General features: G+C 40.4%; 3 protein-coding genes across 6 annotated transcripts; all 3 read left to right on the plus strand.

Moving 5' to 3' along the window:
• The first annotated feature begins 9,548 nt into the window (after positions 1-9,548).
• LOC139461501 (calmodulin-like) lies at positions 9,549-57,238 on the plus strand. Of its 4 annotated transcripts, none has more exons than XM_071243001.1 (6): positions 9,549-9,662; positions 42,412-42,477; positions 46,535-46,583; positions 46,952-47,110; positions 52,326-52,577; positions 55,859-57,238. In XM_071243001.1, exons 1-6 carry the CDS (start codon positions 9,573-9,575, stop codon positions 55,891-55,893), a joined length of 651 nt encoding a protein of 216 aa, XP_071099102.1. In that variant the 5' UTR covers positions 9,549-9,572; the 3' UTR covers positions 55,894-57,238. The 4 variants fall into 4 exon arrangements, with proteins under 4 accessions (XP_071099102.1, XP_071099108.1, XP_071099104.1 ...); XM_071243003.1 differs by lacking the exon at positions 9,549-9,662 and adding an exon at positions 30,258-30,382; XM_071243007.1 differs by lacking the exon at positions 42,412-42,477.
• Positions 57,239-78,385: 21,147 nt separating this feature from the next.
• On the plus strand, positions 78,386-86,184 carry LOC139461538 (cysteine-rich motor neuron 1 protein-like). The gene is made up of 4 exons (XM_071243024.1): positions 78,386-78,922; positions 82,391-82,613; positions 83,645-83,781; positions 85,918-86,184. The coding sequence occupies exons 1-4, from the start codon at positions 78,656-78,658 to the stop codon at positions 85,993-85,995; spliced, it is 705 nt and encodes a 234-aa protein (XP_071099125.1). The 5' UTR covers positions 78,386-78,655; the 3' UTR covers positions 85,996-86,184.
• Positions 86,185-92,899: 6,715 nt separating this feature from the next.
• On the plus strand, positions 92,900-115,654 carry LOC139461549 (tetraspanin-1-like). Its single transcript, XM_071243034.1, has 8 exons — positions 92,900-92,969; positions 109,914-110,002; positions 110,583-110,804; positions 111,279-111,353; positions 112,328-112,429; positions 112,724-112,906; positions 113,521-113,604; positions 113,970-115,654. The coding sequence occupies exons 2-8, from the start codon at positions 109,922-109,924 to the stop codon at positions 114,036-114,038; spliced, it is 816 nt and encodes a 271-aa protein (XP_071099135.1). The 5' UTR covers positions 92,900-92,969; positions 109,914-109,921; the 3' UTR covers positions 114,039-115,654.
• Positions 115,655-128,225: the final 12,571 nt, after the last annotated feature.

Below are 128,225 nucleotides of genomic sequence, written 5' to 3' on the forward strand. Positions count from 1 at the left end.
TAGTCATGTCATTAGGTTAAAAAGTACTTTAACTTTACGTTTTATCATTTAAATTTCAACCTAATGGTTATAAGACATACAGGGGGTATTTCCCCAAGGCTGAAACTGCGTCTATCTGCCAGTTTCATGTCAGAAGCAGTCGACGAAGGATCACACCGGCTCTGTCTGGCGTGGGACTTCCATTATCTGACCCACGATGTTAAATATGTCCTACGTGATGACAAATATATTTTGTTACCCTCCGTGGGGATTATTTCAAAAGTGGTTGCAGGACTGGTCGAACGGCTGGGACATGAGCCTGACTTGGTGGCGGGGAGTTCAGCCCGCTATTCTCCCGGAGCAAACATAGGTCCTACCTAATTGACTTGAGGATGGGGAAATATTTATTAGAAGTCCACGTCGCTGTCTCTTCAAGATTAGCTTTCCAGAGATCCCGCTCTAGGTCGTGAATTAAACAAAGCATTGAACATACAGATAGCGTAGTCTTGCGATTAGGAGTGCGGTATCTGATATGATTGCAAACAATTACGATGGTTTGGTGTTATGGATTTAGAATGAAACTCAATATTATTTAGTGAGATGATCAACAACAAAGGTTGACAGAATGCACAAAAAGCTTGATCTTAGATTAACAATCTGGAACTTACTCCATGATTACTATCAATACACATAACGGAAAAAAACACATTTTAAAAAAACCTTCACATGTGTTAGTGTTTATCATTTTGCTAACTGTACCATGGAATACTAAAGAGTATGTCTACACATAAACACCACTTTGTATTGATATATCCGTAGTTCGATACATGCGGAGTGATGTTAGTCCATAGTGTCGATAGGTCCTCAGTACTATGTGGTTAAACAATGTCAAACTGTAGAGATTGTAGGGCGCTATAGACCTCTGAGCTATGGGGAGGCTTCATTTGACCAAGTAAGGATAATACTGCAAACATACCATTCATCACATTGCCTTCAATGGAGTCGACCTTTCAGGATGCCCAGAGAAAATAATTGGATTCGACTGCTGCGTACAACAATGTTGTATGATGTAAGAAAAACACGTTGACAGTCTTTCTAACTAATTAACTGCCAACGTCAATTTCTTACGTTTTTTCCTGCATCTCAAAGACGACATCGCAGCACTGATATCGTTGCTCTTCCTTCAACAACCATTGTAGGAACTACTCAAAGCAAGAAATTATACTGAGTCGTTGTAAGAAATCGAACGACTTAAATAGGTTTTACTGATGGATGGATTTACAAACTGAAAACCCCACTGTATCTTGAAATCAGTTTGTAAATGGCCAACCCTAACCACAGTAGATTAGAAAAAGACCGGATGCTCCTGAATTTGAAATTTGTTTCCAAAATGTCCCACAATATTTAACATTTCAGGACCTACCAAAAGTTTACTTTTCCTGTACCATCTGATTCCGTGGTCCAGTGGTTGAGCGTCTGTCCGGCGAGCGGTAGGTCGGGGTTCGATCCCCGGCCTCGCCACACCAAATAGATGCTAAAGTATGGTACATGTTAACTTGCTCGGAGTCAGTATACTGTGTTGGGTATTCTTGGGTATTCGTGTTAAACTGCGGCATGGTATCTCAGTGGGCTAGCACTATAAAATCAGCACTAGGCCTGACTAGTCAAGCAGCCACACACACACGCTGATGCATGTCGCTATAATTATATTTTCCTTGTGTTCATTGAAATTCCTGCATTCTGATTAGCTGAATTGGTCACGTGTTATTGCATTCATTTCCCAATGAATGTAAAAAAGTAAGCCACGCCCACCGAAGCAGACTACTTTTATTACTACGGAATGTCGGGGAATCCTAATATTACATACGAGGGAATTCCCTTTCTGCTCGCGTGTATCGCCATGCACTGGGCATTTAGCGAAATCCATGCATATTCCTTGTCCATACAACCCTTGAAACCGAAGGCCGAGAAGGAATGAAACAGCAAATGTGCAGATTCGCTCGCCTGTTTTTGTCCCGCTCGCCTCAGTGCCACAACTTTCATTTCTTCGGGTTTCATTTCTAACTAGCATTATTCCGACTGGGTCTTCCCGTTCTCAGGGAACTAATGTTCGAATCAGGCGGCGGCTGACTATGTCATTTGAAACAGCCGCCTTCTCTCGGACATATTTGTTCCGGCTCGTTACAGTCTGACTGTTGCAGTTCTTCTCGCCTCTTTCCTTGATTGACAGGTCCTATGAACTTTGTTTTAATCCTACTCTCCGTTGATTGGCTACTGACTGTGTGGGCGTGTCAAGTTATGTGCTTAAATTAAACAATCACCTGATTCATGTCACGCCACAGCATGTATTCCTACACCGGGAATGTTTATCTCGTCATATTTGTCTGCTTTTATATGAACAACTGTTTAAGGTTAAACTATTATATGTTTTCTTTGTCGAATATAATTATAAGCATTGAGGTATGAATCGAAAAACCGATGTGCAAACTGTATGAATCCGCGTATCTTCTCTATTGTTGACACAATAAACCTGTGAGAATTATTCAGTATGTATGAATCACAAATTTAAAATCATGATGGATGCTGTAGAAGTGTTTCTTTGGTAGAATACACAAACTGAAAAAAGAAAAAAACAGAATAAGATAAAACCTATACTGTCCCTGACAACACTCTTTTGGAACCTCAGAAAAGAAGCAAGTTATAATCCGTCAGAATATTTGATACTTGCACCCTGCCCACCATTTTTCCACAGGACAACCCGAATTCCTTCATCCATGGGGCATTTGTCACACTAAAATCAGGACAATTTGTCCAAAATGAAAGCAAATGTCATCTGAATTTTACTGAAAGAACAATTTGTGAAATGCTGGGCTTCGGACATTGTGGCAAGACGTAGACATGCACATGGGCACTGGTTGTGCTCCCTTCCTTACTGATCTGTGTCTTAATGAATTTGAATCGAACTTTCTGCTCAGACTGACCAAACCATGACACAGGAATTTGAAGGCCTTTGTAAAGTTTTATGGTAGACATGTGGAGGATATTTCAAAATTTGTCGCATCTATGACCAAAATTAGTTTATGTCTGATGCAATTCCTTTGTTTGACTAGTATCATAGGCAGAACATGCTTATCGTTTTCGCGAACACCTGATATCATCCATTTATATCATTTTCACAGCCAAAGGCCCTTTACGGCGAATAATCAAGACTGGTTATTCTCATGCACTGGCGTTTTATATATATATATATTGTATCATATGATCTCGTGTTGTTTACAGATGAAAACTTCACTTGCCTTTGAATGTGTTGGTGATAAGTGTCAACAGTAAAGTAGGATACCTCATCCTTTTCGGGAACACCTGGTATCGTCACAATTTGATAGTGATATATGAATAAATTCTAATGGTGCAGACGGAATCGTACTTTTAGCAGAGATTTCATATTTCTATTTCATCTTTTTGCGAAAAACTGGTGTCATTACTATTTGATAGAAATTAATGAACACATGAGTATGACATAGTCATAATCGGAGATTTTGCAAGATAATCAAATTATTTTTAGCATTTATTTTTAATATGGAAAGTTTATTTTCGCCCACCTATTCGAGAACACCCCACGTGGTGCAGGATACGCCCACCTATTCGGGAACACCCAATGTGGTTCGGGAGACGCTCACCTATTCGGGAACACCCCGTGTGGTTCAAGAGACGATCACCTAATTGGGAACACCCCATGTGGTGCAGAAGATGCTCACCTATTCGGGAACACCCCGTGTGGTGCAGGATACGCCCACCTATTCGGTAACACCCCGTGTGGTGAAGGATACGCCCACCTATTCGGGAACACCCCATGTCGTGCAGGAGACGTTCATCTAATCGGAAACACCCCGTGTAGTGCAGGAGACATTCACCTAATCTGGAACACCCCATGTGGTGCAGGAGATGTTCCCCTTTTCGGGAACACACCATGTGTTGCAGGATACGCTCACCTATTCTGGAACACCCCATGTGGTGCAGGATTAGCTCACCTAATCGGGAACACCCCATGCTGTGCAGGAGACGCTCACCTATTCGGTAACACCCCATGTGGTGCAGGAGACGCTCACCTATTCTGGAACACCCAATGTGGTGCAGGAGATGTTCACCTAATCGGTAACACCCCATGTGGTGCAGGAGACGCTCACTTATTCGGGAACACCCCATATGGTGCAGGAGACGGTCACCTATTCGGGAACACCCCATGCGATGCAGGAGGCGTTCATCTATTCTGGAACATCCTATGTGGTGCAGGAGACGTTCATCTATTCGGGAACACCCCATGTGGTGCAGGATACGCTCACCTATTCGGGAACACCCCATGTGGTGCAGGAGATGCTCACCTAATCGGGAACACCCCATGTGGTGCACCTATTCTGGAACATCCCATGTGGTGCAGGATACGCTCACCTATTGGGGATTTCCCCATGTGGTGCAGGATAGCGACATAGACACATGTTTCCGTGTTTTGTCAGGTGAACAATTGACTTGCCTTTGCATGTGTTTGTGACGGATGCCACCTGTGGGGCAGGATACGCTCACCTATTCTGGAACACCCCATGTGGTGCAGGAGACGCTCACCTATTCGGGAACACCCTATGCGGTGCAGGAGACGCTCACCTATTCGGGAACACCCCATGTGGTGCAGGAGACGCTCACCTAATCGGTAACACCCCATGTGGTGCAGGATACGCTCACCTATTCTGGAACACCCTATGTGGTGCAGGAGACGCTCACCTATTCGGGAACACCCCATGCGGTGCAGGAGACGCTCGCCTATTCGGGAACACCCATGTGGTGCAGGAGACGCTCACCTAATCGGTAACACCCCATGTGGTGCAGGATACGCTCACCTATTCTGGAACACCCTATGTGGTGCAGGAGACGCTCACCTATTCGGGAACACCCCATGTGGTGCAGGATACGCTCACCTATTCGGGAACACCCCATGTGGTGCAGGAGATGTTCACCTAATCGGTAACACCCCATGTGGTGCAGGAGACGCTCACTTATTCGGGAACACCCCATGTGGTGCAGGAGACGCCCACCTATTCGGGAACACCCCATGTGGTGCAAGAGACGCTCACCTATTCGGGAACACCCCATGTGGTGCAGGATACGCTCACCTATTGGGGATTTCCCCATGTGGTGCAGGAGATTTTCACCTAATCGGTAACACCCCATGTGGTGCAGGAGACGCTCACTTATTCGGGAACACCCCATATGGTGCAAGAGACGCCCACCTATTCGGGAACACCCATGTGGTGCAGGATTAGCCCACCTATTCGGGAACACCCCAGGTGCTGCAAGAGACGCTAATAGATTCGGGAACACACCATGTGGTGCAGGAGATGCTCACCTATTCGGGAACACCCTATGTGGTGCAGGAGACGCCCACCTATTCGGGAACACCCCATGTGGTGCAGGATACGCTCACCTATTGGGGATTTCCCCATGTGGTGCAGGATAGCGACATAGACACATGTTTCCGTGTTTTGTCAGGTGAACAATTGACTTGCCTTTTTTTGTCGTTTGTATTTACAGCGTACGAAGGCCGGGTTCCATTCCCAAAATAAAGATGCTGAGTCCGATATCTATTCCCCGCCGTGATCCAGCTTAGTTTATATTTGTGTTCTGAGAGAAAATAAAAATTAATTTCTTATATTATTTCTTTTCTTCGACTGGAATATTGCCAAATACAGACTAAGTCTACAGTCACTAAAACTCATGTTTGACTTGCCGTCACAGCCAATTTACAGTCCGAGGAGGTATTTTACAAACACTTTGAACCAGTATCAAGTTCTTCTCATTCAAAAATAGACCCAGGCACAGAGGACACGTAAGTGGAGTGTCTGTATTTAGACAATTCTTTGAATAACTCGTGTGTAATTAATGAAGCAACCCCATATAGCTGACAAAAATAGGTTGTTTCTACAATGCGTAGACTCCAAGAATAACAATATAAAAGTGGAAAATCGAGAGAGATACTCCATGCACCAGTATAGAAGGATAGGGTAGGGGGGGGTGGGGGGGGTGGGGGTGGTATTGGATACACCATATACCATTACAACAGGATAGAGAAGGATAGAGTAGGCGTGAGGGAAGAGTTTGTATAACAGTATCGGATAATAGTGGGTTAAAACTGATGTCGATAGCTTTATATAACTAATTGTACTAAAGTTTATGGCTAGGTGTTCTGAGTGATAGTGATGGCCAGTAACACGACATAAATCGATCGGAACATAACTACATAACTTATTTGCATTTCAAAGAATCTAAAAACGATATATATATATGGGCTATGACGTGTTCTCTGTTAATCAATCCTGATTTGTGGTGAAGGGCCACACTAGTACATCAGCTTGTTGGCGTTGTGATAGCACGTATCTTCTAAAGACTACATTTTCAAAATATATTCTATGCATTCAGACCTATATCCATGCACATTGAACCACCTATACTCCATATAGCAGTAGACAGACACGTGGGGCACATGCCACGGGCAGTCCAAATGTACCTTATTAAGCCTGGGATAGGCTTAAGTAAGTGATCTGTATTACACAGAAGTGTAGGGCACGATAAAGGGTTTCATTTCTGTTCCTATTAATTCCCCCAGATCAATAGCCCCAGTATCAGCGCCTTTAATCGAACAGAGTGTTATAGGCTGGTGTATGCAAGACTGGTGCTTGACACTTGCCCTCCTGAAGACTATGCAGGTAAGGTGTATCACTAATGAGCGCGGATTTATGTCAGTATATGTGAGATAACGATTTAGTAATAGAATCAAACTTGGTTTTCGTTTCTTAGTTCACACCTTCAATTGGTATCAGTAGTTATTGTACTGGAAATTGTCACATGGAGGTTCATATTTTCACTATTTGTTTGCTTGTAATACGTTACGATGATGTTGAATAAACTTTTGCTTAAATACTTGCCTCGTGGACTTTGCAGTCCAGCGATGATATATTTGTTTAGTTTGGAAAGTGGTTAAGGGAATGGAAAAATGAAAACATGTATATATTGTTGTTATATAAGAGGTTATAGTTGAAAGCACCTTTGCAACATCTTTAAGTGGCATTTAGAAACTAGAGCACTGGATTAAATTATGGACATCAAGTCCTTGTTTTATTTTTTCTATGCGACAGTTAACTTTATCTACCTTTATATAACTATCATGCTGGGGTAGATCCTATACTCTACAACGGTTCTCAATGAGCCGACATTATAACAGTATTCTGTATATCTGGTTTTGAAGAAATGTACATATATTTTCAGAAGTTTTGTCCATATGTCTATGGATGTAAGGTAGCATAACATGTCACATGAAAAAAAAATACTGGAACAACCAACCGTATGGCATTTACTGTGTTCACGGAGTCTTCATATTCCCCGAGGAACAGTTGCCACACGACGAAATAGGATCGATGACGTACTTAAAGTTTTACTATTGCATTTAACATACTAGGGTGATTTTTTACAAATGACGAAGTAATCAATGTGGAAGTATCTACGTCAAACAGTTCATATGGAGAACCATACTTGTCTCCTGAGAAATGGATATTTAAGGTGCTAAAGCGGGTATTGAAATGTCAAAGGGACGCTAAAAGCGAGAAAATGAATGAGCTCAAAAAGAATTACCTGGGACAAAAAAAAAGTGTTCTGTTAATTGGTTGGTAAGATGTGAAGCTTGGGAATAGCGAATGTCATTGCAACTTATCAACGGTTCGTGTCTTGCCAGAGCGTTATTGTACGGAGATGTTTGACAAGAGATACAGATGTGTGTACAGCCGTCACCGTGATAACAGTGTTTACTTTGAAGACAATTAAATTAATTCACATCTAGGTTATTTTTGTAAAGCGATTTTTTCTCGTCCTTTTCAGATATATCAAGATTTGCATCTTTGAATTTCATGTTGAAAATAGCGATGAAAGCATTCAAATAATCACTCTTGCATTGTGACAAAGGTGTACCGTTCTATAATGTTTCCACGTAAATACAACAATGAGGCACAGTCAGTATTGACGTCTGCACATACCATCATGTTTTGTATATCTTATCAAAACAGTATCCAAGGATTTTAACGGTCTGAAGTGTCTTGTCTGAACACACGAATCGACCAATGTACAAAAAACACTTCCTGCTTCTTCCTGCGTAGAATAGAAACATGTATATGATTTGCTGAAAGATTATTTATGACAAATTTGTGTTATGATTACGAGAAGACAAGTTTATATTTGTAATGTTTTTCCGAGACTAAAATAATGAAAGATCGATACTAGTCACTATGGTGATATTCGCAATTGGATTTTAAGAATGAATGAAAGGACAACTCTCATGAAAAAACACGACACAAATAATGTAATTAATATTTTTTATACGAACTATTTCTTAACGAAAGTATTGGCTGTTAGACGGGATGACATGTACATATGCACTGTATGTCAATTTGTACATTATCAGAGGTTAACGTGTGACTACAGCCATGTGTATGGCGATATAGGACACAGGGGAGGTGAAATGGGGTTTCCGTTGCGTTCAAGACTGTTGCACTGATATAGCGATCTGCATGCACGCGTGTGAGGGTGTATGTCAGAGACAGCTTGTACTTGTCCGTACAAATGTCGGTTTAATAGTGAAAGCGCACTGAGATACCATGCTGCAGTTTTACACGGATACCCCACTCAGACACAGTGAACTGACTCCGAGCCGACCAGTCCTTGTTTTATCCCCTTAATGCCAACGCCAGGCAGGTAAAAAAGTACCAGTTTTTAACGCCTTTTGATGTGACGTTAAAGGGGTTCGAACCACCGACCTCACGCTTTCCGGGCAGATGCTCTACAACTAGACCACGGAGGCTGACGTATGATGGGAATGTAGTCAGGAGGGACTACTAATACCTGACCGTACATGTCCAAATGTAAGACGTCATCACATATAGAAACTATACACTGCATTCGCATACATAGTTTACAATAAAACTATATATATAGTTCGAGTGAAGTCATTGTGTACGACCCAGTAAAACATCAACTTTTGAGTTAATGAAACAGGTGACCCACGAAGGAGAGAGATCGTTTTTTTATGGCGTAACAAAGCCAATTCTCGGTGTTCAACTCCAAGAAATCAATATATTTTTGCATCTAAACAGCAGCAAGCCACCCTGGGAGGCGCGGGTATTGTTTCAGTAACATTATAAAATCATGAGCCCGCTCTGCCTTCCATCCAAACGAGGTTTTCTTGTTTACGTACAAACAAGGCTCACCTCCCTTGAGGCCTAAATGGCTTGCCTATTCCTAACAATAACGTTTCTTCTTCTGTTTCAATTCAAGAATTGTCTTTGTTAGTTGAACAAACGGCATCCGGGTGTTTAAAAATGAATTTGTTTAACAGAGTGAATCGACTTTGAAGATCTATATATTGGCAGGCCTGTCTGTTTGAGGGGGTCGATCTGCTGGAGAGACTATATGCTTAGGATCGGCATTCGAAATCAATGTATGGTTAGCGTGAAACCTGTCATCTCTGTCTTCAGATCGCCGGGGTGTACTAGTCAACTCTGATGCCTTTCGGTCGAAGTGCGTGTGCAGGTATTGCACGTGCTGGGCGTGAACACGCGAGAGAGGCGGAGAAAGCTCACGTGAAACAGGTTGTAAGTACAACATACCACTCTATATCTAAGATAAAGTCACATTAAATGAACTCAATTCCACTCATTTGTACAGAACATTGGATCTTTATTTAACGGATGTGTCCATTCTGGAATCTGCCCGCACTTAGTACTTCACAGAGACATTTTTATTCAAAGAATTCTTTTATATTTTCGAGTTTTGAGGTCCCTAAGTATATTACTCAAAACGAAGCTAAGGATCACCCGATTCGTTAACATTACTACAGTTAATATGTCATTGGCATGTGGTCCTTAATTTCTTTTGAGTAGCATACAGCAAGCAATACTGAGATAAGATAGGTTCCATCATGAAAATGTCTAGCATCAGTTGTGACCGGGACACTCTCATACCTTAAAGTTTTCCATTATATGTCTTCAGAGTCCTTCGAGATTAATAGCCATGGGTTTTATTTGGATTTCCAAGGGGATCGGATTCGGAGCATGACTATGTTGTTATTTTCATTTCACAACTTTAAAAATGTTCCAGAGAGGTTTTATTATTTGATATATAATTTTACAATAAGCATATCTGAACCTTCGTGTCAATATTGCAACTCCGTTATGAGTACAGCTTTACGTTACGAATATCTAAAAAATTCACATAGTTCATTTTATATAACACAGGAAAGGGACCCATCGACCGCGGAACAGTGACATTTCAGTTGCACTTTCAATGTATGCTTTTTGAAATTCGCAAAACAACCTCACTTGTAATTTTGTCAAGTTCAAATAATTGTTTTTACTCTTCATATATGTATTTATTTGTGCGGCTGGGGTATACATTGTGATATATTACTTTCAGCAAGGTAGTGATATTATATTTTCTGTGGAATAGTTCGTTGCCCGAGACTATATGAAACTGTATTTTTTACAAAATAACATATACACTGAACAGCATACAGACTTGAACATGAATTTGTATGTCATAAACTGCAGGGCATAAGAAAGTATACTTCCATGTTTGATTGTGGCTAAAAACGAAACAAACAAGAAATGTTTTTTCGATGGTTATGTATTTGCTACGGGTATCACTGGTGTGTTTTAGAAGCCTAGTGAAGTTTGTCATTTTTTGTGAAATCCAATTTTCAGGTGTATACTTTCTTTTGCCCGGCAGATCAGATAAAACTGATGTCGTTTCTCAAGAGAATAAGGGAGTGTCAGAAAATTACAGCTTTAAAACATTGCGGAAATATCATTAACGGCGCGAATGCGATCCAAGCTCGCAACGTAATAAATAAACGTGTGGGATTGACACAATAAGTGAACTTGATCAGCTGTTAAATTTGCTTTCTGACATTCCCACACAGCTTTACACATTAACGCTAGGAAGAGTTTCATCGCCCACCGAAACAAGCCAACATGTGTTATGTAATTACTTAGAGACGGTATTTACATCCTGTCATTTGTTTGAAGAAAACTAACATTATTGACTAAACCGCGCGTATAGTCACGCATCAATAGTTGCCATGAGACAGCATAACATCCATTAATATCATATTTCAATTTCCTGCTCATCATGACGTCAAATAGTCATATTTGTCTGAAAGGCTAATTGTGACACATGGAATTTGTCCTTAGACCGATAGATGTAGGTGTCACATATTTGAGTCTCATGAATATAAACATTGTCACTTAGATAGCCTCGTCGTTAAAGTTCCCAATATTGCCTCATGTCAGAGTCGTGTCCCTCTGAAGCAAGACTTTTGACTAATACATGTATAACAGCCCCATCTTTAATACCAACCATATTATATCAAAGCCTCGCCCTTCTAATGGCAGCTGTAGACCTATAGACCATTATTTATACATGCAGATAATGTTTACAGGCAATATTTGCAATCATAATGTATCTGAAAAAACAGCCAACGAGTAAACAACTGAAAGGGACATGGCATACTGGTATATACTACAGCTATGATATATCAGCTATGATATATACTCAGCACAACTATTAAATGGTCACCTGTACCATATCGGACATTAAAGACAATTTATAAACACAATAGATTGGCTGTAAATGAATGTATCGTGTTTTACTTCAAATGACACTTCGGGACTGCTTGTCGTAAGAGGCGACTAACGAGATCGGGTGGTCAGGCTCGTTGACTTGGTTGATCCATGTCATCGTATCCCAATTGCGTACGCGTGGATCGAAGCACATGATATCCATCGGTGGATTGTCTGGTCCAGATTTGAATATTTACAGACCGCCGTCATATAGCTTGTATATTGCAGAGTGCGGCGTTAGAAAACAAATAAACTCAGTCGGGAGCCAGTGATTGGAACAGTTCAAATGGGTACCCTATTTTAGCATGTTCACGTAAACTGCTGCTGTCAAACGTTAGGCATTGTCTTGTGTAATCATCCATTTTTCTGATCCCATCAGTGAACCTTGACATTAAACTCGTCACGTGGTTCATGATGACATCCTTAGGTATGATAAGAGCCCTTGAGTCAGACGATACTGTCGTACAGGTTGGCTTCTGTTAAGTCGGTGTCTAGAATCATTCCAGACAAGTTTAATAGAAAGTTAGGAGAGCAAGCAAGAGAGTTCATCCAGCGTACGCCTGAGTGTCGACAAATTATAAAACGTCATCACCAGAGAAAAATTAGTCTTTCGCTATCTCCCGAAACAGATTTAATTGGGCGTAAAAGGCAAACTAGCGTGAAAAATATCAATGGTTACTGAAAAATCAGTAACTAATGATACCAGGTGTTCGCAAAAGAGTAAACATGCCCTGCCCTACCGGTAGCACCCGCCACAAGGCAGTGGCAACAACAACAACGGCAACATCGGCAACAGGAACGTGTAACTGTGTCCTTGCAGGAGCTGTAATGCCGCTCTAGGTTATTATGGGAACAAAAGCGACAAAATCGGTTCATAATCGCAAGAAACCTTTACGATTCCGACTTTATCATAAGCATGTGTTCACCAATCACTGTCGAATAGTTAAAGAGTGAGCGTCTCCTGCACCACCACCACCACCACCAAATCGAGTTTGCTTCTCAACAGCAGCATCCCCAAAACACGTGCCGTCTGTAAACGCGCTCCACGACCATAGTAGAACGAAAGTTACAATCTGCTCTCGCTTAATAACAGAACTACCACCACCAACGTTGATTCCAACGTTGACATTGCCGCCATTGCAAACAAGCTTTCCTATGACGTGCACGGATGGCTTCACGTCCGGAACGGAGGCCAAAAGAACGCAACCTGTTTCTTATAACGGTGAAAGTTTGTGACATTAAAGGAGGAGATTCAATGGCACAATAGATCAGCTCCGAGCTTCACATAGAAGGAATCGCGTAATACTGAAAACTAATGGACATTGCCTGATGTCATGGCGGTACATCCACAAAAGTCGCCGATTGTTTCGCTATTTGTAGTTATTAAAATAAGCAGGGGTCTGTGATCTTTGGAAAAGGGAAAAAATTGGAAATGTTCAGTGATCAAGTATTTGCGGGAAAAGGGCTGAACACTAAAAGCCATTCATGAAGATAAGAATACAGCACAAGGACAGCATGCACCTTTCTCTGCCCTGAATGCAGGAGAGTTTAAGCGTGGCGGTGAATAATACGACCCCCGTCTTGGAAGGCCTGTCACGACAGCAACACCAGAAATTATCCACAGAATCCATGATATGGTGATGACCGACCGGTGAATGACTGAGCGTCATATTGCTTGTTCAGTGGGCATTTCCCAAGAGTGAGTAGATTCCATTATCACAGGAACTGTGGCAATGAAGAATGTATCAGCTCGTTTGGTTTGGTTTGGTTTGGTTTTGATTAAAAACGCACCAGGCACAATTTGTCTCATTATAATCTATTATCTGTTTAAAACTGATCAAGAAAGGCTCCTGTGACGATTTGTGACTGGATGAATCAACAAAACCGCGACCATAAATGACAAAAACTGGCCTACGTGTTCTGGGATGCCCAAGAATGACAGGTTGTCATCATGGTGGACTTTTTTCCAAAGGGCCAGAAAATAAACAGAGCATATTATGCTGCACTTTTGATTACAGGATGAAATTAAGACTACGAGACGTGTGAAACTGAGAAAAGTGTGCTCTTCCATCAGGACAATACGCCAGTGCACGAATCAATGAGTCACGGCTACAATCCAAGAGTGAAGCCATGGACTCCTGATCTGGCTCCGTCAGACTTCCATTTAGTCCAAAACATGAAGAAAGCTGTAACTTTAACCTTACCCAGTTCGACCTCAACGATGACGTCTTATTAACGTGTTGTTAAGCCAGGAGAAGGCTTGCTTGATTGGTTTGTTATTTAACGCCGCACTCAGTAATACTCCAGCTGTATAATGGCGGTCTGTAAATAATCGAGCCTGGACCGGACAATCCAGTGATTAACATCATGAGCATCAATCCACGCAATTGGGATCGATGACATGCATCAACCAAGTCAGCGAGCCTGACCACCCGATCCCGCCAGTCGCCTCTTACGACAAGCATAGTCGCAGGAGAAGGCCTTCTACGAAATATAATCCCACCACTGGAATAAAATCCCACCAACTTCGTCAACAGGTATATCAATGTGGATGGTGATTATGTTGAAAATATCATTTTAATGTCTTTAGGTCAAGTCTTTCTACGTGAGGCTCAGAACTTTTCAATCACACTTCGTACCTCGTAAACGCCTAGTTTTCAGATGGTTTTTGTATCTTTGCTCATGCTGTCAATCTCTGGCTGACAAGGTCAGGGTTGCCGTAACTGTGACACTATAACCCAGTCAAATACTCTCTTTGCATGTGATCCAACTGTCAGTCATCCATGTTACAAAATGTCAAACAAAATACATATGTATCTCCTGAACGTACATGTATGTTCCACGGCCGTCCGCTCCTCTAACGTGCCTACTTTATTGATGTGTCTGAAAACAAATACATAATTTATGAGAACATAAAGACGTATAATGAAGTCATTCTTATTATTTATCCTTTTCCTAAACAACATAGCTCTATAGTTGTACCAATTTCGTGGAACAACTGCAATAAAGAGAGAGCTACAGTCTCCACCTAAATCATTACCCATAATGAATAATCATACGATCATCGACGAGAAATAAGAGGTAGTTTGTGACGACTAACAACAGACAGTGATGTCTTTCAAAACAATGACGTAGATGCATATATTTGGACAGAAACAGCTTCGTGACAATGAAACATCAGCACATCTTCAGCATGAACCACAGAATGGGCAGATCAATAAAACCAGAGTACAGCATGTTTACAACCGTAGATATGTTTCGCTGGTCGGTGTAGTCGTCAGACACTAATCAAATTGTGAGGCCTGACGAGAATGATTGTTATTTTGCGCCATAGTCAGTATGACGCTAGTTACATCTAGACGGCCTGTGGATGATCGAATTTAGGCCAGGGAAACCAGGGATGAAAGAATGGGTAAAACTCCACACCTTTAGCAGCCTAGTGTAACGTATAAACGTATAACATTAGTCAGAAAAACTGATTTGATCGTCCAGAATTGTGTTCAATCGTCCGTATTAACGAGGTGTCACTGTATGTCATTTCAGCGTTAAATTACTCCTCATTTCTAATAGTCCGGTTTCACGCTGATTTCAGGAATACAGTAAACTATGGTTATAACGTACTCAAGGGGACTACTAATTTTAGTTCCTTATAACCGTAGTTCGTTATAAGCATATATAACTATATAACTACAGCAAATAGTCGGTACCAAAAAAATAAGTTCGTTATATCCGTCAGTTCGTTATAAGCGTGTTCGTTATAATCGTAGTTTACTGTATTTCATCAATATCACAAAGAGGGACACAGATGAAATGCTTCACATAATTTATCCATGTGAGGAATCGAACCAAGATCTTTTTCGGCGTAAAGAACGAATCCTTTGAGCTCTTGGACTCTCAAATAATGTCTCATCGCGGGTAATGGTCATTATGTCAGCTGTTTTCTTGCGTCATAAAAATATTAACTTCAATGTTTTAATGATTCCAACTGTTCTATATTCAGGACGGAATACTTGTTTCCGATTGTATCTAACGACAAGCTTCCTGGATTTGTTTAGAGTGGAGATTCATGAACAGGACAACACACGATAGAAGGAAATTGCATTTGTACCGGTTCACGAATTACGTCAATACCTAACAATACTCTGCATTAAGGCCTTTCATATTTTGTCAGGAGACCCATGTTTATGCAGATGTCAATAACTTTGTCCATAGTCTGCTGCAGAAATTGGATGAAGTGTTCGTTGAGATTATTTTTATGTGTCAATAGTTCACAACACAGAGAATGGTGTAGTCAAGAATAACACTGTAGTGCTGCGGCTATAATGGTCTCTACAATCACCACGTGGAGGTAGCTGTCACTCACCCACCGCCATCTCACGAGTCGTATCATGTGTTTTACAAAGCGAACTCAAACGGCGTAAATATACGCACACACTTAAGTTCAAACAATAAGTTCATATCATTAGAAAAGGTGCCTGACACATGATCAGTGAAACATACCTATGGGGGAAGGTTATGTGTACTAGTTATTTCGTGTTTGCTAATTCTTATACATTGATAATTAGATGATAACATTAACGTTATTTCATGGCATATGACCTGTAATATCTGGGCAGTTGTAGTCCTAATAATGGCACGCTTCCCAGAATGGACTCGCGTCTTCAATAGGTGAGGTGAAATAGGGGTATTTAGACCTGTGCACAAAGATTCAGAATGACAAGACACTCTCCACAAGACTGTATGACAAAAGCGTTGACTTCAACTTTCCAATAGTCATTTTTCCCTTCATGTCGAGTAATATTCATGCATCTCCAGCACTTGGTGTCTGCATTTCACAACTTTTGCGGTATAATCGCACAACTGTTCTTTCTACCAAGATTTCACAGAGCGTCATACGACTCTTTCACAAATGTTGTTTGATCAAGGTTACAACATTCAAGGGCTCAGTAAAGTTTTCAAAACGTTGCATGGAAGACGTGAAGGACATTTCCAAATTTGACGGATCAACATCTATTTTGGCTTGTCCCATATGTTCCCGTGTTTTTTTTCAGGTGAACACTTGACTTGCCTTTGCATGTGTTGGTGATGGGTGCCACCGGTGTGGCAGTATAGGCCCACCTTTCGAGAACACCTGGTGTCATCACTATTTGATAACTATTCATATGCATTTGCTGTAGTCAGAATCGTTCAATGGACTCTGCTTTTGGTGGAGATTTCTTATGAATATGGCAAGGTTTAGTCGCTGTTATTTAACGAGATTTACGTTCGAGATTATTGCACCTCTATGACAACGTACCTGTACGTGCTTTTATTGTTTTTCTGTAGTGTGTGTGTGCCGGTTTTATAGTGCAAGCCCACTGAGACACCATGCCGCAGCTTTAACATGAATACCCAACTCAGAGCCGACCAGTCCTTGTTTTAATAAGCGTTTTCACACGAGTAGACCGGGAGAGTACAGTGCGGTCAAAACCTCCTGACATCATTATGTAGTGTCATGTCCCAACGGCGCTGAGCAATGCTACCATTTCAGTCACTCAGACGTCAACTAAGCCGACTGACGACTCAGTGGCTGATGTTTTGCCTACCACGACAAAATCTCCATTCACGCGCCACATTGCTGTTCCCATTGTTGTTCTGTGACTTCTTCGTAAACAGTACTACTTCTGAATGAGCTTTTGATGGATGTTGTGCATTATTTCATTTCACTAATCAAATTTCAACCAATGAGTTGAAAGGGAACTACTGAAATAGATGCAGACATTCTGACGAGAATATTCGTGTGTGTTGAACTTCAACACAATTCCGTTGGCCCAGAGCGCGTGTCGCTTTCGATCACGTGATCATCTGTCCCGGGCCATCCGTCAGGCATACACACCCTGACTTTATTCCAAGAGTATGTTATATATCTAAAACACCCTCGTATTGACTTGAAATGCGTGAGACGTAAAGTGCTGTTGAATCGATTTCTCTGCACTGACAATTATCTTGGTTTCAGCTGGCTATCGCTGTCATTAATATTTAAAAAGTTGTGGAGCGCAGGATTTCATCTCCATTCAACGTGACTGCTTGAGTTCGCGGGAGCTGGTGAGAACAGATCGACTGTCTAACGTGACATATGTCTATTGTCACCTACAGTCCTGGTTTAACCTGTTCCTCGGAGACCTACATACACGTGACGAGGATTCATTCAACCTTCAAACTGAAGATCGTCACCGAAGGCTGTGGTTATTGATTTATCCAGTCAACCTTTTTGTCAGTTCATTCAATCGACGTATACATCTGTTCAGCCTTCTCTTCGTTCGTTCATCCAATTATTACCAGAGCAGTACAAAAACTGCGCCGTCGACATTCCGAGAAGGAATAGGTCCTTGGAGCTGCATGCTCGTTGTAAGAGCTGGTTATTGAGGATTGGGTGATTATCAGTACATGGCTGATTGTGTCAATGTATCGTTGCTCATGCTGGGGACGACTGGTTTACCCTATTCGCGACCACCTAGTATAATCACTAATTTTCAGCGATCCATTCATATATTTTTCACCGCTATTTTGCCTTTTACGCCGAAAGGAATCTGTTTCGGCAGAAAGTCAAGCCTTGGTATTCTATGGCGTTGACGTTTTATGTTTACCTACCTATACTCCATTATTCTTATATATATTACTTCTGTGATATAGCCAAAATATTCTTGATGGCGTAAAACAACAGTGACTACATTTTCTGTGATTCATCGCATCTTTTGTCCATAGGGTTACCACTAGGGTCACGGTGCTGATTCCAATAAGCAATTTCAAAATCGTTTATAGGGAGCAGCATAGAGATGGGTTTACCATATGTACCTACCAATGATCATGTACATAATACTCACCATTCATACATCATACGCATCATTCATACATCATACTCATCATACATACATCATACGCACCATTCATACATCATACACATCATTCATATATCATACGCGTCATTCATACGTCATACTCATCATACATACATCATACGCATCATTCATACATCAAAACCATCTTCCATACATCATACACAACATCCATACATCATACTCATCATTCATACATCATACACAGCATTCATACACCATACGCACCATTCATACATACGCATCATTCATACATCATACACAACATTCATACATTATACTCATCATTCATACATACTCATCATTCATACATCATACGCAACATTCATACTTCATACGCAACATTCATACATCATACGCGTCATTCATACATCATACGCACCATTCATACATACGCATCATTCATACATCATACACAACATCCATACATTATACTCATCATTCATACATACTCATCATTCATACATCATACGCAACATAAATACATCATACGCAACATTCATACACCAAACCCATCATTCATACATCATATCCATCATTTATACACCATACGCATCATTCATACATCATACATACATCGTACGCATCATTTATACATCATACGCATCATTCATACAGCATACGCATCATTCATATATCCTACTCATCATTCCTACATACACATCATTCATACATAATACTCACCATTCATACATCATACGCATCATTCATACATCATACGCATCATCCATACATCATACGCATCATTCATACATCATACTCATCATACATACATCATACGCACCTTTCATACATCATACACAACATTCATACATTATACTCATCATTCATACATCATACGCAACATTCATACATCATACGCAACATTCATACATCATACGCAACATTCATACATACGCATCATTCATACATCATACACAGCACTCATACATTATCCTCATCATTCATACATACTCATCATTCATACATCATACACGACATTCATACATCATACACATCATTCATACATACGCATCATTCATACGTCATACGCACCATTCATAGACCAAACTCATCATTCATACATACGCATCATTCATACATCATATCCATCATTCATACACCAAACTAATCATTCATACATCATACGCACCATTCATACACCAAACTCATCATTCATACATCATACTCTTCCATGCATATGCAGTATAGACATTAAGAACGTACAGACAAAACGTTTTCTTCACCCGGGTTAGAATTGAAGGGTTTAAGAGTGCAAAGTGTATAAATGTCTGAGACATTGCGAAACATATGACCTTTAATCACACCCCCTCCCTCGACCATCTTCCTGTTGGCCTATATGTCCCCCTCACAAGGTCATTCGGAGGGGCGTGGGCGACTACGCCGACCCTCTCCGGGAATGGTAACACGATACGCTGATGGCATTAACGGGAAACCGGCCATGGGAACTGCGTACATCTTTTGTGGATTTTCACTTTTCTTACACAGATGATAGATTAGCCTAGAGAATGGTAAAACAAACGGCGTACAATGCATATGTTCAGCGTATAGAAGGCTCGTTCGTCCCGCCGTCAACCTTTATGAGGGTTACTTCAGATGCTAACGATATTCAATATTACACAACGTGGACAATAGGGGGAGACGGAGAATCCATCACTGAAAAATTGACAAGGTGGTTGCACTCAGGGGGTTGATAGGGAAGAGAATAAGCAAGGATGTGTCCGCACAATAGTTTATGAAAGAGGGCTAAAGATAGATTTGTCTATATTTATTTGAAAGTGCAATAATGTGCGCTCCTGGAAACGAGCTGGTTTACCATCACGTACAACTCATGTTCCTAAATGAAAGGGCAGAGCCGAGATCCAACCACCCGCGTCATGCTCCTTCAGGCGAGACACGACTTTTATTAAATAGCATGAGGAGTGGTTTCCCTTCGTAAAAACAAAATGAACGAAACCCTCAAGCAAGCCCACATTTTAAATTGTTTGTTTGCTTGTTGTTAAACACCGCCATCAGCGCTATTCCACCTATATGACGGAGGTTTGTAAATAATCGAATCTACACCAGACAATCCAGTGATTGTCATCATCCGCATCGATCAACGCAATTGGGTTCGTGACATCCTGAAAGTTTAATCTCTATGGGAAAATGTTCACGTTGATGAAACAAACATGACACACTCAGCGTAACTATTGAAAGGTACAGGACTGAAAAACAACAGTGCTTTAAAAATTAACAACATATTGGCTGAAAGTCAAGAGGAAGCCAGTGATTGGAGCACATTGTATTTCTAGACCCGAGGCAATATATTTTGCCACTGTTTTCTGTAACAAAGTATATATTTTTTTTAAAATATCCCAATTGATGTTGTCTACCAGTTATTCGTCTATGCGATCCCCCCCTTAAAGATGCGGAGATGGAACTGATAACTAACTATATTACGCATACAGTGTTCATGGGTACTTGGCCGTGGCAAAAGGAGAGGATTGAAAAGGCTCTCACTTAACACAGAAGAAATCTTTTATGCGTTCTTGAAATACTTCCAAGAAAGGTTTGAAGGCATTCTTAATGTTAATGAAAGGCAAGTAGATTTAGAAGCTACTTACGTTTCAGAATGTAAACACAACTCATAACTGTTCTGAAAATAGATGGCTTCCGAGAAATATCAATAATTAATGATCAATTGCGAACGGCGAAGAGTTATTGTCAGCTAATACAGGCGTTATTGCTCGCGTGTTTGACCACATGAAACCAAACAGAAGCTGATCGCCTCCGTTTTGGCGCCGTGTCTATGTGAGATTTAGACGTCTGGAACTGTTCTGCCAACAGGTTTTCATAACGGATAAATGATACCACTCTAAATACATGATGCTAGAATTAATGCAGGGTTCACGTTTTTCATTTATGAAAAAGTCTAGATGCCTTAGTTAAAACACCATGTTTTTATCATCGTGTATCGCTGTGCATCGTATTGTTTCATCTTTTATCGCTTTTAAAAGCATACTCGCCTCGCTTTTAACCGATATTCATCAAGGTTGGATGTTTGGCGTCATAGGACCGTTTTTAGATAGAATAGCAAATATGTTTTTGGTTAGATGTGTTCAAAGGTAAGTGTTCATGCAATTGCTGACATTGACTTTGTGAAGACACAAATTGATGTTTACAACGACAACTAGTGGACGATGAGCTTAATGCTAGCATTACTGTCTAATATTTATATAGGAATTATTCAGTATAGCATATTAATTCATGTAAACACTGGAGTAATCAAGATGGCGGATGTGCATTCTGTCAAAGAAGACACAAATTGATGTTTACAACGACAAATAGTGGACGATGAGCTTAATGATAGCACTACAGTCTAATATTTATATAGGAATTATTCAGTATAGCATATAAATTCATGTAAACACTTGTGTAATCAAGATGGCGGATGTGCATTCTGTCAAATCAGTTTTGTCGAAAACCGTTTTCGGCATATTGATTACAATTCGCTAAAATACAACCAGAGTATCGGCACGTATCGATTGAAAGTGCACTGGTTGAGTTCCATCATACACATATTGTCTACAGTCCACACTTCCCATATACGACCTGGCCAAGCCACCACACGATAACAGAATGCTCCATTAATATCAATAAAGTCGCCATCAATTGCAAGAAAAGTGGAAGAATGACCAATCACGGAGCTTGCCGAGTTCTGACGGAGACAAGCGAGTGGCGTTGAAGATCTGGTTTGAAGGAAACAAGTGTCCTTATACACAGTTAATATGAGAGTCAATGAACACAACAAGGAAGTTTACGTTCGCTTTGTTCACAGAATCGAAAAAACAAGCACTCTTTGAATAATGTGTTGGAAATTCGATGAAATTGATCTGGGAATAGTACCTTAAGCCACGACTGAGGCACGACAACTACCAAGTAGAATATGGACGCAGCCTCCTCCTGGAACTCTTGAAATGGTTCCAGGGACAGGATTTGAGAGTTATTTTAACACGGTTTTGTGACCGACTTCGATAAAATCGATGGCGACACGGGGAATGGAAGAGTTGATAGGCTTAACGACATTCAGCTCTCGCCTCAAGCCGAGCCACTTCTAAATCAAAACGTTTCCTTTCAATTAAATACAATTCGGTAACGATGGTAAATGTGTCAATATGCAAGGTGCAGCTCGAGAGCAAAGACCGATCTGTTCTCTCAATATTGATGATATGACTGAAATTCCAAGCATACTGAGCCGATCCTTATTGAGGTACTCTCGATAAAAGACAAACTAAAGCTGTCAATGGCGTCGAAATGGTTTCATCAAATCCTGTAGGGGACATATCCATTATCAAAAGTAGAAGTTAAGACCTCTGTTTATGCATACATAATATAAACTGACCATAATAGAAATAAGTTTAAATTGTGTATTAACAAATACAAATCTATGGCAGTTCCGGCTTTTTGAAGATTTTTCTTTTTTTATCTGAGTTCATTCAAAACAGAAAATAAAACAAAAAAACATTTACTTACCAGACCCGTGAAAACATATCTTGCTCTGAAGGAAAGGGTCTTTGTATCATAGTTATTGGATTAGAATAAATGACTCGGAATATGAGACCTCCTGTATTATAAAATACACAACGCACAACAGCAAGGGACCTTTCTTGTAAGACAGACTCCATTGCAAATTCGTAAAATTCGGTCAGAGAGCGAGATCTCTCATTGTAAATTTGCACACGCAATGCCATGGCGTCACACTGTTTGTTCGTATCAAATACAAGGTTGGATGTGTTAAGTCTTTAAAAAGAAAAAAAAAAATTCAATTTCAAATTTAAACGATACACGGGTTTTCCATTGGAAGAGAGACCGGTCAAATGACCGCAAAACTGACGTTCATAAGCGTATGAACGACACAATTCGACGTTCATACGTTTTTCACGAGACTGTATTCTTGAAATGACGAAAACACTGACGGACTACCTACACATTCCTGGGGAAACCATTGGGAATTCCCTAGCACGAATACACACAGAAGCGTTGTTTCTAATCATTTAGATCCTTTTATCCTGGGACCCGTGAAGATCCGTGGTAGAATAGGTCTTCAGCAACCCATGCTTGCCGTAAAAGGTGACTATGCTTGTCGTAAAAGGCGACTAACGGGATCGGATGGTCAGGCTGGCTGACTTGCATGATACATGTCATCAATCCCAATTGCGTGGATCGATGCTCATGATATCAATCACTGGATTGTCTGGTCCAGATTCGATTATGTACAGACCGCCGTCATATAGCTGTAATATTGCTAGGTGCGGCGTTAAACAACAAACCAACCAACCAACCAACCTTTTATCTTGAACTCATCTTTTTAACATTCATTGAGAAACGCCAGGGAGGCTGACTGAAGACGCTTACGACATATCCCAGTGAACAAAACGAAGAAATGCACACATATATATCCAAACTATCGTAGTATCGACTCAATCCGTGACAAGGCTGAACGTGACAGTCTACAGCAATCTATGAATTTACCTTTAAGTTAGTGTCTATTGACACCTCTATATACTTTCAATGATCGGCCAATTGATCAATGATTGACCAACAGATGTAACCGCCACAGGTTCAATAACAACTTCGGAAAGTTTTACGACGCGCTGTCATTCTGTCTGACGTACTAGGGTAGAAGATGAGCATACATACTCTCATGTCACCTGTCATTTTAAGGAACTGTTTTATTCCGCGATACAGCTGGTTGTTGTATAGATCTTGACCCACGTCATACAAAATGCTGTTATATAAAAAAAAAAATTACTGTCACTTTCAGTGATGGCCAAACATTGTACTGAAATAATCTGGAAATATGGTCATGGAAATATCTGGATGAAATATTTTACTCAAATTAAATGCGTAATTGAATAATCTGCTCCCTGTCGACAACATGTTTTTATCTTGCGATCTTTGCTATATGTAGACGAGCAAAATGATAATACTATTCATGCCAACGACCAAATTTTTTTTCCGTTATGCATTATGCTTTTTTTCAGAACGTGACGTAGGTTACGGTTCTTCTGAATGCTCAACATATAGTGACTTCAGAAATAACACAACATAAAGTTCACTGTAGTTGTAGACCCCTGACAATCCGGGTAAGAAACCCATGCTTATCGTAAGAGGCGACAAACGGGATCGGATGGTTAGGCTCGCTGACTTGGTTGATGCATGGTTGTCATCGTGACCCAATTGCATAGATCGATGGTCATGACGCCAATCACTGGACTGTCTGGTCCAGACTCGATTATTTACAAACTTGCCAAACTAGGCTGGTATTATGGAGTTCGATTTTGTCTTGACTAACGAGTCTATGCATAGTCCAATCAAAATCTCTCTATGAAATCGAAATCCGGTTCGTAAACTGTCATGCAGATTACGGTCGACTGCAGGATTTGCAAAACATGTGCCCCGCCAACTTGGTGTCAACATACATTTTCCAAATCTTTTCATGCTTTTAATGAAGGTGCTCACGTGATTTGATACATTTCGCGATGTAAGATCCGTTTTGTCACAATATAGATCTTTATTATCGATCAGATCGTCTTGACTGGGCGCCGCCATGTTGTTTGCAGCAAATGCAAGTAATACGAGAGGTGGAATCTGATTAGTCCATAGGAGAGGCATAGAAGGGCACTGGTGGCGCTACGATCGAGTCCAGGAATTCCAGCCTAGTTCGGCAAGGGTGGAAACTGGACATTTAAAGTCAGTTAACTCTCTTGCCTCGGGAAGATGGATGATACGAGCACCCTCGGGAACTCAACCTCCTACGTCTGACGTGTCCATCCCGCTATTAATGTGCCTATGTAATGATACACCGAATCTTGCTGATGATGGCGATTGGGCGTGACATAGGCTTATACTTGTTGTGTAAACTACGTGACTGTTGACAACCCAAGACCTACTGTCAATCACGCTGGCGATGTGAACATCATTAATTTATACCGTATAACAAAGATATCCTAGCATGTACTTTGTAAACCAACAATAGCATAACACTGTAAACCCAAGATATCATAGCATGTATTTTCAAATAGCATAGTATGTATATAATAGTACACAAAGTATTGTAACACCAAGACAGCATGATACGTACGCTGTTGACCGATGACATCATGACAAACACAGTATAAACCCGAGACACTACAACAGGTATAGTGTAAACCAAACGTAGATCCAGTGCAAATCACCATGACATATTTAGTGTTAACCCAAGGCATGATAACAAATTAAATGAAAACCCAAGGCATGATGACATATTTAGTGTATACACAAGGCACGATGACAAATTTGGTGTATACCCAAGGCATGATGACACATTTAGTGTATACCCACGGCATGATGACAAATTCAATGTACACACAAGGCATGATGACAAATTTTGCTCATACCCAAGGCATCATGACAAATTTAGTTTATACCCAAGGCATGATGACAAATTCAATACATACCCAAGGCAGTATGACATATTTGGTGTATACCCAAGGCATGATGACAAATTTAGTGTATACACAAGGCATGATGACAAATTCAATGTATACCCAAGGCATGATGACAAATTCAATGTAAACCCAAGACATGATGACAAATTCAATGTATACCCAAGGCATGATAACACATTCAATGTATACCCAAGGCATGATAACACATTCAATGTATACCCAAGGCATGATGACAAATTTAGTGTATACACAAGGCATGATGACAAATTCAGTGCATACCCAAGGCAGTATGTCAAATGTGGTGTATACCCAAGGCATGATGACAAATTTAGTGTATACCCAAGGCATGATGACAAATTTTAATGTATACCCAAGGCAGTATGTCAAATTTGGTGTATACACAAGGCATGATGACAAATTTAGTGTATACACAAGGCAGTATGACAAATTTATTGTATACCCAAGGCATGATGACAAATTTAGTGTATACACAAGGCATCATGACAAATTTAGTGTATACACAAGGCATGATGACAAATTTAGTGTAAACCCAAGGCATGATGACAAATTTAGTGTATACACAAGGCATCATGACAAATTTAGTGTATACCCAAGGCATGATGACACATTCAATGTATGACCAAGGCATGATGACAAATTTAGTGTATACACAAGGCATGATGACAAATTCAATGTATACCCAAGGCATGATGACAAATTCAATGTATACCCAAGGCATGATGACAAATTTGGTTTATATCCAAGGCATGATGACACATTTAGTGTATACACAAGGCATGATGACAAATTTAGTGTATACCCAAGTTATGATGACACATTTAGTGTATACACAAGGCATGATGACAAATTCAATGTATACCCAAGGCATGATGACAAATTCAATGTATACCCAAGACATGATGACAAATTCAATGTATACCCAAGGCATGATAACACATTCAATGTATACCCAAGGCATGATGACAAATTTAGTGTATACACAAGGCATGATGACAAATTCAGTGCATACCCAAGGCAGTATGTCAAATTTGGTGTATACCCAAGGCATGATGACAAATTAAGTGTATACCCAAGGCGTGATGACAAATTTAGTTTATACCTAAGGCATGTTGAAAAATTCAATGTATACCCAAGGCATGATGACAAATTCAATGCATACCCAAGGCATGATGACAAATTCAATGCATACCCAAGGCATGATAACAAATTTAGTGTATATCCAAGGCAACAAATGTTCATGATAACACTTTCTCAGTAAAGTACAGATTCTAGTACTTCTTTTGGTTGAGTCCCATCCGGGATTCGAACCCACACTGAAACTTAGAAACTGTACTTTACTAAGAAAGTGTTATCACAAAAATAACATTTGTTACATTTGACCACTTCCTAAATGGCATTATGTGTTCAAAAACGCAAGACATTATGCCAAATTCAGTGTAAACCCAAGGCATTATGCCAAATTCAGTGTAAACCAAGGCATTATGCCAAATTCAGTGTAAACCAAGGCATTATGCCAAATTCAGTGTAAACCAAGGCATTATGCCAAATTCAGTGTAAACCCAAGGCATCATGACAAATTCAGTGTAAATCCAATGCATTATACCAAATTCAGTGTAAACCAAGGCATTATGCCAAATTCAGTGTAAACCCAAGGCATTATGCCAAATTCAGTGTAAACCAAGGCATTATGGCATTGCCAAATTCAGTGGAAACAAAGGCATTATGCTAAATTCAGTGTAAACCCAAGTCATTATGCCAAATTCACTGTAAAACCAAGGCATTATGACAAATTCAGTGTAAACAAAGGCATTATGACAAATTCAGTGTAAACCAAGGCATTATGCTAAATTCAGTGTAAACCCAAGTCATTTTGCCAAATTCACTGTAAAACCAAGGCATTATGACAAATTCAGTGTAAACAAAGGCATTATGCCAAATTCAGTGTAAACCCTAGGCATTATGCCAAATTCAGTGTAAACCAAGGCATTATGAAAAATTCAGTGAAAACCCAAGGTATTATGCGAAATTCAGTGTAAACTCGAGGCATTATGCCAAATTCAGTGTAAACCCAAGGCATTACGCCAAATTCAGTGCAAAGCCAAGGCATTATGCCAAATTCAGTGTAAACCAAGGCATTATGCCAAATTCAGTGTAAACCCAAGGTATGATACCAAATTCAGTGTAAACCCAAGGCATCATATAAAGTATGGTGAAGATATAAACTCATAACTCCTTTGATTAAGATCATAATTCCATCCTCTCACTACTAACGTTCATGTTGTAGCCTGAAAAAGAATGGGTTCCTGATAACGTGTCACTAATCTCTTGTTGTAACATTGTAATACCCGAGATCGCATACTTGTGTTTTATTCTTATCAGATCAAATATCTCATTATATCTTCAGTTGTGTTTCTTTACTTGTACGTTATACAATGCCGTGACTGTCAGTCTAGAAGAGACAATATGTACACCAGTCAAGGACTCCACGGCATATGTCAACCGAGAACCGTAAGACATCTAAAAAGTAAGAGATACTTCGCGACATTTGAACAGTGTTACCCGAGACTGCAATTTGCACAATGTAATCCGCTTAAAATTGACAGAATCATGCTGAACAAGCAAGCGTTACACTACTGGACCCTTACACGTGAATACGCGTTATGATGACATTGTGCCATAAGCAGCTTGTAGCAGCTCAACGTTATTAGGCATCCTGGCTGTGTGTTACAGGAATCCATTTCAACAAGAAGTGGTATGGATTGACAGCGTGGATATTAATATACAATTCGGTGCCTGAACTCTTATTGAATTACATCATGCAAAGCACTATCCGCTGTAAAGTGCAATGATATGTTATATATCAATGAAAAATGTTCCTATGATAACAACCGCCTCCGTGGTCTAGTGGTAGAGCGTCTGCACCGAGAGCGGAAGGTCCGGGGTACGATCCCCGGCCGCGTCATACCAAAAGACGTTAAAAAGATGGTACTTGTTGTTACCCTGTCTGGCGCTCGGCATTAAGGGGATAAAGCAAGGACTGGTCGGCTCGGAGTCAGTATTCTGTGTCTGAGTGGGGTATTCATGTTAAACTGCGGCATGGTATCTCAGTGAGCTAGCACTATAAATCGGCATCAGTCCGTTCTAGTACAAGCAGCCACAGACACACACACACTCACACACACACAGACAAACACGTGCATGCACGTCGCTATAAAAGTGCAATAATCTTGGACGCGACGTTAAACCCAATTTCACCCCACCTCCTATGATAACAGGAAAATCAAGTGCACAAAATGCAATGTTGTTTGATATCTAAACACCAATCTCAAATTGGAAAATCATCACCCGTGCATTCTTTCCATACAGTTACCATATATTCATGATAATGTACATATGTAATCATGACACACCATAAAGGTCGCTAATTCCGTCTATCATTGAAATAAGGTATGAGAGAATATCTAATCGGAGACACCACATACGTAATTTGACAGTCGTTGGTGTAAATCTGACTTCGGGATAAAATGTATCACCGTTTTAATGAAAAGGAAGCGTTTACATCAATCAACAATGGTAAGTAATCATGTACGTCCCATTACTCTCACTGTGAAGCGAATTGACTGGAGAGTGATGCGTGATTGTATTACCCGAAACTAATTGGAATATACTAAATGAAGATAATTGGTAATGGTATTGGCAGGGAATCTGTTGGTATTCCTCAAAGCACTCTGGCTGTAGGTATGCGAGACTGGCGCGGGTTTCGCCAGCAGAAAAGCACTGTTAACAGAGACAACGCTTGTCTTAACAACCATCAGTTATTGACGATGAACCTGTTGTCTGATGATAGTTGAACGCGAAACTAGATCAAACACGTTGATTATTTTTAGCCAGAACCGCAGTCTGTCAATGGACAGACGTGACACAGTCGGTGTTGGAGACAGGCGGCCTCTCGCCCTGCACTTGGCTCTCACTGAATTAGTGCGGCTTGCATTGCGCTGAAAGGGATAAACACCCTTTTGCTCCTAATTACCTGAATCTAATCCGGATTCGGATCAAATTAACTGTGGGAGCTCTGAACGAATTTGGGGACAGATCCCGTGAGAGCATCCCGCAAACATTCAGATGGTGATCTTATGCGCATTGAGCCTTGTCTCCGTGTAACGTGACTTCCGGTCCAGGCTAGCTAGCACATCTGTGCGCTAACGGAGTTGTATACCTAGCTGGTGGAGACCGTGCCAGTGACAACAGGAACGATATGATTAACCAGCACATCGACTCAACGACAGCAAAGAACGCTATGCAGAAACAAGCAAGTCAAGACAGCGAGGTAGGAGTATGGTAGATTTTGAAGAAACTTATTGCATCTAGTGTAGATTTCCAGGTGATGAAACCAGTTACCAGCTCAGCAGAACACCTTCAGTTTCCAGGTGTGCTCGTGTCGTGAGCTACTGCTGTCAAATTGTCGTTTCGAGATGTCAACATATTGAGCGCTGTGTGTTTTGGCGTCCTTGCTTCAGGGAAATCAAATATGTCGCCATTTATTAAAATTCCCCCAATATTAAATGTCAATCATTCGTCTGACGTGTCAAGTGTCAGCTGAATGACTCGACGTCAACACCTACAGAAAGCGGTTAGAGGAACAAACACTCCACATTCGCGATATATTGACCAGTCACACACATCCTTCGATGCAACAGTGAGAACGTTGCATGATTCTTTTTTCATTTCTTTGTGTAACAGTTCATTCTCTCCAGAACTAACTCCTTACCAGATCTTTAGACACACACACTGTACGTCGGATAACATGGCATATTTACATAAAAATTATCTAATGTTTAACATCAGAAATAAACCAAGAATGTGCTTAATAAATATATCAGGTTTATTGAAACGGTCAAACAGAATATGTGGACTAAAACTGTTCATATTGATATCATAATAATTAATAATCTTCTTGGGCGATATGAGTAAGTGTTAAGGTGAAAATATATGTTGTTCAAAGTATAACGATCCAAAATATTATAAGTTACATAAATTGATACAGCTAACCATACAAGCGTTATTAATTAGAGAATGAAGTATATTCCTGTATGAATGTCCAAATGCGCGAAACTATCATGACCTCGTCAATCCTAGACACTGTTTATGATGTTGTGTCCGTCTGGAAGGTATAATCCTAAATGTGCAATTAACAACATTATCACACAAACTATTTAGCAGAAAAATTATCATAATAGTCATGATCATAATAGTCAACAATAACCAGTACCACACGTTTGAGCTGCCTGTCGACGTATGAGTATGCTTAACTGCCCGATGATGTGTAGTAAATTCGATTAAAATGTTGTACATGTCTGACTATAGGGATACGATTACTTGAGTGCTTGTGTATGACTGTAGTGTTTGTGTATGACTCGATGCGTTCCTACCGGCTGTTTGAGTTATCACAGAGCTTTGCTAGGCAAATTAGATGTTCTGAATAATGAACGACGGTGCCATCTGTTTGGCAATCAAGGCCAACAATATGTGCATTTAAGATGTATTGATCTCGGCATTTGCAATAAGTCCTCGATAGGGAAATATAAATCGATTTCTAATTCAAGAAACTTTTCAATTCTAGTTCTCAACACGGTCGATTGAAAACAAAGGTTTTTATGTGTACTAACCACTAAAGTTAGTCAAAGTTGCAACCAGTGTATTGATCATGAAGAGGCTGTGATGAATATCAAGCATCAAACATGCAGAAACTATAGTGACTAGGTCAACGAAATACACTAAATGATATATAATATTTTAAAATAACATTGCAGTTTCTATAGGATGCAAAACGCTACAGATAAAGGTAATGACACACGACTGCAATATGTTTTATAACACCGCTGTGAATATGTATGGTTTTACGGCGCTTTAAGCAATTTTCCAAAATTAGCATAGCGAGCGGTACCTGAAATGGACTTCACACATTATACCCATGGAGGAAGTCGAACCCGGGCTTTCGGCGTGACGGGCGAACGCTTTAACCACTGGGCTACACATCGCCCTAAAACAATGTACTTCATCCAGAGTAGGGCCGCAATTTTAAATCAAGTATTACATCGTAAATCGAGATGTATTGCATACTTTTGCAATATTATATGGTAATATCCACGTTGAGAAACCAAGGAATATTTGTAATTAAATATTTGGAGAGGTGACAGAACGCATTCTATTTATTTATCAACTTTCTACATATTCTGAACGTTGTGATTAAGAAAGACTGATCCTCTGATCAGTGGTGCAATAGGGTTATACGGGTAAAATAGGTTAATATTCGTCTGGTCATACCATGATCAGGGTTTTCAGATTTGCTTTTTCTTCACAAAGATTGCAGTTTTGAATCACACGTTGTATGTGTTTTCGAGAATGACCCACTGTGGCTTGTTGAACAAATATTTTTATGTTGAAACCTCTCGTTCAAGGAAGAAGTTCGACCTAACCTGCATCCCCAGCCAACTGATTCTAGTCCCTCCCAAAACTCTTTGCATGTCTTCAAGTTAATATTTATGATGCATATCAGTATAGTATTTAGTGGTTAGCTTAATAACAATGTCTCAGTTTTAAACACTGCAATTCGTAGTGTCTGGAAGTAGATAGGACATAGGCAGAGGTCTTGGAGCAAAGTCTACCTTCAATTTGCCGTCTTGCAGTCATGCAACAATCGCAGGGTAGAAGGTTGTATCTGTGTATATTTCAGCCGCCAGCTTGTCGCCGGGAGCTCGGTGGGGTCCTTTGCTTCTGAGCGGATGGGACTCACAATGCTGACCTGGCATAAAGTGCCCTAGTATTGTACATTGTATGTCATTACATTGACGTTTGTCGTGGAAATATCATTGTCATAATCAAATCGATTATTGAAGGTAGCAAGGACAATATTTATTTCTCAGAAATGAGAAATAGATTATTGAAAAATAATATCGTATGACTGTACGTGACGTCACCAACTGCAGCCTTTAGCAACGTTTAGAGACATAGTAAATATATGAGAGTGAACAAGTGAGTGGGGTTTTATGTTTATTTAAGTTTCTGTAATTAATGCTTTGTAATGTAAATAAGCGAACACCAAAAATGAGCAAGTGAATATGGTTTTACGCCGCTGTTAGCAACATTCCAGCAATATCACGGCGGGGGACACAAGAAAAGCTTTTACCACTCTGCCACCACACCGCCCCTCCGAGAATGAGCTTTTCACCTTGTATTAAGGTCAGGCGGCGAGGTGAAATGGGGTTTCCTGTCACGTACACACTTATTACAGGTATAACGCGTATGCAACCTTTGACCTCTTTTGTCTGACGCGGCCGGGGTTCGAACCTCAACGTCCCTCTTCCAGGGCAGACGCGCTATCCACAACATCATCGCGTCCCTTGTACGATGAAAGTAACAAAGGCGTAGACACGTTTACTCAATGCATATGGAAGGTGCAATGTCGAAACGTTTCTACATGTTTACTGCCTGATGTTTTACGTTGCTTCGGCAATATTTCAGCAGGTACGGTATGGCCAGGGCCTACTTGCACAAAACTAAGACTATTGTAAGCCTATGTAACAGTATGGGAGTTAAGGTCATCTTAGCGCTAAGATGCAAGTGGGCCCACATTTTCGGATTCGACCCCGAGTAGTCCTCTAGGCTCTATTACTCTCATTGTAGCAACGAGCATCGTTGAAATAACGGTATATTTCCGAAATGACATTTCGAACAGCTGATAAATGTTTTAGACTGAAATTTGATTTGTTCTTTGCGTCATTCTTTTAGGGAAAACGTTAGATGTGATTAAATATATAACGTCAACGCGAGCGAACAATCAGTCTTGAATATCTACCGAAACAGATTCTCTAGGGTGTAAAAGGCAAAAAAGCGTTGACATCAAATAGATCACTGAAATCAATGATGATAACAGGTTTGCGCGAAAAGATATATGTATAAAATATGTCCTGTGTTACCGGTAGCACCCGCCACACACAATTTGCATCCAAATGTAAGTGTTTGCTTGCATGGCCTTTCGCGAACACCTGGTGTCATCACTATTTGATGGCGAGATTCATAAACACAATGGACAGATTTCTTATGATTATGAAAATCACGTTTGTCACTTATATTTACATTCAAATTGTGACACGACATTTGTAAGACAGTATCAACAAAATACTAACACTGATTCATCTGACAGGGAGTTGTTTTTTAATCTATTTTTATGCCTCATAATATGCATTCAAACTTGCTTATGATGCAAATTGAATTTTAATTCAAAGGAAGTGTCAACAAAACACTGGTAATGATTCCTCTAAGAGGGACTTGTTTTTTATATATTTTTGTTTCCTTACATCAATGTTTTTTTTCTGCCGAGCCTTGTAATCTCTTTAAATTTACTTCAATGCACGACCTCGTCACAATTTCAATCTCTCTGCCTCCTTATAGCTCTGGCTGTCGTTTGTGTTCCGGTCATACAACTGTGTGATACGTCTAATTTGGACTTCTCAAAGCTACGGCAGCCTCAACGAAAATGTCCTTGTCTTAAGGTATAACTGATCTCCATTCACGATGTCTTCCGTCGTGCTCTTAAATCGATAGTCTAATGACTTTTATTTTTACAACACGTAATGACCACAGTGGCTTCCAGGGAAGAGGAATTTACAAACAAATATCACAAGCAAAAAGAGTGATGCTAATGAATCCAAGGCCCACATGTAACATCATTAGCTATTAGCTAAATCGCCAGGCAGCTGGATCGCCATTTCCATGGAAACGGAATGTTTTTGAGTTAAATATACCTTGACGTCTTTAAAACCTTGAAGAGGAAGGACGGGTGAGCCTGTGCGCAATGCATGGAGGAGGGGACACGAGGGACTCAACACCAACATGTGGACTTGCTGACGTTGTGACTTATACGCTAGGGATTGAGACAGTTGCTCGCGGTTAGCAGTAAATGGTATTATATCACTACAGGGATATTATCTGGCAATTAATGGATAATAGGGACGAGGTGATCACTCAGATGCACTCGTTCAGATGCAGAATCAATGAGACTGGACGTACAGTGAAAGTCTGTGTAATGGACATATACACTGTATAGTTATGACAAGAGACTTGAAGTATTTTTATTTTTTAAATAAAATGAATAGGTTTGGTGTAGATGTGTTTAATCCAAGCATTTGGAGCGTACGAAATTGATTCCTATTTTACATCACATTTGGAATATTTTACTAGAATGTGCTTCACGTTTGTCGAACTATGAGAATTGTACACAGGTTTCGTTGGCCAATCGAACGCTTTATCCTCTAGGCTACGTCACTCTCCCCATGGTAAAGATGTTCACTGTATAAATACAAATACATTTCCGAAATGCAACTTGTAACGTGTTTGATGAAAGCATTTTTATCCACAAATGATCACTGCATAGCATCAGAGAGGTTGTGGTAGTAGGGACTCTCGTGTCTTTTCTCTGATAACCAATAATTCCTCCTGGATCACGAGAGTATTGACAAACACAATTCTTAACGTTCCTTATTTGGTGAATGAAAATGAAGGTTGCTGAAACTACATAATCGAAATGTGGAGTGCTCCATCCCATTTCCTTCGAGGGAAAGAATTGGAATGACATTAGCTACAATTTCCTTTAACCCTGTCCAAATATATACAGTCTAAATATTACAAAAGAAGTAGGCAATTACGAATTGCACTTTTGGCGAACCCCAAAAATGGTTTGTTGAGAGAAATGTGCAATCTCCATATTGACATTCGATCTTCTGAATGATTTCCTGCTCCAACTCCTGACAAGAAGTATAAAAAAAGTCCACCTCCATCTACACAAGCAACTAGCAGACAGCGGTTAATCTTTCACTCGCTCACAATCAACAGAACCACCAACTAATTTCCTGAATATCAGGAACATATTCTTCCCGAACATCGATTGGCAGAAAAAAGTGTCAAACATAATTTTGGGCAAGAGAGGTCTGAGCAAGTTTCTTCGGAGGCTGTGAGATAATTAGGCACATGCCTCAAGAATTAAAGTGGTTGTTAAGACAGTAGGCAGGAAACGGGGGACATGAAGGGCCAGTCGGCGTACAATGCCTTTGGTGTTTTGTCGGTTAAATAAGTATTGCGAGTTGCAGTTAGCTGAATTAAGGAAATATTTTGTCTGAAAGAGAAATGGCCATGTTTGAAGGAATTGGGGACCTTTTCATGTCTTCTTTTTTAACATCTCTAATATTCATTTTTTATGCTTTAAATATTCATCTGCACATATATGTTTGCTTAATACAATAAATGCGACAAAACCCTTTTATTAATTATATAAGAAAGCTCTGTTAAAAGCAGAGTCCTCTGTACGATGATGAAGCGTACATATTCTATAGAAACGGCATTAACCTGGTTATAGAACACATAGTAGAAAACGTGTACATGCCATTAAAGGGTATTGGGGGTCTGCGAGAATATGATATTAAGCATAGAACGAGGGTTTCCAACTGTGAAACCAAATATATGTCAAATACGCATTCCAGAATGGTTTCTTATGAGCGGTCTGAATGATCGTGGGTGGACTCCCGCGATATCACCTGATGCTCTGATGATGCCCTGAGGGTCAGATAATGATGGCATTAACGGTTGTCGCATGAAGATGAGCGGTGGTTGGGTCGACTGGGGCCAAGGGGCGGTACAGGCGGCAGGTGACTGGAGGTAGAATGTGGAGGTGTCCGGCGTGGAAGGCAGCGGTACAGGCGGCAGGTGACTGGAGATAGAATGTGGAGGTGTCCGGCGTGGAAGGCAGCGGTACAGGCGGCAGGTGACTGGAGAAAGAATGTGGAGATGTCCGGCGTGGAAGGCGTAGGAAGCCAGACAGCAGGGAGATGGCCCATACTATACCGAATGAATCGTACACGGCAGCGTCACACATCTGGATGATTAAAGACACCAAGATATGGGATTGGACAAAACTGGCAAAAATAAACGTACAGATATCAAACCCAGATACATGGATAATTTCAGGGGTACTGACTTGCCGTCCGAAAGAATCAATATAATGAAAAACGCCAATGCAAGAGAATAACCAGTTTTGATTATCTGTCGAAACAGATTCTTCGCCTAGAATTCTACCTTCATTCTACACATTTTTATGTGTGATAAATCGAATGTACATACACATTTTACCTCATTAATAGCAGAAATTTCTTATGATTATAAAAAAGTGTTTTTCGCTTTATTTGTGTTTCAGAAATTACTGATTTATCTTTATTCTAATTTGAATTCAACATACAAAATGGGGTTTAACTAAAATATTTCTTCTTGGGGTTCTTCGTTATCGGTCGTTTAGGACAATTTGTTTAATCTGTAGTTTATGCTATGTATATTACTATTGCTTTTCACAACTATTTAAATCACGAATTGTTAATTAATATATATATATATATATATATTAAAGTCATTATTGTCACATCGTAATTGTAACTCCTAAATAGAAACAGCCTATTAAATTAAACTATTAAATCCAACGCAAAGTTATTTCTGTAAATAATGTTGTATGCTTACATTTGAAGCAAGCAAAGAAATATTGTAATACAAGGGATCACTTGCTTTCACGTTTAAGAACAACGTATTTAGGTTAAGAGACCTTCGTTTGTCCATCATATGCATATAGCCCTTTGTTGGCGGGCCGAAGTTAATAGACAGACGCGTACGCCAGTTGCAGCAGCTGCCTCGCAATCTCCACCTGTTCTTGGATGAGGTCCGAAATTAGCAGTTACCGCTTGGTCGAAGAGGGGAACCTTTTACCGCAGTGGTTTGAAGAAGGTCTGCATCGATCCTCAGTGCTTACATGTAGCTCCGACATCTGCAGAGACGTCCCCACGTGCTTGTGTGACTCATGCTTATGTCTGATGTTTAGGACAATGATACCTATATCCAGAAGACGGGATGTCATAAAAGCAACAAAAGCCATCTTAAGGAATGAATCTCTGCTAAAAGCGGAGGCGATTGAATGATTCCGACTGCATGTGTTTATGGTGAGGTGAGGTGAAATGAGGTAACGTCGCGTCCAAGATTATAGCACTTATATAGCGACGTGCATGCACTTGTATGTGTGGCAGCTTGTACTTTTTATAGGATTTTATAGTGCTCGCCCACTGAGATACCATGCTGCAGTTCAACATGAATAACCCACTCAGACACAGTATACCGACTCCGAGCCGACCAGTCCTTGTTTTAGCCCCTTCATGCCGAGCGCCGGACAGGGTAACAACAAGTGCCATCTTATCACGTATGTTGGTATGACGCAGCCGGGGATTCAACCCCGGACCTTCCACTTGTAACCCCCCCCCCCCCCCCCTCTCCCGGTGGCACTTGTAAAGGCAAGCCATTTGTTCGCCTAAAAAACACCACGTGAACATATGGTACGTGTTAAAATAGGGATTTGCATCGAACATAACATTCGTCACTGATGCGTCCAATTGCGTCAATCATAATGCGTCTATCATAAGCCACCATAATATTTTTGTGCGGAAGCATATTGTTTTGCAATTAAATTTATACATTCAGCTTTCAATTCTCGCACCGTCTTCATCAGACAGAGTAACTTTGATATAACTTGAACATCAACACCTTAATTGTGATCCTATCCCAGATTTATAGCAAAGATCACCTGCTTGCCAACCTCCGGTCTTAAGCGGAAGTTTCCGGGTATTGATGGTCCTTACGGAAATTAGCAAACCTGAATCTGTCTTCCGTAACAATATTTCATTTCCTCTATTGGAATCGGACAAGAAGCAGGTAACATGTATCCTTTCTGCAAGCTGACTCTATCACGTGCATGATATAGGCCAAACACAGTGATTTAATGCGATTGTTTACGTTTGATTTCCTCCAAAATCCAGTCGTGTGTTTCTTCTTGTAACTGGGCCAGGATCTTGATTTAAGATCGTGGAAGCTAAGAACACTGTATGATTAAAGCTATCACTACCCCATGATCAGTGTGTGGGAAAATGGTTGTATTTGGTTTGAAGAATCCTAAATAGTCATTATCCCAAACAAATTATTTGAGAACATTCTCGTCGGAGAGTGTAAACAGCGTGCCCCTAAATATACAAATGTGATCCAAACAAATTTGTCTCGTTTACGGATTATTATTTTCAAAGCATTTTATGAATTCAACCCATGTTAGTAAAGCACTCGACACGAACCGACAAATTGCCTCGATTTCACACAACGCTTAATGATTTCACACAACTTGCACCTAAAAGACATCGCACAAAGAGAAAGGCTTGTCCTCGCTATTGTACATATAAACGACTGAGGCATTCTATTGTGTACTTATGTTCATAGATTGCTGTCATCAATTCCTTCCACAACAAAGGTCATTCCTGTCATACGGCCCATCTATCTATCGGGATCAAACAAGTTGTTCATGCCCTAGCGAGGTAATCTCATGACTATGTTAATATGACATGTAGATCAAGTGAAATTTATAATCTCATATGATATGTTAATAATTCTTATGTCAATTTATCAGTTTGACAAATCTCGAGTAAAACCTTATTGCATCTGGTGACCTAAATAAATGTTGACGGGACAATTGATTACTTAAACATGATATAAATTATACTTCCTTGGAGAATGGATGCAAGCTCCATGTTTCCGCATTTGGTTAGCTCAGTCAATACGTATATACAAGTAACAGTTTATGCAGTCAAATTAATTACACAAGTACTTATTTAAGATATTGCTGGAACCACATATTACATCCTAGATACATTCTATATAACGCTGTATTGATTTGTTGGATGTCCTAAGCTCTTCCAATGCCCTAAATAATCTAAACGCCGAGCTACGTTTATCGTTATATATCTTAATGATCGGGCCCACAGTTCTTGGAGGTTTAGTGTGCTGCAATTGCAAACTGCATCCTTCAGATGTGCAAGTATACGCTGTCCGTGTCTTTGAATTCCTGTTTCGACCTAATTATTGTCCTCGGTTTATTGGCTTCCAACCCCAGTGGCTTCGTCAAGATTGGGAACCTTTGACCTTCCTTGACACGCCACGATATATGACATATTGGATAAATCAAACCCACCCACCGAATCCATTCTGATCAACGTGACTACTGTCACTGCATGAACGGCGTGTTGCAAGTTCAAAATTAATGTTAACCTGATCTGTCTATCATCAGAGAAACTACAGTGCAGCCCACGCAGCATCATAAAGCGCATGGTCACTCTTGATGTGGGTCAGTGTCTTCAAACATCACCGGAGATAGAATATGATCACGATAATCGTCAATATAATCCACACTTATCAAGCATAACACGTTAGTCTGGTTGTCTATCGGACGTGATTGATATCCCCAATGATAACGTTTACAATGTGATCCATGACCTCCTGTGCGGGGGCCCCAGGGGCAGTATACTCGTGTTGGCAGTCATTATTGTTCCGGTTCAAACTCCGAGATGCTTTGGTGCAAATGGGACAGCGATGTTGATGCAGCCATACTGACTGATGGTCAAATGTAGGCCAATCCTTTGCCTAACGCCATTTCACATTTCGGTCGATGAAACTGGAGTCATATGGAACCTTCAAAACTTTAAAAAGACATGTTGCTTTTTATAGAAATTGACCCATAAATATATGAAGCAAATATGTTAGTCCTTGCTGTCTGCTTCTTCGCAAATAATAATATCTAGGAGGTAAGGTTTATTTTGCCATGTTAAATAAATTTCACATAGTTCTTTTTTTTATCTTGTAACATTATAGAGATCACTGGAAATATAAAACACAAACGCCAGAGCATTACAAGTCTCGATTATCTACAGAAACATATTCCATTGTGCGGAATTGGTAAAATGGCTGTTAAAAATATATGAATAGAGAATTGAAAAAAATGGTGATGGCGGAAAGGGTAAGTATGTCCTGTCCTACCGGAAGCACCCGCCACTCTTAACTGCCCTTCAGCTGACACAGACCATGGACATGTTACAACAGTCAATATCCCAAATACCCCCAAATTGTTACAGAAAACGGAAACAGTTTAAACTACTGGATGTTCTTATTTGCCTGCATTATATCATACTTTCTATAAGGTAAAGGCCAATGGCTCAGTGATATGGGTATCACGGGCTAACATTACCATATATTTCCCAGTCTATCTAACACAGCAGATGCACACCCAGTCTATATGATCGCTATAGAACAGTCTTTAAAAATACCTACTACGGAAATACATTCTACTTTCAGTTTCAGGAAAAAGATGGCTGCATTTAAACAGTATTTGGCACCCACGCCAAATGGTAATTTAGAGACGAACGCAACGTTTGTTATGTTACATCTTACACGAAGAACACACGTGCGTAACTCGTACCGCTTTATGAGGTACTGACAGTTTCTAAATGAGTGTGCCAAGCGTATCGTGCGTCTAAACCACCGCGGCAATAACACCTGACTTGGTATCTAGATGCTGCTGAAAATACCAGTTTTCAGTTCGTGGCACTGGCCCAATACCATACCAAGCAAACTTATAGAGTTGCCATTATAAATACGTCTACCTATGCTCTTGTTCCTTGTTTCCCTGTTTCCCTGTTTCTCCCGTTGTCCTGGCGTACGACTGTGCTCGTATGGTAAACGGATGTAGAGACACGGTGTATTCCATGCAACAGCTATTAAAGGGGAAGTGTACACGCAAAAATCACTTTCTTTCTTTTTCTAAACAAAACGCAATTTTAGAATTAGTTAGTATCTGTGTTTGAAAATATACACTCATTTTTTTTCACAGTGAAAGTAGGAAGCTCACAATAGTGTGAAAGTGATATGCCGTTATGAGGCCTTCGTTTTACGAGCGAAATAGGCCTGAGTTATCCCCCTTAGATTATGACGTAATTGGTGCCAATTCAACTGGGTCCCTGTCTATTCTCAACGCAAAAGATATCAAGGACCAGTTTGCGGTAAAACAACATGGTCTACGACACACTCCGGCGCAGTGGTGACTCAGCATAACACAATTCTGGCTGGCATCTGAGATGCTAGAATCACAAAACTGTACCTACACCACGTGAAGCGGCTCTAACAAAGCATGATGACGTCATAATGTTTATCAATTGGCACCAATGACGTCATATTGCAAGGGACATAAGCCATGGTGTTTTTGTTATGGAAATAGAACACATGGAAAATGTGAAAAATATAAATCGTTTTAGTGCAAAAAATATGTTAATTAAATATGATGTTTTTATATTTTTGTCTATGACACTTCTATGTTAACACTTTTAATGTGGAAAAAGTAAAAGAAAAAAAGGTTCATTTCCGTGTGAACTTGCCCTTTAAGAAACTCCTTTATTTCAACAGAAAAGCACTAGCCATGGAAGTGAATCTTCAAAGCAGCTCTCTAGAGCGTCTTCGACCACCAGCGAGGTAGCCTTACTGTTACAGACGCGCATACTCATAGGTTCAATGTCTGATTGACGATCATTGTCAGGAAACCATGTGTTGGAGGTCTTTCATCGCTACTATATTTGATAATAAATAGTGTTTTTTTACAATACTCTGACACTCGCTAGTTTCCATGAATAGGTTAATCAGTCATTGAACTCTTGATTGTGTGCCTTGTGGGTACTGGCATGTGCATGAGTGTCTTAGAGGATGTGGTTCGGTGATGCCCCTGTTGGTTCATGGAATGATATTGTAAACACTGTATGCATGTACAGCACTCAGGCGTAATGTCATGTGACACTGTTGTGATGGTGCAATAATACATGTCATGACACTAAAGTGTATAAGGGTACAACATATAGTGTATCAGGGTACGAGACATATAGTGTATCAGGGTCCTAGACATATAGTGTATCAGGGTCTTAGACATATAATGTATCAGGGTACTACATATATTGTATCGGGGTACTAGACATATTGTGTATCAGGGTACTAGACATATAGTGTATCAGGGTACAAATATATTGTGTATCAGGTTACTACATGTATTGTGTATCAGGGTACTACATATATAGTGTATCAGAGTACTAGACATATAGTGTATCAGGGTACTACATATATTGTGTATCAGGATACTAGACATATAGTGTATCAGGGTACTAGACATATACTGTATAAGGTTGCTACATGTATTGTGTATCAGGGTACAACATACAGTGTATCAGGGTACTATACATATAGTGTATCAGGGTACTATACATATAATGTATCAGGTTACTACATGTATTGTGTATCAGGGTACTACATATAGTGTACCGGGGTATTAGACATATAGTGTATCAGGGTACTGCATATATTGTATCGGGGTACTAGACATATAGTGTATCAGGGTACTACATATAGTGTATCGGGGTACTAGACATATTGTGCCAGAGTGTACTATATGTATAGTGTATCAGGGCACTACAAGTATAGTGTATAAAGGAACTACATCTGTTGTCACGCTCGCTGACTTGGTCCATTCGTGTGGATCGATTCTCATGATATCAATCACTGATTGTCTGGTCCAGACTCGTTTATTTACAGACCGCCGTCATATAGCTGGAATATTGCTGAGTGCAGCGTTACACAACAAACAAACAAACATCTGGTGTATCGGGGCACTACACATAATGTGTCAGGGTACTACATATATACGTATCAGCGAACTACATATATAGTGTGTCAGGGTACTAAATATATAGTGTGTCAGGGTACTACATATATAGTGTATCAGGGTACAGCATGAATAGTGTGTCAGGGTGTTCCATATATACGTATCAGCGAACTACATATATAGTGTGTCAGGGTACTAAATATATAGTGTGTCAGGGTACTACATATATAGTGTATCACGGTACAGCATGAATAGTGTGTCAAGGTACTCCATATATAGTGCATCAGGGCACTACATATATAGTGTATCAGGGTACAGTATGAATAGTGTGTTAGTGTAATACATATATATGTATCAACATACTACATAGATAGTGTGTCAGGGTACTCCATATATAGTGCATCAGGGTACTACATATATAGTGTATCAGCATACTACATATGTAGTGTATCAGCATACTACATATATAGTGCATCAGGGTATTATATATATAGTGTATCAGGGTACTACATATATAGTGTATCAGCATACTACATATATAGTGTGTCCGGGTACTCAATATATAGTGCATCAGGGTACTACATAAATAGTGTATCAGGGTACAGTATGAATAGTGTGTTAGTGTAATACATATATATATGTATCAGCATACTACGTATATAGTGTATCAGGGTACAGCATGAATAGTGTGTCAAGGTACTACATATGTATCAGCATACTACATATATAGTGCATCAGGGTACTACATACTAGTATATAGTGCATCAGGGTACTACATATATAGTGTATCAGCTTACTACATATATAGTGTATCAGGGTACAGCATGAATAGTGTGTCAGGGTACTCCATATATATGTATCAGCATACTACATATTTAGTGTACCAGGGAACTGCATGTGTCGTGTATCTACATAACAATGTATATTATAGCAAATAATGCCTACACTTTACACTGTACGTAAGTGAAGGAGCATATCTGGTTTAACCGCCCAAGACAACATTGATATGCATGCAAGAACCTTTAATTGAATAATGTATAGTCTACGTCGATTGTCCATGTATTGTTGTGTTGTGCGTCGTGTTTTGGCGTGTATGTTTTGAATGCATGTATATGTGGAAACAAGGCAGCTGTTAGCCATCAAGGTGAGACTATTTATACTTTGTGTGGATTAAATAATCGATAGCTAAGACATGCCACATTCTCCTCCCATGCTTCAACTAGGAGATCGTGTATCAACTATTAAACTAACTGACTCTGCGTACAGGGAAACATCGCTTATCGCAACTGTAACGTTCCTGTTGTAATCGTCAGTATTAACACCTCCGAATTAACGAATCATTGTTGCAGAGTACATCCTTTGCATTTGTTCGTACACGTGTTTCAGGGTATGCCATATCGTGTCTCACCATATCGTTCGCTATGCAAGGTGTCCTGACTAATGAGCTTTCACTGTGGTACCCCTTGGATGTAGTTAAGTGGCAACAATGAAACATATATTAATCGATTTCTTTTGCAGTGTTGTTTACTGAAGAATTTTCTATTTGTAAATTTCAAAGTTATTAGTACAAAGGGCATGTCAAGTCATGACTTGCAACATGTCGCTCTGTGCTGTCCCAACATTACTTGAGAAAAAACAATATCGTTTACTTTGGAGGTCGTAGAATATTTTGTGGTTTACCAGTATCACTTCTTGACTTGACTCGCGACGGGTGTTACCAATCGGGCAGGATAAGCTGAAGCAAAGTACTATGTATTCGTTGTGCAACGTAAGTGATTCGAGAGTGTAGGTTGTGTAGGTGTATATACTACAGCAGTGGCACCCTTCACAAACACATGTAATGAATGGTTGAAACGCACATTGCAACAAAGACTGCTTCGTATTATATCCTATGTGAGGTTATACTGCAACACGAGATTCTACACCACATGTCTGCATGTGTTGCAACACGAGATTCTACACCTCATGTGCTTTGTCTGCATGTTGCAACCTGAGGTGCTACCCACTCACTAGTCGTTTTGTCTGCATGTGTTGCAACACGAGATTCCACACCTCATGTGTTTTGTCTGCATGTTGCAACGCGAAGTGCTACCCATTCACAGAGATCTTTTTGTGCCAATATTGCAACACGAGGTTGTAAACACAGCGTACTCCGTGTGGCTATGTTGCAACACGTGACGCTTCATACTTTGTCATATGTGTGTCTATGGTGCAACATAGGGTGATGCACAGTGTCATTTGTGAGCAATATTGTAACATATTTGTTCTCAAATAAGCGTATGAGTAGTGTTATGTTGTTGCGATTAGCCCACATTCCCGATAACTGAATTACAATATATAAACAAATAACTATGTGTACATGATTCCTTCACATGTGAGACGAAGTGTAACGAACGACACTTGGGAAAATATTTTATTATAGATCGCCGTCGGTAATCTTGCTCAGCTGTTGCAACAACGTTGTGTCTTCACATCGACCCATGTCCCACTTATACATGCTTACATATATTTATGTGTGTGTGCTTGAATAGCCGTCTTTGTTCACTCACTGCGTATTGTGCATGGTGTTGATTGCCAGTAGTCGAGTCCATTGTCCTGTTGGCCATTGTGTTCTTCTGCATGTGTGCTGTAATGGCGGAAGAACGTTTTACATTCATCTGTTTGTCTGATTTAAAATTATAATTAATGAGAAGAGTACCGGATATACCATAGCTGTGTATATGTCATGGTTATAAATATATATATATTTTTTTTAATCAATTTGGTCATTGTCTACAAATATGAAGTTCCGATGATTACTACTACTAATACTGCTGCTGATACTGCTGCTGCTGCTGCTGCTGCTGCTGCTGCTGCTGCTAATCTATAATTTATTATTTTCAGACACCTAAATATGAGGAAGAGATTGTCCTTGCAGATGACCAAAGAGCAGGTGGGTTACAAAAACGTACATGTACAATTGTTAGAATGGCTATATGAAGTGTAATTTATTGTACTCTGCTAAAAGGCTTCATTTTGCAACATGTCTTGTTTGTAAGCGTGAAATTACTGGAAGGTTGAAATGTTGTCACCCAGGCTCGATTCCAAGCATGGCACACACTGGTGCATCCTAAAATATGGCAAACATACGCTGGTTTGGGCTAAATATAAGGAAATATTTCAAATGTATAAACATAATTAAAATTATTATTACTGTATTACTGACTACAACGTGTAGCCAACAATAACACATGTAAAGCAATTACAGATATATATGCAAGTTTCACTGTGGTTAAACTACATCTTTGGTTGTCTTTTCAGAACTCAGAGAAGCATTCGGGTTGTTCGAGAAGGCAGGAAAGGGCAGAATTAATGTCCGTGATCTCGGGGCCCTGCTGAGGTCGCTGGGAATGAACCCATCAGAACGAGACTTGGAGGAAGCCAGGCATGAACTGGAGATCAGCGGGACCTTCTCTAGAGGTAAAGTCAAAATAACTGCATTTAACCCGCGAATACAAACCCATATCAATTGAAGATAGCCACCCTGTCTTGGTAAGTAGGGGCGGTCGGGTAGCCTAGTGGTTAAAGCGTTCGCTCGTCACGCCGAAGAGCCGGGTTCGATTCCCGACATGGGTAAAACGTGTGAAGCCCATTTCTGGTGTCCCCCGCAGAGATATTGCTGGAATATTGCTAAAAGCAGCATAAAACCATACTCACTCTTGGGGAGTAACCAAAGTGCAAATACCCATGAGTATCTGCTTAATAGCTGTCCACTCATGTATGCGTGTGTACCGGGCTTTGTATCTGGGGTTAATAGAAACAGTGGTCAATCATGACAAAACTGATTTATAAAAATACCCAATTAAAACAGACATTATGTACCACGATGTAATGTGTAATTTAACATTGTGTGTGTTGAGGTCTATAATTTAGATGGTGTTAGTTTTTGGATGACACAGTCAGTTACTTATCGACTGTGCGTTTCCTCGTCTGTAATTTGTGGTGATGAATTGTCATGCATGCAAATTGTACATAATTAAAGATGATGTCTTTTGAAAACTTATCACGTGTCCCTGTCAGTTGCACTGTTCAATGACGTCATACTCAGGAAAAGAGCTCCAATTTTCATTTGAATCAATGAAAAGGTTGGGCGCTTCACTGGATGGACATGTATCTGTTCTGTCTTCAGCTACTGTGCTTCACTTACAGTTGTTGATGTGTTGTTGAGGTAAACAAAACTTGAAGAAGGGGCGTTTATTTGTATGTTAAGTCGGCATGGAGGTGAGGACTTATAAGAAGAATGCTTGTAACAGATTTTACCAAAATGTACAGATGGATAACTGTCATATTGCAAGAGACATGACGCACATGTATGTACTGGTAGCCTGAAAAAGGCTCACGACAATAGACATGCATTTGTATTATACTCAAACTCATTGAATTATGAAATAATTTAGTTTGTAGGTTTCAGTGTCAAGGTTTGGTATCGTTTATTACATATCTATCAATTAAATTGGTTTACTTCCTTGATTTCTGTCTGTACCCTTAAAGTTAACCATTTTCCAAAGGTTCAAGAAAATGGGGTAAGGATGTGACATTAAAGCAAAACCCGTCGGTGAATGTCAATCAGCGGTCGAGCATTTGCATTAAGTAGCAATCATCATAAAACTTGTATTTGTGCAGCGAACGACATTTTGGTACTTGATCAAAACCACCAGAAAGTTCAATCAACGTGTTCGGATTTTTTCATCATCTTTAGATTTATGTGTGCCATTTTCTTGATGAGCGAGAATGTATTTCATGTTCTAAATTAGTGAATCTAGCGTGTAGAAGCTATTTTGTATCACATTCTTTGTCGAACATGAAGTAAAGGAACAGTGTCGCAAGCACGCTATCGGTGGGTCCGACATATATCCTCTTCATCCATGTAGCGCGAGTGATCCACGTGCCGATCATCAATCAGTCTTCTGTTTCCACCTTGGTTTTCCTTCATGTTTACATTAGTCTCCGACACGTCTCCCTTTGTTTTACCCTTTGCACCACCATTAGTCTTCCGGACATGTCTCCCCTGTAGTCTGCTCCTAGCACCATCATTACCATTCCAACAGGTTTCATAACTGGACTTCCTCACACCATCAACCGATGTTTTACAGTAAATCTCCCACTCATACTCTATTTAAAGGTCTGATTAGTCTTCATCGTAGAATCCATCAAAAGTCCTCCCATTACCCCCGTAGTCATCCGCCTATCTTTCTCCTCGGTCTTCCACATCCTTCTAGAATCCCCATTCGTCTTCCTCTTTTACTCTTCTTGGGTGAGTGAGTGAGTGAGTTGGGTTTAACGCCGCTTTTAGCGGTATTCCAGTTATATCACGGCGTTTCAGCTTAATGTTGGAGGAAAGCCCGAAGTGCTGCAGGTCTCAGACGTTTACTACTTCGGTGAAACCTACGAGCACGGGTATGGTGTTGACAAACCTAGAAACCTAATCGGCGGGCCCCACAATCATAGGTTTCTGGCGTGCCCAAGGGACGCAACTCTGCACAGCGAGTCAAGGCGCCTAAGACGACTGGGCCACCCGTGCCTCTACTCTACTTGGTCTTCATTTAGACCCGGGTCCGATTCCCGACACGGGTACATTCATTGTGTCCTCCGCTTTTACTCTGCTCCTGCTGGGATCCACCTTTTATATCTCCGAATGTCCACCTCCTCGTTTGTACACTGTGTCTTTCTCCATTGTGTCCCCTTGGTCTACATCCTGGTATGCACATCGTGTTTTCTTTCGTAGTTTTCCCCTCGACTACTTCCTGGTATGCACACTGTTTTCTCCTCAATAGTTCCCCTCTGGTCTACCTCCTGGTATGCACACCATGTCTTCCTCCATAGTGTCCCCTTGGTCTACCTCCAGGTATGCACACTGTGTCCTCCTCCATAGTTTCCCTCTAGTCTACCTCCTGGTATGCACACCATGTCTTCCTCCATAGTGTCCCCTTGGTCTTCATCCTGGTAATGCACATCGTGTTTTCTTCCATAGTTTTCCCCTCGACTACTTCCTGGTATGCACACTGTTTCTTCCATTATAGCCTCCCTCTAGTCTACTTGCTGGTATGCACATTGTGTCTTCCTCCATAGCTTCCCTCTTGTCTACTGGCTGGTATGCACACTGTTTCTTCCTCTATAGCTTTCCTCTCGACTACTTCCTGGTATGCACACTGTGTCTTCCTCTATAGTTTCCCTCTAGTCTACTGGCTTGTATGCACACTGTGTCTTCCTCAATAGTTTACCCCTCGACTACCTCCTGGCATGTACACTGTATCCTCCTCCATAGTTTCCCCCTGGTCTGCCTTCTGGTATGCGCACTGTGTCTTCCTCCATAGTTCCTCTGGGCTACCTCCGAGAATGTATGCTGTGTCTTCCTGCTGGTCTTCCGTCAGGTATGCACACCAGGTGAATACAGATGTGATGTTGGTGAATACAGAGGACAAATAGGACAGACAGTGATGTGTGGGTGAATACAGAGGACAAATAGGACAGACAGCGATGTTGGTGAATACAAAGGACAAATAGGACAGACAGTGATCTGTGGGTGAATACAGAAGACAAATAGGACAGACAGTGATGTTGGTGAATATAGAGGACAAATAGGACAGATAGCGGTGTGTGGGTGAATACAGAAGACAAATAGGACAGACAGTGATGTTGGTGAACATTGAGGACAAATAGGACAGACAGTGATGTGTGGGTGAATACAGAAGACAAATAGGACAGACAGTAATGTGTGGGTGGATACAGAGGACTAATAGGACAGACAGTAATAAGTGGGTGAATACAGAAGACATGTATGACAAACAGCGATGTTGGGATGACAAGTATACCATATTGATACAAGTCTTAATGTTTAGTATATGTTTATATGTTTTAAAAGTGTGAACATAAACAAACACATTCACGTGCCAACTCCTCCTTATACCAATGATGCAAAGGCTGATGTAACGTTTGGCATTAAAGTCCCTTCTCCCAGAACATTGTTAACAGATTTCTTTAATAACGAAATCCAATTAAGTCATCCTTGTTGATGTGACATCGGTAATACCGACTTAATTTCGTGATTACAGAAATAGAAGGATTAAGTATACTGGAAGGTAGATTAGACTTGCGATAGTCGCTGCTTTAAGGTATATGAGACAATCCACTGACAGCGGTTAAACCCTATCTTAAGGGAATCACGGGTCTATATATAGAACGTCAAGTGTTAGCTTTCAGTGAAAATGAACTCAGAGAGATTTATCGGGGAAACCGAAGGGCAGCAAGAAAAGCGCAGCTGTTTGTGGAAGGGAAATATAAAGCCTTCAACTGGCTTTGATGTTGCCGGACTTCCTGATATTTCTGGGACGTGTGTGTCTTCAGCCTGGCTCCGTAGCTCAATCAATCTTCTCGGGGTTTGTTCGGCTCATGACAAACTGCCATCATGGTTACTCTGAAGAGAGGACAAACTGCCTTTTATGTCGGTTCAAACAAACTAATTTGTTTTGATGGGAATGATATGCTTTAAAGTATCGTATTGACAATATGTTTTTTTTCTTCAAAATCACGGCTAAATAATGGGGAGGACTCGAACTGGATTCTGCTTGTATGTGATGGAACTTTAAGAAAGCTTTTCTTGTTAATTCAAGTTTGAACCATTCGATTACCAATCCGAGAATAGTAAAGCTGTCGGTGATATTCAGATGCATTTTCTTTTGAGTCTGTTGGTATTTGTTGATGTGTTTTGTGGCATTTTCCCTGTTTCTTGTGACAGAGATATGATGTTTAAGATTTTTGTTTATTATGAACTACGGGCCTAGCGTTTTGAATGTGTCGATTGACTTAGATATTTGATTTCTCAAATATGCTTTCAATATTCTGTATCTGACGTGAACTGCTGTCAAACATAATCCTCTGTTATATCGTCAACTCGTTTTGGTTTAGTTAGTTCCGTTGTTCGACGCTTTTAGTAATATTCCGGCCCTATTACGTAGAGTGGATGAGCTTCACATACTGTACCCAAATAGGGAATCGAACTCTGTCTTTGATCTGACCAGCCAAAGCTTTTACCACAAGACTAATTCACTTATCCCTAAACGGTTTGAGGACCGCCTCCGTTGTCTATGGGTAGAGGGTCCGCCCGGAGAGCGGAAGGTCCGGGGTTCGATCCCCGGCCGCGTCATACCAAAAGTCGTTAAAAGAAGGTACTTGTTGTTACCCTGTCTGGCGCTCAGCTTTAAGAGGCTAAAACAAGGACTGGTCGGCTCGGAGTCAGTAAACTGTGTCTGAGTGGGGTATTCATGTTAAACTGCGGCATGGTATCTCAGTGAGCTAGCACTATAAATCGGCATCAGTCCGGACTAGTACAAGCAGACACAAACACACACACGTACATGCACGTCGCTATATAAGTGCAATAATCTTGGACGCGACGTTAAACCCCATTTCACCTCATCTCACCTAAACGATTTGTACCTCCCACATGAAGCGGAATATTGTGGAAACACCTTTATGGTGGGCCAGAAGGTGTCTCCAGTGTTTACATCTCATCTGGTTCTGTGAACACACGTGGGGATCTCGCCTCCCACTTGTACAGACTCTTATCATGTGACTATCATACAGATCTGAATTCCCTTTGTGGCGGACGTTTAAATTTACGAATTTCTAATTTCAGCACGAGGGACGGTGTCGTTTGCTGACGTCGAGCGCTATATTGCGAGGCGGGGCGGGGTGTTTTTAGGTTGTGATGAGGAAGAAGATATTCACGCAGCCTTCCAAGTACTGGATAGAAATGGAAATGGGCGGATTGATATTGATGAGTTCCGTCATTTTATGACCACGATGGGTGAGCGCATGACTCCCGAGGAAGTTGAGGAACTACTTTCGGTGGCAAAAAAGGACGGCGAGGCTTTCATTGAATACAAAGGTAAAACAATAATAACCATGTACTGGCCCATGGTAGTATATTATTGTTGTTTAGTTGTTCGAAGACGCACTATCAATATCCAAACATAGATATTATGGCGGTCTGCAAATAATCGAGTCTGGACCCAGTCAGTATCATTGAAACGCAATCAACGAAATGGTCGAGCCAAACCACCAGCTCCATTAAGACGCCTAGCACAGCTTGTTGGGGACCAATTTGTACCCGGAAGTCCCACGGTGACCTTTGTAAAGTGTATCTAGAGGATGCCGGTAACATTCTGTCAGAACATAACACCTGAATGAGTGATGGTTAAATGGAGGAAAACAACATTTTTTTTCAATTTTAATTTACATAAAACATAAAATAGGTATCATTCTTTTTGCCGCTCAGTTCATTAAACCATCAAGTGAAATCTTAATGTAATCATCAAGTCCAGTGACCTCTGATTGATGACTGTACTTGTGCCATATGAATAATTACTATATGGGGTGGGGAGGTGGGTAGGTTTCAATTAGTTTTTCTAACTGAGACGTTTGTTTTAGTTCTGCAGTTTTTCGTAACAGATATTAATAGAATACATAACATGTTGTAGTGTAGTTTAAGCAAGTCATGCTTTATTTATGGAATTTGTCGATATTCCCTGGCAGTACAACCGATATCAAGTTGTACACATTAAGTAAACTTTGAAGCATCAGCACTTTCCCTGCGAAAGGTCACGAAGTGGTCCTACTGTTTGATTCCAGACTGCAAGAATGGATTTTAGAGTGATACTTAGCCAGGCGTTTATAATCGTAATGTCGAAGGTCCGTTCCGTCGTTGCTCAATATAACTCATCTGATTATGAATTTAGCACGAAGTAATATTTCAGACTTTGGAAAGCCAACGGTCGCCTTGATCCATCGGTTTTATGAAGGATCTAAACCAAGCGTAGGAAATAAATTCGATAATCGAAATGTCATCAAACAATCCATGTAGCTGGGACATACTTTAAGTCACAGGGGGTCATTCACCGTGTGAAGTCAGACATCCAATTATCGCTGATTACTAGTTATAACGTGTTGCTTCAGATTGTTTCCGCTACGTTCCGTATGCTACAAATGCTTTTTTTAGGAATTTCAAATGAACTACTTTTATACATAATTCCTGGGAACATTTCGCTGTAAACGTCCAATTAGCTTTGAACTCGTCATTACCTGGTAGGGTTCCTCTCTATAGCTGTTTTGGAGACACTTTCTTATGACTATGTAGAGCATGCTGCACTCATTCTCATTAGATAGTGACTGATTACTATTTTCGCGTGTTTCGTAAAAATGGTATCTAACGAGAAGGGGTGTGGTATTTTATGTATTACCCACGTTAAATATTTATTTCAGTGTGAATACATAACAAGTTTCGTTAAAACAATCTGAAACCGGTTACAAATCTGGTTGCGCATGCATTTTAACATAATATTATGACCAATCATGGGCGTTGTTTACATTTCTATTCATACGCATTAACAATTGTTTCTTTATTTAAGACTTTCTTCAGCTCATGGTTATTCAAACGCATTGTTGTTAGTACGCAGGCCAGCTATAGGAAATATGAAAAAGTGAAACAGCGCCGCGCTTTGAATCTCGGACCAACAGTGAACCGTCGGGATCACGGCGGTTCAATAAAATTGAATCGATTTATTAGATTTGTGTTCACTCACACATTACCATATGTACCTATTGGCGATTGAAACATTACGTTCAGTATAGGAACTGATGTCATGATCTATACTTACAGAAGAACATTGTCGTAGCTTCTGCAAGGGTGCATGGCGAACCCAGTGATCTAGGGCTGCTGAATTCTGTTCGGAGTTGTGCCCCTTACCGTTCTAGGATTCGTTAATCTCGTGTTTCACTCCGAGATTCATCCATTGGGGCTCACTCTGTGAGCACATCACCTGTCTCGTGGGATCCAACATTTTGATAAACGTTTTCGACACCATATACTTTTTTATCGTTCATAAGCCGGCATAAAGTGATATAACCGAAATATCGTTAAACTGAACAGCAGCGTTAAATCCTAATCCCTCATCCACATGTATCAGCACTTGCTGAAATCAGTCATGTACTCAACTGTCGGGCAATATGATGCATAGCACACACACATGTTTGATGGTGGCTAAAAATGAAACAATCAAGAAATGGTTATTCGATGTGAAGTATTTGATACGGATATCATAGTTGAGTTTTGGACTGTGATATTGGAGTTTTTCGGATAACTTTTTCAGCCTAGTAACGTTTTGATAAAATTTGTAAGTTTTTGGTCGAATCCAATTTTCAAGTTTGTTCTTTCTTTTGCCCGGCAGCATTTTTTTGAAGAGTTTAGAAAGTTTGACAGTTGACAATTGTAATGAAAATAATTGCCACCAATATGTTACAAACATGACATTGTATGGCAGAATGTAAATTCCATGTTGAATTCAAAGTAGATTCTAACTGTGTTTATGACATTTGTGATTTAGAAACACAAAAGTTAATGTGATATCTTTTCGTGGAGGAACTAAAGTGCATCGGTGTTCAACTGGGCTGCCGATAGGACCCTTGGGTGTCATTGTTATTATTAAATAAACATTTTAAATTCAAATTCATCAAACTAAAAGCGACAATTTCCTTCGCATAATCATAAGACATCTCTGCTGAAAGTAGCGCCCATTTACAATTCCGACTATATCATTAGCATATGTGTATGAATAACTGTCTATCACTATCAAAACGTTAAGAGACCCGTGAAGATTCCGGGGTAGAATAGGTCTTCAGAACCCATGCTTGCCGTAAAAGGTGACGATGATTGTCGTAAAAGGCGACTAACGGGATCGGGTGGTCAGGCTCGCTCACTTGGTTGATGCATGTCATCGACCCCAATTGCGTGGATCGATGCTCATGATATCAATCACTGCATTGTCTGATCCAGACTCGATTATCATAGCTGGAATATTGCTGAGTGCGACGTTAAACAACAAACATACAAACAAAAAGTTAAGACACCAGGTATTCGCGAAAATTAAGTTTGTGTTATGGCGAACTATGGGTTATATTCATTCCCAATTAAATAATGAGTTGTTACTTTTAATTGTTACGGCACCATCTATCCTGGGATATCTTGTGTCGTTGAATGTGTGCAGTATAGGCAGCAATCTCCCACGTCATCTAGTCCACATCGTCACAATCATCATCAATTTGAGTTATCAATCAATTCCCATGGCCACAGTCACGTTTACGTTCATTATGTCCTGTCTCTCACATTTGCAGACATTGTGAGAGCCCTGCAGAGCGCCAACACGTGATATCATCTCCCTTCAAATCGACTAATCTCAGTCCGCACTTTTCACTCACCGAGTTAACTCCTTTGGCCCGGACCGGAAACTGCCTTTGGAACGGAAGTAGTTTTGGTGTAAATGGCGCTCCCAGCCTCGAAGTGGCGCAGGGACAGCGAGAGACAAGTGGGCCCTGACTGGGGATAACTTAGCGTGACAGTTTCATCATTCCAGGGCACAATGTGGTACACCTACGTTTATTTCAAGACGTTTGTATGAAGATTTCAAGCATTTTTCTTCCAAAGGAGGACTTGGCTTTGGTGTGATCACGGTTTTTGCAATACATTATATTTCATATTTATCTATTTTTTCACTTTTAACCAACTTGTTAATGATACTGGGTATTTTATTTCTCCCCACCTGTGTTTCGTCTCACCATATGGTATAAGGGTCCCCCTGGACGTTCCAAACATATCATGCACTATGTATAGAAGTGACCTTGTGTTTTATTGCGATTGGTGTTCGAGCGGGCTCGAACACTGACAATGAACAGTTGTACTCGTTTTTTACACTTTTTACCAGAGATATTCCATATGTACACAAAGCACACGCGACTACATGAACGCATATTTATAACAGTCGACTACGTATATCAAGTATATGCAAGTATATATTTTACAGTCAGACTGTGAAATTAGTCATTTCATGAAATGAAACATTATACATACATATTAAGCTCTACACTTCACACATCTTTTGCCTGATGTTGGATGCTATTCTGTGACAAGTATTTTATTCAAAAATTCCCATAAAACACGCTTTATTAAAGTAAAGTAATAGGATTTAATAATTTGATACCTTTATGATTAAAATATACAGTTATATTCAGTACAAGGTTATACATTATGGAGTCACCTGGGCGTTTTTGCCTTACGTATTCTACTATTTTATCACCAACGTAGATATAGATCCACATACGTGTTTACCTTGATGTTCACTCTCTGCACCCACACAGTCTGGTGTGGACATGGACCTTTACCATTTGGACAGCCACTTTTATGCATTGAAGTGACCCCTTAACACCCACAGCATGTCCAATAGGATACTGCAGTATACACACTGGCATACTGCCATACACTATTTCATGATTTTACTATCAATCATATATGACCAGATCTGCTGAATGTGATAGGGTTCGTTTCTCATAAATTAACAAATTGATATCTGTTTCGTGCAAACCGTTGCAGGACTCGATGTATACGTCTTCCACTCTACATAAGTCAATACCTATAACATCATGGTTCTACTCAGTACCTTCGATCGCAATACTGGTCTGTGTATACTACTCAATTTACATAGGGACAGTGGGGCATGGAAGCTTATAACTTCCAAATTGTAAGTCATCAGGTCTTTGAAAGGCATTTAGAAGTGAGACACGTGAGGAAGAGAATGTATGGTTGTCAACTACTTTATTGTGAGGAACACAACGTTTCGGAGTGAATACTTGAATGTTCTCTGCCTCATAGCACTTATTCACCTGATGAAGGAGTAAGAATATACTCCGAAACGCTGTGTTCCTCATAATAATGAAGTTGACATCAATATTTTTTGCCATTGTGTAAGCGGTGTATGGCATGTGATAGGACAACTTCTATCAAACGCTGATTCGTACAATGTTCCTGTACTTTGAGAATGGTATTAATTATGGACATTATTGTTTTGTCGTTTTCAGAATCTTTAAGAGAGATCTTTAAGCATTGATAGAAGACGTGTTGTTTGTCAGTGATCATATGGCAATAGTTAGAACTCGTTCAGTGTAACATGACCGAATTCGAAGCTATCGCCACGAATGTCATTGTGTCTCACAATACATTCAAACTCATTGCAAACGTGTTTTTCAAAAACGCATTGAAGTCTCATTTAAAGCTCAAGTTCGGTTGAATTCATTGTCGAGCCGAGTTTATATTAAGAAAAAAGCAGTTAAGAAGTCAAAGGATGACACGCTTTCAGTATATATCTTATTTAGCGCGTATGGACTCATAATGGCGATATTCAAAGAAAAATACTGTGACCCCACTGACAGGGTTGAACTCATGTGTAGGTCTGGCGTAGGGCATCGGTACATACAGTGAACTTTGGTTGATCCGGAATTTATGGTTCCAGATTTGAAAATGTCTGTATTAACGAGATACGGATATGTGTAAATGAAACATTAAGCATATGTATACATTCCCAACACTAGGTGACCTGTAGGAGGGGTAGCAGGGCCATACTAACAGGATTCCACTGTACATGCACTCTCTTAAAGTGGTACCTGAAGACAATGAATGTTAATCTGTTGTGAACTTTAATTTAATATCAGGGTTGTCAATTTGACGAAAGTCATTATGTAATCTCCGGACATTGGTTCGCCGACCAGGACACTGTGTTGTACGTTTAGAACTGAGAATAGTTCCTCCCCAGCAGCTAACAGTCGTGTGACATCACAGAGCTGTTAAGAACAATTGGCTGAGATGGCTGGAAATTCAATAAAAGACATACGTTATTTCTGTTGGTGTAGACACAACTCGCTGGCGGGTCAGTCCATGTCTATTAAACGATATCAACTATTGTACAAAAGAGTGATCTGTAGCCTAATATAGGAGCTTTGGGTATCTTTCTATTTTTCCACGTCTTTACGAAGGGTTCAAACATTCCATTGGAAGCACAGACGTGTCCACTCACATCGTACTTACAATATTTGCCTTCGCTCGTTAAAGTAATGATTTGTTTTAACTGAACTGGAGAGTGTAAGACAATGGTCCGGTTCAGTCATGTTTAGAGAGTCATAACGAATGAAGGTAAATATGTTTGAAACTGGTCGTTCACAGTCTGAAAACACCTTTTATCACCATGCTAATCACGGATATGCATTCATTGACACAACCCCTGAGTGGCAGGAAGATGATAGTCATGGTCAACTTACCTGAAGTATCCCATGGCAACTGGGTTTAACTATTACAAACACACGTTTCTTAAAAAAGGATGACGCCAGTTAGTGGTAACGCAGTCTGAGATGAAAGGTGTAGTCAGACTTGACCAGTGCGTGCATTACAACATTTATTGAAATTTTACACTTTGCATCACTTGTTTATTTATATTATTATTCATTTTTCAATGTAAATAAATTATTTTCTTTGACTTTGTGCTTAGTGTTATTCTGTATTCTGTGTACTGTAGGTACATTGAGTGAGTGAGTGAGTATGGTTTTACGCCGCTTTAAGCAATATTCCAGAAATATCACGGCGGGGGACACCAGAAATGGGCTTCACACATTGTACCCATGTCGGGAATCTAACCCGGGTCTTCGGCGTGACGAGCGAACGCTTTAACCACTAGGCTACCCGACCGCCCCTCTGTAGGTACATCGATTGAGTCCATACAATGTCCGTACGGTGGCTGGCGGTGTACAAATAGTGATAGACATAGCGACACAAACCAGTGCTCAAACGGTGACAAAGTGTTTGACAGACAATATACACAAGTGATTGACAATCAATGCACACAGTGATTGATACCGAATTTACACAATGTGATTGATACAATGTGTACACCCATGATTGATTGATCAAGTGATTGATGCACAATATACTCACGTGATTGACACACACTGTATGACAATAATAAGCACGAGATGACACTCAAAATTTACATATGCATATAGTCGTGTAGATGCATTTGCGCGCCCACCCGAACTAAATTGAGTGCACTATTCAACTGTGCACCTTTTGTTAGCCCACCTACCCTATTAGGTGTGCACTATGCAACTGTGCACATTTGTGCGCCCACCCACCTTATAAAGGCCAGAAATCTATGATTGTCCCGTGTGCGAAATACGCATCAGTCGGAAAGCGCACGTTAAATCTACAAAGTAAGTAAGTAATGATTGTTGGTTCGATTCCTGATTCGCCCCGATCATGTATCTTGGTCTTTGTCAGCACCAACCCGTCCTCATGGATTTCGCCAAAGTGGTAAACGTCAGAGACCTGCATCACTTCGGGATTTCCTCCCACATTATGCTGACACGCCGTGATATAACTGGAATAATGTTAAAAGTGTCGTCAAACCCAACACACTCACTCCTGCTGTTGTGTGTTCAAACATGACATCAGCAATGCTGAGGATCTTTATTTAAGACTTTTTACAACTTGTTTTTAGCACGCTCACTATAAAGTGTGCACTATTCAACTCTGCACCGTTGTGCGCCCACCCAACCTATAAAGTGTGCCCTATTCAGCTGTGCACCGTTGTGATCCTACCCATCCTATAAAGTGTGGTACCGCCTCCGTGGTCTTGTGGTAGAGCGTCCGCCCGGAGAGCGGAAGGTCCGGGGTTCGATCCCGGGCCGCGTCATACAAAAAGACGTTAAAAGATTGTACTTGTTGTTACCCTGTCTGGCGCTCGGCATTAAGGGGCTAAAACAAGGACTGGTCGGCTCGGAGTCAGTATACTGTGTCTGAGTGGGGTATTCATGTTAAACTGCGGCATGGTATCTCAGTGAGCTAGCACTATAAATCGGCATCAGTCCGGACTAGTACAAGCAGCCACACACACACATACACGTGCATGCACGTCGCTATATAAGTGCAATAATCTTGGACGCGACGTTAAACCCCATTTCACCTCACCTCACCTATAAAGTGTGCCCTATTCAGCTCTGCACCGTTGTGAGCCCACCCATCCTATAAAGTGTGCACTATTCAGCTGTGCACCGTTGTGATCCTACCCATCCTATAAAATGTGCCCTATTCAGCTGTGCACCTTTGTGATCCTACCCATCCTATAGATTGTGCCCTATTCAGCTGTGCACCGTTGTGATCCTACCCATCCTATAAAGTGTGCCCTATTCAGCTGTGCGCCGTTGTGCACCCACTCACCATATAAAATGCGCCCACATACCCTATAAAGTGTGCCATATTCAACTGTGCACCTTTAAACCTTTCAGATGAAAGGCGGATATGTACCATGTTCAATATGTAGATTGCTTTGACTGAAATTTGTACTAGAATTTTTTATTTTAATGGACCTACATTTCCATCAATAAATATATGGCTTATTATGATTGAATGGTTAGGGAGTTTTAAAAACAAGCTTTCAAAGTGCATCTTGGATGGTATTTTGAAACACATTAGCATCAGCCAATTACACGGAACGTACATTCTGAAGCTGTATGGAGACACAATGTCCGTTGCAAACGTTTTAACAGCTATAAATTCGGTCCTTCTGTACATATGTGGTGTACATAGGCCGCCTAACCCTAAGCCTAAACACATTAACAAATGTTTTATGTTTTACCTACATAAATATCCATACAAAGAGAGAATAATTGTTGAGTCAAGCAATTGTACCACCAAATTTCTGTCTCAAAGATAAACCCTAATCCTTAATACTATCAAGGAAGGACTTTCTTTGTACTCGAAGAAAGTATTTGAGACAAGTGGAATTTTTACCGTATCAATTAACAAAAACTCAGACGATTTGTTTGCCTTTTTACAATCTCCAATAATGTCAAAGCATTACATTTTTCTACTTGGTACACCACTATCTCACATGACAACTTAATGGAAACCGTCATTCTTTGATCCATGGGTTTTTTGTTACAAAACGTGGTGGCCATAGTTATTTCTTATGAATATGGAAAGGGTTTTGTCGCTTTTATTCACGCCAATGCCATTAAAATTTGCTTATTGAAATCGCATATATTTGAAAGAATTATCATAATTAAACATCCTTTTCAAAGGGGGCACGGGTGGCCAAGTCGTCTAAGGCGCCGCGATTCGTTGTGCAGAGTTGCGTCCATTGGGCACGCCAGAAACCTGTTATTAGGGGTTCGAATCCCGGTTCGCCCCGATTGTGTTTCTTGGTTTGTCAGCACCATACCCATGCTCGTGGGTTTCACCGAAGTGGTAAACGACTTAGACCTTCGGGCTTTCCTCCCACTTTAAGCTGACACGGCGTTAAAAGCGGCGTCAAACCCAACTCACTCACTCACTCCTTTTCAAAGGAAAACATAATCGATGAACACAAGTACATGGCGAAACAAAAGCGTGCGCTTTGTCTGTATAAACACCAAATTGTGCACAACAAGCTCCTACGTACACATGGCAATATGAGGAATGTTGTGTCCTGCGTCAACGACGCATGTTTACCATTATTATCGGTATATCAGAATCAATGAAGATAAAAGCCGAATTAATTTGTCATTAAATGTCTTATATACAATATAAACACAATCACATACCTCAAGCAGAGTCATTGTCTTGTGTTTCCTTGGCAACAAACCAACAAAAAATATGCAAAGACGACGATAACCAAAGTCATTAAATATAGGACATAATATAATCTCTCTGTGCAGCATCCTGCCAGCATGGCACGACTGATGTCTTCATCAGATTGTGATCAGACGCAGTGCATAGAAGGCAATAACGACGGGGCCATTGTGACGGTCCTTTTGATGTGTTTGTACTTAAAAACGTATCATGAAGCTGTTGTCATAAAATTCCAAATCAATTCTTATTGGTCATATCTGTTGAAATGATTTAGCAAGAACCATCTGACAAACAGCATTTGAAATCATGCCGCTTTATCGCGATGAAACTGGGAAACTGACGTTGGTACTGTACATTTGAACTACGTGAGGCAGAACTTGCTTGACTTGATTCTGAACCTTAGTTACATACACCGGACAGGTATTTTTGGAACTGATACATAATCACATATTTGGTTGGTTGGTTGGTTTGTTGTTTAACGCCGCACTCGGCAATATTCCAGCTATATGACAACGGTCTCTAAATAATAGAGTCTGGACCAGAAAATCCTATGGTTAATATCATGAGCATCGATCCACGCAATTGGGATCGATGACATGCATCAACCAAGTCAGAGCGCCTGACCACCCGATCCCCTTAGTCGCCTTTTACGACAACCATAGTCGCCATTTACGGCAAGCATGGGTTGCTGAAGAGCTGTGCTACCCCGGAATCTTCACAGGTCTAATCATAGCTAAATACTCAAGACAGGAATTGCTGGACTTCTTCATGTGCCGTAGCTGAAACCTCCACGTAGGAATTGCTGTACCTGATACCATATTTGGTAATGCTAATTACCTCAGACGGGGTTTATTGGACTTGATAGGGGCACGGGTAGTCCAGTCGTATAAGGCGCCGCGAATCGCTGTGCAGAATTGCGTCCCTTGGGCACGCCAGAAACCTATGATTGCTGGTTCGAATCCCGGTTCGCCCCGATTATGTTTCTAGGTTTGTCTGCACTTTTCCCGCTTGTTGGTTTCACGGAAGTAGTAAACGTCTGTGACCTGCATCACTTCGAACTGTGTCCTCCCACATTAAGCTGACATGCCGTGATATAACTGGACTACTTTTAAAAGCGGCGTTAAACCCAATTCACTCACTCACTCTTGTACTTTATACTGTACATAGGTTTACTTCGTACGGGGAGGTCTCTATTTACCTATTTACCAAGGTAAATATTTCAGCAAAGTTTGCAAAGCAAATGACTGCATGCCTGGTCAACATATATGGTGGCATCAGTAGGGAGGATGCAACTTGCAGAGAGAATATCACCGAGAAACACATGCTGCAGTCGTGTGCATCAACAACGCAATGGGAAGGCTGGGTGTACTAATATAATCCTGGGCAATTACCACCAGTGATGTATGGCCGTCCATCCATACCTGCGATACATGGGAGCAGACAATGGTTTCAAGAAAGTGGATTCATTTGTTCGTAACATCCATGGCTGCGCTCGCCAGATCGATGTCAGTGTCATTGGTGCAACACTTGATAAGCATGAACCCAGTCGTACCGACTATGGATATTCGTCAGATCCACAGAGTGAGAAACGTGGCATATGGGAGACGCATATAGGACATAAACAGGTGGATTCTCCCAGTGTCACAATCATCACTTAACTCCCTGAATACACGCGTTACCAATATCTGCATGCATAGCAGTACAACCACAGCCACAGTACCAACCGTAAGTATGTTATATCTTCACTACTACCTACATACATGTATGCTGTGGTACGAGACCATCCCCACTATCTACAAATGCAGTAATATAAGACCATCCCCACTACCTACATATACTGTGGTACAAGACTATCCCACTACCTACATATACTGTGGTACATGACCACCCCACTACCTACATATACTGTGGTACAAGACCACCCCACTACCTACATATACTGTGGTACAAGACCATCCCCACTACCTACATATACTGTTGTACAAGACTATCCCCACTACCTACATATACTGTGGTACATGACCACCCCACTACCTACATATACTGTGGTACAAGACTATCCCCACTACCTACATATACTGTGGTACATGACCACCCCACTACCTACATATACTGTGGTACGAGACCATCCCACTATCTACATATACTGTGGTACAAGACTCTCCCGCTACCTATATATACTGTGGTACAAGACTATCCCACTACCTACATATACTGTTGTACAAGACTCTCCCGCTACCTATATATACTGTGGTACAAGACTATCCCACTACCTACAAATACTGTGGTACAAGACCATCCCCACTACCTACATATACTGTGGTACAAGACCATCCCCACTACCTACATATACTGTGGTACTAGACCATCCCATTACCTACATATACTGTGGTACTAGACCATCCCGCTACCTATATATACTCTGGTACAAGACTATCCCCACTACCTACATATACTGTGGTACAAGACTCTCCCGCTACCTATATATACTGTGGTACGAGACCATCCCACTACCTACATATACTGTGGTACAAGACCATCCCACTACCTACATATACTGTTGTACAATACTCTCCCGCTACCTATATATACTGTGGTACAAGACTATCCCACTACCTACAAAAACTGTAGTACAAGACCATCCCCACTACCTACATATACTGTGGTACAAGACCACCCCACTACCTACATATCCTATGGTTCAAGACCATCCCCACTACCTACATATACTGTGGTACATGACTATCCCACTACCTACATATACTGTGGTACAAGACCACCCCACTACCTACATATACTGTAGTGCAAGACCTACCCACTACCTACAAATACTGTGGTACAAGACCATCCCCACTACCTTCATATACTGTTGTACAAGACTATCCCACTACCTACATATACTGTTGTACAAGACTACCCACTACCTTCATGTACTGTGGTACAAGACCATCCCACTACTTACATATACTGTGGTACAAGACCATCCAAACTGCTTACGTATAACGCAGTACAATACCATCTCTACTCCATTGTACCTCAAGAGTTGTGAAATGTAGACACCAAAGGTTGGAGCTGTATAAATAAAGCGAAAGTTGACTATCGGAAATATGAAGGCATCCCTCTTGTTATACAGTCTTGTGGAGATTTTTTTTTGTCATTCTAAATCTTGATGCACAGATCTAAATATGAAAAAAGGAGTGGCCTCACTGGTCACATTCATTTCGACTTCACGCGGGTGGATCAGTAGAAGGGTCGTCATTGAACGATATCAGATAATCGATATACCCAAAACTAAACTAAAGTTAAACTTCTTGGCTAAATTACCTTGTTTTCACTTTGCCAATACGAGCAGAGATTTCTATTCAAGAGCATAAAGGAACAGATCAGCAATAAGTGGAGCAGATTTGGTGCCCATGGGGATGACTACTTCATGCCAAAATGTCTTACCCCGTATATATAATAGATATTATCAATGGGGAACATATTGTTTTCTCTGTAAGCGTAAGATGGCATTTTTGACATGTTGTCGTGAACCACTGAAGATAGATATGTAACTATACCTATTGTCACCAGCTGTAGTAGCAAATACCCCATGGATCAAGGAATGAAGTTTATCCTCAAGTTTGTCAAGTTGAAAAATCAAACGTTTTGACAGAATTGAACTTGGTTCTTTTCTGAGATTGCAAAAATTCAAACAAGTCTTTTCAGATTTTTAACATCCACATGGTATTAATTCCACTTGTCTGAAATATATTTGTGTGACTACATACATGTAGAAAGTCCTAAGGTTATATCTTTGAGACAGGGATTTGGTTGTTCATTTGCTGGACCCATCAATACATCTCTCTTTGTACGGAGTCCTGAATATAACATGCTGCTTTCTCAGTAAACTTCAGATGTCATTTGCGTTCATTTTTTACCTTTCGTAATCTTTGTCATTGTCATGATAGAGACTTGTGATTGTATTTGTTTTCTCCGTTTCTGTTAACGTTCACTATTTGGCAGAATAAATATCCCCATGAAATATCTACCTGCGTACTATTGCAAAATCTTATATTTATTTTATATGTGTGTATTTCATGCCGATGGTATTACATTTGAACAAATGTTCTGATATTATTTATGTCGTGAATCTTAATCGGCTTTGAACGTGCCCATAACATTCGTCTTTTACAGTTCTGTTGTGGAAGACTTAATGCCTTGAAACATGCAGATACTCCAACCTCTTGAGCTAAGTAATCCATCTACACATTAACCTATAAATAACTGTGCACTATACATGGATCGATAGCAGATCGAGGATGCGACACTTGCAGCCATTTCCAGCTTCTGCTTCGATGGCGCACATCTTGGTCTAATGTGTAATTCTACTTTGTCACAACCTCTTCCATTTTTCGTAAGTGGATAACGCTCTTGTATTATACAGCCTAAACCCTGGTCTCTCTGTCAAGAAATGTGTGTCACATTGTATCCACGTCACATTGTCACAATAATACCTATATGCATCAAGGAAACTCTGAAAGTGCTTCGTATTGTTCCAGTAGAACAAACTGGATGTCCGGATAAATCTCTCTCTGTGTTTAGGAACGCGAAGGTCGAAGCCATATAAGGCTTAATAGGATAAAACTATGCCTTATTGCTCTCTGATCTGCCATATTATATGTCAATCACCTAACTTTGCTATTCAAATCCTCTTGATATCAGTGTCACTATATGTGTCATCCAGAAAGATGCAAATACTCGAATACATCTATTCATGCAACAACCATTTTGTTTGTTATTTGGTTTATTGTTCACCACGGCACTCTGCGGTCTGTAAATAATCGGGGTCTGTACCAGGCAATCCCGTGATTGACACCATGAGCATCGGTCTACTCAACTTGGATACGATAACATGACCACCCGATCCCGTAAGACGCCTCTTACGACATATTGGTTTCTAAAGACCAATTCTATAGCTAATGCGGATCTTCAGGAATAACATAGTGGTTGAAGTGTATCTTGCCGCACGCATCACAGGTTTGACTCCAACGTATTTACAATGAATGGGGATCGTTGCTGCAAAAGACGTAAAATCCAACTCACTCACTCAGAAGATGACCACGTCAATGGACTGGGACAGCTATGGTCGCCAATGGCTGATCAAATTCAAGAATACAAGTAGGACCTGGGTGAATGAAAAATACATTCACTGATTAGACGTGTAGTGTTACCAAGCACATTAAACTGAATGTTATGAAACATATAGCAAGGCAACATCGATGTCATGGGCAGCGAGATCCAGCTAATGTTCGGGATTTCAGCAAAATAACACATTTGCTACATTTCGATCCTGGTAACGAAGGTTAGAATAAACACAGGTTCTTTTTGAAATCGTGTTCCATAAATACGTTTCATCGAAGTAAATATTTTCTCACGATATTTTAATTACATGTTTCTTGCATAAAACGATTATTGATTACGTTCCTGTTGATAAAGCAGTGAGCGGCAGCAAGAATACGATCCCCTCGCATAACATCTGATAAAGAAACAAAATCAGAAATGAGCACAAACGTTTATGAAAGATACCATGATGAAATATAGATCAATACAACGAGTTTAAAATACAAGCAATCACCGTTGAAAGTGACATTTGTGTAACGAGATATGAAACAGAGTTATTAACAAGTGCGATCTCAAATCGACGAAATCCACTCAGTCGCACTATAGAAAGAATACTAAAAAACTCAAATCAACTAAATCAAATTACAATCCGAAAATATGACCAAAATAACTCCGTCCCTGATTTATTAGTCTACGTCAAGATGGGATGATTATTGCCATATCGACAAACAATATTTTTTGCTCTTAAAAAATGAGCAAATCCATCATTTTCGCCCTGTGTCTTGTGAAGCAGATGTGCCAGGCATGAGCTGATTTCTCCAGAGAGTTGTGTTGATTGAGGTGCTGTTTCCTTACGAGTCGACAGCGACCTCTTCCTTTTCAGGCCCAGATTGAGTATTCTGCTAAATGAAATACTCGAGGTGGGATTAAATGCTTTAATTTCGAAAATATTGTTTGTTGGATATACATTTTCATATAGGAGGTACACGTTTTGGGTGCATTCCATCACGAGCGTGTTTGAAAGGTACGCTGTTGAAAGAATAGCAGAAGCTAAAATTCCAACAGTTTCATATGGCTGTGTTTACGGTCTGAGATTAGACCATACCTTACAACGTAACTAGAATGCCCTTTGTAAACTGATATTTTCTTATTACTTGAGCGTAAAGGTTTGGGTAGTTAACTCGAGATAATGTAAAGTACCAGATATATGTCGTCACATTTCACAAACACATATCCTTCATCGATGTCGGTCAGTCCATTTCCATTACTGCCGCTGTTATTGACTAAGGTCAAAGTACCACAACTGTGATAGATGCGTATCGACGTACCGCTGTGACAGTTGTCGGTCAAAGTACACCAACTGTGGTAGATGCGTATCGACGTACCGCTGTGACAGTTGTCGGTCAAAGTACCACAACTGTGGTAGATGCGTATCGACGTACCGCTGTGACAGTTGTCGGTCAAAGTACCACAACTGTGGTAGATGCGTATCGACGTACCGCTGTGACAGTTGTCGGTCAAAGTACCACAACTGTGGTAGATGCGTATCGACGTACCGCTGTGACAGTTGTCGGTCAAAGTACACCAACTGCAGTAGATGCTGATCGACGTACCGCTGTGACAGTTGTCGGTCAAAGTACCACATCTGTGGTAGATGCGTATCGACGTACCGCTGTGACAGTTGTCGGTCAAAGTACCACAACTGTGGTAGATGCGTATCGACGTACCGCTGTGACAGTTGTCGGTCAAAGTACCACAACTGCAGTAGATGCGTATCGAAGTACCGCCGTGACAGTTGTCGGTCAAAGTACCACAACTGTGGTAGATGCGTATCGACGTACCGCTGTGACAGTTGTCGGTCAAAGTACCACAACTGTGGTAGATGCGTATCGACGTACCGCTGTGACAGTTGTCGGTCAAAGTACCACAACTGTGGTAGATGCGTATCGACGTACCGCTGTGACAGTTGTCGGTCAAAGTACCACAACTGCAGTAGATGCGTATCGAAGTACCGCCGTGACAGTTGTCGGTCAAAGTACCACAACTGTGGTAGATGCGTATCGACGTACCGCTGTGACAGTTGTCGGTCAAAGTACACCAACTGCAGTAGATGCTGATCGACGTACCGCTGTGACAGTTGTCGGTCAAAGTACCACATCTGTGGTAGATGCGTATCGACGTACCGCTGTGACAGTTGTCGGTCAAAGTACCACAACTGTGGTAGATGCGTATCGACGTACCGCTGTGACAGTTGTCGGTCAAAGTACCACAACTGTGGTAGATGCGTATCGACGTACCGCTGTGACAGTTGTCGGTCAAAGTACCACATCTGTGGTAGATGCGTATCGACGTACCGCTGTGACAGTTGTCGGTCAAAGTACCACAACTGTGGTAGATGCGTATCGACGTACCGCTGTGACAGTTGTCGGTCAAAGTACCACAACTGTGGTAGATGCGTATCGACGTACCGCTGTGACAGTTGTCGGTCAAAGTACCACAACTGTGGTAGATGCGTATCGACGTACCGCTGTGACAGTTGTCGGTCAAAGTACCACAACTGTGGTAGATGCGTTTCGACGTACCGCTGTGACAGTTGTCGGTCAAAGTACCACAACCGTGGTAGATGCGTTTCGACGTACCGCTGTGACAGTTGTCGGTCAAAGTACCACAACTGTGGTAGATGCGTTTCGACGTTCCGCTGTGACAGTTGTCGGTCAAAGTACCACAACTGCAGTAGATGCGTATCAGAATCAGAATCAGTTTATCTTCAATAAAACATAAAAGGTGGTACAAGACCATATTACAATAAATAATTATGTATATGTACAAATAGAAGAAAAAATGCAGTTAATAACAACATGTGATTACCTAACAAGTTTAATACTAATGGACATTTTTACAATACATCCCGATAAATTCTTTAAATGTTGTGTTTGTTGTTGAAAAGAGTTTTACAAATTTTATAATATTTGGCCATTCAGTATAATATAATGATAGAATGTTTGCCTGTCTCTTTCAAAAATATATACCTGAATATGTAGTGAAATTCATCAGCAATAGAAATTACATAATTTACAGGTTATATTTCCCTTTGGAACATTTTTCCATCGGCCAGTCTCATTAGGTAAATTATGATTACAGGTTCGAAATCGTAGTATTGGAATTGACATTCGTTTTGGCAATAGGTGTTTATCGAAAACCGGAATGTCCTTTAAATATTTATAATATAATCATTTACATCTAGAATTAACTATACTTCTCCATTTCTGAAAAAAAAAGATCTTCAAGTACTTGTTCTACTTCTGACACTAGCCACTTTTTTGTGCAAATTGGCGGATTGCTAAATACATAAGATAATCCAATATTGTCTAATATATCCATAACACATCTAACCCAGGTATTAGTAGTTGCAATAGTCTTCTTTCTATTAAGTGACAAATATTGATATAACAACTGTGAAAGTTTATACACACCAGTTTGATATTAATTTGTGCCAGAAAGATATCATTCGTTTACAAATTATTATTGTTAATGGTAGCCTACCCAATTCGCCATATATCATATAAAGAGGATTTGAATTTCTTAATCCTGTGATAAGTCTGAGGAATTTGAGGTGTATTCTTTCTATAATTTCTAAATTTACAAAGCCCCAGATTTCTGAACCATAAGTTAATATTGGTACCATCGTATCAAAAGCTGATATCGATGTAACGCTGTTACAGACGTCGGTCAAAATACCACCCACTGTGATAGAACCCGTTAAGATCCGGCGTAGAATAGGTCTTCAGCAACCCATGCTTCTCCTTAAAGGCGACAATGCTTGTCGTAAGGGGTGACTGACGGAATTAGGTGGTCAGGCTCGCTGACTTGGTTAATGCATATCATCGTATCCCAAATGCGTAGATCGATGCTCAGGATATCAATCACTGGATTGTCTGGTCCAGACTCGATCCGTATGATAGATATCATCAGTGTATCTCTGTTACAGACACATATCACCGTACCGCAGTCATAGAAACCCATCAGTGACCGCTGACAAGACACCTTTTGATGTACCGCTGTTACAGACACCCATCAATGGCCGCTGACAAGACACCTATCGATGTACCGCTGTCACAGACACCCTTCAGTGGACACTGACAAGACACCTCTCGATGTACCGCTGTTATAGACACCCATCAGTGGCCGCCGACACAAACACCTTTAGATGTACCGCTGCCATAGACACCCATCAATGACGGCTGACAAGACACCTATAGATGCACCGCTGATATAGACATCAATCAATGTACTGCTGTTATAGACACCTATCAACGCACCGCTGGTGTAAACGCCTACGATTTTGCTGCGATCTAGACATGATTAGTGAAAGGGAAGCAACCTTCTATATCCAGTAGCTGGTGAATATGCCAACTGGCATTTGTATGCAACATGCCAGTTTAATGTGTAGCTGAAATGACTAGATAGGTCTCTGCAGGGGATGTACGGGGACATCGAATGTCCATCTCTATATTTGTGTGTAGCTGAAATGACTAGATAGGTCTGTGCAGGCGATGTACGGGGACATCGAATGTCCATCTCTATATTTGTGTGTAGGTGAAATGACCTGATGGATCAGTGCAGGCGATGTACGGGGACATCGAATGTCCATCTCTATATTTGTGTGTTGGTGAAATGAACTGATGGATCAGTGCAGGCGATGTACGGGGACATCGGATGTCCATCTCTATATTTGTGTGTAGCTGAAATGACTAGATAGGTCTGTGCAGGTAGATGTACGGGGACATCGAATGTCATCTCTATATTTGTGTGCAGGTGAAATGACCTGATGGGTCTGGGCGAGGATGGACCATATGACTAACTTCACAACTTCCATGTAAATATATGTACATAATTATATGATCAGTTTCATAAATGCACATAATATTCAAGCTATTGAATGTAAGTCTCAACGTTGACATGACATGATGAGTATTATTCGTGATGTTACTTCCCTCTGGTATCTAAATTGTACATTTTATACGGTCTGTATATCACTTGGCAATATCATTAGCCTTAACAGTCAACGTTATTACTGTTAGTTGGAGCTAGCATTCATGTATTATTTCGCTTGTTTATCTCACTATGGAGAAGGTAAATTTGGAGAGGCACCTCGGCTTCAATTAAATGGTAGTTTCCTTCGTAAGAAACTTGCTTGGCGGATTACCTGTTTTTCAATAAGCAGGTCCATCTGCGGCTCCAGTTGGCGGACTGATCGAAGAGAATATTCTATCGTATATTTCTTAATTAAATTACCCCAGCTCTGAAGTGTAAGGGTAATATACCCATCAGTATGAATATGTGAAGAAAGTACATCTTTCAGTACGGATCTGTAACAGAAATACATCCCTCTGTACGGATATGTAAGGGAAGTACATCTTTCAGTACGGATCTGTAACAGAAAGTACATCCTTCAGTACGGATCAGTAAAAGGAGTACATCCCTCTGTACGGATCTGTAAAGAAAGTACATCCTTCAGTACGGATATGTAAAAGGAGTACATGCCTCTGTACGGATCAGTAACAGAAATTACATCCTTCAGTACGGATCTGTAACAGAAAGTACATCCTTCATTACGGATATGTAAAAGGAGTACATCCCTCAGTACGGATATGTAAGGAAAGTACATCTTTCAGTACGTTAAGTAAGGAAAGTACACCTTTCAGTTCTTTCTGAAACAAGTGTTAATCCCTCAGTACGGATCTGTTAGGCGAGTACATCCCTCGGTACGGATCTGTAAGGCGAGTACATCCCTCATTATCGTCTGTAAGGAGCGAGAGTACATCCCTCAGTACGGATCTGTTCGGGAAGTACATCTCTTAGTGCTGTCTTTAACGAGAGTACATCCCTCTGTACAGATCTGTTAGGCTAGTACATCCCTCATCATTGTCTGTAAGGAGCGAGAGTACATCCCTCAGTACGTATTTGTAAGGGACGTGCATCTCTCAGTGCTGTCTAAAACAAGAGTTTATCCCTCAGTACGGATCTGTAAGGAGAGTACTTTACAAAGTACGGATCTGTAAGGCGAGTACATCCTCCTCAGTACGTATCAGTATGTATCTCTACGATGTGTAGATACTCGGTACGTATCAGTATGTATATCTACGATGTGTAGATACTCGGTACGTATCAGTATGTATCTCTACGATGTGTAGATACTCGGTACGTATCAGTATATATCTCTACGATGTGTAGATACTCGGTACGTATCAGTATGTATCTCTACGATGTGTAGATACTCGGTACGTATCAGTATGTATATCTACGATGTGTAGATACTCAGTACGTATCAGTATGTATCTCTACGATGTGTAGATACTCAGTACGTATCAATATGTATCTCTACGATGTCTAGATACTCAGTACGTATCAGTATGTATCTCTACGATGTGTAGATACTCAGTACGTATCAATATGTATCTCTACGATGTGTAGATACTCGTTACGTATCAGTATATATCTCTACGATGTGTAGATACTCAATACGTATCAGTATGTATCTCTACGATGTGTAGATACTCGGTACGTATCTGTAAGATAAAAACAGCCCCGGGTAAGATGAGAACGTCCTAGGCATGTCAGGATGACGAGAACGTCCCATGGCCCTTGTTAGTGTCTCTTAGATCATAAATACATGTACTCTGCGGTCTACGGCGCCGTTATCCAAAATCTCGGTGCAAGGATCCGCCGCCGGCCTACGACCTGCATCAATTGAAACGGAACAAGATTTGATAACCAGGCCTTAAAATACCACCTAACTGCCAGTGGTGATGAAACATTGAACGGTTTGCAAATTGTACTCACTTGGGAGCTGAAAGTGCCAGGTCGCATTTACTTATTTTATGTGCGCATCAAACATTTACCAAGTGAAGGGAATACATCACAGCTGCCAAGCAATACATTTACGAGGAGCATTTTGGGGTTATATGAATTAAAATCAAATATACATTATGCAACATATCAAGAATGTCAAATAGAATGGGAGTGCTCGTCAAATTTTCTTCCGACAAACTTTCTTACAGCCGCCACAAGATCGGACCATTGGTCATTTACGTCACATGTTCGTGTCCAAAGCGGAATATCTTCATGAAACATCTTCACCAGTTAGGATCAGAAGCATTAAGTCGACTACTTACGACCCACATATTTTACTTCGGAAGAACTCTGACACCGAGTCCTCATCTGAAATGATGAAAACAACAGTCAATGACGCATTTAAAAAATAATTCTGAAGGAGTCTGAAATCTGAAAAACATTGAAAGGTTTGATACATTAGATAATGGATTAGGATTATAGTCATACCAGTTCAGTTTTGAAAGAATATAAAAGTTTATCACTATCCGTCTCTCTATCTAATGATACGACAGCGGATTTCCGGAGTTGTGCTGCAGGCAGCTGCCTTAGTGTACTCAATGACAGTGCGTTAAACACATTCCTTGACAGTTATAGAAAAATGTTAAATGGGATTTAAATGTTAACGTGAGACAAAGGAGGTGTGGTTAACGGAACGAAAAATAACAGAGTGTACAAGTTTCACAGACTTGTGAAATACACCATGCCTACTGAACTAGCATAACTCATATCCCATGACTGATATCCATGTACCCAGTAAACCTGATATGGCTGTACCTAGTGTACCTGATATAGTTGCACTTATGTACCTGATATGGCTGTACCTAGTGTACCTGATATATCTGTACCTAGTATACCTGATATGGCTGTACCTAGTGTACCTGATATATCTGTACCTAGTATACCTGATATGGCTGTACTTAGTGTGCCTGATATGGCTGTACCTAGTGTACCTGATATGGCTGTACTTAGTGTACCTGATATGGCTGTACTTAGTGTACCTGATATGGCTGTACCTAGTATACCTGATATGGCTGTACCTAGTATACCTGATATGGCTGTACTTAGTGTACCTGATATGGCTGTACTTAGTGTACCTGATATGGCTGTACTTAGTGTACCTGATATGGCTGTACCTAGTGTACCTGATATGGCTGTACCTAGTATACCTGATATGGCTGTACTTAGTGTACCTGATATGGCTGTACCTAGTGTACCTGATATATCTGTACCTAGTATACCTGATATGGCTGTACCTAGTGTACCTGATATGGCTGTACCTAGTGTACCTGATATGGCTGTATACAGTGTACCTGATATGGCTGTACCTAGTGTACCTGATATGGCTGTACTTAGTGTACCTGATATGGCTGTACTTACTTTACCTGATATGGCTGTACCTAGTGTACCTGATATGGCTGTATACAGTGTACCTGATATGGCTGTACCTAGTATACCTGATATGGCTGTACCTAGTGTACCTGATATGGCTGTACCTAGTGTACCTGATATGGCTGTACCTAGTGTACCTGATATATCTGTACCTAGTATACCTGATATGGCTGTACCTAGTGTACCTGATATGGCTGTACTTAGTGTACCTGATATGGCTGTACTTAGTGTGCCTGATATGGCTGTACCTAGTGTACCTGATATGGCTGTACCTCGTGTACCTGATATATCTGTACCTAGTGTACCTGATATGGCTGTACTTAGTGTACCTGATATGGCTGTACCTAGTGTGCCTGATATGTCTGTACCTAGTATACCTGATATGGCTGTACCTAGTGTACCTGATATGGCTGTACCTAGTGTGCCTGATATGGCTGTACTTACTTTACCTGATATGGCTGTACCTAGTGTACCTGATATGGCTGTACCTAGTATACCTGATATGGCTGTACTTAGTGTACCTGATATGGCTGTACCTAGTGTACCTGATATATCTGTACCTAGTATACCTGATATGGCTGTACTTAGTGTACCTGATATGGCTGTACTTAGTGTACCTGATATGGCTGTACCTAGTGTACCTGATATGGCTGTACCTAGTGTGCCTGATATGGCTGTACTTACTTTACCTGATATGGCTGTACCTAGTGTACCTGATATGGCTGTACTTAGTGTACCTGATATGGCTGTATACAGTGTACCTGATATGGCTGTACCTAGTGTACCTGATATGGCTGTACCTAGTGTACCTGATATGGCTGTATACAGTGTACCTGATATGGCTGTACTTAGTGTAACTGATATGACTGTACTTAGTGTGCCTGATATGGCTGTACCTAGTGTACCTGATATGGCTGTACTTAGTGTACCTGATATGGCTGTACTTAGTGTGCCTGATATGGCTGTACTTAGTGTACCTGATATGGCTGTACCTCGTGTACCTGATATGGCTGTACTTAGTGTGCCTGATATGGCTGTACCTAGTGTACCTGATATGGCTGTACTTAGTGTAACTGATATGGCTGTACTTAGTGTAACTGATATGACTGTACTTAGTGTGCCTGATATGGCTGTACTTAGTGTACCTGATATGGCTGTACTTAGTGTACCTGATATGACTGTACTTAGTGTACCTGATATGACTGTACTTAGTGTACCTGATATGGCTGTATACAGTGTACCTGATATGGCTGTACTTAGTGTACCTGATATGACTGTACTTAGTGTAACTGATATGGCTGTACCTAGTGTACCTGATATGGCTGTACTTAGTGTACCTGATATGGCTGTACTTAGTGTAACTGATATGACTGTACTTAGTGTGCCTGATATGGCTGTACCTCGTGTACCTGATATGGCTGTACTTAGTGTGCCTGATATGGCTGTACCTAGTGTACCTGATATGGCTGTACTTAGTGTACCTGATATAGTTGTACTTAGTGTACCTGATATAGTTGTACTTAGTGTACCTGATATAGTTGTACTTAGTGTACCTGATATGGCTGTACCTCGTGTATCTGATATGGCTGTACCTCGTGTACTTGATATGGTTGTACTTACTGATATAGCTGTACTTAGTGTACTTGATATGGCTGTACTTAGTGTGCCTGATATGGCTGTACTTAGTGTACCTGATATGGCTGTACTCACTGTACCTGATGTTGCTGTACTCACTGTAACTGATATGACTGTACTTTGTGTGCCTGATATGGCTGTACTTAGAGCACCTGATATGGCTGTACTTAGTGTACCTGATATGGCTGTATACAGTGTACCTGATATGGCTGTACTTAGTGTACCTGATATGGCTGTACTTAGAGCACCTGATATGGCTGTACTTAGTGTACCTGATATGGCTGTATACAGTGTACCTGATATGGCTGTACTTAGTGTACCTGATATGACTGTACTTAGAGCACCTGATATGGCTGTACTTAGTGTACCTGATATGGCTGTACTTACTTTACCTGATATGACTGTACTCACTGTACCTGATGTTGCTGTACTCACTGTAACTGATATGACTGTACTTAGTGTACCTGATATTGCTGTACCTGGCGTACCTGACTGTTCTCATAATCTTAGTACAATATCAAAGTGATCTCTCAGAATAGTTGGGTGGTATGGTATTGTCGATACTATAGAATTACAGGTAGGTAGGTAATTGTGATTTGTGTATTCATATGTAAATGATAATTGAATCAGAAAAATTCACAAATGTGTCTAGACGGAAGAAATGTCTAAATGTTCTTGGCTGCACAGCTCGCCTACATTACATGACGTGCTCAGAGCAGATTCACGGCGAAATGTCGACAAGGTACATACTGGTACTCAGGAGAATGGCGTGTATCGAGCGAGATAGATTCACACTGCTTGCACAAATGCATTAAAATCAAACCACACAAAAATCAACTGCTTATTGCAATCGTATATACTGATATTATTTTGGGCTTGTCAGTGGCTCATTGCGAACAAAGTGAAGGCCTACATAAAATATTTAAGAAATCAACATGGGTGAGAGGTGTGTATTTATTTTACGTCAGTGACAGACAGTGAACGAACAGCATGTGTTGGTCGGCGACATAGAGCTGATTCACATCAATCATCCCGTGACAGCTATCAACACCGCTTCCCACCACTACCGTAACTACAAGACGCGGCCTTACACCGACTGCAGGGCAAGTCACGTGGTTGCCGCGGGTGACGTCATTAAACTCGGTACTTTTATTTGAATCGAAACTGGATTTCAGATGCGTTTATGAATTTAAGCGAATTGAGACTGCTACACTTCACGTGGCAATCGAAATTTCCGGATATTATATGCAACGCGACTCGATTTAAGAAGAAAGAAATTTCATGGAGTATTGGATTTTAAGCACTCTTTGGTGTGTTTGTTTGGGTGGTATTTAATTCGTTAAGCTGTGACTTGTGATGAAATAAAATGCATCCTGATTATTCAGATGCATGACCTTATATACTACATGGTACCAGCAGGGGCTATAACATACAACTGATTTAAACATATCATTTTCTTCAAAATGAGAATTTGGTCAGATTCTTTCTCAAAGACATGTGTTTCGAGGTGTGGGATTGTACTGATGTCACTAGTGCACGTAGTGCTTTCCACTGTGTCCAACGAAACTGCAGTTACGTGCAAAAGATGGCCGAACGTTGAGGTGACTTCCGGATCGACATGGACGGAGCGCTGTCGGCGATGTCGGTGCAAGAGTGATGGACAGACGGAGTGTGTGCAGCCAAAGTGTCCGCTTGCCTACCACCCTTACCAAGAAGACAGGTGTATAAAGGTGATGAAATACATTAGATATTTTTAATAAATAATTATGTCTGGTTATTTCTCCGCGCGAATCCGTCGGCAATGAGCGGTAACCCGTCTGTGCCAGAAATGTGCACACGCTGTCAAAGTCTATTAATCCAGCAGCGTCCCCACTGATACTCTCGGATTAACTAATGTCCGGATTAACGAGTTAAAGAGTAAACAGTGTATAAACATGTAGCTGTACGGAATCGTCCGGACTAAAGCGGTCCGGATGGACGGCTTCACCATGGGAGATTTCGTTTGAGGTAAAAAATACCGATGTTTTGGTGTGTTTTTTTAAACAGATAGGATTATGTAGAGACCATACGGTCTGCATAATCTGAAAAAGCAATGCTTATTAGTCCTGTGCATTATCATATAATTGACAGCGTTGTCGATGTGATAAACCTACATGTATCCGATAAACTTGGTATCGCAATCCGATTAATATGCAAATGCGGTCACCTAGCATTTAGTAAGCTATATATATATATATATATATATATATATATATATATATATATATATATATATATATATATGTATATATATATTTATCGATACAATGCCTGCTTGATCAACAAATTTTTGTCTGATGTTCCCAATGTCTTTATACATCATTTGGCACTACACTTATATTTTCGTTGAAATAACTGCTTCTTCTCAGAAAGCTGTACCATGTCAACCAATACGTGTTTGTACGTCAAACGGTACTCTCATTGGAACACCTTAAATGGACAGAGTGCCAGGTCAGCATATTTTATGTGGTATACTGGACATTAAAATAAACAATATCCAGCATTATTATACCTATATATGAATCTTGCAATTCCACTGGTTAAGCCGTACCGCGTGAAACAATACCATTCAAATAATTATTTTTGACGAGGTCAATGTGCGAAAACAAGGACCAGAAGACCCGAGGACAGGATCCCTGAGGTGGTCGTACCTCCGAAGGGGTCGGGTCTGAGGGTATACGTATTGACCTGTCACGTGATGAATATTGACTCGTCTGCTAGAAAGCAAGATGGCGTCTGGTAGAAACATTTTACGTTTCGCATCTTGGTTACTGTAATAAAACAGAGGACGGTTTAAAGGTTTCATAAACTTTAAAGTGAATTTCGGTTAAGGAAAAATAATGATTAATCTTGACGAGGTCAATATGCGAAAACAATGACCCGAGAACTCGACCCCCTGAAGTTGTCTGAACGGACCGAAGGCCTCTGGCGGAGGTCTGGTCAAACTGCAGTACGTTCCTCGTTTTCACATAAAGACCTCGTTGATGATGTGTACATTATCAATCACATTTTACCACCGTCCGGTTTTACGTACAATTCGTGGACGTGCTAGATAACTGGAAACGTTGAGACGAGAAATTATAAATTTGAATTCTACCAATTAAACCTGTTGGCCGTTCAGTTCTAATTTCAGTTTGCAGTCTCCAAGTTAAAAGGTAGCGAAACTCAACAGGGAAAGCATGGTGTGCTTCTCTACTAATAACTTATAAGTGGTATATTCATGCCTTCATGAGGATCCGTCTGTCATGGCAGAAACTATATTAAAATGATATTTCACATTAGAGCAATACTATCGGAAATATTACACAATCACATCTACAGTCAGCAGTTATCTGAATCAAACAGGGACCCGCGGTAGCCGAGTGGTGAAAGCCTTTGCTAGTCATGCTGATCGATTCCTCACATGGGGTTAATGTGTAAATATTGCTGGAATAGTTACTAAAAGCGGCACTTAACTCCACTCATACCTAGTCAAACAAACCATGTTTGTCAGCTAATTTTCACTCGTTACTCAAGACAAGGGCCTAAATGAACATGAGGATTGGCAAACGGATTCACTTCTTATAAATCAACCTGTACAACAACGTCTTTACAGTTCGTCATCAGTGTAGATGAACTGCCATGAAAAAACACATTTCAAATTTAGTTTGTTTTTTTGTTTAACGCCGCACTCGGAAATATTCCAGCTATATGACGGTGGTCTGTAAATAATCGAGGATGGACGAGAGAATCCAGTGATTGATATCATGAGCATCGATCCACACAGTTGCGATACGATAACATGCATGAACCAAGTCAACGAGCCTGACCACCCGATCCCGTCAGTCGCCTCTTACGACAAGCATAGTCGCCTGGGATGCTGAAGACCTATTCTAACCAGGATCTTCACGGGTCTTTAAACATGAAGATGTAGAATATACCTACGCAAGTGTGTATGTAACACACATTTTCTTGGCTTGAAAATATCGAGGCTCATGTTTTCATTTTTCATGTCATGGAATGCTATCATCATGGCAAGGCATATCCTATGATAGGGGTGTTTTGTTAATAGTTCATACACATGTTATTCGCTCTGCGGGGCATGGTAGACCTTCATGAGACTATAACAAGCCAGGGGTGTCATGCTTACAACTTGTGGCCTGGCTAATTGTGTGTCATCTTGGCCCGCAGGCATGGCTGGAAGCTCTTGCTATCAACCCCTGGCTTTTTTCGCCCAAATTCGATCGAGACGTGTGCCGCAATCGGATTGGTTGAAAAATATGTAATCCCGTACATTTTGCACTGTGTATGAAGACACCTTACGAAGCTGGGCCCCTTTTCAAATCACTAGTTGACGACGGGAGAGCCGGGAACACAATTAACGTGGCGGAATCAGATGTTATGGAAGCATAGGACGTCAGCAATTGCATTGTGACGTCATGGATATGTCTCACCGTTGTTTGAGAACACCTAGTGCTTCCGAATATTACCTAGAACTTTCTGTATTGACGATGTCGAAACTTTATGCGTTTTCAGGTTTGTTCAGTTCTCGATGCCTGGAAATCTCACTTGGGACATACGCTAAATTGAAGTGTGTGTTATCAAAACCCTCAAATCTTCTGCCAATCAGGCGATTCAGAGATCATGGGAGCCGTGCTCTTATGAAGTGAAATCATTCCAGAGTGGCGTCACGCGCTCGTGTCCATACGTAGATAGAGAATGCCACTGAAAAAGTACACCGATAACTATTTCATAATTTTAATATTATTTACAATGCCTGGTATCAAATACTCAATAAAAACCCGCACATTTTGAAGACACGTAATATAGATAAAAACGATATTAACTTGACACTAATGTCACAAACAAAAAGCTACCATTAAACTCTCATATTGATTGTTGCCGGAAAGGGGATTGATTGACATAAGAAAGTAGTTCGACTGACGCCCTTAAATCGATGTGCAGCTGAAGTTCCTTACATAATTGTATAGCCTTGCCTGTCCCAACCACAGGCCCTTCTGTCCTTGCTTAAATATTTCTTGATCAATTAATATCACGAGTGTCAGAAATGCACTGACACTTGTGATATTAATTGATCTAGAACTATTTAGGCACGGACACGCGGGCCTGTGGTCCCACCCTGTGTAATCCAACATATTTTACGTACGCTTCTTTTCCAGTGGTCACCCGATTCCTGTTGTTGTCAGAAGCTTGTTTGTCGACTGAACGGCCAAACGTACAACATTGGTGACAAGTTCCCGCTCAACGAGGGTGACCCATGCATGTTGTGCACGTGCAAAGCAGACCCTGGAGTCACGAAGTGTGAGAAGATGGAGTGTTTCGATGTTGGTTGCGTGAATCCGGCTTTTATGGCAGGGCGTTGCTGCCATCTGTGTCCAACTGGTATGACCCTTATCAGCTACAGTAAACTACGGTTAAAACGAACTCAAAGGGGCGGCTAATTTTAGTTCGTTATAACCGTAGTTCCCTATAAGCATATACAGCATATATACAGCAAATGGCCTAGACCAAAAAATAAATTCGTTATATCCGTCAGTTCGTTATAAACGTGTTCGTTATAACCGTAGTTTACTGTATGTGCTTAATGGAGTGGTTCTCAAAATCATACTGTAGATGGTGAATTTTGGTTGGACTATATGTAAATCAGGTTATATAAAGAGTGTGTTCTTTATTTTGAATGGCAGTTTATTGTTACCGTGGCGCTGAGTGGCGCAAAGAATGATTAAATGTGTCGTGTATTACTTTTAAAAGTTCTGCCCCATAAGGTCTAATAGACTCACTTTTAATGATGTTTTCGTTGAAATACCGGACGTGGTAAATATGTTCTAAAATATGTAAAATCCATTTTTTAACCCTTCTAAAAAGAGGGTGCACGGGCGGCCCAGGCGTCTAAGGCGCTGTGCAGAGTTGCGTCCCTTAGGCAAGCCAGAAACCTGCGATTGTGGGTTCGATCACAGTTCGCCTCGATTATGTTTCTAGGTTTGTCAGCACCATACCCGTGCACGTGGGTTTCACCTAAGTGGTAAACGTCTGAGAGAACGTCGGCTTTCCTCCCACATTAAACTGACGCGTCGTGATATAACTGGAATACTGTTCAAAACGGTGTTAAACCCAACTCATTCACTCACTCACTCACTTAAAAGTCGGAATACACTCCCAAGCTGAAACATAGGCATGGTTTATTCATGTGTATCTGGAATTGCAGATATAGATGATAGAGTGGTGTATTTACTTTTTCGTGTTCATGGTAAGATTTGTTTTCAAAAGCGATCTCAAAATCCCTGCCGAAGATGACGTTACACAGTAATATTAATAAAACCCGTTTTCCCGTTGAAAACAACAAAAAATATTGCTTTTTATTTTTCCATTTATGCTCTTAATTCAAGTATGTCACATTGATTATTTATCACCAGGACTAAATTGCCGACTACCTCCCTTGGATTGGCCGGTGAATGGGAAGGTGGATACAACCGAGCCCGTACCCTTCAATACAACTAGAATAATATTCAGTGAAGCGAACCCGCGATATGCTTGGAGCTGTACGTGTAAGGTATGTTTTGTGATACCATAAAAAAACCCATTTTTGTTGATATGTGTGGGGATGAGAATTTGAATCACTTCTATCATAAACACCTATATTTGTTGAAAATTATTGTACAAATACAAATACGTTCGCTTGTTATCCTCATCTGTATCGACTGCAGACATGGAGCCTAATAAGGTGTAAATTATGTAATGGGACAAGTGAGTGAATGTTGCTGTAAGCTATATTCCGGCGTTCTGTACATCATCGTGTGGGGAGCAGGCAGTATAGTTAATACATACATGAACATCGGGCACGACGACACGTAATCAATCACCGAATCTCTACATCCAATCCTCGTTTGTCTGTTAGGGCGACAGTCAAGTGATATCTGGACCTATTCTTCCCTGGAATCCCAACAGCAGTACGCCCCTTACAATCATGGGGTACTGGGGACCTGTTCTTCCCTGGAATCCCAACAGTATACTCTCCTTACAATCATGGTATACTGGGGACCTATTCTTTCCTGGAATCCCAACAGTATATACTCCTTACAATCATGGGGTACTGGGGACCTGTTCTTCCCTGAAATGCCAACAGTATACTCTCCTTACAATCATGGTATACTGGGGACCTGTTCTTCCCTGAAATGCCAACAGTATATACTCCTTACAATCATGGGGTACTGGGGACCTGTTCTTCCCTGAAATGCCAACAGTATACTCCCCTTACAATCATGGGGTACTGGGGACCTGTTCTTCCCTGGAATGCCAACAGTATACTCCCTTTACAATCATGGGGTACTTTTGACCTGTTCTTCCCTGGAATCCCAACAGTATACTCTCCTTACAATCATGGGAAAGTGGGGACCTGTTCTTCCCTGGAATCCGAACAGTATACTCTCCTTAAAATCATGGGAAACTGGGGACCTGTTCTTCCCTGGAATCCCAACAGTATACTCTCCTTACAATCATGGGAAACTGGGGACCGGTTCTTCCCTGGAATCCCAACAGTATACTCTCCTTACAATCATGGGGTACTGGGGACCTGTTCTTCCCTGGAATCCCAACAGTTTACTCTCCTTACAATTATAGGGAACTGGGGACCTGTTCTTCCCTGGAATCCCCACAGTATACTTTCCTTAAGATCATGGGGTACTGGGGACCTGTTCTTCCCTGGAGTCCCAACAGTATACTCCCCTTACAATAATGGGGTACTGGGGACCGGTTCTTCCCTGGAATCCCAACCGCATACTGTCCTTACAATCACGGGGTACTGGGGACCTATTCTTCCCTGGAATCCCAACAGCAGTAATCCCCTTACAATCATGGGGTACTTTTGACCTGTTCTTCCCTGGAATCCCAACAGCAGTACCCCCTTACAATAATGGGGTACTGGGAACCTGTTCTTCCCTGGAATCCCAACAGCACGAATCCGCTTACAATCACAGAGTACTGGGGACCTGTTCTTCCCTGGAATCCCAACAGCAGTAATCCCCTTACAATCATGGGGTACTGGAAACTTGTTCTTTCCTGGAATCCCAACAGTACACTCTCCTTACAATCATGGGGTACTCGGGACCTATTCTTCCCTGGAATCCGAACAGTATACTCTCCTTACAATCATGGCTTGCTGTTTGTGTATCGTCGTACCCTGACGCTCGCGCTTTCAGTCGCCGGTCTACTGGTTCCGCCTTGATGCTGCTACTCATGACTGACTGCGGCGTAAAAAATAGTCACTAACTACTGTTCGCTTGCACTCAACAAGTCATACGGCCTCTGGTATATTGACCCAGCCATGCGGGCGGATGTCCTAGTGTTAAATCGTGCAACCTCTAAACAAGCACGGTGTTATGTAATCAGAATTCTGGCGATTATTAAAGACAAATATTTAAGATATACTATTTTAATATATTACGCCAATGCATGAAAATTAGGGGCGGTAGGATAGCCTAGTGGTTAAAGCGTTAGCTCGTCACGCCTAAAACCCGGGTTCGATTCACAACATGGGTACAATGTGTGAAGCCCATTTCTGGTGTCCGCCACCGTTATATTGCTGGAATATTGCTAAAAGCGGCGTTAAGCCATACTCACTCACTCACCCATGAAGATGATAGATTGTGGCATACGTAATTAGCATCTAATAATCTTTCATGTTTTGCAGACGCCTGGTTCCGATGCGGAATGTTCCCGTCAAGCTAGATTGTCTCATATGAGGTTCTGGCGCTACGGACATCCGTGACCTACTGCTGTAAAACTGAATTTAGTATTCCACATATTGTTGAGTACATACGACGACCTATCGTAAGAGGCGACGAACGGGACCAACAAACAAACAAACAGATAAACAAAGAAACATACTACGGATGGAAGACAGTCATGTGTACTGTGAACTGATGCCGTATTTGTAGGAGAAACACACTGAAGGCTAAAGATGACATTTACCGTTTAATCTCCTAAGTATCAGTTTGACTTCACTAAGCAGTGAACATGAAAATAAAACACCTCTTCTATGTGTATGACTGAACCCTCTTGCGTCTAAGTCAGCTATGCACGATTGACCGTGTAAATATTTCCGGTATTTATGCTATTGATGTAATACTTACAGCCACCATGTATCCTCTCAAACTGCCTTCCACGGGAGATATCACTTGGATGACCACTCATGGCAACATATACATATAGAAGAACAATGGATTGACAATTATTTCAGCATCACACTATACCCCAGCAGGTATAGCATAACACTGTTCAGGTATATCGTTACCTTGTTACCCAGCAGGTATAGCATAACACTGTTCAGGTATATCGTAACCTTGTTACGCAGCAGGTATAGCATAACACTGTTCAGGTATATAGTTACCTTGTTACCCAGCAGGTATAGCATAACACTGTTCTGGTATATCGTAACCTTGTTACCCATCAGGCACAGCATAACACTTTTCAGGTATATCGTTACCTTGTTACGCAGCAGATATAGCATAACACTGTTCAGGTATATCGTAGCCTTGTTACCCAGCAGGTATAGCATAACACTGTTCAGGTATACCGTTACCTTGTTACGCAGCAGATATAGCATAACACTGTTCAGGTATATCGTAACCTTGTTACCCAGCAGGTATAGCATAACACTGTTCAGGTATGTCGTAACCTTTTTACCAAGCAGGTATAGCATAACACTGTTCGGGTATATCGTAACCTTGTTACCCTAGAAGGTATAGCATAACACTGTTCAGGTATATCGTAACCTTGTTACCCTAGCAGGTATAGCATAACACTGTTCAGGTATATCGTAACCTTGTTACCAAGCAGGTATAGCATAACACTGTTCAGGTATATCGTAGCCTTGTTACCCAGCAGATATAGCATAACACTGTTCAGGTATATCGTAACCTTGTTACCAAGCAGGTATAGCATAACACTGTTCAGGTATATCGTAACCTTGTTACCCTAGAAGGTATAGCATAACACTGTTCAGGTATATCGTAACCTTGTTACCCTAGCAGGTATAGCATAACACTGTTCAGGTATATCGTAACCTTGTTACCAAGCAGGTATAGCATAACACTGTTCAGGTATATCGTAACCTTGTTACCCTAGAAGGTATAGCATAACACTGTTCAGGTATATCGTAACCTTGTTACCCTAGCAGGTATAGCATAACACCGTTCAGGTATATCGTAACCTTGTTACCCAGCAGGTATAGCATAACACTGTTCAGGTATATCGTAGCCTAGTTACCCAGCAGATATAGCATAACACTGTTCAGGTATATCGTAAACTTGTTACCCAGCAGGTATAGCATAACACTGTTCAGGTATATCGTAAACTTGTTACCCAGCAGGTATAGCATAACACTGTTCAGGTATATCGTAACCTTGTCACCAAGCAGGTATAGCATAACACTGTTCAGGTAAAGTGTTACCTTGTTACCCAGCAGGTATATCACAACACTGTTCAGGTAAAATGTTACCTTGTTACCCAGCAGATATATCACAACATTGTTCAGGTAAAGTGTAACCTTGTTACCCAGCAGGTATATCACAACACTGTTCAGGTATATCGTTACCTTGTTACCCAGCAGGTATATCACAACACTGTTCAGGTAAAATGTTACCTTGTTACCCGGCAGATATATCACAACACTGTTCAGGTAAAGCGTTACCTTGTTACCTAGCAGATATATCACAACATTGTTCAGGTAAAGTGTTACCTTGTTACCCGGCAGATATATCACAACACTGTTCAGGTATAACGTTACCTTGTACCCCGGCACTTGAAGCATTACAATGGACCTTAACAGTTGCATTATGACCTTGTTTACCAGCAAGTGTGGTATTTTATTACCTACGGGAGAAGAACAGATGGTGAGATACTTAATTAAGCCGTAGGTCACAGATGCACGCGTGGTACATGGTTGACTTTGTGTCATTCGTTTCGATTGGATAACCGTGACCTCGCAAAGGTCATACTTAAGAGGTCAAGCAGGAACTGTTCACACTTCTTCAGCATTATCACTTCATTGAACCAAACAAGCACAGCACACGCTTCAAAATCGCATGGCATTATATACCAGTTATACATTGATCTGATGTGGACATATAGACTCCAGATTTGTCGGGATTTCTTGGCCATTGCGTGTGAGCGTGGTGCACCCGGCCGCTTCTGATTTCATGCAAAAAAAGTTGATCATGGCGAAATTAAGCCAGTTTAAAATATTTAAAATTATATTGAATTAATTATTTTTTTAATCTTATTTGTTCCGAAATCTCGTGACCATTTTTAGAACTCTGTTCTCCAGCATGTATATTAATACACTGAGCTCAACCAGTTGTATTCTCACACTGGCCCCTCGGCAAGTGAATTATCACAATTTCCCCCAAATTATGTTTTATTAGACTGTTCCCTGGAATATGTACACTGTGTCCCAGCAGGCTGATTGACTGTCACATGAGTTTGCTCGCGTATCCTTCGTATATGATGGTGTGCAAATATTAGCAATGGTTGATTCAAGTAGACTTCAACTGACATTTTGGTAAATAAATGCTGTGATTAAATGATTCAGATGGGTTTGTTTGTTGACCATATCAGTCGTGGTTTGTGTCTGCTATATATTTGAAGCTTACATGTTATTATAAATATAATAACATCTGTGCTTCGAATATTCGATTTCCATTAAATACGAAGGTGATTTGCATGTGCAACTCAGCAACACTTTTTGAGTATAATAGAATACCCGTGATGTGACAGGTGCTACCGGTCATTGTAATTTTCCTTACCATATTATAATGTTTAATAATTAGTTTACACTGTAACAAAAGTATCCCCAATGGCGGACGCGGCACATTTCCGTTTGACAGCTTGGAAGGCAGTTGCTGACTGGAATATGCTGTGTGAACGTCTAAACTCTCAATCATCAATTTGTTGGCACCTTGTAAAGTTTCAGCAGTGTGTGCGATTTCAGCTGATTGTACGGTTGCTGGCACAATGACAGTGCTAGTAGGTGTTATCACAACGGTAAACGTCTAAGATCGTCCCTGCCACACGAAGCTGAAACGCCGAAATATCTCATTGAAGTGTTCAAATCGGTTTTAAACCCAACTCACTCACTTGCCTAATACAAGTTTGAAATTGTATTAATATTGAACTTAAAAGGTGTTTACGCCAAGTACATGTTTCTAATTGTGTCTGGGTATCGGCAAATAAGGATATGCAAGATACAAAATTAAAACCATCCCATTCAAATAAAGTGAGTGCGTATGGTTTTACGACGCATTTAGCAATATGCCAGCTATGTGACGGCGGGGTCAAGAAATACACATATGTGCCAGTTACAGCAGAGACCAACACAATGTCAAGATAATATACAGGTGTGCCAGTTACAGCAGAGATCAACACAATGTCAAGACATACATAGATGTGCCAGTTACAGCAGAGATCAACACAGTGTCAAGACATACACAGATGTTCCAGTTACAGCAGAGACCAACACAATGTCAAGATAATACACAGGTGTGCCAGTTACAGCAGAGATCAACACAATGTCAAGACATACATAGATGTGCCAGTTACAGCAGAGATCAACACAGTGTCAAGATAATACACAGATGTGCCAGTTACAGCAGAGATCAACACAGTGTCAAGACATACACAGATGTGCCAGTTACAGCACAGATCAACACGGTATCAAGACATACACAGATGTACCAGTTACAGCAGAGACCAACACAATGTCAAGATAATACACAGATGTGCCAGTTACAGCAGAGATCAACACAGTGTTAAGACATACACAGATGTGCCAGTTACAGTAGAGATCAACACAATGTCAAGACAAACACAGATGTGCCAGTTACAGTAGAGATCAACACAATGTCAAGACAAACACAGATGTGCCAGTTACAGCAGAGATCAACACAGTGTCAAGACATACACAGATGTGCCAGTTACAGCAGAGATCAACACAGTGTCAAGACATACACAGATGTACCAGTTACAGCAGAGATCAACACAATGTCAAGACAAACACAGATGTGCCAGTTACAGCAGAGATCAACACAGTGTCAAGACATACACAGATGTACCAGTTACAGCAGAGATCAACACAGTGTCAAGACATACACAGATGTACCAGTTACAGTAGAGATCAACACAATGCCAAGACAAACACATATGTGCCAGTTACAGTAGAGATCAACACAGTGTTAAGACATACACAGATGTGCCAGTTACAGTAGAGATCAACACAATGTCAAGACAAACACATATGTGCCAGTTACAGTAGAGATCAACACGGTGTCAAGACAAACACAGATGTGCCAGTTACAGCAGAGACCAACACAGTGTCAAGACATACACAGATGTACCAGTTACAGCAGAGACCAACACAATGTCAAGACATACACAGATGTGCCAGTTACAGCAGAGATCAACACAATGTCAAGACATACACCGACAAGTCAGGTGACAACTGAGAGATTGACAGTAGATATATGCAGTATCTATTGTCGCTATTCATCCTGTCCACGCGACTCCTTTATTACAGCTTCTACAACAGGGAAGTACTCCGGGACCATAGGTTGTAAACTGTAGACTGTGCAGGAACGTATGATACACTACCAAATTGTTGGAATAAGTTAAAACAGAAAATTAATATTGGAAATCGAAACTGTAGGGATAGTGAGTGAGTATGGTTTACGCCGCTTTTAGCAATATTCCAGCAATATTTCACGGCGGGGCACACCAGAAATGAGCTTCACGCATTGTACCTATGTCGGGAATCGAACCCGGGTCTTCGGGGTGACGAACGAACACTTTAACCACTAGGCTACCCTACCGCCCACGTAGGTATAGTGCTCCTTAAAGTTCAGTAAAAGAGAATATTATATTAACTATAAAGAATACAATACATGTTATTAACTGTGGACGCATTTTATTGCAATAAATAAAAGCGACAAAGCCATGTCAATAATCTTTGAGAAAAAGCAGAGTTTATTGTACGATTTCGACCGTATCATGAGCATGTGCCTGTGTTAATTACCTCTTATAAGAGGTTTTCGCGAAAAGGTTAGTGTATCCTGTCCCATCGGCGGCACCAATCACAAACACATGCAAAACAAGCCAATTATTCACGTGAAAATACACGGAAACATATGGGAAATGAATGGGAAAATCGTCAAAATAGATACTTGTCTTGGACACAGTTTTGATCACTGATGCGTCAAATTTGGAAAAGTCCGCCACATGTCTACCACAAAACGTTTTGAAAGCTTTACTGGGGCCTTGAATATTGTAACCTTCATCAAACGAAGCTCTGGAAAGGAGTTGCAATTGACCTTGATTTGAGAGTAATAGTTTCTGTAGACTGGGATCAAAGTGCATTATCATTCCATGCCATATCAATTTGAAATCGGGGCGGTCGGGTAGCCTAGTGGTTAAAGCGTTAGCTCGTTACGCCGAAGACCCGGGTTCGATTCCCGACATGGGTACAATGTGTGAAGCCCATTTCTGGAGTCCCCCGCCGTGATATTGCTGGAATATTGCTGAAAGCGGCGTAAAACCATACTCACTCAATTTGAAATCCTATAACATATATTAACCCGCTTAGATACATTATGGACATTAAACCACGAAGAACATTTACAATGAAATCTATATTCATCAAAGATTTGTCAAAACTGTCATACAGACGTTGAATAAACATCAATTGCGAACATCAATGAGATGACAAACACAGCCTTCGCCTTATAGGACATTATAATTAGGTTTCCCATTGATATATATGCGTCAGCCTTGATTAAAACAAATTTGATCGTACAGTTCATCGTCAAAATGATGGTTGATTAATTGTGTGCTTCTTGATATAGTCCCTGTTGTGAAAAAAGATTGTTAACATTTCAGTGGTCAACAAAACAGTGATGAAAAACAGCAAGTTATTTGTCTTGCATAAATGGAAGAGCTGGTGGCCTTATGTAATCCCATCATTAAACCTTCACTATTGGATCTCAATACAAATAAATCTGTGTTGACCGCCCTGTCTATCCGCCGTGGGAAGGACAAAGGTATCTAACCAGTGTGAAAACAGCCGTGCTGGGTTTATTAACAGCAAACCAAATGCCCTGCATTTCGTATCCTCAACCTGGTGAGACGCAATCAATAACCCGCCCGCCGCCACTCGGAAGCATGTACTGCGCAGCCGTAATAGTAGATGCTCAATTCGGTTGGATTGACGTTGACACTGACAAGAGGTTCATGTACATATCCGAAAATGAATTATAATCTGCGGTGTATAGTTTTCACTTGCTGTATACAAACTGTACTGGGGGTTAGTTTGGCGTGGAAATGTCTGCAGTGACAACCTAGCAACAGGTTGAATAATACCTGTTCTGGCCATAAGTCCAAGTAAATATTTCTCAGTTACGCGCAAATTGAACATTTTACGAAGACCAGCATTCCTTGGTACATTGTTTTGTCACATAAAATACACCTGTGAAAATTCATTAGCGCACGTAATACTTGATGTTGGTGCGAAACATGAATCACAAAGTTTTTTTAACCGAGAGACCTTTCACTCTAATCGAAAGCGCGCGAGAAGCAGACGACATAATCTAAAAATAGCTCCACGAGCAGGTGTGTTTTAGCTGTGACTCCAGGTGAGGAGAGTGATTCACCATTGAAGGGAAGGATATACGGGGTTCAGGAGCTTTTGTGTTGAAGGTAAGATTGGCCATTTATTTGTTATAGTTACAATCTTTCCAAACCTGTATAAACATAAAACTGACATACATCAAGTCGCCGAATCCGATACAGTGTCTTACGTTTTCGCAATTAGAACTTATATATAGAAAACTGTCTTGTAATTGTGTTTCGTTAGCCGTGTGTTCAGCGGAATACCGTTATAAGATTTACAAAACTTACACCGGTTGCCAACGTAACTGACAAGAAACTATATTCATAACAGATTCTTGAAACCATTCAGTTTTCTTGTGTTAAACCTGTGTTTGCAGCCAGCAACAAACGGCAATACTGGGTGCATCCATGTGATATTACTATTGGTTTCCGTTGCCTTGTTTGGATTTAGTTAGTTTCCAATTGTTAGCGAAATTCATATGACGTAAGAAAATAATAATATGATCAAGCTGTGTGTACTGTCGTATCTGTGATGTTTCTTATTTGATAGCAGGAGAGAAACATTCACGTTCACTGCACACAACACGTGTATGATTTATAAACCTAAATTGTTTCGGACCTTTAGAAAGTGCGTAATATGATAAATAATCAGTGATACAGTGGGTGATATTTTTTTGCGCGCATCAATAATGTATTTCAACTATGGCAGATGTTCATCTATGACAAATATATACACGAAAAGCACTTTGTGTTTTTGAACGTCAAACACAGAATGTTATTGCTATAAATACTCCAAACGCTTATTGCATATTATCACCTTAGAAAATGCACAAAGGCTCCAGTGACACTCTGACAGTTGCTCGTTACTCCACTGTGCATACACCCACGGTGGGTAAGGTTATTTGTAGTTTAAAGGCGTTATTAGATTCCTGTATGCAAATCTGGCCCTAATCTTCGGTAGCCAGTGTTGTTGAACAATGCAGAGGGGACTCGCCGGGATCACGTATCGATCTCAGAGCTGGCGATACATCGACAGGCCGCACTAATTTGTGGGTAACGAACTGTGGCACACACACAACTGAATACTTAATTAGTGGCATTGTCTATATACCAATCCAACATAGTAGTTTTACAGGACACCGTAGTAACATTGATCTGGCCATGTACCCACCGATGCATGGACATTTGCGGAATGTACTTTGTGTATTTGTGTATCCACAAAGTGTGTTTTATGTACGTGACACATGTAAAACGAATTGAAAAACGGCTTGTATAGGTAAAACTGGAATATAGATGAATTAAGTTTTTCTTCAGAAGCTTGGGCATTAAAATTGGGTTCATTATGAATTATCTTTTATGTAAAAATAATATTTAATGTTTATGTAATTTTCACAACTAGTTTGCCTTTTACGCCCAATGACAGTGCGGCGTTAAACAACAAACAAACAAACAAAACGCCCAATGAAATCTGTTTCGGCGGATAATAGAGACTGTTTATTCACTGATGTTGACGTTAAATATTCATACGTATTATATGTTTTGGTTTTACCGTATTCTTCCGAGATATATACTTGTGCTCATGTGACAGTTTTATTTACAAATATAGGAATCAAATACTTTTATTTCAATGAATACTACATAAAATTTAGTGATAACTTATTTTATTCTTTGTAACGGAGTTTCAGGGCCACTTCTTACCCCTTCATCACCTGTTCTTCCAACTCCAAAATGCCTATCAAACAGTCCGTTTATTTCCATCTTTTAATTAAGCAACATCAACATGTCTTGCACTGCCTTGTGCCATCATGGTATCAGTGACGTCCGTGATGGGAGCTAATGAAAACAGGCAATAACCAACAGCACATGTATTTGTTTCCATGCAAAAGCTAAACTTCATCGCCGTAGTCAATCTTTATTCATACTAATAGATGTGTTGAAGTTGCTGCTGCTGATTTTATTGTTAACTGCATATATCGGGTGTTTCATTAACCGATCGACCTGATGGTGGCTTGGATGCACGGTCGTCGTGGAAACGAAAATAGTTTTAATGTTAACAGTTGATAGGGCGTGGCAGTCACGTGCTATTTCACCTGACGGAGACTATTGAGCTGACGTGATATCACTGTTGTGACCACGCAATATCGGCCAATTGGCTGTCATATTGTGAAAGAGCGAGTAGTCAATCTGGCTTACGCAATTTTGGAGGAGAATATCAGAAGGATATTATGATGTATCAGATGTCACGTAGTTGTATAGATGGCAATTTAAGTTTAGCCACTGTTTGTATTAAATAACTGCAATCATATAACCCTCAACTGAAAATGAAGTCTTACCTCAACTGTTCACATTATAACCCCAACACCGAAAGAAGTAGTATCTGCCATGCACATTCTGATCACATAAATTGCCAATACTCATTGCGAAAGTGAACGATCATTTCACGCATATTTGTCCTCTATCTAAACCTCAAAATCTATGATCGTTTAAAACGATATGTTTAAAGTGCCAGCACATCTGAATAGCACATATTTGCTCTGCTGTTAATAGCAATCGTAAAACGACGAATATTGCGAAATATGTATCCTAATACTTCTGTCTATTTACCTTAGTTCCGAAGAGAATGTTGTGTAAACACGTTAACGCTCACGAACTCCGCGAATGTTGCATAAACATACGACAATCCAATACCGCCTCAATCTTATTGAAATAACCTTTTCAAATTCGCAGATTAAGTATTGAAATGAGAGAATCAATCCTCTATGTTGCAGAACAGCTGGATGATGATAACGCATCATAATGATGAACAATGTGTGAATGATACTTCACAAAGCCATTCCAAGAAGATGGGTGGGGTCCTTGATCAATTTTTACGCAGAAGTCAATAAGAGGTATATTATTAGTTAGAATGCGAACAATGATCATCAACACAGACTGGCGGTTAGATGTTTCTTAAATTATAAAGTAAATTATGATAAATTTTCAGTTTTCGCTTCTGCATACATATTGAGATTTGATGTATTTTCTAATGTAAAAACGACCGGTGAATAATAATGTCAACCTATTGCAGCGGAATATTTCACGTGTTATGAATAAGTACACATACATGCCGTTTTAGTACTTATTTATTTTCTGCTTACAAATATCGATAGAACGTTTGTAATGCCACTCATGATACTATGGTTTATGTATGTGTATCAAACGTCTAAGCATAACGCACTCTCCGCTGGAATATTAACTGGTTATATACAAAACGTTTATGCACACATAAAACAATCTCCCCTGTGATATTAACTGGTTATATACCAAACGTTTATGCATAACGCACTCTCCCCTGGAATATTAACTTGTTATATACCAAATGCACTCTCCCCTGGAATATTAACTGGTTATATACCAAACGTCTATGCATAACGCACTCTCCCCTGGAATATTAACTGGTTATATACCAAACGTTTATGCATAACCCACTCTCCCCTGGAATATTAACTGGTTATATACCAAACGTCTATGCATAACGCACTCTCCCCTTAAATATTAACTGGTTATATACCAAACGTTTATGCACACATAAAGCAATCTCCCCTGTGATATTAACTGGTTATATACCAAACGTCTATGCCTAACGCACTCTCCCCTGTAATATTAACTGGTTATATACCAAGCATCTGTGCATAACGCACTCTCCCCTGGAATATTAACTGGTTATGTACAAAACGTCTATGCATAACGCACCCTCCCCTGTGATATTAACTGGTTATATACCAAACGTCTATGCCTAACGCACTCTCCCCTGGACTATTAACTGGTTATATACCAAACGTTTATGCATAACTCACTCTCCCCTGGAATATTAACTGGTTATGTACCAAGCGTTTATGCATTACGCACTCTCCTTAGGATAATAATTGGTTATGTACCAAACGTTTATGCATAAAACACTCTCCTTGGGATAATAACTGGTTTTGTACCAAACGTTTATGCACACATAACGCACTCTCCCCTGGAATATTAACTGTTTAAACACCAAACGTCTATGCATAACGCACCCTCCCCTGGAATATAAACTGGTTATATACCAAACGTTTATGCACACATAAAGCAAATTCCCCTGTGATATTAACTGGTGATATACCAACCGTCTATGAATAACGCATTGTCCCCTGGAATATTAACTGGTTATATTCAGAACGTTTATGCACACATAACGCAATCTCCCTTGGAATATTAACTAGTTATATGCCAAACGTCTATGCACAAGACACATACCCTTTGGATATTAACTGGTTTTGTACCAAACACATAACGCACTCTCCCCTGGAATATTAACTGTTTAAACACCAAACGTCTATGCATAACGCACTCTTCCCTGTGATATTTACTGGTTATATACAAAACGAATATGCATTATGCACTCTCCCCTTGAATATCAACTGGTAATATACCAAACGTTTATGCATAACGCACTCTCCTTAGAATAATAACTGGTTTAGTACCAAACGTTTATGCATAACGCACTCTCCTTAGAATAATAACTGGTCATATACCAAACGTTTATGCATAACACATTGTCCCCCGGAATATTAACTGGTTATATACCAAACGTCTATGCACAACACACATACCCCTTGGATATTAACTGGTTATATACTAAACGTTTATGCATAACGCAATCTCCCCTGGAATTTTAACTGGTTATATACCAAACGTTTATGCACACATAACGCAATCTCCCCTGTGATATTAACTGGTTATATACAAAACGTCTATGCATAATGCACTCTTCCCTGGAATATCAACTGGTTATATACAAAACGTCTATGCACAACACACATACCCCTTGGATATTAACTGGTTATATACCAAACGTTTATGCATAACGCACTCTCCTTGGGATGATAACTGGTTATATACCAAACGTATATGCATAATGCACTCTCCCCTTTAATATTAACTGGTAATATACCAAACGTTTATGCATAACGCACTCTCCTTAGGATAATAACTGGTTATATACCAAACGTCTAGGCATAACGCATTGTCCCCTGGGATATTAATTGGTTACATACCAAACGTCTATGCATTACGCACTCTCCTTGGGATAATAACTGGTCATATATCAAACGTCTATGCATAACGCACTCTCCCCTGGGATATTAATTGGTTATATATCAAACGACTATGCATAACGCACTCTCCCCTGGGATTTTCACTGGTTATAGGCCATGCAATCAATACCAGTCGCTATTGCCTATGGTACTGTCGCGTGTATAAAAGCAAAGCCATTAGTCAGTACAAATGGGAAGAAAGAACACTTCCAACGAGCAGCACTACAGCGAACACTGAGCCCGTGTATTCATATTTATATTTTATTTGATTGCATTTGACAGATGTCATCAATTATTGGACTGTTGGATAACAAAGATTGTTTTATTTGGGCTACTCAAAACATTTGTCAGAAAGATTGATTGGTGTTTGTCATGTTATTTTTGTCCCCGACATTTCAAAATTGTGTCATATGACCATTCTTAGTTTAACAATACCAATGATAGAATGGCATGGATCATATATTTCTTTTTATATATATAATTAATATTAACATCTTCGTTCACGAAAGCCAAGACAATCTCTTTCCTACGTTTTCATTACTTTCAAAACGACTTCTCAATGGTATTCACTTGAACAGATATCAATCTATGTGCATACATGTATGTATATACCGTACTAACGTATGTATATATGTATGTATGTATATATGTGTGTGTGTGTGTGTGTGTGTGTGTGTGTGTGTGTGTGTGTGTGTGTGTATGTGTGTGTGTGTGTGTGAAAGATATGATATGCACCATTAAAACGTAAATTATGATATGTTTCCGCCATGTATCAACAAACAAGATGAAATCTACGTTTAATTAGGGCATGCTAGTATCGACATGCTCACAAGAATATAAATTACAGCTTGCAGCTATATTGGCGCATTTACATTCCAGCTCTGGCCGATCAAGGTTTACATCTGGGACATATGCTTACTTTGTGGTCTATTAATTAAATGAGATATATTATTTTAGCGGCCATGCGTAAAATTGATTAGTCGATGACACAAAACTAACATTTGATAAATATGATCAATACATGTTGTTGAATTAATAAATTAAGTGAAACATTTTATCAACGCCTTGCCATGTAGCTCTATAGTGGTGATAGTGATTTGATTTGCAAATATGAAGATATGAAATTATGAATAGGTGTTTATGGCAACAAAGGCTTTGCCTTGATCTTAAAATAATACCCATGTCCTGTTCAGTATTATCCATGTCCTGTTCAGTATTATCCATGTCCTGTTCAGCAATATAATGCCCTGTTCAGTATTATCCATGTCCTATTCAGTAATATAATGCCCTGTTTAGTAATATCCATGTCCTGTTCAGTAATACCCATGTCCTGTTCAGTATTATCCATGACCTGTTCAGTAATACAATGCCCTTTTCATTTTTATACATGCCCTGTTCAGTAATATCCATGTTGTGTTCAGTAATATCCATGTTGTGTTCAGTAATATCCATGTCCTGTTCAGTAATATAATGCCCTGTTCAGTATTAGCCATGCCCTGTTCAGTATTATACCCGCCTGTTCAGTAATATCCATGCTGTGTTCAGTATTATCCATGTCCCGTTCAGTATTATACCCGCCTGTTCAGTAATATCCATGTTGTGTTCAGTATTATCCATGTCCTGTTCAGTATTATCCATGTCCTGTTCAGTAATATAATGCCCTTTTCATTTTTATACATGCCCTGTTCAGTAATATCCATGTCCTGTTCAGTAATTTAATGCCCTGTTCAGTATTATCCATGTTGTGTTCAGTAATATAATGACCTGTTCAGTAATATCCATGTTGTGTTCAGTAATATCCATGTCCTGTTCAGTATTATCCATGTCCTGTTCAGTAATATAATGCCTTGTTCAGTATTATACATGCCCTGTTCAGTAATATCCATATGCATGTTGTGTTCAGTATTAAGATTAATAATCAGAGTCGGGCCTCAGCAGCTAACGTTAAGCTATTAATATTGTCTCGGATTTTTGGAGATATATTGTTTGATCCAGTGACAGTGGCACTTGCAATTTTGCCACCGTCCTTGGATCGATCAGTGAAAATTAAACGATGGGAATAATATTTATTCTTAATTTAAATAATCCTGTTTTAAATCATTTGTGTCAGATGGCAGAGGCAAGAGAGAGGACAACGTCTGGTCTGACTAATTGACAGGGAGGAGTAGGCAGACAGACAAAAACTGATGTGGAGAGATAATGTCTAAATTAATGTTAGCAGCTGTATTATGTGGCTTGATCGGAATCTCAAGGGGTGGTACCAGCTTGGATTTGGTTTGAAACAAGTCTTCATAATGAGGATAAAACATACAATCCATTCCGGATTGGATGGACTTGAATGCATTTTGTACAGATAATTTATAGGACGTTGGTTGCAGATCATCAGCCTCCACATATAGGCTGTCTACTGGCAATGTTCTGAAGCTCCAGAACCGGGTAAATGTACAATATCTGAAATAAGAATTCGTGTATTGTTTGGTTGTTGTTTAACGCCACAATCAGCTATATGACGTCGGACTTGAAATCATATAGGTAAAGGTTTCATCAATAGTTTACCAGTTTATATATACTAGTTTATATATATCGTTGAAAACGAAAACGATCGTTATGATCAATACTTTCTTGCGTACTTAGTAGATGTTGACGAACTGTATCACGATGTTACTCTGAGAGTATTCGACCGGTTCCGTGGTCAAGTTGAAGAGCGTCTTCCCGTAGAGCCAAAGGTCGATGGGTTGATACCCTGGCCGCGTCGTGTTAGAAGACGTTAGAAGATGGTACTTGTTGTTAAACTGCCTGACATTCGGCATTAAGGGGATAAAGCAAGGACTGGCCGCCAACGAATCAACATAATGTGTCCGGGTGACGTATCCATGTTAATCTGCGGCATAGATTAGCCCTATGAAACCGACACACGTACACACGTGCCTGCACGTCGCTAATATAGGAGTGAAATAATCTTAAACACGACGTTAAACACCATTCAATAGGCAATTTGATCGCGAAAAGAAAAAATGTGTACACAAAACAATTACATCCAGCTTGTAACATTTATCTATGAAAACGGTACGAAGTGATATATCATTGTGCGGACCTCAGAATTATAGTTTGAACTCAAAGCTGTGACGTCAACATAAGTGGCACGCGTCAAGGATTGGGTGTGGATGTTTATAGGTCTGATTATCAATGAAACGTGACACATTTTTATGAGGAAGATGATTTGTAATAAAATGTGAACCAAAACACGCAAAATGAAATACAATTCTAAATGTAAAATAACCTGGCACATGTACGTACTTAGAAGCCAGAGAAGGGTGCATCTTAGGCACAAAAATAAACAGCACTGCCCCAGTCGAGGAATACGTTTACCTAGTGAAGCATAGCATGTCACACTGCAGCCGCCCTTGTTGACTCTGATGAGCAAGTCACACTATATGACAACGAGATATGTGGGCGTGGATTTGGGGCTGTGCAACAGATGGCACAGTTTACCAAGGGTGTGCTGCCTGGATGAAGCCACGCTGGCGGTCTGTGTACCGTGGCAGTGTGGTCTCACATGAATGATGGATGACATACGTGCATATAAACATTTTAAGTTAGATGGTAAATATCTTACACACATTCTCACCTTCTCGCCGCAGAGTGTAACATAGCTACATTGAGATAACGCTCATGAATATTTCAGTTATACACGCGACCAACTTTTGATTAGATCAGAAGAAATTATTGACTTGATCACTTGATTTTGTAGCAAATTAAAACATCAGCCACAATGGGTATTCATTCCTGTATCTCAGTCACGTGACCTGAAAGCCACACACTCAGGTAGATATACACCCGTGAATCATTATAAACCTACAATGATGACACCAGGTGTTCGGGGACGAGGTAGCATCTCCAGGCCTACTTGTAACAGCTGTCTTGGTTGTAGACGAGACGATATTCATAATTTCTTGAAAGGGTAATTGTGTTTATCAAAACTGATACACATATTTTCTCTTGTTATGTAGAGATGAATAAACACCTGTCAATAATTCTGTGTGTGTTGTACGTATTTATATGTATCAGTCATTGGAAAGATGGTACTTCTGTTTGGAAGTAACAAAATTTTAGGTTTGCATAATTTTGTGTTGTAAGCGTTTTCAATCGCTATTTAATATATTCGACTCTAACAATGATATCACATATATTCGACACATATACTGTATATTGGAGATTTGATCGACATAACTCGGGGGATTTGAGAAAATACGTATTGGGTTATCAGAAGCGACCAACACAATCACTCATCGAATATCGTATTGGGGATTGTCATCTCAATTTACAAGAAGGGGGAACGTGTGGCCTGGTCGCCTAAGGCGCCGCAATTCGCTCTGCAGAATTGCTGTCACTTAGGTACACCCAAAACCTATGTTTTGAGTTCCAATCCCGGTGCGCCCCGGTTATGGTTCTAGGTTAGACAGCACCATACCCGTGCTCTTAGGTTTCATCAATGTGGTGACCATCTGAGACCTACATCACTTCAGGCTTTTCTCCCAAATTACGCTGACACAGCTTGATATAACCAGAATAGTGTTCAAAGCGGAGTTAATCCCAACCCATTCACTTACAAGACATTTTCGATACAGGCGTGTGGAATAGAGAGTTCTACGTGTGTGGCAGATAAAATGTATATAATGATCGTTGTCTATGTTGCCGCCGCCGGATAGGGGACTATACGACCCGTGGTAGCAGGGATTCAGGTGGAATTTGATCCACGAAGACCCGGGTTAGAATTTATCTACAGCAACAAATGCTTGTTGTGCTAACGGGACCGGGTGGTCAGACTTGCAGACTTTGTTTGTGATGTCATCGTATCCCAATTGGGTAGATCGATGCTCATGATGTCAATCATTGGATTGTCAGGCCCAGACTCGATTATTTACATACCATATAAAGCTGGTATATTTCTGAATATGGCGTTAAACAACCACAAACATATATTTATAAACAATGCACATTCCACCGAGGTGAGAAGAAGTGCATTATATAATGACTGTTGTACATGTTGCTTCAGCCTGACAGGGAACAATACGACCTGTGTAAATATGGGTTCAGATGGAATATAGGAACATTACACATTCCACCGAGTTGAGAACAACTACCATTACACCCATCATGATTGGTATTCTCAGAGTGCGTAATGCCTAGGTCGAAGTTAAGCGTGGAATCCTACGGAGACAACCTTCTAGGACCCTATGTACATGAACATGTTGATTCGTTGGAGAGCAATAGGCGGACAATGGCATGCCTCTGTATGTCACCATTAACTGTAGAGGTAACTATTACACACATGGAACAGACAATCACCGGGCTACTGTAGATCCTATAATGCAGGTAATTGTTCCCCTGACGGATGTGATGACTGGTGGCGCGGTCGAGTTCACGCGAGGGGCGAGTTAATCACAGGTAACGATACTGCCATGTTATCATCAGCACGCCAGTCTACAAAGGCCTGACTGTTGCAGACAGGATATGAATGCCAGCACTAGACGGGAGTTAGACTTTAGTTGTACGTGCTTGTTGTCTGGTTTATGTTATACTATACAATACGGAGCAGAGGTGTACGGGCTGAAATTTCTTATTTGAAATTTCCATTTGACATTTCCAAATTTGACGCATCAGTGACAAAAATGATGTCCGATGCAATTCCCTAATTTGACTTGTACCATATGTTCCCGTACTTTTTCGGGTGAACAATTGACATGCCTTTGCATGTGTTTCTGACGGTCACCACCATTTTCGCGAACACCTGGTATCATTACTATTTGGTAGTGATTCATAAACACAATCATGTTCATGATATAGTCGGAATTGTACATTCAGACAATTTATGATTTCTGCAGAGATTTCTAATGGATAAGGAAAGGGTTTTATTATTGTTATTACTATTGTTATTATTATTATTATTAAAAAGTACAATGTGTCATAGATTTGCATGCACGAGTAAAGATTTTTGTACACAGTATTGAAGTATATGTATCATGGATTTCATATGTATAGGTACTGGTACATGGGGGTTATTAAGTATCGATTGAGACCGCTGTATATGCCCTCATATATATTCCTAGGAAATGTTGAAATATGATGATTGGGTAACTATTGTGTAAGGTTTGGTATGGCTATGTATAGAATGATCAATACTTAGAATCCCACACGTGTCACAAACACAAAGCCGGAAAGATTTATATTTCAAAACTGGTTAAATATTTAACAGTACCAAACAAGTGCATTTCCTTGATACCACCGGTGGGGCAGGATATGCTTGCCTTTTCGCGAACTTCACTATTTGAGAGCGATTCATAAAACCATGCCCAAGATATGGTAGGAATCGTACAATTTACTATTATTATTATTATCATTATTATTATTATTATTATTATTATTATTATTATATGGAACATGTATATATACATTAAACTTTTCTTATCTCTTTGAAATGTAATGAAATTCGAAAAGCGTTAACTAGATTAGATTTCCTTCGCAAAAGGTTTTGTTGAAAGTGCAGAACGAATATGTCTTTTATGTAATATCAATGAAGTAATGGATGATTGTCATTTTCTTCTTGTATGTCCAGCATGTGCATCAATAAGAAATAATTATATACATTGTATCAACCTAAAGTTGTTTAATGTAAATCTCTGTTAACTTCCTCTTGCAGTGTAACTTGTCAGCGTTTATTCATCATGCCTTTATGTACAGGACTCCTTTATATGCTCTCTACGCTGAAGTTATATATAATTATGTACTATAGGCGCGTGACATCTTCAGTGCAGAAACAAAGAATGAATAATGTTCCATGCTAATGGCACAAGGAAATAATGCACATTTTCTTTGATAACGAAGAAACTGATTATGTGGTATTTGGTCATTTATTTCATAATGGAGAAAACGAGCATGTTACAACTAGGATATTGTTTCAAAAATGTCTTGATTATCCGCCGAAACAGATACTTTTTTCCTGTAAAGGAAAAACTAGCTGTGAAAACTATATGGGCCACTGAGAATCAGTGATGGCACGAGGTTTTCGCCAGAAGAGTAAGCATGTCATGCCCTACCGGTAGCCTCCGCCATTCACACAATGTTGATAAAAAGTAAATATATATTACCTGACGCCGCACAGCAATAACCCTGCCACGCGACGGCAGACTGTGAAAAACACAGGCAATCAAATGATCTCTGGACCAGACAACCCATCGACATGATAGTGCATTTATGATTTTGTTGATGCTAATAAAAACGATTTGTTAAGGTGGACATGCGTCTGCTGTGTGCAAGTGTAGAGATTCTGCTGCTCATGAGTAAAGAAAAACGCTCAAGAACTACATTTGATTTGCAACACAGGGGGCAGTTTTAATGTCTTGGCCCAAACATTTTGATTGTAGTTGACTCAGCACAGATAAATGCTATTGGGCCTGTGATGAAATGCTTATGTAGTATAGGGTCTTTTCTTTCATAATGGAGAAAATGATTATGTGGCATATTCTATATTCTTTGATGGGGAATCAAATGATAACTATGTAGCATTTCGTATATTCTTTTAACAGGAAAATAGTTGTTTATGTTTCCATACTGGTTATATGTGGTATGTATAACAACACACACATATCTACAGCATTCAAACATTGTATGTATTTACTACACAGCAGATGCTGAACCGCAACTAAAACAGTCATCTATATCTAACTAACTATATGTAACTAATACATGATACAAATCAAACTAATACATAGTCAAGACAACACAGCGTCGTGAGATGCGCATCGCTGTTGAAGGCGAACCGTGATGAGGCAGTCGCCCCTGAAATTAGATTACATGATAATTCCTCAACGCAAAGGAAAGTCATGCACAAACGATGAGACTCAACTTATTACAAGTGTGCCACATATGTGCAGCAGAGATGCGTGATTCGTGGCATATAAAAGTTGTATGTTGACAAGATAATGTTTGTGTTCCAAATGCAGAAATATAGTTCAATATACCCCAACGAAAAGCTCTTGTAATCAAATATCGCCCAGTCTTGCCGCATGTGCCAATCATGTCTCCGGTCTTCGGGTTAAGTGCGGCAATGTATAATTCGTCATCCTATTAGTGTGGCGAAAGATCCGGGGTAGTATAGATCTTCAGCAACTCATGCTTGCCGTAAAAGGCGACTGTGCTTGTTGTAAGGGGCGACTAACGGGATCGGGTGGTCAGGGTCGCTGACTTGGTTTATGAATGTCATCTTATCCCAGTTGCGTGGATCGATGGTCATGATATCAATCACTGGATGGTCTGGTCCAGACTCGATTATTTACAGACCACAGTCATATACATGTAGCTGGAATATTGCTGAGTGCAGCGGTAAACAACAAACAAACAAACAAAAAATATTAGTGGTGCGAAATTCCTAAGTAAACCCCACTTCCAACGCACCCTAAAATACACTAAGTCTTAATATCGTTTATAAATAGGCTCCATGATATATTTTGCATTAAACCCAAAACTAAAAACACACGTAAGATACGAACACTTTGTAAGATGACAACGCGTATTGTAAGATAAAAACACACTTTGAATAAATCGACAATGTATATATTTCATTTTCACATACCCACAAGCCCGGATGGACTTTTAAAAAAAGAATGCACAATGAGTGAAATATGACTCAGCACGAGGAAGAATAATTAATGATCGACACAGTCAGGTCACGATGACACATAATCAACCAGGTCACATTACGCACCCGTCCCTCCAAGTCGGCACTTTACAAGAAGCATGGGTGTGGGGGGACCTATCCTACCCGGAATACATACAGGGGTGGCAATAATATAATCGGGTATACACGATATTTGACACCCACTCTGATGGTCAATATACGAGAAACTTGCCTTGATTGAGGGGCTCGTCACGCCCACACACGAGCTACTTGAGTTGCCTGGCTGCCTCAAGTATTTCTTCTTTCATTCGTGATGTGCACCTTGAAAGATCAACTCATGGAACGTCAGTTATTTACCTCGACTGATCTCTGTCTGGGGAAGATGCTGGTAACTGAATTATGTGTGTACAATTAAGACAATCAGGAACATGTTCCTTCCCTCTACAGCGTGTGGTACATGGCTGTGTAGGCACGACCTGGGAACGGATCACACCATGTGGCAATCCTGTGTACAATCGTTGTGTACAGTTTTGTTCCAACGGTTTTACAAACCGTAAACGTGAGCAGTCGCCTTGCGGAAGATAGAAGTTACCTAGCGACACATATTGACTCCTGCCCGTTTGTAACAGGAATCCCTTAGGTATGATTTGATCAGATGGTCTGCAGTTTATGATCAACGGGCTGTGCATATTTTCGGTCAATGGTCTTCACGTTATCGCAATTTTCAAACTTATTTTCTAAGGATATTTCCAGTTTGCAGACGTCGAAAACCATTCATATGTATACCATTTCTCGCTCTATCGCAATGTGTGGAGTTTAATGTTGTCTCAGCAATCAATATGATTTGATTGTTGAGACATTAACTAACAGTCCAGTGTCCCTTGACAGATGATATGTACATATGGTCACATCGAAGGTCACTTGCGAATTCCGAAGAGTACATGACCTGATGCCTGCGCTGTCATGAAGATGGATTCAGTCAAAACCTATGTGAAGCAAATGGCAAAAAGCGCGATGGAATAGATCCCATTAACTCTACTGGAAGCATATGGGTCATCATTCTGCGCCCAGGGTGTACCTGATGTGTATCAGCAGCCACTTGAAGCTTCTGCTTTCGCAACAGCTGCCATTACACAAAGATATAACGGCATTGGAATTCACACTTTACAATGAAATGACCCACAGTACACACTGCATAGATGATCAGTAAACTATCTCAATTAGATAATTAGAGTGATTAAGTCATCTAACCAGCTAATGAATACGAACGCACCATGTAGCGGTTTAGATGTTTGCAACTGTGCGTCCAACATATTTCACTTCAACGCAGCTGGCTGTTCACTGATGCAGTGAATTTCAACTAGTTAAGCATGACCTGCTAAGCAAAAGTGGTAATATCACATGAATGTTATTTACATTTCAGTTGGTATAAAATTACTCTTTGTGAAAAGCTCGTGTCTGTAGAATACGGTAGTTGGTGATGATACATATATTCAGTGTATGGTAATGATGCATTTGTAGAGAATTCAGCTGGTAAGATGTCCTGGTATTTTATGTTCATAAAGTGTATAGTGCGTGTAATCTGGGTTTGTGGTGTGTGTCCGGATGGAGTGTATGAGCTGTAATATGTGGGCGTTTGTTTGCTGCAATGGTGTACGAGAGTACGTGCATTTGTACGCGTGTGTTGTGTGATGTACATTGAAGATAGTCGATGTAATGTAAAGTGTCCGAGTGTTATGTATAATGTGTGATGTACGTTGAAGATATTCGATGTTACGTAAATTGTACGAGTGTTATGTGTGTTGTGTGATGTACATTGAAGGTATTCGATGTAATGTAAAGACGAGTATTATTTGTGTTTTGTGATGTACATTGAAGATATTCGATGTAATGTAAAGTGTACGAGTGTTATGTGTGTTGTGTGATGTACATTGAAGATATTCGATGTAATGTAAAGACGAGTGTTATGTGTGTTGTGTGATGTACATTGAAGATATTCGATGTAATGTAAAGACGAGTGTTATTTGTGTTTTGTGATGTACATTGAAGATATTCGATGTAATGTAAAGACGAGTGTTATGTGTGTTGTGTGATGTACATTGAAGATATTCGATGTAATGTAAAGACGAGTGTTATTTGTGTTTTGTGATGTACATTAAAGGTATTCGATGTAATGTAAAGACGAGTGTTATGTGTGTTGTGTGATGTACTTTGAAGATATTCGATGTTATGTAAAGTGTACGAGTGTTATTTGTGTTGTGTGATGTACATTGAAGGTATTCGATGTAATGTAAAGACGAGTATTATTTGTGTTTTGTGATGTACATTGAAGATATTCGATGTAATGTAAAGTGTACGAGTGTTATGTGTGTTGTGTGATGTACATTGAAGATATTCGATGTAATGTAAAGACGAGTGTTATGTGTGTTGTGTGATGTACATTGAAGATATTCGATGTAATGTAAAGACGAGTGTTATTTGTGTTTTGTGATGTACATTGAAGATATTCGATGTAATGTAAAGTGTACGAGTGTTATGTGTGTTGTGTGATGTACATTGAAAGTATTCGATGTAATGTAAAGACGAGTGTTATTTGTGTTTTATGATGTACATTAAAGGTATTCGATGTAATGTAAAGACGAGTGTTATGTGTGTTGTGTGATGTACTTTGAAGATATTCGATGTTATGTAAAGTGTACGAGTGTTATTTGTGTTGTGTGATGTACATTGAAGGTATTCGATGTTATGTAAAGTGTACGAGTGTTATGTATGTTGTGTGATGTACATTGAAGATATTCGATGTTATGTAAAGTGTACGAGTGTTATGTATGTTGTGTGATGTACATTGAAGGTATTCGATGTAATGTAAAGTGTACGAGTGTTATGTATGTTGTGTGATGTACATTGAAGGTATTCGATGTTATGTAAAGTGTACGAGTGTTATGTGTGTTGTGTGATGTACATTGAAGGTATTCGATGTTATGTAAAGTGTACGAGTGTTATGTATGTTGTGTGATGTACATTGAAGATATTCGATGTAATGTAAAGTGTACGAGTGTTATGTGTGTTTTGTGATGTACTTTGAAGGTATTCGATGTTATGTAAAGTGTACGAGTGGTGCGTGTGTTGTGTGATCTACAATTTGTATTGTGGAATGCACGTTTGGAATCTGATGTGTGAGATATTGATTCGATGTGGGCGTCGTTCACATGCGCATGTGAACTAACCACCTACACCATTTCTTTACAGGTTACCCAATGGTGGACACGAACAGCATGTGCAGCTCAATCAAATCTTGTCTCAAATTCTGCATCGTCTTCATCAACGTTATCATCCTTGTGAGTAGCACCACCTTCAACTACCCGTGAAGGTGTTCGTACGGATCATGAGCGTAACCCACCAATAATTAAAACTTGTAGTCTACAACCTTCTGTCCACTATCAGATCGGTCAGATCATACCACCTTGTATGTTGACGTCACTATCGTAAAGTATTATTGCAAGAGATACACCCACAGTACGCATTATCTATAGTACGTTTTAACCGTCAATGTATTACCTATGATATAAAACAGGTGGTACCTGGATAAAATTCCTTCGAGCCTGTTTTTTCACACTGCGTGGGCACGGGTAGCCTAGCCATTTATAAGGTCGCAATTCACTGTACAGAGTTGCGTCCATTGGTCGCGCCAGGATGCTGTGATCACTTGGTTCGAATTAAGGATTCGCCCTGATCATGGTCCTTGGTTTGTTAGCTCCATGCACGAACTCGATGATAACCATCCAAGACCTGCATCACTTTGGGCTTTCAGTTCACATTAAGCTGACACGTTGTGATAATATTGGAGAATTGATCTTGGCGATGTTGGTGACCTCTGGATATATCTGTAACATGTGTAATGTCTCATCTTTTGACCAGTTGGCTGGCGGTGCAGCTCTAGGCGTTGGCATCTGGATTGTGATCGATGAAGACAGTTTCTTCAACACCCTGTACCCGCACCTGCTGGATGTGAGCACCATAGACAAGGAGTTCCTTCGCCATGCCGCCATCGTGCTTGCGACAGGTGGGGCCGGGACAGTCTTCTTTGCCTTGCTGGGAATAGCCGCGGCTGTGACATCAAGCACCTGCTTACTGGGTTTGGTACGTGTTATCAGAGACCATATGATCTGTTGTATGGTCTCTGGTGTTATTAAGCTTTGGATTCTTGGCTTAAAGGATCCACAGATTACAGCCGTTCAGACAGATTTGATCAGTTCGTGATTGGAAAAAGTAGTGCGACTTAGATTAGGAAGTAAATTAATATAGTTTTTGAGTAGAAAGCAATATTTGAGCTATTCCATGGTAGCTTGTGGTAGAGTAAGGCACGACCGGGTAAACGTGTGAATGCGATGTCACATATTGACTGTTATACCCGAGATTGTATCTACCTGATGTGTCACTAAAGCACCAGTCTTACTCAGCAGCCGCTTCGTCAACACGGCCCTCATCTTGATCAATGATATGACATGCACGTGGCACTCAGAACCTGCTCAGCTTGCTCGTGGGGTTTGCCAACACGAATGAACATATTTTTAATGTTTAAATTGTTTTTATTGTTATCTCTTCTCTTTGTAGTATATAACGGTTATCACTCTGGTTATTGCTGTTGAAGTAGCGGCTGTTATACTCGGGATCGTGTTCAAGAAAGCGGTGAGTTGTCGCCTTGTGGTGCGCTGATTTTACAAAACTGGCATAATGCAAGGGAGATAACTCCAGACGTATGTTTAATTATTGAAATTATAAATAGTTCATGATAACATGAATGCATAATTTATTTACTTAATATTTCAATCATTTCCTTTCGGCATGCAAACTTGATACGTCATCAACAACTATCATTATCATTCGTGTATCGGGTTTCTAACAAGTATGACAAGGAAGCGTACGTACAATATCTCATCTCCAAAGTGAAGCTGTGGGTGTTACATTACACGAAGTGTGTCAATAATTAGAAGCCATGACATCACTAATAACCATTCTTTTGAAACTCCAAAATGAAAGATCAATTTGGTATCAAGTCATGTATGTTTAGGTAAAGACTTAGCTGGTATACTGTGTACCAGCTAATCGCCTCTGCGGGTAACGCGTGTAACGCCTTCAGCAAGGCGTAAACCGTGAAGGTCCGGGTTAGGATAGGTCTTCAGCAACCCATGCTTGCCGTAAGATGCGATTAACGGGATCAGGCTCACTGACTTGGTTGATGCATGTCATCGTATCCCATTTGCGTAGATCGATGCTCGTGATGTCAATCACTGGCTTGTCTCGTCCAGACTCGATTATTTATAGACCGTTGTCACATAGCTGGAATATTGCTGAGTGTGGCGTTAAACAACAAAACAAAACAAAACAAAACAGAAACACGTGCTTGTCGTTAGAGGCGATTAACGGGATTAGGTGGTCAGGCTTCCTGACTTGTTCGATGCATGTCATTGTATCCCATTTGCGTAGATCGATGCTCATGATGCTCACTGGGTTGTCTACTCCAGACTGGAATATTTGCAAACCGCCGTCATATAGCTGAAATATTTCTGAATGCAGCATTAAACAATAAACACACAAGCAACTACTCACTCACTCAGAGATATACTTGATGTGATATTACACATAACCTCTATTTGTTACAGTGGGAAAGGGAACTGGAAAATGAGTTAAACAACAGCATGAAAATGAAATATGGTCCGCCTTCAGATGGGTTCACGACAGCCATGAACCTGCTCCAAGCAAAGGTTCGTATCCTCAAAGTCAACATTCCTCTATGTTTCTTGTCCAGATATTCAATTGCGAAAGACATTTACAAATAACTTGCTTACTGAGTCAAAGACGCTACGTTTCATGACGCGCATCTCGAGGTCGAATCTCAGTTTCGCCCTGGTGCTTGGTTTTCCAGCACTACCACTGTCCTTGTTGGTTTCACCATAATGCATTACGCCTGCATAACGTTTGGATGAAACTGAAATGGTCTGATATAACTGGAATACTGTTCAAAGCGTTCTCAATCCCACTCACTCACTCTTTTGTAGAAAATGTGTTGCGGTTGGACAAATGGAAGTGACTACGTCATGACCGGAAGTCAGTGGAACAGGACTCTTGGGGACGGAAGTTCAGCAACTGTCCCTGATTCTTGCTGTAAGATGGAGAATGCTACTCTCGTGATGGCGAACTGTACAACTGAACCCACCGCAGATAACTCGTACTTCAATCAGGTTAGTGATACAATAGACACACACAGATCAGTACAGTTTGAACGCATACAAAGCGACATTACTTCATATCAATAAATCGTTCATCCGGGCAATTGTTAATATTTGTTTTGTTTGTTGCTTAAAGCCGTACTCAGCAATATTCCGGCTATATGACGGCAGTCTGTAAATAATCGAGTCTGGACCAGGCAATCCAGTGATTGACATCATGTGCATCGATCCACGCAATTGAGATACGATGACATGCATCAACCAAGTCAGCGAATCTGACCACCCGATCCCGTTAGTCGCCTCTTACGACAAGCACAGTCGCCTTTTACGGCAAGCATGGGTTGTTGAAAACCTATTTCACCCCGGATCTTCACGAGTCCAATTGTTAATAAGAGCGATTGAATGAGAATATACTAAGGGCGATTTAATGAGAATGGTACCCTCCGGATAAACGACATTTCACTTATAGGATACATTTTTAAATAGTGAAATGTCCATCACCCTAAATTCACCAGGGGCGCCATCCGTATTAATATTTAGATCGTGAGGGTGTAAATGTGCTTATATGTACCTGATAAAGCGATCCGATGCCATGATGATAAAATGTTTTCTTAAATTCATCGCAGGGCTGCAAGTCATCTTTATCTGACCTCTTTGTGAACTACCAAGCTTGTATCATTGGCTTCGGAGCAGGGATTGCAGGGTTGGAGGTAAGTTGTAACTACCGAGAGGCTTCCAAAATTTTAAAACACATCAGGACAATTCCGTCAAAACTGTAAACTGGGACAGAACTGAAACGGCATCATAGTACAAAAGAAAACAAATAACGGTTTCCTTCACATACATGTATATGGAAGACATTCCACAAAGTCACCCACTTATCATCAAATTGTATTTCATCCAAGATAGCTATTTACCAATCACTGATTCCTATAGCTACCAATCCCATAAAACGAGAAAACTCGATTGGTTGTTACGACTGCGTTGAGCAGACATTAATAATCTGTGATGTATACATATTCATGTTTTACCTGTGAATGTGTTTTCTGATATTTTACGATTTCTTTTCTTTCAGTTTTTCATGTTGCTTTTAGCCATTGTTCTGATCGCAAACAACGATTCCAACAAATACAATATGAGCTGATAACAGTTGGCTCCTGTGATTTGGTACCACCTGAGAAGAAGAGTGCAGCATCTGGCGCTTACCTGGTACATTTATTACTGTTTGGCCAGCCTTGGCATGACGACATGCCAATAATACCCTTACGTGCAAATATTGTATTCGCTTTTTCAATTACGCCTTGGTAAAGCAGTGGTTTATATTAGATCCTAACTTTCGATGTACTCGTACATTGGTCTATGAAGAAGATTCAACGCTGACAATAATCCCGTAAAGGTCATCTAACGAATCAACCAAAACATGTCTACAAACTGGAGGTGGTATGTCTATTGTTTACAAAAGTCATTATCGAGGCACAATGGGACATATTCTACCTTTTGCTTCGCCTTCCCTAACCAAGCGTTTTCGGTAATAACAACTAAAACGATTTCTAAGATACTCTAACATGTGTAAGGTAAGATGTGATTAGTTTTCGAGCATATATATTTGTATGTTCTTATACATTTATATGTATACGTTGGGTGTTATTTATATGTAAAGATAGCACATGCATATACTGTGCGTATTGTGATATATGAAATGCTCATTTAGTTATGGCATTATCTATTTACTGTTGTGTTGTTCACATCCTGCATTTGGAGATGGAGAATATATCGACGTCATCGACTAATGTATTCATATGGCAGTTACAGAATCAAAAATGAAGTCCATGATAGGCATTTAGAAGTTGGCCGAAGGGGAATACATGAATACATCAGGTCAATGCTGAAGGAGCAAGAAGTAGCTCTTAAACGTCGTGACAAAGATTAAAAGAAGCTGCTATCCATAAACAGTATCATGTATTCAGAATCAACATTCACTTGATAATACATTTTGTATGCTCACGTAAATTATTTAACGGAACGCGTTGTCAAGTAATGGAGATCCTAATGGAGGGAGTATTGTCATGGTGTTATGAAATCCAGCTGTTTGATCGGCCAGTTATATTCTTGTTTTAACACTTAGTCTTCGGGGTGTTTGTATAATCAATTAGTGACACCCCGTATATCAAGATAATGTCACATGTAAGTCAGGGGCCTGTAGGTAACTTCATATCAGATCAAATAATGTTAAAATACCAAGGGACAATCCAGACAACGTTAAAACGTTGAGATAAACTGATACGAGTGTGAAGATTTCTCAAGTAAATATATACTGATACCATTACTTGACTTTCTACATATGTATGTTACACAGTTGACATGTTGTCGTGGAATCAGATTTTACTTCGTCGTGATACTATGCAACCTCTTGTACATTTTTTTGCAACGTCCCTGGAGTGAGTTGAATTTACAAGGCCACTTTCAACAGAATGTTATTTACAAATGTAAGGCGAAGTGTGTCATCTTAATAAGGACAGAACTCTCAAGGCATTCATCGTATGGTGAGAAGATTCCCATCGTGATGGACGAGCACGGATTGGTCTTAAAATATTGAGGATCAGTTTGGAAGAATTCTTGCAACGGAATCCTGACTGCTTTGGTAACCTCTTTATGAACGCTCCCTGCAGCTGTCAAATCAAGGTTGGATTTGCAATTAAGGCGTATGTGGGAGAAACATCGTGCTGGGGAAACGCAAAGCCGTGATGGAACCTGAATTCTTTTTTTTTTTGCTATAACTACCAACATGTTTTGCGTAGGGCCATCTAGGATCTACACATCGTTGGTCTCTTAACTATAGTTGAGGATGACAAATTTGTTGATGTTTGTTTGTTCTCTAAAGCCACACGCATGCAATTTCACGGCGATCTTAGTTGGTAAAGCAGTACATGTTGAAACAAATGTGAATGTGTCGCAATCGGATTTTATAAAACACACACGATGAACATCCAGAAATCTTCAGGTAAACTCGTGTTTTATTCTAAATTTCTAGTTTACAAAGTCGTAATATGGTAAAAAACTTGCCGTCATGTATATCATGCACACTTCTGTTTTATCAATTACATTACTGTTTCAGTGATCGTCTTTACTAAAGTGATTTTATTTCATGCTTTGAACCCGCGTTTAAGCATTGATAGTTGCTTCGTATATTTCTGTAGTTGTTGGAGTAGAGCTAAAAATAGTACTAAATAGTATCTAAAGCTAAAGATTACTTTGTAATGAAAATGTAGATAAAAAATGCGTGTTAACATGTTTTAGGTTAGGAAATCCTGTATGTTAAGGAATGTGTTTTCATTGCTTAACCAATTGTATGATAAGTATCATTTAGCATATATTTCACTCGTGTGTTCTTTTTAAAGCAATCCTACTTACATACATATAACATTTATTAACTTATTAAAAGCATAATATAGCTAATGACATCGTGTTTCATACGTCTATCATTATTAAGTTTTGCTTAATCATATTTATCAAAATGTTAAAGCTATACCTGGTTTTATACATATATGATTAATTCCATGACTACTATTTGCGGTTATTTTAGTATATATAAGGATTGATGGGTGTTAATGTAAATACTGCTTATCGCGCAGAGCAGTCGTTTTACACCTGAACCCAAAAGGCAGAAACATTCAAAGTCTGCCGGTTTAAAACTACATTTATATATCGCGCTGGATGGCATGAATTTACTTGCAAATAAATATTTCTGTATCGATCTCATGTTTTGTGGTGATATCCTAAGAAGTATTCACATGTACACAAATAACTTTGCGTACCAGGGCCTTTCAATCTGACCTTAGATAGCGAAATAACACAGCTATCACATGCAACCACCCATACCATAACAATCCTTTATTATCTTAGATAGCGAACCAACACATCTATCATCATTATGTAGTACTCCGTAGTATAACAATCCAATCTGACCTTAGACAGAAAACCAACACAGCTTCACATGCAACCACCCATACCATAACAATCCTTTATTATCTTAGATAGCGAACCAACACATCTATCATAATTATGTAGTACTCCATAGCTTAACAATGTAATCTGACCAACAGAAAACCAACACAGCTTTCACATGCAACCACCCATAGCATAACAATCCAACATGATCATAGATAATGAACCAACACAGCGGTCATATGTGACAATCCTAGCATAGCAAACCACCCAACATAGCTTCGTATATCACGCGGATCAATTCATAGAATTACAGTCTAATCTGATCTCAGACAACGCACCAACGCCGCTAAAACTTCCAAAGCTAAAGATCCAAGTATCTTTACTCTTTTCTGACGTGTTCATGATGTGATCACGAGTCCTAAGGAGCTGGTGCTTTTGACACAAGTGAGTTGAGGTAAACGCCGCATAGAGGTGATGTGGGTGGAAAGCCCGAAATGACACAGTCTCACGAGTATCGATATGATGCTGAAAAAAACTGCCTGACGCAAGATTCACATACGCGCCGACCACAAGAATGGCTTATGCAGACTTTTGAAATGGTCTAAAACTTTAATATAAGGATATTTGTTTGTTCAGAATATAATCCACACCAGGAAACATCAATTCATAGTCACCAGTGATCTAGCTAAATTTCAGGGAGGAATATCAATCTGTGGTCAGCAGTGTTACAGCAGTATTAGCCATATAATAGCTAAAGCTCATGATTTATCTGTGGTCAGCAGTGTTACAGCAGTATTAGCCATATAACAGCTAAAGCTCATGATTTATCTGTGGTCGGCAGTGTTACAGCAGTATTAGCCATATAATAGCTAAAGCTCATGATGTATCTGTGGTCAGCAGTGTTACAGCAGTATTACAGCAATATCAGCCATATAACAGCTAAAGCTCATGATCAATCTGTGGTTAGCAGTGTTACAGCAGTATTAGCCATATAACACCTAAAACTCATGGTCATTCCGTGATTAACAGTGTTACAGCAGTATTAGCCATATAACAGCTAAAGATCATGATGTATCTGTGGTCAGCAGTGTTACAGCAGTATTACAGCAATATCAGCCATATAACAGCTAAAGCTCATGATCAATCTGTGGTTAGCAGTGTTACAGCAGTATTAGCCATATAACACCTAAAACTCATGGTCATTCCGTGATTAACAGTGTTACAGCAGTATTAGCCATATAACAGCTAAAGATCATGGTCAATCTGTGGTCAGCAGTGTTACAGCAGTATTAGCCATATGACAGCTAAAGATCATGGTCAATCTGTGGTCAGCAGTGTTACAGCAGTATTAGCCATATAACAGCTAAAGCTCTTGATCAATCTATGGCCAGCAGTGTTACAGCAGTATTAGCCATATAACAGCTGAAGCTCATGATCAATCTGTGGCCAGACGACTCTGCTTTTGAACTTGAAAAGGGTTTTTGTCGCTGTTATTATTGTCATAATACTCATCGTGGTCGTCCACTTTTGAACTGCTACGAAGGTTAAAAGAGGAGAAAGACAAATGCCCTATGTGGTATAGTGGTGTACATGTTAATAAACCGACAAACCCTTTCCATACATGTACCCGTTAGTCGCCTTTTACGGCAAGCATGGGTTGCTGAAGACCTATCCTACCCCGGTTTACAGGACCCATTAATTTGTCGGAATCCAGTACAACAGTAGAATCCAGAATCGCCATGTCCAGTCAAATATTGATTCTTACTTAGTTAACATGATGGTTAAAAGGAAATTGTACCTTTGTAAATAATCGAGTCCGGAACAGACAATCCAGTGATTGACATCATGTGCATCGATCCACGCAATTGAGATACGATGACATGCATCAACATAGTCAGAGAGCCTGACTACTCGATTCCGTTAGTCGCCTCTTACTACAGGCATAGTCGCCTTTTACGGCAAGCATGGGTTGCTGAAGACCTATTCTACTCCGGATCTGCAAGGGTCCATAATGGCAGGAGCATGGTGAGAAGTGTGTGTGAGATATAACAGTATTTAAAGTGTTAAAATCATACATGAGATGTTTTACAGCTCGATGTGCAATACGCCAACAGAGAACAAGCTTTTATTTCATTATTGCACCGAAAAACACATCTCAATTTGTTTTACCTCTCACCTGCACTGAAGCAGGCACAGGGACTACTGTTTGATTCAGCGGAAAGCAAGCGTGATGTTTTCTTGCAATTCCGGGCATTGTTCCTTGATAAACCATCGAACTGTCATCGTTCTTTAGTAAATGTAGATTAGCTATGTTAAGTTTTATAATATATCTTGTACTGGTTCTAATGTTTGTAAACACGCAGGTTATCAGGGCCTGATTTGAAGAAAGCAGCAGATGTACGAGTTTTAGGTTTGAGAACATCGGATAAATAATGCAAGCTACTTCTTCTTCTTTGTGTAATTGAGTTATCTATTTCTGTGTTCAGTAGAGACAAAGTAACGATCGCTTCTACATTTGCATTCAGCGTTATTCACAGTTAATCAATTACAATCATGACACATTATTAAGTATAGATAACCATCTTAAGTAAAAACAACTTGTTTCAACACCAACTGGAAGCGATTCATAAACACATACTCATGATATAGTCGGAATCGTACAATAGACTCTTATGAGTGCGGAAAGGGTTTTGTCGCTTTTATTTACAGAACATTCTAATCAAGAGATTGACAATTAATGACCCTTGAGTTTTTGTCCAAATAAACATTAATATTTTTTGTGTGTTGTTGTTTAACGCCGCACTCAGCAATATTCCAGCTATATGACGGCGGTCTGTAAATAATCGAGTCTGGAACAGACAATCCAGTGATAAATATCATGAGCATCTATCCACGCAATTGGGACCGATGACATGTATAAACCAAGTCAGCGAGCCTGACCACCCGATCCCGTAAGTCGCCTTTTACGACAAGCATAGTAGCCTTTTTACGGCAAGCATGGCCAAGAATATGTCATGGAAATGATAAATACAAACTTCTTTGGAATACGCCCGTACAGTCTCAGACGTATCAAGGCCAACAAACCTGACCTTGTCTTTTTTTTATATATCCAATGAAATAATTTACATTATTGTATTTTCTGTCCTATTTGACACTAAAGTGATTGACAAGATTCAGGAAAAAAACATGGCAAATATTCGGACATGGCTTTCGAAATGTCACGCTTGCATCCCAAGTACCAAGTTGTCCGACTCCCCATTGTTCTCGGTGCCTTAGATTTTGTACCTCCCAATCTGTTGACCGACATTAGAGTACCCGGGTTTGCTACCAGGAATACAGCCCTTCTGTCAATCTGGGTAATGCAGAAGGCTGCAGTGTTGGGGAGTCTTCACATTCTCCGAAAAGTTCTGGGAGAGTTTGACCAGGCAGCGCTTCCTGGGAGAAGTCCCATTCGCTGTCTGGCGTAACAGGCCTAACTACCAGGATCACCCAAACCGTCTTTGCTGCATTTTTTATTTCAATCTGTACATAAGGATTGGTTGGTTGGTTGGTTTGTTGTTTAACTCAGCAATATTCCAGCTATATGACGGCGGTCTGTAAATAATCGAGTCTGGACCAGACAATCCAGTGATTGATATCATGAGCATCGATCCACGCAATTGGGATCGATGACATGTATCAACCAAGTCAGCGAGCCTGACCCGTTAGTCGCCTTTTACAAGCATAGTCGCCTTTTACGGCAAGCATGGGTTGCTGAAGACCTATTCTACCCCGGAATCTTCACGGGTCGTACATAAGGATAAAACACTGTACGCTAAAAACAAAGGGCTTCCAGGAGCATCAATTATGAAAACATCCCAATTCTCTCATTACTATTAACGAAAAGAAAACTTGCAGAAGCAGTCCTGATTCGTCGCAGCAAGCCTTCTTTCAACAGAGTCCTAGGCTATTTCATCCCATCTGCCTCTTATGAACTCACCAAGCAATAGTTTCCTTCTGTTGTTTTTGTTAACCTACTCATGTTTACCCCTCTGATTAATGATACTTGTTGTAAGTGTCAATCTTCCACCCACCAAAAATAATTTTGTATCATGTTCATTATTCAGTCATGCTTGACAACGGTACAAAGATCTACACCAAAACGTCGTTATCACAGTATAATAAAAAATCAGCGGTTTTTGTCTACAAAGTTCTGTGTGTTTTGTTATCTATGCCAGAGAGCGCTGGGGATTCAACAGAACAAATCATTCTAATATCATGGATATTGAAATAAGAAAAATAAATATTCTGTGGGAAAAATGTATTTCCTTTGGATCAAATGATGCTTTTTTGGTGCTTGAACGACACACGGGTGTGACTAGTTGCATAACCAACAGATTCAAACACAAGGATGTCTTTGACACTCGTTTAAACTTGCAGCATGGGAGGGAGGAATTGCTTTTAACTGCAATGTTGCAAGTTTTGATGGGCTGTTATTTATGTTTGGGTAAAGGTTCTAAAAGAAGACATGAGATGGAAGTTCTACAACGGTGTTATGGGCACAAAGTGAAACAAGAGTCATCCGAAGATGACATATCATGTCGGTAAACTGTGTGTACCTTCAAATGTATTTAGATTGGCAAGGAAGTCTTTTTCCTTGATGTCAAAACCAGAAATATAATGAAGGTTATTAAATATTGGTCCAGCTAAGTTGCTAAGTTGTATGGTTCGGGAGATATGGTCCGGACAATAGCACTACCCTCAACTTTCCTAAGTTCATAATATTTCCATGGAAACGACAAAAATATAAAATTCTAGAAATCTCTAAATAGTAAAAGACACTTCTACTGAGCCTGATTGGTAAGTGTAGCAACAAATATTGTGAAGCTAGGTTGTACGGTTTAGGAAATATGCTCCGGACAAACTATGATGACAGACGGACAGAGGGACATACTGATGGCTATATCCCCCCTTCTTAATATGTCGGGGGGGGGGGGGGGGGATAAAAAAGTGCTAAAACATGTAGCTACAAGAGGGCTGTCACTGGAAGAACATATGAAGCGATTCATAGAATTGTTGAGCCCATTGAAGGAATTTAATATGTGACAGTCTGTCCCTGCACAGAAGAATACAACTGTTCAAAATCTACAGTAAAAAACATCTACAGTTTATACTGTTCAGTGAGGGGATGGTAGTTACTCCCTTCCGGTTGGGCATGGACAGTGCTGACCTCCTGTGTCTTACCCTTCACTTGCATTGCAGCAGGCACAGGGACCACAACAGAATGTCAGCATGTCCGGGCATTGTTTGAGTATTTTGGGTGAACAATGCAGGCTACTGCTTCTTGTTGGTGTCACTGGTGTTGCTATTTATGTGTACAATAGAGGCTTAGTAACGACCGCTTCTTAATTGGTGTTTAGGATCACAGTTAATCAATTATAATCATTACACATTATTAAGTATAGATTACTTCAAAAGATTGACAGCTGATAATCCTTTCAAGTATTGTCACATTTGTCGACAAAATACAATATATTTAATCCTGGACACGTTCACGGCTGATCACGGTCAATAGTTAACTTGGTGGTGTTATGAATAAAAGATGTTGGTCGATGTTAGAAAGATTCTAACAGTTATATACCATACTGACTTTTCATTCCAGAAGACACGAAGGTAAGATGCACATATTCTTCTGCTTTGTTTGTTTATTGTTTAACGCAGCACTCAGCAATATTCCAACTATTGAGAACCCGTGACGATTCGGGATAGAATAGGTCTTCAGCAACCCATGCTTGCCGTAAAAAGGCGACTATGCTTGTCGTAAAAGGCGACTAACGGGATCGGGTGGTCAGGCTTGCTGACTTGGTTGATGCTTGTCATCGATCCCAATTGCGTGGATCGATACTCATGATATTAATCGCTGGATTGTCTGGTCGAAACTCGATTATGTACAGACTGCCGTCATATAGCTGGAATATTGCTGAGTGCGGCGTTAAACAACAAACAAACCAACCAACCAACCTGATAATGTAACTGAAAATATTAACACTACATGCAATGCTGTACGATATATCAAAATGCATACAACCAACCAACCTGAGAATATACGTCAGTCAAAACCAAGGTGATATCAGTGTGAGCTTAAGATACTTGACTAATTTAGTGGAAGTATATGTTCAGGACACAATTTAAGAGTATAACAGTTTTACTTTTGACGATGTAGCTTTTATTTCGGGAAAGGAATTTGCATTTCAATATGGACAATGTAGTGTTTCCGTTGCCTGTTGGTGCCTATGGGCCATGTGGTCGGTATTATATGATACCACTACTTTGAAATTTCTTTCCAGTACAGCGTCAACCCCAAACTCACAAATGACATATATGTCCAATGCATTGCTTTTATTGATATGTGACCCGTGAAGATTCCGGGGTAGAACAGGTCTTCAGCAACCCATGCTTGCCGCAAAGGTGACTATGCTTGTCGTAAAAGGCTTCTAACGGGATCGGGTGGTCAGGCTCGCTGACTTGGTTGATGCATGTCATCGATCCCAATTGCGTGGATCGATGCTCATGATATTAATCACTGGATTGCCTGGTCCAGACTCGTTTATTTACAGACCGCCGTCATATAGCTGGAATATTGCTGATTGTGGCGTTAAACAACAAACCAATCAACCAATTATATTGATATGTATGTTCCTTATGATTACAGATGACGTTGCAATTTCAAACAAAAGGTGTCTTCATCGCTTTTCTGACTGCTGCTGTGGTATATACTACGGGTAATACAACCATTGTGACTGTTAGTTATTGTAACCATGCAAATACAATGCCATACATTATGGAATCTTCCAGTTAATCTATAAAGTTAATGATTTAAGAGATAATCATTGAAAATTCGATTTCACGAAAGTAGTGTCTGCCTTCTTGATCACTGATGCATATCGAATGCTATGCATTGTATTTGTAAATGTTCATGCGAATAAAATGAATGTAGGGCAGGGATAAGCATGGCAACAAAAAAAGTCTCTCTGTTTTAAATAAGCCAGTAAGTAAAAAATATATATGTATGTTTGGCAAATTGTAGCCCGCGTCCCTCGGAGTAAGTTTGCCTATACCTTCCATACAACTCCGGGTTCTTGGAACGAGGCTTTGGCAGAATGTGAAGGAAGAAATGAAACCCTGCTACAACTCAACAGCCCACAGAAACTGGAAGACTTCCGTTACATACCACTCTCCTGGGGATCGTGAGTATATGTACTTCTTCCGCGCAATTCTTCTCAAAAGCACCGACTGATATGGTTTTGTCATCTCTTTAAATGTGTGTTTTGATAGTTGAGCATCACAACGTCACATACAATGTGAGATACCATTTCGTTGGTAACATGGCTGGAATAGTGCTTGAAAATGACGAAAGCCGCCATAAAACTAAAAAGTACACAACCACTAACTTATATTTTGTTTAATGTTTGTTTGCTTGTTGTTTAACGTGGCATTCCGAAATATTCCATCTATATGACGGCGGTCTGTAAGATAATCGAGTCTGGCACCCGTGAAGATTCAGGGATAGAATAGGTCTTCAGCAACCCATACTTGCCCTAAAAGGTGACTATGCTTGTCGTAAAATGCGACTAACGGGATCGGATGGTCAGGCTTGCTGACTTGGTTGATGCATGTCGTCAATCCCAATTGCGTGGATCGATGCTCATGATGTCAATCACTGGATTGTCTGGTCCAGACTCGATTATTTTACAGACCGCTGTCATATAGCTGGAATATTGTTGAGTGCGGCGTTAAACAGCAAACAATCAAACAACAAATCTGTACCGTATAAAATGTTGATACGAGTTTTAGCATGTACTGAAGCCTGATGGTGTTATTAATAATTCTGGTTGCATTTTGGAAGCCCCGAGTAAAAACGCAACACAAACAACGAATCGCCAAAACGCACAATTTCAATGAATATGTGGGTATAACGCACCTATTTCTCGCGAAATCGAAAATGCACGAATTGTCACCAACTGCAGTGGGTATAAAACTGTGGCCGATTCTTTTATCTACGTAGGTCTTCAGCAACCCATGCTTGCCGTAACAGGTGACTATGCTTGTCGTAAATGGCGACCAACGGGATCGGGTGGTCAGGCTCGCTGACTTGGTTGATGCATGTCATCGATCCCAATTGCGTGGATAGATGCTCATGATATTAATCACTGGATTGTATGGTCCAGACTCGACTATTTACAGACCGCCGTCATATAGCTGGAATATTGCTGAGTGCGTCGTAAAACAACCAACCAACCAACCAAACTGATCTTGGACCTACCACTCCTTGGTCAACAATGCAACGCCTAACTCAAATTCAGAGAAAGCAGGCTATCGGACGTTTGGAAGCTGGAGAGTCTGTCCAAGATGTTGCCCGTCATTTCAACGTTAAAATAACCACAATTTACCGTCTCCTGCATCGATACAATGCTACACAGACCACAGATGACCTTCATCGGAGCGGTCGTCCTAGGGTCACCACACCTGGACAAGATCGGCAGATTACCCGTCAACACCAACGACATCCGTTCCTAACTGCAAGTGAAAGTGCCCGACAGACCATAGGAACACATAATCGACACATTAGCCGGGACACTGTGATCCGACATTTCCGTTCCAACAACCTCAGATCTTGCCGACCAGGACGTCGTCCTGTTCTCCAACCACGGCATCGACAAGCACGACTTCAGGGGTCACAGGGTCATCACAATTGGCGTCATCGTGAGTGGAGGCGTGTCATCTTCTCTGATGAAAGTCGCTTTTGTGTCTCCCGTGCAGACGGAAGAGTCAGAATTTGGCGGCGTCGATCGTATCGCTGACAGAAACGTTGTGGAAAGGGATCCATGGGGTGGACCTAGCGTCATGATATGAGCAGGGATTGGACTTAATGCGAGACTTGGACCCATGTGCTTTCTGAATGTTGGTCAAGGTCAGGGACACGGCGTCACTGCTCTGCGGTATACCGACCAAGTGATCGACGTTGTTCCATTTTTTGCACAACATCGACAACACATTTTCCAGCTGGACAACGCTCGTCCCCAAGTTGCCAGAGCTACCACAACATCCGTGTTCTATCGTGGCCAGCCCTCAGCCCCGGTGTGAACCCCATCGAACACTTGTGGGATGAGGTTCAAAGGCGTCTGCACAATGTGCGCCCAGTCCCTACAACTGCCGATGAACTACGCACAGCTGCTCTGGATGTGTGCAGGAGGATCCCGGGGGCCTTCACAAATCGTCTGATCCACTCAATGTTCAGTAGATGTGTGGCAGTGATCAATGCTAATGATGGTCACACCAGGTATTGACTGACATTTTGGGTATTGACCCGAAACTGTGTAAGCCATTTGAAAAAAACCAATTATGTCATCTGCCTTTTAATCCATTAAACTGTCTTCAGTCAAATTTTTGTCAATCTTGCCCTATTAGTATTTCTTGTCTTTACTGTTGAAAATAGATAACATGTATACTGCATACTCGACTTGCGTTTCTTTTGCGTGTGAGTATATTTCAAATTTGGTAGTAATACGAAAGAATGTCCCACAAAAATCATGAAAACTTTCCATGGCCAGTTGAAATACTTTACGTTTTATCCAAATTTATAAAACGTTGAGATTGGTAACACAAAATAGTAACAATATATACAAGTATGCGATATGTATTGAGAGTTTTGTTTTAGCGTATTTTGGACCTAACCTTATCTCGGTCTGTAGTGTACAGTCACATAGACTACCGTTTTAAGTAAAACAATGAAAAGTTTAACCTGGAGAATTAGACCGATGGAAATGTCAAAATTTATAATTTGTTACAAGGGCATTCTACATACCTACTTTCCAAAGGTCCTTTACTGAATGGTGACACTTAGGATACAGAAAAGCAGAAGTTACCGACGTGAACCGGAGTCGCTATTTTTATTTACGAATATCGCGTGATTTTGAAACGCGTTTTGATTGGCTGCGTGCGTAAAACGTATCGCATGAAAATAGAGCATGTTCAGTTTCGGACTACAAGATGCACACATTAAAAGTTAGTCCGACTAGTCTGTTCACGTGATGCAATGTGTTGCATGCAAAAAAATGTATAATACTGGTTATACCGTGCGAATATCCCGTTAGATGCCAAACATCTATTGTTGTAACATGAAGTGTATTGTACTCCAGACGTATGTCCAGCATGTACATTTAGTTATATATCCCATTCTGTGTTAGTTTTCGTTTGTTTTGTGTGTTGTTTAACGCCGCACTCTGCAATATTCCAGCTATATGACGGCGGTCTGTAAATGGACCAGACAATCCAGTGATTAATATCATGAGCATCGATCCACGCAATTGGGATCCCGTTAGTCGCCTTTTACGACAGGCATAGTCACCTGTTTTAGTGGCTGTGAACAGAATAAATTATGTCTGCTTAACGTGTGCTCGCTTTGGCTTTCCCGCTACATTCAGCTGACTCCAAAGCAATGATGTACCCAACATTCAATTATTGAAAGTGCTTCTTAACACGTTATCATTTTAAGAAATCCTGTTTGGATTGGTGTGTATGACTGGTCTCCGCCCGATATGAATTACACGTGGACCGGATGTACTTCTGCTGACCAGTCAGCTAGTTGGCCTTGGCACCCAGTCGAACCGGATGATATACTTAACAGTCATTGCCTGCGTGTGCATAGATGGCTATGGCAGACCACACTTTGCACCAGGAGGATTAGATTCATCTGTGAGAAATGTGAAGGCAAGTGAATCCAAATGGAATAGCTATTTACGATTATATTTATTTATAGCTACGGATTGGCAATGTTTGTTTTTTGTTTGTTTCTGGTTTAACGCCGTGCACAGCAATATTCCAGCTATATGACGGCGGTCTGTAAATAATCGAGTCTGGACCAGACAATCCAGTGATTGATATCATGAGCATCGATCCACGCAATTGGGATACGATGACATGCATCAACCAAGTCAGCGAGCCTGACCACCCGATCCCGTTAGTCGCCTTTTACGACAAGCGTAGTCGCCTTGTACGGCAAGCATGGGTTGCTGAAGACCTATTGTACCCCGGAATTTTCCCAGGTCCGCCGTCGCATTGAAAGAGTACTGCTGTAAACGTCAAGTTACATGTTAAATTATATGCACACCATTAATAATAGAAATTTGGGAGCAGCCCAGCTGTTACATTGATGTCATGTTGAACCATTTGATGGATACATGAGTTGTTTGATGGTATACTGACTGACTGAGTAGGGTTTTACGCCGCTTTTATCAATATTCCAGCAATATCACGGCGGGGGACACCAGAAATGGGCTTCACAAATTGTACCCATGTCGGGAATCGAACCCGGGTCTTCGTTGATGGTATACCTGTGTTCACA

This window comes from Haliotis cracherodii, unplaced genomic scaffold (genome assembly GCF_022045235.1).
Source record: "Haliotis cracherodii isolate W230 unplaced genomic scaffold, xgHalCrac1.p SCAF_1, whole genome shotgun sequence".
NCBI lineage: Eukaryota > Metazoa > Mollusca > Gastropoda > Lepetellida > Haliotidae > Haliotis > Haliotis cracherodii.

Coding starts and splice junctions, on each gene's coding strand:
- LOC139461501 (XM_071243001.1), top strand. CDS start 9,573: ATGCCTTTCGGTCGAAGTGCGTGTGCAGGTATTGCACGTGCTGGGCGT. Junction 47,111..52,325: donor CAGCGGGACCTTCTCTAGAG/GTAAAGTCAAAA, acceptor TTCTAATTTCAG/CACGAGGGACGGTGTCGTTT. Junction 52,578..55,858: donor GGCTTTCATTGAATACAAAG/GTAAAACAATAA, acceptor TCACATTTGCAG/ACATTGTGAGAGCCCTGCAG.
- LOC139461538 (XM_071243024.1), top strand. CDS start 78,656: ATGAGAATTTGGTCAGATTCTTTCTCAAAGACATGTGTTTCGAGGTGT. Junction 82,614..83,644: donor CTGCCATCTGTGTCCAACTG/GTATGACCCTTA, acceptor ATTTATCACCAG/GACTAAATTGCCGACTACCT. Junction 83,782..85,917: donor CTTGGAGCTGTACGTGTAAG/GTATGTTTTGTG, acceptor CATGTTTTGCAG/ACGCCTGGTTCCGATGCGGA.
- LOC139461549 (XM_071243034.1), top strand. CDS start 109,922: ATGGTGGACACGAACAGCATGTGCAGCTCAATCAAATCTTGTCTCAAA. Junction 110,003..110,582: donor TCATCAACGTTATCATCCTT/GTGAGTAGCACC, acceptor TCTTTTGACCAG/TTGGCTGGCGGTGCAGCTCT. Junction 113,605..113,969: donor CAGGGATTGCAGGGTTGGAG/GTAAGTTGTAAC, acceptor CTTTTCTTTCAG/TTTTTCATGTTGCTTTTAGC.